This window comes from Oncorhynchus clarkii, unplaced genomic scaffold (genome assembly GCF_045791955.1).
Source record: "Oncorhynchus clarkii lewisi isolate Uvic-CL-2024 unplaced genomic scaffold, UVic_Ocla_1.0 unplaced_contig_3553_pilon_pilon, whole genome shotgun sequence".
NCBI classification, from domain to species: Eukaryota; Metazoa; Chordata; class Actinopteri; order Salmoniformes; family Salmonidae; genus Oncorhynchus; species Oncorhynchus clarkii.
The window spans coordinates 119,575-263,753 of record NW_027260972.1 but is presented as its reverse complement, the minus strand read 5'-3'; the positions used below and the strand labels follow the sequence as shown (position 1 = coordinate 263,753).

General features: G+C 43.9%; 3 protein-coding genes across 3 annotated transcripts; 1 reads left to right on the top strand and 2 right to left on the bottom strand.

The window, feature by feature from the left end:
• Nucleotides 1–2,981: 2,981 nt before the first annotated feature.
• LOC139402740 (homeobox protein GBX-2-like) lies at nucleotides 2,982–6,395 on the bottom strand. The gene is made up of 2 exons (XM_071146648.1): nucleotides 5,396–6,395; nucleotides 2,982–4,030 (listed from the first exon to the last, which is right to left on the bottom strand). The coding sequence occupies exons 1-2, from the start codon at nucleotides 5,907–5,909 to the stop codon at nucleotides 3,519–3,521; spliced, it is 1,026 nt and encodes a 341-aa protein (XP_071002749.1). The 5' UTR covers nucleotides 5,910–6,395; the 3' UTR covers nucleotides 2,982–3,518.
• Nucleotides 6,396–33,394: 26,999 nt separating this feature from the next.
• Nucleotides 33,395–90,403, bottom strand: LOC139402736 (dynein regulatory complex protein 11-like). Its single transcript, XM_071146645.1, has 18 exons — nucleotides 90,082–90,403; nucleotides 89,774–89,896; nucleotides 88,110–88,304; nucleotides 75,389–75,460; nucleotides 73,509–73,717; nucleotides 71,293–71,377; nucleotides 71,042–71,197; nucleotides 65,645–65,720; nucleotides 58,278–58,384; nucleotides 55,915–56,013; nucleotides 52,383–52,450; nucleotides 51,270–51,352; nucleotides 48,352–48,459; nucleotides 43,593–43,792; nucleotides 42,471–42,557; nucleotides 37,624–37,801; nucleotides 34,649–34,887; nucleotides 33,395–33,803 (listed from the first exon to the last, which is right to left on the bottom strand). The coding sequence occupies exons 1-18, from the start codon at nucleotides 90,394–90,396 to the stop codon at nucleotides 33,654–33,656; spliced, it is 2,550 nt and encodes an 849-aa protein (XP_071002746.1). The 5' UTR covers nucleotides 90,397–90,403; the 3' UTR covers nucleotides 33,395–33,653.
• Nucleotides 90,404–95,381: 4,978 nt separating this feature from the next.
• Nucleotides 95,382–104,158, top strand: LOC139402742 (atypical chemokine receptor 3-like). Its single transcript, XM_071146659.1, has 3 exons — nucleotides 95,382–95,809; nucleotides 100,559–101,374; nucleotides 101,980–104,158. The coding sequence occupies exons 2-3, from the start codon at nucleotides 100,617–100,619 to the stop codon at nucleotides 102,323–102,325; spliced, it is 1,104 nt and encodes a 367-aa protein (XP_071002760.1). The 5' UTR covers nucleotides 95,382–95,809; nucleotides 100,559–100,616; the 3' UTR covers nucleotides 102,326–104,158.
• Nucleotides 104,159–144,179: the final 40,021 nt, after the last annotated feature.

Here is a 144,179-nt window from a genome sequence, read left to right as displayed (position 1 = left end):
TAGCTTGGTGTATGTGGGGTTTATAGAGTATTCATTTCCAGTAACAGCATTCTCAAGCCAGAGCCTATTAGGTCACGCGAGTCTCATGGCTCGCTTTCCATCAGAATTAATCATTGGGGGTTCATTTGAAGCTTCGACAAGTTGCTGTTAATTTAGTGCAGGGGGGACATGCTAGAGTGAAAAGCGGAGGTCCCAACCAATCCCCCTGGGCCTCATTTATCAGCCAACCGCGACGGCCCGGCTTGATTACAATTTGCAAAAAAATTCATTAGAGTTAGCGGGGCAATTGTCAGATCTCTCCCTCTCACCTCGATACTCATATCGCTTTCTCTGTCAAACATCCTCCTCAAGTAGGCTACACAAATTGCTCAGTGTGTGTTCTTTCAATACAATCTAATCTAGCAAATCTGTATTTGAGTAATTGTGTAATGGACATATTTTGTATCCAGTAATCAAATGCCTGAGTGGATCTCTGTCGGGGTGTGCACGAGTTTGTGTGGAATAGAAGACAACATACAGACAGACACACACACACTCCTCTAGAGCGGGTCATGAGAGCTCATCTTGTAGCCAGGCCTGTCAGTGATGCTCAGCCAGAGCGCGAGCTGCCGCAATAAATCTGAGTTTCACAGTAATTCACTCTTTCTGCTACTATGACGAGTTGGGATTTCAGTTTAATAATCAAAAAATGTGCTTGGGGAATTTCCAACGATGAATCAGTAGGGAAAATACATTTTACGTGGGTTGAATAGAGGCGACTGTAAACGTTAGGATTTGGATAGGTGGTAGGCCTCATAATACAAGATTAATTCCATAAATTGCCTGTTTTTATGTCAGGATCCATAGCCGATTTCCTCTAGTTTATTTTGAAGATATAACAGCGTTATTTGTGCGTTATCATGGCGTGCGAATTACAAACGATGACTGACATCAAAATATTGTTCAGGTGCGTGACGTGCGGCGCTTGCCTGGGTTAAATGATGCGCGTGACGATAATAGCGTTGTTGTTGCCGGGGGGGGGATAGCGCGCTGTCTAAATGCTGCCAGAGAGACGGAGAGGGGCTACACGACAGAACGATCGTTAAACTACTGCAACAACATCTTGGAAGATGCTTTAGCTGTGAAAGAATGATGGTTGTCTTATTTGAGGACACTTGTGGGCTTAATCAATACTCATTGGAATAGAGGGTTTTACTTGTATCATTTATATACAGTAGGTCTAGTAGACAATATTATTTAACTCCAAATGTGTTTGTTAAAAACATTTTTTTTGACTAAATTGCTTTTTAGAACATTGTAAAAAAAAAAGTTGTTTATTTAAATAATATATTTGTCCTAAAATGTGTAGCCTAGTCTATTTAATATCCAACCTATTTCAAGAAAGGCGAATTATAATAACCAATATTGTTTTAAATTCGTTTATATAACACCGATAAATACATTATCAGAATGGATTATTTTATAATTTAGCCTAGTGACATTTGAAACGGTTTAATATGTTTAGGGTAGGCTATAGACCTACTGTGGTAGCGCTGACAGATGGAGCTTAACGCATGAAACATGACAGAGACCAACAAGATGTCCTTAGAGATCACAAGGGGAAAGTCCTGCAAGTAGGCCTGCGTTGTATTTTAGTCGCCAATCTTATCAAAATACATTTATGAAATTGTCCACCTCAATAGATGTAAATATTCAATGGCAAAGTAATTGGCGCGCTGGGAGGCCAATTGAATGAGGCGCTCTGGGCCCGGGGCAAGGTGAGGCCGAAAATCAAGGCTGACACCAGGCCGCGACCTTCTTAAACAGCCGTGCTCGTGACGTTTCACTCGGATGGGAATTGGTGTTCCTCACAGCCTTGGAGGAACCTTGGAGTTTCATTCACCCTGGCTGATAGGACCCACCCCCTGTCATAACACGAGATTGCGTCGCCGAGCGAGATCTTCTTACATATTTGTTGTTGGCATGCATCAGGTTGATTTGCTCCAACATTCGCGACGAGGTTGGCCTTAATTCCAGAGGGTGGCTGGAGCAGAGGGGCAGAGCTGTAAAACTGTCACCTCCCTGGCTGACTGCATGGCTCTACTGTCGGAGAGATAAACAGTTGGTCCTGCCTCTGCATTACCTGTAAACCTCACAGTTGCTCCTGCCTCTGCATTTACCTGTAAACCTCACAGTTGGTCCTGCCTCAGCAATATCTGCACAACTCACAGTTGGCGCAGGAAAAATTATATAATTCTTAAAGTCATTAATTATAATAGTATAATGACATGGTTATTACAAGTAATAGTCTTAATAATAATAGTATAAATTGTGTTGTAAATGAAATCTAAACGAAATCGTGTCGTTAATCACCCTTAATTCAAGGATAAAATACATACGCAATTATCTTCCAATTATCTTCCTTGGTGGATTGTGAAAATAATATTTGTCACTTGCAGACAACAAATTGAATAATCCCAAATGAACATTTGATATATTGGTGAAAATAATAATCAACCAAGGAATTCAAATATCATGATCAACTCGAAGCCCAGCACTCAAGAAAGCACCTGTAAACCCGCGCATGCGTAATTTCGCTAAAGATTTCAAATTCAAATAGAATTGCACAAAAATGGAATGACAATAAACAAACTGACAAATTGTTGACAATTGCTAATGGTTCATCTTTAATGCACACTTTATTATTTCCTCAATAAGTCATGGAATGTTAGTTACTTTTTGCACAATATTAAATAAATTAGCAGCGTGCTCCTTGACTGTTGAAAAAGTCACAATGAAGAAAAATCATTCAAGCAACCATGGAATGAAACAATGGAAACAAAGTCAAACTGAGAACAGAAGTAGGATGGTTTTACAGGGCTACTCTTTGCTTTTTGGAGGAGATGATTGGTGGTTGAGATGTCTGAGCATATTTGTAGGCTATGTGTACAATACGTGTACTGGTTTAGGGGGGTGATAAAATTAGAAATTATAAAAGTGCTCCTTTTGGGACAAAGCTGTTCATTCTGATCTGATTTGCGCCTGCTGCAAAAACAACAATAATACAAGCAAGGTCCTTCAGAATCGGCAGCACAAACCTCAAAGAAAATCTAACAGACGTAAAAGTAGGTTATCTTTTTAATCAACATCTCGGAAATGTACAATTGGATGTATTGTTGTCTTGTTGTAATGTCCTCAATTTGGTCCCATGGCGGTTATAGTTATGGCCCATCTCGGTATTTACACTCGTAACCAAGGTGATACATGTCACCATTTTGAGTTTTTTTGTCTTGGTATTTAATCAGTTTACCATCAGTGGATCGATTCAGCAGTAATGCAGAGGAAAAGCAATGTACCATCAATTCATTTGCTCTCCTCTGTCTTACAAAGATTTACAAAGACTCACCAAAGGATAAACTTGGTTTGTGATTATCAATAGTCCAATTCCAAAATAACGTGTGTGCTGTTTTTCTGTTTTTAAACAGTGTTATTAACTTAATCTGTATTTCGTCCATCGGTTTAACATAAATAAATACATGTTATGGTCTGGCTTGCTCTAACTGTTGGTGCTGACTCCTTATTGCAAACCGGCTGACGTGCACGGGGATAGGCACCACGATTTTAGGGTTCCTAGAGGGCTCGCCGGTTTTGGAATTGACGTTACCAGCCTTTACGCGCTTCCACTTGGCCCTCCGGTTCTGGAACCAGATCTTGACTTGAACTTCGCTGAGTTTCAAGGCATGCGCAATCTGAGAGCGTTCCGTTAAAGACAGGTATTTCTTACAATGGAACTCCTTCTCCAGTTCCAAGAGCTGCTCGCTCGTGAACGCCGTTCTCCGCCGCCGGTTCTTACCGGTAGACGTGGTGCTGCCAGTGCCGTTGGATCCGTGGACGCCCTCATCCACGTTACCCTCCCCATCATCTTTCTGACACATCGAGTTACCCGTCATGTTGTCGTCGGAGCTGTAGTCTAAATCGCTGTCCATTGAGAAGCTCTCATCTCTTCTATTGCATTCGTCCTCTTTCGGGTCTTCTTTGCCGTGGGTTCTGGCTGTGTGGGTAAGGAAATAGAACAGGCTAGTTTAGGATATATTGACCTCAAAATAGAAAAGTAAATGACAATGTGTAACCTATAATGGACTGATATGCAACAGTTTATGAGTTTATATAATGGATAACCGCAATTATACTTTTAAATAAATATTTTGCTTTAAAAAAACAAGCAACTTTTCTTCTACATTTGATTAATCACTAACGTTGTGTGTATTGTATCAACATTTCGTTTCGTGAGTAAAAACCCACGAGTAGACTTTACATATTGTGTTACAGGAAAACAATAGCTTATTATATTATGAAGTAAATTAGGAACAAATTATATTATGTCTCTGGACGTATTTAAGTGAAGTGAAAGTTATTTTATTAAAAATATATTTAAGTAAATATTTATCGAATTAGGCCCATCGGCTGTATCATGACACATATCATGTATGAAATAGGCCTCGCGCTTACTATAATTCCATTCATTTTAGAGACAAAATCAATTGATTTATATTATACAATATCTTAAACGCACTTCCGGAGTTAAAGTGTTTCTTGCATGTATTTCATAATACATATAGACCCTCATATAAATGACTCGGTCGGCTTTGAATTCTGATCACAGTTTTATAGACATTCAAATACTGCAGGCGCTTTCCCATCCTTCAATTAAAATAGGCTAATTTAGTCATTTAGTTTGCCCCCAGGCACTATTCATTGAAAAGCCTGAAATAAACGTATTTGATATGCGGATATCATGTCAAGCTTCTCACGACAAAATATGTAAGCGTCCATGTAAAGAATTTGTTTTAAAAAAAAGAAGACATTTTTCACTCAGCGGCAACTGCCACTTTCTATCACTATACTTTAATCGTTGTCATTTGATGTGAAATTCACAGGATATAGCCTACGCCAACACTGAGGGAGTAGAACTTATAAGTTATCCTCAAATGGCACTTGGGTCCTTTTTTTGTACATTGATGACGTAGGTCTATTGATAATATTGGTCCGTTAGCTAATAGGCCTAATAGCATAATTAATGAGATAAAGTTTAGAGATCGAATTACTTCTTATAAGGTACCTCGCAAATGTGCACTATTATTTATTTATTTATATAATAGGCCTAATAAATACGAGTATTCGCTTTGAACTTCTCTTTTACAACTTACAAATAATATCTTATTTATCCAAGAACATTAGGTTACATTTTAGTCATTTAGCAGACGCTCTTGTTCAGAGTGTCTTACAGTTAGTGCGTCCAAGCACAAGACAGCCACAAATCCCAAACGCAGTCAAACTTTTCCTCAATAGAACCTTACGTCAGGTCAAGTAAACAACCCTGTCCAGCAGAGTCCAGACAAAACAGAGTTTACTGTACCTGTGGATGACTGCAATGGCTCTGAGTCGTGGTAGGAGGGGAGCGTCGCGGACTCCTTTCCTAGAAATGTCTTTCCGTCATCCCCATCCAAACGAATGTCCTGAGATTTATTGAAGGCGGCGTGGAGAGACTGCGAGCCGAACTTCCTCGCCGCCTCCTGGTGCTGCTGTGAAGCCGAGAACCCTCCAGGCAGGCTGGCCATCAGGGTGGAGGTGAGCGCCATGCCCTGAGCCAGGCTAGAGCAGAAAGAGTTCTGGAGGCTGGGGATCTGGTGGTGCGGATGGGTAGCCGAGAGCCCCTGCTGCAGGGCGGACTGGGGTAGGGCAGGGGGCGGCGGAGGGTGCGGTGGGAGCACCACTGACCGGTACGGCATGAACATGGGGTAACCGGTGTAGACGAAGTGTCCCGGGCTGGGCTGAGGGGGACCGCCGATCAGAGAGTCGATACTGAAGGCAGTGGTGCTTCCCAGTGGGCGCTGCATCATCATAAACGAAGGGCTGAACGCTGCACTCATATGATCTGATGGAAGGAATGTCAATCAAGGAAATGTTACTGGAGAAATGGAAGGGAGCGATGACACCTGCAGTCTTCCTTGGGTTCGGAAGTAACCAACTTCACAACGTTGTTATTCGACAGACAACCGACCTTAGAAATGTCGACGTTTTGGTAATCCCGTTATTATTTGTTCGTTTCTCGCGATTAAATGAAACCATTCCATCAACATTGCAGATGGTCGACACACGATACTGGAGAGTGGAGATGTGTCCAGATCAACAGAATTAGCAGTCAACTTGGAGCCGTGGTGGTTTCCGAATATAGCAGAACTCATGTGGCCCCTTTTGGTTTACCTTGCGCTCCGATAGCGGGAGCCAAAGCCCATTCCAAGTGCCAATCAATATCCTCGGATTGTAAACTAACGTTCTGACCATTTGACAACAACAATCTTATATTCGATGATACTCGGTTTCCGCACGTCTGTCTAACTCACTCTAGAGAGTAGAGTGATGCTACTCCGTTCTACAACATCCAGATGTTAAGCAAGGAGTTTAAATTACGCTCCCTCTGTTTGATCGGCTCTTCCACTCGCAAGGACCACCCTCTCATCGCACTCTCGCATTTCATTGGTCGCTGTTAAACTGTTGGGCTAGCCTAGCTGTCATTCGTCACATAGACCTGTGAGGGCTGGCTTCGGTCTGGGTCTAGGAAATAAATGCCAATTATGTGGATTTGTAAAGCGTAGGCTATACACATCCTAAGGGACCATAATGCAAATGGGAATTAGCTAGGCTACACATGCAATATGCACGCACACATATTGACTACAACTGTCTTCCTTACATTAAATGTATAAAACATAAAAATAACTATTTGTACTGAACAGGGTTGCAAAATTATGTGAACTGTCAATAAATTCCCTGGTTTTCCCAAAGTCCGGGTTGGAGGAAATAAGTAGGAAATTCAGAATCTTCCAACCAGGATTTTTGGAAAACCAGGGAATCTATTGAAAGTGAACGGAATTTTGCAACCCTAGTACTGAATGTGTGTGTGTGTATGCGTCTGTTGTTGCTTTGTGTGTGTTGATAAAAAAAATCCTGTTCCACCTTTTCAGAATGACGAAAAGACTGTTCCCTGATATTATGTCCTCTTGTACCTAAAGGAAGCTTAGATCAAACAGTGGAAGGTCCCCATTCACTATCGACCAGGCTACGAATGGGCCTTCAGATGAAGTGAGAGCTGGAGAGGAGATGGAGGTTAGATGGAGAGATGGTGTGGAGATGGAGAGAGGGAGGGGAGATTAAGATATGGAGGGTAGATATAGAGATGGAGGTTAGATATAGAGATGGAGGGTAGATATAGAGATGGAGGGTATATATAGAGATGGAGGGTAGATATAGAGATGGAGGGTAGATATAGAGATGGAGGTTAGATGTAGAGGTTGGATATAGAGATGGAGGTTAGATATAGAGATGGAGGGTAGATATAGAGATGGAGGTTAGATATAGAGATGGAGGGTAGATATAGAGATGGAGGGTAGATATAGAGATGGAGGGTAGATATAGAGATGGAGGGTATATATAGAGATGGAGGGTAGATATAGAGATGGAGGGTAGATATAGAGATGGAGGGTAGATATAGAGATGGAGGGTAGATATAGAGATGGAGGGTAGATATAGAGATGGAGGTTAGATATAGAGATGGAGGGTAGATATAGAGATGGAGGGTAGATATAGAGATGGAGGTTAGATATAGAGATGGAGGTTAGATATAGAGATGGAGGGTAGATATAGAGATGGAGGGTAGATATAGAGATGGAGGTTAGATATAGAGATGGAGGTTAGATATAGAGATGGAGGGTAGATATAGAGATGGAGGTTAGATATAGAGATGGAGGTTAGATATAGAGATGGAGGGTAGATATAGAGATGGAGGGTAGATATAGAGATGGAGGGTAGATATAGAGATGGAGGGTAGATATAGAGATGGAGGGTAGATATAGAGATGGAGGTTAGATATAGAGATGGAGGGTAGATATAGAGATGGAGGTTAGATATAGAGATGGAGGGTAGATATAGAGATGGAGGGTATATATAGAGATGGAGGTTAGATATAGAGATGGAGGGTAGATATAGAGATGGAGGGTAGATATAGAGATGGAGGTTAGATATAGAGATGGAGGTTAGATATAGAGATGGAGGGTAGAGATAGAGATGGAGGGTAGATATAGAGATGGAGGGTAGATATAGAGATGGAGGTTAGATATAGAGATGGAGGGTAGATATAGATATAGAGGTTATATATAGAGATGGAGGGTAGATATAGAGATGGAGGTTAGATATAGAGATGGAGGGTAGATATAGAGATGGAGGGTAGATATAGAGATGGAGGTTAGATATAGAGATGGAGGTTAGATGTAGAGGTTGGATATAGAGATGGAGGGGAGATGAGGAGATGGAAGTTAGATGGAGGGTAGATGGAGAGATGGAGGGTAGATGGAGAAATGGAGGGTAGATGGAGAAATGGAGGGTAGATGGATTTATGGAGGGTAGAGGAGAGATGGAAGGTAGATGGGAGATGGAGGGTTGATGGAGAGATGGAAGGTAGATGGAGAGATGATGGAGAGATGGAGGGTAGATGGAGTGATCGAGGGTAAATGGAGAGATGGAGGGTAGTTGAAAAATGGAGGGTAGAGGATAGATGGAGGGTTGATGGAGAGATGGTTAAATGGAGGGTAATGGAGAGATGGATGGTAGATGGAGAGATGGTTAAATGGAGGGTAATGGAGAGATGGATGGTAGATGGAGAGATGGTTAAATGGAGGGTAATGGAGAGATGGATGGTAGATGGAGAGATGGTTAAATGGAGGGTAATGGAGAGATGGATGGTAGATGGAGAGATGGTTAAATGGAGGGTAATGGAGAGATGGATGGTAGATGGAGAGATGGTTAAATGGAGGGTAATGGAGAGATGGATGGTAGATGGAGAGATGGTTAAATGGAGGGTAATGGAGAGATGGATGGTAGATGGAGAGATGGTTAAATGGAGGGTAATGGAGAGATGGATGGTAGATGGAGAGATGGAGAAAAAGATGGAAAGATGGAGGGGAGATGGAGAGATCGAGGGTATATGGAGAGGAAGATGGACAGATGAAGAGATGGAGGGTAGATGGCTAGATGGAGAGATCGAGGGTATATGGAGAGAAGGAGGGTAGATGGAGAGATGGAGGGTAGATGAAGACATGGAGGGTAGATGGAGAGATGATGGAGAGATGGTTAGATGGAGGGTAGATGGAGAGATAGTTAGATGGAAGGTAGATGAGAGATGGAGGGTGGATGAAAAGATGGAGAGGAGATGGAAATGAGATGGAGGGGAGATGGATTGATGGAGGGTTGATGGAGAGATGAAGGGTAGATGGAGAGATGGTTAAATGGAGGGTAGATGAGAGATGGAGGGTAGATGGAGAGGAAGATGGACAGATGAAGAGATGGAGGGTAGATGGAGAGATGAAGGGGATATGAGGAGATGGAGGTTAGATGAGGAGATGGAGGTTAGATGAGGAGATGGAGGGTAGTTGGAGAGATGGAGGGTAGATGGAGACATGAGTTGAATCAACATCAGGAGAATATATTTAGGAAGCTGAAAGGACGTTGCTGATAGAAATGTCATGTATCGAGCTGCCGTGAGTCCTTATTCTCCATAAGAGAGAATCATAATGTATCGGCTCTACAGTAATGTATTTCTATCGGAACTCCGGCTGGCTAAGCTTTATAATACATGTATAATAATACATATGCCATTTAGCAGAGGCTTTTATCTAAAGCCACTTACAGTTGTAAGTGCATATACATTTTGGTAAGCTTTGATCCATCTAGTAGAATGAGAGCACTGTGAGTGATTTGTGATGTTTAGTGACTGTATAATGTACCAGGTTAATAACATGCATGGACAAACCTCTGCTTGATGTGAGACCTTCGTATGGTGCCGTCCCATCTCTTGTCGCTGCCATAGTTCATTCACTGCTGCTAGCTTCCTATCCAGATATTGTTTGTGCATTTGAATAACAGTCTTGATACGAGTCAGTAGCCACAGTGCCTATTGATGTTCATGATGACCAATAAATGTCCCTCATATGAATAACTCAAGTCACTGCTGTGTAAAAGGCAGCCTCTCATAGCGCCACCATACTTTACTATTAGGTGAGCTGTCAGTTAATATTGGGGGGGTGGGTGCTCCCCCCTAACCGCTAAACCCGCCTAAATCCAGATCCACTCCTTGAGCCAATCCAAGGGAATGTGTGGGAGCCCAGGCTCCCTCCAGTCCCAGCCCCAACCCCAACCCCCCAGCCCAGGGTCCCCCAGCCGCAACCCCCCCAGCCCTAACGCACCAGCCCAGGTTCCCCTCAGCCCCAACCCCCCAGCCCAGGGTCCCCCAGCCGCAACCCCCCCAGCCCAGGTTCCCCCCAGCCCCAACGCCCCAGCCCAGGGTCCCCCAGCCCCAACCCCCCAAGCCCCATCCCCCCAGCCCTGGGTCCCCCAGCCGCAACCCCCCCAGCCCAGGGTCCCCCCAGCCCCAAAACCCCCAGCCCAGGGTCCCCCCAGCCCCAACCCCCCAGCCCAGGCTACCCCCACTCCAACCATGTAGCCCAGGCTCCCCCAGCCCAGTCTCCCCTACTCCAACCCTGTATCCCAGGCTCCCCTACTCCAACCCTGTAGCCCAGGCTCCCCCAACCCCCCAGCCCAGTCTCCCCTACTCCAACCCTGTATCCCAGGCTACCCCCACTCCAACCATGTAGCCCAGGCTCCCCCAACCCCCCAGCCCAGTCTCCCCTACTCCAACCCTGTAGCCCAGGCTCCCCTACTCCAACCCTGTATCCCAGGCTACCCCCACTCCAACCATGTAGCCCAGGCTCCCCCAACCCCCCAGCCCAGTCTCCCCTACTCCAACCCTGTAGCCCAGTCTCCTCTACTCCAACCCTGTAGCCCAGGCTCCCCTACTCCAACCCTGTAGCCCAGGCTCCCCTACTCCAACCCTGTAGCCCAGGCTCCCCTACTCCAACCCTGTAGCCCAGGCTCCCCTACTCCAACCCTGTAGCCCAGGCTCCTCCTACCCCAAACCCCCAGCCCAGGGTCCACCCAGCCCTAACCCCCCAGCCCAGGCTCCCCACTACACCAATTCCCCCAATCCTCGGCTCCAGCTCCGACCCCTCACCCCCAGCTCTCATCTACTCCCACCCCCTTCTCCCTCCAGGGTCATAAGGACACCATCTCATTAAAGGCTGCCTGATCCACAACTGCAATGCAGACATTAAATAGCAGTATTTTTCAATTAGGGCTGACAAATTCAATCAAAATTCCATAGATTAGGATGAAATGAGGCATGGGTCATTTACAAGGGAATTTAATTGCACAGCCATTAGACAATAGTACAGCAGTCACTGTCTCATTATCAATCATGTGGGGACATCAATAGTAAAGGGTTGTAAAGGGGGGGGGGGCGGGGGGAGGGAAGGAGAGGAGAGGGAGATAGAAGTGTGTGTGTCACTGTGTGTGTGTGTTTGTGTGTGGACCGTGTGTGTGACCGTGTGTGTGTACACCGTGTTTGTGTGTGCGTGCGCTCTCACTAATACACTGCAGTGCCACCGCTGCAGAACAGCTACTAAATATCCCTCTTTTATACTTATAAATTATCCAGTTTAATTAACAACATGGATTATGATTGGAATATGATTTAATGAAACCTTTCCTGCATGCTAGTGATCACCATCATCCATTCTACTGGGGACAGGGGAGTATAACTGCAGACTAAATGAAGCTGAGGCTTGTTAAGGAGCTGCTTACTGCTAGGACTTAGAACAATAACATCAGACTGCCACCACTTCCACAACGAATAGAAGGAAATAATACCTCTGAACTGGGATACAATCAAACAGTGTGTTAATCACAACGATGCCAAGAATGGCCCCTACCCTAGCATTTATCTGTTATCAAACGGAGCATTCGCCGTGAGCCTACACTGATATGTGGATTTAAGTGGAGGGGGTGTGGTGGGTAAAGCAATTACAAAGGTGTTTTGACTGAAGGCTGCAGTTGGAGGGAGGTAGAAGGAGAAAAATTGGATTTGAAAATGTTGCCTCCAGCGTTCGACCATTCAACATTATTTAGTTGGAGTGTCTCGGTCGGGCTCAACCTTTTCAGAAAGATCTAAATGTCAGCTATAATTTATTCTGCTCAGTTCAGATTTCTTTGTGAAAACACATATCTCGTTGTTTGCCTTACTTTTCGATTAGACTCCATTACTAGGAATGAAAAAAGTATGGAAAAGCACCAAACTCACCTCTCAGTTTCCATTCACGTCCCCCCCAATCCAAAATCAATGAACATTTAGAGTTGCCATAGGATTTTTGATTATTAAAGCTTAAACGAATCCAATTGATTTACCTTTAATAAGTCTGTCCCCGATGATGACCAATCAAACAGAAGGAAGCCTGATCCACAATGGCGACTTTGACTAGAGCAGAACCTGGCGTCCGTTCCAAATCGCACCCCTTTTTCCCTATTTAGGGCTCAGAGCGCTCTGGACAACAGTAGTGGAGTATAAAAGGGTGCTATTTGGGATGTACACAGGAAGGAGCCTGTCTTCAGCCAGATCTCCAGAAACACAACAGCCTAGCTATTGATCCTGTAGCCATTCCTCTTCTTTCTCTTTAGGCTCATCACATCATCCATTCTAGTAGCGATCAATGCCCCCAGAGAGGAGAGGTTTAAACTATTCTGACATTCTCTTGTGGCCTTTGTGCATAATCTTTTACCCCACCGCTATTCAATTACTTCAAATCAAAGTGTATTGGTCGTGTACACAGTTTAGCAGGTGTTATAGCAGATGCAGTGACATGCTTAAGTTACTAGCTCCTAACAACCCACTGTGCACAGACGTCAATTCAATGTCTATTCCACGTTGGTTCAACATCATTTCATTAAAACGACGTGGAAGCAACATTGATTCAACCAGTGTGTGCCCAGTCGGAATGTAAGAAAAAAAAAGTGAAATCATGAAATCTAGAACGGCGGAACAAATCTGATTAACAGCCCAAATAGCCCTGCAGTAATCAGATGCAATGCGTACTGTAGGCCCTGTGTAGCTACACGGGGACAATTTAGACACAATCAACTACCAATGATACGTACAACAGTAGAGATACAGTACCAGTCAAAAGTTTGGACACACCTACTCATTCCAGGGTTTGTCTTTATTTTTTACGATTTTCTACCTTGTAGAATAATAGTGAAGACATCAAAACTATGAAATAACACACATGGAATCATGTAGTAACCAAAAAAGTGTTAAACAAATCAAAATATATTTTATATTTGAGATTCTTCAAAGTTGTCACCCTTTGTTGCCTTAATGACAGCTCTTGGCATGGTGTGGAGTTGCCATAGGATTTCTGGTCTGGTGTGGCAAAACCAAACAACTGACAGAGTTGGCAGTGAGACTGACAGGGCAGTGAGACTGACAGGGCAGTGAGACTGACAGGGCAGTGAGACTGACAGGGCAGTGAGACTGACAAGGCAGTGAGACTGACACGGTTCAATTCCTCTTGGGGAGATTGGCTGAAGCATCAGTGATCAGCACCTTTAGGGGCAGCTTGATCTTCTAGCCCAGTGGTTCCCAAACTGTTAATAGTCCCGTACCCCTTCAAACATTCAACCTCCAGCTGCGTACCCCCTCTAGCACCAGGGTCAGCGTGCTCTCAAATGTTGTTTTTTGCCATCATTGTAAGCCTGCCACACACACGATACATTTAGTAAACATAAGAATGAGTGTGAGTTTTTGTCACAACTCGGATCATGGGAAGTGACAAAGAGCTCTTATCGAACCAGGGCACAAATAATAATATAATAATATTTAGCCATCTTACATCTTATAAGCCATCTTATTTGTTAATCGAAAATTGTGAATAACTCACCACAGGTCAACGAGAAGGGTGTGCTTGAAAGGATGCAAATAACTTTGCAATGTCGGGTTGTATTGGAGAGAGACTCGGTCTTAAATAATTTTCCACACACAGTCTGTGCCTGTATTTAGTTTTCATGCTAGTGAGGGCCGGGAATCCACTCTCACACAAGTACGTGATTGCAAAGGGCATCAGTGTCTTAACAGCGTGATTTGCCAAGGCAAGAATCTCTGAGCGCAGCCCAATCCAGAAATATGACGGTGGCTTCTGATTAAATTCAATTTTCACAGAACCGCTTGTTGCAATTTCAATGAGGCTCTCAGGTTCAGATATCAGTAAGTGGACTGGAGGCAGGGCATGAAAGGGATAACAAATACAGTTGTTTGTATCATCCATTTCGGGAAAGTACTCGCGTAATTGAGTACCCAACTCACTCAGGTGATTCGCTATGTCACATTTGACATTGTCCGTAAGCTTGAGTTCATTTGCACACAATAAATCATACAATGATGGAAAGACCTGTGTGTTGTCCTTGTTAATGCAGACAGAGTAGAGCTCCAACTTCTTAATCATAGCCTCAATGTCCCGCACATTAGTTATAGTTGCGGAGAGTCCCTGTAATCCTAGATTCAGATCATTCAGGTGAGAAAGAACATCACCCAGGTAGGCCAGTAAACCCGTCATGATGCAAGCGGTCAGACAAGTGAAAATTATGGTCAGTGAAGAAAACTTTAAGCTCGTCTCTCAATTCAAAAAACGTGTCAATACTTTGCCCCTTGATAACCAGCGCACTTCTGTATGTTGTAAAAGCGTTCCATGGTCGCTGCCCATTTCATTGCATAATGCAGAAAATACACGAGAGTTCAGAGGCCTTGCTTTAACAAAGTTAACCATTTTCACTGTAGTGTCAAAAACATCTTTCAAGCTGTCAGGCATTCCCTTGGCAGGAAGAGCCTCTTAGTGGATGCTGCAGTGTACACAAGTGGCATCGGGAGCAACTGCTTGCACGCGAGTTACCACTCCATTATGTCTCCCTGTCATGGCTTTTTCTCCATCAGTACAGATACCAACACATCTTGACCACCAAAGTCCATTTGATGTCACAAAGGTGTCCAGCACTTTAAAAATATCAAAAGTCGTCTTAATTCTTGCTCAAAAAACTCCTGTGGCTTATTTTTCAAATGGGCATGTTTTGTTTCTAAATGTCTGCGCAAGAGTGAAGGTTTCATCGAGTTGTGAGATAGTACTTTTGCACATATAACACACTGTGGCTGAGGAAAGGCACTACTCCCAATAAGTGAACCCCAAATCAATGTAGTTCTCATCATATTTGCACCTCTTCGATGGTCCAACATCCCTGTCTGTTGTTCGGTGCTTTCCCGGAGAAGGGGGCAGTAGCTCTTCGGCTGCATCAGATTCACAACTGCCAGTGTCCATGCTAGCTGGGCTAACAACAACTGTATAATTACTGATGCTAGCATTGGATGTGCTCGTGGAAGCAGACCAACTTGTTGTTGACAGGTGCAGGTGTAGTACTGCTGGTAGTAACAGTACTACCAGTAGAGCTGGTATTTGTCTCTATGGACATGGGCCTTACTTTTTTAAAACCATTTATCTATTTTTGAGCAAACGGAATGAGCAGCAGCTACGTTTGGCTACATACCGTTAGTGGCATTCCCGTGAGAGAGTAACGGTTAATGTGATTGGATGTTCATTATTTGACTAGGCTACCTGTATTTGACATTGTGTTATTTCATTTTTGGTAGTGAAACGAGGCTACTCAGGTGAGAAAAAAACCTCACCCAAATGTATAGCCCCGTTTGAAAATGTGAAGATTTCATAAAAATAAAAAGAACATTCCTCCCGGGTGGCGCTGTGGTTAAGGGCTGTGCCATCAGAGACTCTGGGTTCGCGCCCAGGCTCTGTCGTAACCGGCCGCGACCGGGAGGTCCGTGGGGCGACGCACAATTGGCCTAGCGTCGTCCGGGTTATGGAGGGTTTGGCCGGTAGGGATAACCTTGTCTCATCGCGCACCAGTGACTCCTGTGGCGGGCCGGGCGCAGTGCGCGCTAACCAAGGTTGCCAGGTGCACGGTGTTTCCTCCAACACATTGGTGCGGCTGGCTTCCGGGTTGGATGCGTGCTGTGTTAAGAAGCAGTGCGGCTTGGTTGGGTTGTGTATCGGAGGACGCATGACTTTCAACCTTCGACTCTCCCGAGCCCGTACGGGAGTTGTAGCGATGAGACAAGATAGTAGCTACTAAAACAATTGGATACCACGAAATTGGGGAGAAAAAGGGCTAAAAATAAATATATATATATATATATACAGTGGGGCAAAAAAGTATTTAGTCAGCCACCAATTGTGCACGTTCTCCCACTTAAAAAGATGAGAGAGGCCTGTAATTTTCATCATAGGTACACTTCAACTATGACAGACAAAATGAGGGGGAAAAAATCCAGAAAATCGCATTGTGGGATTTTTAATGAATTTATTTGCAAATTATGGTATCCAAAAGTTTGTCTCAATACTTTGTTATATACCCTTTGTTGGCAATGACAGAGGTCAAACGTTTTCTGTAAGTTTTCACAAGGTTTTCACACTGTTGCTGGTATTTTGGCCCATTCCTTCATGCAGATCTTCTCTAGAGCAGTGATGTTTTGGGGCTGTTGCTGGGCAACACGGACTTTCAACTCCCTCCAAAGATTTTCTATGGAGATCTGTTGAGATCTGGAGACTGGCTAGGCCACTCCAGGCCACTCCAGGACCTTGAAATGCTTCTTACGAAGCCACTCCTTCGTTGCCCGGGCGGTGTGTTTGGGATCATTGTCATGCTGAAAGACCCAGCCACGTTTCATCTTCAATGCCCTTGCTGATGGAAGGAGGTTTTCACTCAAAATCTCACGATACATGGCCCCATTCATTCTTTCCTTTACACAGATCAGTCATCCTGGTCCCTTTGCAGAAAAATAGCCCCAAAGCATGATGTTTCCACCCCGATGATTCACAGTAGGTATGGTGTTCTTTGGATGCAACTCAGCATTCTTTGTCCTCCAAACACGACGAGTTGAGTTTTTACCAAAAAGTTATATTTTGGTTTCATCTGACCATATGACATTCTCCCAATCTTCTTCTGGATCATCCAAATGCTCTCTAGCAAACTTCAGACGGGCCTGGACATGTACTGGCTTAAGCAGGGGGACACGTCTGGCACTGCAGGATTTGAGTCCCTGGCGGCGTAGTGTGTTACTGATGGTGGGCTTTGTTACTTTGGTCCCAGCTCTCTGCAGGTCATTCACTAGGTCCCCCCTTGTGGTTCTGGGATTTTTGCTCATTGTTCTTATGATCATTTTGACCCCACGGGGTGAGATCTTGCGTGGAGCCCCAGATCGAGGGAGATTATCAGTGGTCTTGTATGTCTTCCATTTCCTAATAATTGCTCCCACAGTTGATTTCTTCAAACCAAGCTGCTTACCTATTGCAGATTCAGTCTTCCCAGCCTGGTGCAGGTCTACAATTTTGTTTCTGGTGTCCTTTGACAGCTCTTTGGTCTTGGCCATAGTGGAGTTTGGAGTGTGACTGTTTGAGGTTGTGGACAGGTGTCTTTTATACTGATAACAAGTTCAAACAGGTGCCATTAATACAGGTAACGAGTGGAGGACAGAGGAGCCTCTTAAAGAAGAAGTTACAGGTCTGTGAGAGCCAGAAATCTTGCTTGTTTGTAGGTGACCAAATACTTATTTTCCACTATAATTTGCAAATAAATTCATTAAAACTCCTACAATGTGATTTTCTGGATTTTTTTTCTCATTTTGTCTGTCATAGTTGAAGTGTACCTATGATGAAAATTACAGGCCTCTCTCATCTTTTTAAGTGGGAGAACTTGCGCAATTGGTGGCTGACTAAATACCTTTTTGCCCCACTGTATAAATATACATTCTGGGGTACGGCATTGCGCGTACCCCAGTTAGGGAAAACTTGTTCTGGCCAAATGAACCACAGGAGATGGTCCTCCAGGATGACCTCCAGACTCAGAATCACAACAACACACAGACATTATGTACATATCTCAGCACAGAATCACAACAACACACAGACATTATATACATATCTCAGCACAGAATCACAACAACACACAGACATTATATACATATCTCAGCATAGTAGAACAACAACACACAGACATTATGTACATTTCTCAGCACAGAATCACAACAACACACAGACATTATGTACATATCTCAGCATAGTAGAACAACAACACACAGACATTATGTACATATCTCAGCACAGTAGAACAACAACACACAGACATTATGTACATATCTCAGAACAGAATCACAACAACACACAGACATTATGTACATATCTCAGAACAGTAGAATAACAACACACAGACATTATGTACATATCTCAGCACAGTAGAACAACAACACAGACATTATGTACATATCTCAGCACAGTAGAACAACAACACAGACATTATGTACATATCTCAGCACAGAATCACAACAACACACAGACATTATGTACACATCTCAGCACAGTAGAACAACAACACACAGACATTATGTACATATCTCAGCACAGTAGAACAACAACACACAGACATTATGTACATATCTCAGCACAGAATCACAACAACACACAGACATTATGTACACATCTCAGCACAGTAGAACAACAACACACAGACATTATGTACATATCTCAGCACAGTAGAACAACAACACAGACATTATGTACATATCTCAGAACAGAATCACAACAACACACAGACATTATGTACATATCTCAGCACAGAATCACAACAACACACAGACATCATGTACATATCTCAGCACAGTAGAACAACGACAACACAGACATTATGTACACATCTCAGCACAGAATCACAACAACACACAGACATTATGTACACATCTCAGCACAGTAGAACAACGACAACACAGACATTATGTACACATCTCAGCACAGAATCACAACAACACACAGACATTATGTACATATCTCAGCACAGAATCACAACAACACACAGACATCATGTACATATCTCAGCACAGAATCACAACAACACACAGACATCATGTACATATCTCAGCACAGTAGAACAACAAAGGTGACAGTTATTTCAGTCAAGACCTACTATACTGTCTGTACCACAAGATATGAATGAATGTTTTATCTTACTTAGACACAATTATACTGACTTATTCATTTAAGTATATAAAACAGAATTAATTAAATAAAAAACTGTTTAACTTCTTCTGAAAACATTCAGTATTTACCATGAGCAAGATGAAACAATACAGGCCTAATCATTTGCTCCAGACAAAATGAGGATCCAAGTGCAACGGCTCCCTGACCCATTGTAATCTAATTAACCCACAGCGCCCTCTGCAGTTCAGGGACGGAACTGCACACAGAGAACAATGAAACAGCAATCAGAAAATCCTTATTCTAGCCACACTACTCACTTCAATATGAATACAAGATGTTAAACTACACTGACATCAGAATAACTAACGCCATCTCAGTCTCAGGACAGGGCCTGTAATTGCTGAGGGACTTTGGAAGAGTCCCTGGTCTGTGGGGGGTGTCTGACAGTTTTACAGAGCCCTAGGAGGGGGATCAGTGTGTGTGCCAACCACTGCTGTGATGTGATTGAAGCCGTGTTTTCTCCAGACAGCTTGAATAGATGGCACCCTGAGGCGTCTGCGAGAGGTGAGGAGCGCTGGGAGAGAGTGAGAGCGACGGGGTGAGCAGGTTAAATACAGGTCTGGAAGTGTCACTGTGAGAAAAAACAGACAAATCCACAGGTAAACACGGGATAACGTGTATCCCTGTCCCATAGGTACTTATGCAGGTCTGACAGGATTGCACCAGTGTATGTGGTCCAAAACGGGGCTTGTCGGAGGAAAAAGCACAGCTACAACCATATTGCTTATACCTGTCCAGTTCTTTCACCTCTAGGCTGCGTGATTTGTCTATCTTGGGGGAGGTCAGGGCCAGGGGTAGTTCCTGACACTCCAACACATGAATCATAGCAGCATCAACTTTCATTATGCCCCTGAAGACAGAGCCCCAGATGTTCAGGGCTCGCTAATGATAGTCATCAAACACACAGCCAGCCTCCCCTCTCTGTGACCATGAAGTCAGACGGTTAAAATCACACACAACAGAACACATAGCCAACATGTACACTCTGTGTGTCCCAAATGGCACCCTATTCCCTATATAGTGCACTACTATGGGCCCTGGTCAAAAGTAGTGCACTATACATTAAAGGGAACAGGCATTGACATGACCACCCCGTTTCTCAGAAAAACATATGAAGAACAGACAGAGACAGACACGGGTTCCTCTGTCCAGACGGTCACTTTGGTGTCATGTTAGAACCCCTAACCCCCACCTCCCACCTCCTTACATTCACCACGAGACGAGCGCTTCAGACGAACAGCTAATTACATCATCTAGTGAATGTTCACCTCCAGCCTCCCTCTCCCACCAAAAAGACAGTTATTTAATAACTACAGCCTTAATTACCGTTCCAATCAACGGGACAGAAACAGAACAGGAGTAGTGTCGTCTGACTGCGGCTCTGAGGCTAAACTGGGTTAGTTAGAAGAGCCTGGTCTTCATTTCCCTGCTCTCCCTCTAGACCTAGACGGTGTTAACTGTGTCTGCTCGGATTAGGGACTTGAAGGGACACTAAAATCTACTTCTCCTTGTCTGGGAAAGAAGAGCAGAGGGTTCTTTCATCCTCAACAAGTGTCTATAAGGTTGAACAATTGATGTCTTTTTTCTCATGAGGTGAAGAGTTCACTGCGTTCTCTTAGTGATGTGATTCTGCTGCGTCTCTGTTGACTAGCCTCACATCTTTTTAACTCACATTTATTCCTTCATTATATTCAGATTACAAGTATCGTTACATGTCATCTTAACATCTCAAATAAGCCCCTTTTTGAATGAATTGTAGGGCTGAATGGCTTGCCTCAGTCAGTGTTCAGTGTCTGTAGGGCTGAATGGCTTGCCTCAGTCAGTGTTGAGTGTCTGTAGGGCTGAATGGCTTGCCTCAGTCAGTGTTCAGTGTCTGTAGGGCTGAATGGCTTGCCTCAGTCAGTGTTGAGTGTCTGTAGGGCTGAATGGCTTGCCTCAGTCAGTGTTCAGTGTCTGTAGGGCTGAATGGCTTTCCTCAGTCAGTGTTCAGTGTCTGTAGGGCTGAATGGCTTGCCTCAGTCAGTGTTGAGTGTCTGTAGGGCTGAATGGCTTGCCTCAGTCAGTGTTCAGTGTCTGTAGGGCTGAATGGCTTGCCTCAGTCAGTGTTCAGTGTCTGTAGGGCTGAATGGCTTACCTCAGTCAGTGTTCAGTGTCTGTAGGGCTGAATGGCTTGCCTCAGTCAGTGTTTAGTGTCTGTAGGGCTGAATGGCTTACCTCAGTCAGTGTTCAGTGTCTGTAGGGCTGAATGGCTTGCCTCAGTCAGTGTTGAGTGTCTGTAGGGCTGAATGGCTTGCCTCAGTCAGTGTTCAGTGTCTGTAGGGCTGAATGGCTTGCCTCAGTCAGTGTTGAGTGTCTGTAGGGCTGAATGGCTTGCCTCAGTCAGTGTTCAGTGTCTGTAGGGCTGAATGGCTTACCTCAGTCAGTGTTCAGTGTCTGTAGGGCTGAATGGCTTACCTCAGTCAGTGTTTAGTGTCTGTAGGGCTGAATGGCTTGCCTCAGTCAGTGTTTAGTGTCTGTAGGGCTGAATGGCTTGCCTCAGTCAGTGTTCAGTGTCTGTAGGGCTGAATGGCTTGCCTCAGTCAGTGTTCAGTGTCTGTAGGGCTGAATGGCTTACCTCAGTCAGTGTTCAGTGTCTGTAGGGCTGAATGGCTTACCTCAGTCAGTGTTTAGTGTCTGTAGGGCTGAATGGCTTGCCTCAGTCAGTGTTTAGTGTCTGTAGGGCTGAATGGCTTGCCTCAGTCAGTGTTCAGTGTCTGTAGGGCTGAATGGCTTGCCTCAGTCAGTGTTCAGTGTCTGTAGTACACTGTAAGGTAGAAAGAGCTGTGACAGATATCTGGCCGGAGCGCACGGCACCATTTAGTTCTGCTTCATTGTGTCAGGTAACAGCTTCTAATGAAGACTGAACAACTGTGGCTGAGTTACAGCAGACAGGGAGGGAGAGGGTGGGGGGGAGAAGGGGGGAGGGAAGAAGAGAGGGGTAGACGGAGAGCGCGCAAGAGAGTGAGAGAGAGATTGAGAGAATGAGAGAGAGAATGAGAGACAGCGGGAGAGAGAGAGAGAGAATGAGAAAGAGAGAGAGAATGAGAGAGAGAGAGTGGAGAAAAGCGAGATATGTTATTATTATTGTATTATTACAATGTATATTGTTTACATTGTTGCTTTGGCAATATTGACGCAATGTTTTTCATGCCAATTAAGCAGCTTGAATTTGAATTAGAATTTAGATAGAGAGAGATGGAGAAGTCAACAGCAGCATTAACCCTGTTCAGGCGGACAGAGTCAGACGTCTGATGAAGCGGTGTCTCTTACGACTCTCGCTGCACGGTGGATCCAACATCATTAGCAGCGAGGGAGACAGTATGTTTCGGCCTGTTCTCCTGGTAATGAGCCCTCTCTCCTCATCCTTCACAGTAATTAGTGCCCAGACTGAGACCCAGTACGCGTCCCAAATGGCAAACCCACTCAACGCTAATGGAGTGAGCCAGGCAGAAAAAGAGCACTATTATGTTGGGCCATGTAGCCACCATATCACAGTGAATGTCCTAACCTAAAACCTCCTTTCTTCATCATTTAGCTCTACTTCTGTTTCCCCACCTCCCTGTCTGTCTCCCCATCTCCCTGTCTGTCTCCCCGCCTTCCTGTCTGTCTCCCCACCTCCCTGTCTGTCTCCCCACCTCCCTGTCTGTCTCCCCACCTCCCTGTCTGTCTCCCCACCTCCCTGTCAGTCTCCCCACATCCCTGTCTGTCTCCCCGCCTCCCTGTCTGTCTCCCCGCCTCCCTGTCTGTCTCCCCGCCTCCCTGTCTGTCTCCCCACCTCCCTGTCTGTCTCCCCGCCTCCCTGTCTGTCTCCCCGCCTCCCTGTCTGTCTCCCCGCCTCCCTGTCTGTCTCCCCGCCTCCCTGTCTGTCTCCCCGCCTCCCTGTCTGTCTCCCCGCCTCCCTGTCTGTCTCCCCGCCTCCCTGTCTGTCTCCCCACCTCCCTGTCTGTCTCCCCACCTCCCTGTCTGTCTCCCCGCCTCCCTGTCTATCTCCCCGCCTCCCTGTCTATCTCCCCGCCTCCCTGTCTGTCTCCCCGCCTCCCTGTCTGTCTCCCCACCTCCCTGTCTGTCTCCCCGCCTCCCTGTCTGTCTCCCCGCCTCCCTGTCTGTCTCCCCGCCTCCCTGTCTGTCTCCCCACCTCCCTGTCTGTCTCCCCGCCTCCCTGTCTGTCTCCCCGCCTCCCTGTCTGTCTGTATTTTGTAGGACCAGTGTATTGTCTTAGAATTCCGATCAAAGCTGCACAAACCGGATGATTCCCAGCAAGATATCTTGTCTCTTCAGCCAAGAGAGAGGCTTCAAAAAGAGCTAGCGAGGCTGGTCTGTCTGTCTGTGCACTAGAACATTCTCAATGACATGGTTTAATGGTGCGTTTTCAAGTGGACCTTCACAACATTCTATTGTGTGAATTTCAAATGTTATAACAATCCATGTTCATACCTTCATACTTAAGACACTGTTTATTTTCATTTATGACATACAGACTTCCAGTGGTATTTCTCTCACACTGCCCCAGTAGGGACCAATATGGACCGTCTGAACATGATGTAACGATGTCACTACACAGTAGCTCCATGTGATGTCACACAGGTAACACATGACCTGTGATGTCATGAGGGGAGAAGACAAACTCTTTTACAGTTATTAAAGACAGATGACACTTTCTATTACAGTGTCAAAGTGAAAATGGTGGGTTGTGGTGTCCTGGGTTAACGGCATGGGTTGTCTGTCTCCCAGGAGTCAAATGGTGGGTTGTGTTGTCCTGGGTTAACGGCATGGGTTGTCTGTCTCCCAGGAGTCAAATGGTGGGTTGTGGTGTCCTGGGTTAACGACATGGGTTGTCTGTCTCCCAGGAGTCAAATGGTGGGTTGTGGTGTCCTGGGTTAACGACATGGGTTGTCTGTCTCCCAGGAGTCAAATGGTGGGTTGTGGTGTCCTGGGTTAACGACATGGGTTGTCTGTCTCCCAGGAGTCAAATGGTGGGTTGTGGTGTCCTGGGTTAACGACATGGGTTGTCTGTCTCCCAGGAGTCAAATGGTGGGTTGTGGTGTCCTGGGTTAACGGCATGGGTTGTCTGTCTCCCAGGAGTCAAATGATGGGTTGTGTTGTCCTGGGTTAACGGCATGGGTTGTCTGTCTCCCAGGAGTCAAATGGTGGGTTGTGGTGTCCTGGGTTAACGGCATGGGTTGTCTGTCTCCCAGGAGTCAAATGGTGGGTTGTGGTGTCCTGGGTTAACGGCATGGGTTGTCTGTCTCCCAGGAGTCAAATGGTGGGTTGTGGTGTCCTGGGTTAACGGCATGGGTTGTCTGTCTCCCAGGAGTCAAATGGTGGGTTGTGGTGTCCTGGGTTAACGGCATGGGTTGTCTGTCTCCCAGGAGTCAAATGGTGGGTTGTGGTGTCCTGGGTTAACGGCATGGGTTGTCTGTCTCCCAGGAGTCAAATGGTGGGTTGTGTTGTCCTGGGTTAACGGCATGGGTTGTCTGTCTCCCAGGAGTCAAATGGTGGGTTGTGTTGTCCTGGGTTAACGACATGGGTTGTCTGTCTCCCAGGAGTCAAATGGTGGGTTGTGTTGTCCTGGGTTAACGACATCGGTTGTCTGTCTCCCAGGAGTCAAATGGTGGGTTGTGTTGTCCTGGGTTAACGGCATGGGTTGTCTGTCTCCCAGGAGTCAAATGGTGGGTTGTGTTGTCCTGGGTTAACGACATGGGTTGTCTGTCTCCCAGGAGTCAAATGGTGGGTTGTGTTGTCCTGGGTTAACGACATGGGTTGTCTGTCTCCCAGGAGTCAAATGGTGGGTTGTGGTGTCCTGGGTTAACGACATGGGTTGTCTGTCTCCCAGGAGTCAAATGGTGGGTTGTGGTGTCCTGGGTTAACGACATGGGTTGTCTGTCTCCCAGGAGTCAAATGGTGGGTTGTGTTGTCCTGGGTTAACGGCATGGGTTGTCTGTCTCCCAGGAGTCAAATGGTGGGTTGTGTTGTCCTGGGTTAACGACATGGGTTGTCTGTCTCCCAGGAGTCAAATGGTGGGTTGTGTTGTCCTGGGTTAACGACATGGGTTGTCTGTCTCCCAGGAGTCAAATGGTGGGTTGTGTTGTCCTGGGTTAACGACATGGGTTGTCCATTTTCCTGGAGTATACTGCTACCTTGGGCTGGGGAAGAAAAGACACTCTGCCTCAGAGGGAGGGGAGGAGGAAGCTATGTAGATAATTACCACGAGCTTCTGTTTTGGACAGCCATAAAAATATACATTCAAATTAACTCCGTCCCAGCCGTCCCACCCCTGCCCATGACGGCCGCGGCTGCCCTGTGATTTCCCAAAGTGCCCTGCTGGAGCTGTGACCTTCGCTGGACGGACGCCAATTAGTGTGGCCTGACACAGTGTAATTGAGGAGTGGAACATCTGGGGTTTAACGGCGTCTTCATCTGGTTCAGAAACACAAACCGTCTCACAACAAAAGGTCTGGTTGCCCTGTGTATGACCCAGGACCCAGTCAAGTCTACTAACCCTTACTGATAGCCTTTTACAGGTATTTAAAAGAGCTGGACTCTGTCTCTCTGTCTCTCTGTCTCTCTGTCTCTCTGTCTCTCTCTCTCTCTCTCTCTCTCTCTCTCTCTCTCTCTCTCTCTCTCTCTCTCTCTCTCTCTCTCTCTCTCTGACTCACTCACTCACTCACTCACTCACTCACTCACTCACTCACTCACTCACTCACACACACACACACACACACACACACACACACACACACACACACACATCTGGTGTCCATCCTAGCCCTACTTGTCCAACTAAACCACTGTGATGAATGCCTGTCTACTCAACACGCTAAAGGCCCTTTAGGCAGATTTCTGGGATACGTCAAAAATAACATGTGTCCCTTGCAGCAATGAATTTATATTTTTATATGCAGTTGAGTTTCTTTTCCTACCGTAAACATGATTTGGTTATAGAGTCTTCTTTTCAGTGTGTATGACCCAGGGCAAGGTAAATGATCCCAGTGGATGAGACCAGGCACCCCAGGACTATGGTAATGATCTGTCATAGGAGAGAGCAGAGGATGGTAATAGGACTATCACTGAGGGGAAAGGGGAGTAGGGGACCTTCATCCCACTCAACATCTGAAATTCAATTCCATCCCAGACCTGCATGGCTGTCCCCAAGGAGAGAAAGCAAGCAAGCAATCATCCTCATTAACACATTTAATGTGACAAACAACCTAGTTGAATCAAGGAAAAAAGGACATACAGTATCTTAGAGTTAGAGGATCCCACAGTAATGAAATGTAGTATTACGCTGCTGTCGCTGAAGGTTTACATTGTCCCAGATACCTCATGTGTTGTCCCAGATACCTCATGTGTTGTCTCAGAGACCTCATGTGTTGTCCCAGAGACCTCATGTGTTGTCCCAGAGACCTCATGTGTTGTCCCAGAGACCTCATGTGTTGTCCCAGAGACCTCATGTGTTCCAGATACCTCATGTTGTCCCACAGACCTCATGTGTTGTCCCAGAGACCTCGTGTGTTGTCCCAGAGACCTCATGTTGTCCCACAGACCTCGTGTGTTGTCCCAGAGACCTCGTGTGTTGTCCCAGAGACCTCATGTGTTGTCCCAGAGACCTCATGTGTTGTCCCAGAGACCTAATGTGTTGTCCCAGAGACCTCATGTTGTCCCAGAGACCTTGTGTGTTGTCCCAGAGACCTCATGTGTTGTCCCAGAGACCTCATGTGTTGTCCCAGAGACCTCATGTTGTCCCACAGACCTCATGTGTTGTCCCAGAGACCTCATGTGTTGTCCCATAGACCTCATGTGTTGTTCCAGAGACCTCATGTTGTCCCAGAGACCTCGTGTGTTGTCCCAGAGACCTCGTGTGTTGTCCCAGAGACCTCGTGTGTTGTCCCAGAGACCTTGTGTGTTGTCCCAGAGACCTCGTGTGTTGTCCCAGAGACCTCGTGTGTTGTCCCAGAGACCTCGTGTGTTGTCCCAGAGACCTCGTGTGTTGTCCCAGAGACCTCGTGTGTTGTCCCAGAGACCTCATGTGTTGTCCCAGAGACCTCATGTTGTCCCAGAGACCTCATGTGTTGTCCCAGAGACCTCGTGTGTTGTCCCAGAGACCTCGTGTGTTGTCCCAGAGACCTCGTGTGTTGTCCCAGAGACCTCGTGTGTTGTCCCAGAGACCTCGTGTGTTGTCCCAGAGACCTTGTGTGTTGTCCCAGAGACCTCATGTGTTGTCCCAGAGACCTCGTGTGTTGTCCCAGAGACCTCATGTGTTGTCCCAGAGACCTCATGTTGTCCCAGAGACCTTGTGTGTTGTCCAAGAGACCTTGTGTGTTGTCCCAGAGACCTTGTGTGTTGTCCCAGAGACCTCGTGTGTTGTCCCAGAGACCTCGTGTGTTGTCCCAGAGACCTCGTGTGTTGTCCCAGAGACCTCGTGTGTTGTCCCAGAGACCTCGTGTGTTGTCCCAGAGACCTCATGTGTTCCAGATACCTCATGTTGTCCCAGAGACCTCATGTGTTGTCCCAGAGACCTTGTGTGTTGTCCCAGAGACCTTGTGTGTTGTCCCAGAGACCTCGTGTGTTGTCCCAGAGACCTCGTGTGTTGTCCCAGAGACCTCGTGTGGTGTCCCAGAGACCTCATGTGTTGTCCCAGAGACCTCGTGTGTTGTCCCAGAGACCTTGTGTGTTGTCCCAGAGACCTCATGTGTTGTCCCAGAGACCTCGTGTGTTGTCCCAGAGACCTCATGTGTTGTCCCAGAGACCTCATGTTGTCCCAGAGACCTTGTGTGTTGTCCAAGAGACCTTGTGTGTTGTCCCAGAGACCTTGTGTGTTGTCCCAGAGACCTCGTGTGTTGTCCCAGAGACCTCGTGTGTTGTCCCAGAGACCTCGTGTGTTGTCCCAGAGACCTCGTGTGTTGTCCCAGAGACCTCGTGTGTTGTCCCAGAGACCTCGTGTGTTGTCCCAGAGACCTCGTGTGTTGTCCCAGAGACCTTATGTGTTGTCCCAGAGACCTCATGTGTTGTCCCATAGACCTCATGTGTTGTTCCAGAGACCTCATGTTGTCCCAGAGACCTCGTGTGTTGTCCCAGAGACCTCGTGTGTTGTCCCAGAGACCTCGTGTGTTGTCCCAGAGACCTCGTGTGTTGTCCCAGAGACCTTGTGTGTTGTCCCAGAGACCTCGTGTGTTGTCCCAGAGACCTCATGTGTTGTCCCAGAGACCTCATGTGTTGTCCCAGAGACCTCATGTTGTCCCAGAGACCTCATGTGTTGTCCCAGAGACCTCGTGTGTTGTCCCAGAGACCTCGTGTGTTGTCCCAGAGACCTCGTGTTTAGTCCCAGAGACCTCGTGTGTTGTCCCAGAGACCTCGTGTGTTGTCCCAGAGACCTCATGTGTTGTCCCAGAGACCTCGTGTGTTGTCCCAGAGACCTCATGTTGTCCCAGAGACCTTGTGTGTTGTCCAAGAGACCTTGTGTGTTGTCCCAGAGACCTTGTGTGTTGTCCCAGAGACCTCTTGTGTTGTCCCAGAGACCTCGTGTGTTGTCCCAGAGACCTCGTGTGTTGTCCCAGAGACCTCGTGTGTTGTCCCAGAGACCTCGTGTGTTGTCCCAGAGACCTCGTGTGTTGTCCCAGAGACCTTATGTGTTGTCCCAGAGACCTCATGTGTTGTCCCATAGACCTCATGTGTTGTTCCAGAGACCTCATGTTGTCCCAGAGACCTCGTGTGTTGTCCCAGAGACCTCGTGTGTTGTCCCAGAGACCTCGTGTGTTGTCCCAGAGACCTCGTGTGTTGTCCCAGAGACCTTATGTGTTGTCCCAGAGACCTCATGTGTTGTCCCATAGACCTCATGTGTTGTTCCAGAGACCTCATGTTGTCCCAGAGACCTCGTGTGTTGTCCCAGAGACCTCGTGTGTTGTCCCAGAGACCTCGTGTGTTGTCCCAGAGACCTCGTGTGTTGTCCCAGAGACCTCGTGTGTTGTCCCAGAGACCTCGTGTGTTGTCCCAGAGACCTCGTGTGTTGTCCCAGAGACCTCGTGTGTTGTCCCAGAGACCTCGTGTGTTGTCCCAGAGACCTCATGTGTTGTCCCAGAGACCTCATGTGTTGTCCCAGAGACCTCATGTTGTCCCACAGACCTCGTGTGTTGTCCCAGAGACCTCGTGTGTTGTCCCAGAGACCTCGTGTGGTGTCCCAGAGACCTCGTGTGTTGTCCCAGAGACCTCGTGTGTTGTCCCAGAGACCTCGTGTGTTGTCCCAGAGACCTCATGTTGTCCCAGAGACCTCGTGTGTTGTCCCAGAGACCTCGTGTGTTGTCCCAGAGACCTCGTGTGTTGTCCCAGAGACCTCGTGTGTTGTCCCAGAGACCTCGTGTGTTGTCCCAGGAATATGATACACTAGAGGACATGGTTGTAAAAGTGTCTCAATGGAGTTTGACTTTTCATAACAGCAATTACGATCACAGCAGGAAGGAACAGAACTCTCAACTGCTGCCGAGAGAGTTTGTTAAATACCAGAATCTGTCTGTTCATTAATTATCTCTCATAAATTGATGCACTAAAAAGTCAGACTAATTAACAAATAATTAGCAAATGATCGACAATTGCTGGAAATTCGCCTTATTAGCATAACATGAATTGCTTTGTTTTATAATACCCAGCTGGCTAATTGTTCTTTTTCCCTCCATAATTATTCTGGAATTGAGGTAAGCAGTTCTCTCCTCCCCGCCAACACGATGGAGTGTGTGACTACACTTGCTGTGACACACACACACACACACACACACACACACACACACACACACACAGAGAAAGATAATAGATAAAGAGAGAGAGATAAACAGAGAGAGACACACAGTGGGCCTGTAGAGGGAGTGCTAATGTCCTTGGACTGGAGGCCATAACAACAACAGGTGAGTGTTAAAATCAATCAATTTCTGTCCCCAGACCTCTGATCTGTCATCAAACCAGCAGTAACAATACTGTCCCCAGACCTCTGATCTGTCATCAAACCAGCAGTAACAATACTGTCCCCAGACCTCTGATCTGTCATCAAACCAGCAGTAACAAGACTGTCCCCAACCAAATAGTACTAACCAACCAAATAATACTAACAGTCCAGAAAATACTAACAATCCACATAATACTATCCAACTAGATAATACTAACCAACCACATAGTACTAACCAACCACATATTACTAACCAACCATATAATACTAACCAACCAGATAATACTAACCAACCACATAGTACTAACCAACCACATATTACTAACCAACCATATAATACTAACCAACCAGATAATACTAATCAACCAGATAATACTAACCAACCAGATAATACTAACCAACCACATAATACTAACCAACTAGATAATACTAATCAACCACATAATACTAACCAATCAGATAATACTAACCAACCACATAATACTAACCAACTAGATAATACTAACCAACCACATAATACTAACCAATCAGATAATACTAACCAACCACATAATACTAACCAACTAGATAATACTAACCAACCAGATAATATTAACCAACCAGATAATACTAACCAACCACATAATACTAACCAACTAGATAATACTAACCAACCACATAATACTAACAATCCAGAAAATACTAACAATCCACATAACATTAACCAACCAGAGAATACTAACCAACCAGAGAATACTAACCAACCAGATAATACTAACCAACCAGAGAATACTAACCAACCAGATAATACTAACCAACCAGAGAATACTAACCAACCAGATAATACTAACCAACCACACAATACTAACCAACCAGATAGTACTAACCAACCAGATAATACTAACCAACTAGATAATGCTAACCAACCAGATAGTACTAACCAACCAGATAATACTAACTAACTAGATAATGCTAACCAACCAGATAGTACTAACCAACCAGATAGTACTAACCAACCAGATAATACTAACCAACCAGATAATACTAACCAACCAGATAATGCTAACCAACTAGATAATACTAACCAACCAGATAGTACTAACCAACCAGCTCAAATTGGCCTAGCTTCCTGAGTTTGTCTCAAATGTCATCAGCATAACGTTTCAACTATAAATCTATGTATATGGTATACATCTATTTTATTACAATAGAACAGTGGAATACAGGAAAGATCTCAAACATTATTTTAAGGTTTCATGGTTTTAAAGTGGATGCTGCCTTTAAAAAGAGTATAGGAACTTTGTGATAGTATGTGACAGGCAGTGAGGTGGAGGGGGGACCCCCCTGAGCCTGTGTCCCCCTCCCACCCAGGGAGCTCCTAGCTGTCACTCTGTCCCAGTACAGGGCCCCAGTAGACCAGGGGATCGCAAAGCAAATGAGCCTGTCAGAGCATCACTCCCCCTGGGCTACAGAGGAAGGCTGGTGCTGGGGTTGGGAATAGGAATGGAGCTGGGGCTGGGACCTGAGCTGAACATTTTCTAGGTCATATCAGCATTTCTTCCCACCTCTGGCTGAGGACTGGGTGGAAAGACTGGATACATCACCATAAAAAGGAACACTAGGTCAGGGGTTGAGAGAGAAAGTATGGGTGTATGGAGAACTGGGCCCTCAAGCCAAGAGACAGGGACATAAATAGGAATTGCAAAATAATGGTTAAAAGTCTCCAAGAGTCGACAGTGGTCTTGATTTTATTACTGCCATGACCACAGGGTTGAATCACCCTTGACTCTGTCATCACAAAACACAGAAATTAAAGAATGATTCATCTAATCAAATAATGCTTCATTATCATCGCCACAAAATTGCGGAGAGAAATCCAGTCTTATGGAAATTAAGAAATGAAGCATGAAGGAGGAGAAGATGGGCAAAATAAAAAAAAATAAGTCTGCCTGAGATACAGATCAGCTGATAACAACGCTAGTAACCATCACACTGTGAGCAATTAACCAAACACAATGCTGTCTTTCCACATTTGCTAATTATCTGTGCATTAAGACATTGTGAATGTGTTATTCTGGATAAATGCACGTCGTGGTTCACCTCAGTCATACTACAGTAAATAGATCCCAAAGGGAACACCACTGGAGTAAAAACAGCTTGGTCGTCACATAAAAGACTGCTTAAGGGCCTTTTCTTGGGTGAGAAGGCGGTGGTCCACACACATGAATAATTCAATTAGATGTTGGTTTAAGCTACAAGGAGCAGGAAAGGTGACAGTGTTTGTCACGCTCTGTAAACCCACCTGGCAGGAGGAAAGATGGGACGGAGAAGAAGAAGAGAGAGATAAAGAAAGAAAGAGAGAAAATGAGAGAGCGATGGGATGTGACAGTGAGAGAAAGACAGACAGAAAGGGAAGGTAGAGGATGACTATAAAGACAGGGACAAGAGAGTGTGTGGAGTGTGTAGACCCAGACACCCAAAAGACAAGAGGGGTACAGATGCATGGTTAGGGTTATGCTGTGGTGGACAATGGGGATCTGGTTTCCCATTGACTAATACTTGATTAAAGATGGCCAGTGAAGGGGGGTAGTTGGTCCTTGGGGAGCTAGGAGGCTTGCTGGAGCCGGGAAGTGGGTCAGCCGCTTGGCAGGGCAGGCTGGCTTGTTAGCGCTAACTGGGTGTAAACAGTAACACAGGGCGACCTGGGACAAGGTGCTGCTACATTGCACAGTGTCTCTCTGCCTGAAGCCCCCTGGCTGTAACTGGCAACAATGACAATTACACAGGCTAATTAACAGACTCTTATGGCACAGAAGCCACACAAACCCAACGATGGCTGAGGAAAGGGAGAGAGTGAGAGAGAGAGAGTGAGAGAGAGAGTGAGAGAGTGAGAGAGTGAGAGAGAGAGAGAGAGAGAGAGAGAGAGAGACGGAGAGTGAGAGAGAGAGAGAGAGAGAGAGTGAGAGACGGAGAGAGAAGAAGAAGGAAGACGGACAGGAAATACAAGGCACCGTTGCTGTGTTTTTTCATCATTACGGTTAGAAGCTAACATTTGAGAGGAATCCCTCCATCGTTGCACGGTCTCGTGGTTCTGGGGATGGTTAATGATGATTTGTCTCAGGACAGGGGAGAGAGGGGAGCCCGGGGCTCGGATGCGACGGGGTGTATTTTGGGGGGGTTGTGAGTCTCAGTACGCCCCCCCTCCCACTGCAGCTCAGAGCCCCCAGTTTAAACAACTCAGCGCTCATCAACAAGGCTAATTAGCTTCTAATGGTCAAAATAGTTGGAGACTGAAAATAAACATCCCCTAAATAGAATCTCATGAAATTATACTGCTGTGATCCATTTGGACTAAAATCAACAACACTTATCTTCAATATTTACACTGCGATAATAATGATTTATTTGACATACTTTATATCTGGTCTCATACAAGATAAACAGCTACTTTTGTCATTATGATCATAACACGATCGACTGTTACCGTTATACTGTTGTCATGACATTTACAGTCATAGACTGGTAGTAAATGTATCGTCCATCATATCTAAGAAGTAGGAATGTAAATCACATCCCCTGAAAGTCCCTGTCTGTAGACCTCTCCAATGTTGACGACGTCTATCTCTTGTCTTTGACATTTACTTATTGTTCTTCTTGCTTTTCTCTTCTTTCCCTGTCTTCCTCCCAGTGCCCCGCTTGTCTTTGTCCTTGCCCGACTCTCCCTCCTCCTCGATGGTCTTGGCCGCCCGTGCCCTCTTCTTACCCAAAGGTGTCCTGCCGTACCACATCTGGAAACACATTCGCAGCCATCAATCCACGGTCGGAGGAAATAAAACCTGTTATACAGTGGCATTTCCTTCCTAACTGTAGGAACGCAGCACCCTCATGTGGTGATTGTTGGAGCACGACTCTCAAATGTATATATGGAGTTCATCGGATAATACTGAATTGATATATGATTAAAGTACTGAATTGATATCTGATTATAATACTGAATTCATATATGATTAAAGTACTGAATTGATATCTGATTATAATACTGAATTCATATATGATTAAAGTACTGAATTGATATCTGATTATAATACTGAATTCATATCGGATTATAATACTGAATTGATATCTGATTATAATACTGAATTGATATCTGATTGTAATACTGAATTGATATCTGATTGTAATACTGAATTCATATCGGATTATAATACTGAATTCATAATACAATAATGATAATAGTAATAATACTGAATTCATATCTGATTATGATAATAGATGTAAACCAATCAGCACAACAAAGGCAAAAACACGTTTTAATATAATAAAATACCATTTAGCAGAAGCTTTTAACCATAGCCACTTACATATTATTGTTTTACATATGTGTGGTCCCGGGAATCAAACCCACTATCCTAAGATGCAAGCACCACCTACTGCACCACCTACTGAGATACAGAGGACCATTTTAACTGTTATAATGGCAAAATAACCCCTTCCTTCCTCCTACATAGGAGCTTTCCAATTGTCGCCTCTGATTTCTGTGGGAGTAAGGCTATCCTGAGCACTTTGGTGATAAACATATATAAACAAATATTTATGCAAATAAAAGGTGATTAATTGATTGATGCTACTGAACCTTAAAGGCCTCCTCCTCCTCTTTGTAGACGGGGTCCTGTCTGGCCAGTGGAGGGATGAACTCTTCAGCGGTCAGTGGTCTGGTAGTCTGCTGGGCCAGCCTGCGAGGGGTCAGCACCTGCCTCACAGCCTGCAGGATGTGGCCCTGGGTGTAGCCATCTGTCACCTTGGCCAGGGAGCTCAGGTCCAGGCTGGGGGTGAGGCGAGCACCGCCGCCACACAGCAGCTCCCTCCACAGCACTGGAGAACACATCAGACAGGGAGAGAAAGGTTAGGGTTCAAACCAGAAGTGGGCAATGAATAATTTGTTTTTTTTTTAAAGATGTGTGTTTACTGGTGGGCCTATCATATGAATTCATTCCACCAGTAGTTTTCATGTCAACTCATTTCTGGTGGCTTTAGGGAATAAAACCTCCACAGATTCTGTCTGTCCATAGCCAACAGGTTGGCCTAGATATAGACCACTATAGACCACTATAAACCCCCATAAACCAATATAGACCACTATACATCACTATAAACCACTATGGACCACTATAAACCACTATAAACCACTGTAAACCAATATTTATTTTTTTATTTTTTTTATTTCACCTTTATTTAACCAGGTAGGCAAGTTGAGAACAAGTTCTCATTTACAATTGCGACCTGGCCAAGATAAAGCAAAGCAGTTCGACACATACAACAACACAGGGTTACACATGGAGTAAAACAAACATACAGTCAATAATACAGTAGAAACAAGTCTATATACGATGTGAGCAAATGAGGTAAAATAAGGGAGGTAAAGGCAAAAAGGCCATGGTGGCAAAGTAAATACAATATAGCAAGTAAAACACTGGAATGGTAGATTTGCAATGGAAGAATGTGCAAAGTGCAAAGTAGAAATAAAAATAATGGGGTGCAAAGGAGCAAAATAAATTAATAAATAAAATACAGTAGGGAAAGAGGTAGTTGTTTGGGCTAAATTATAGGTGGGCTATGTACAGGTGCAGTAATCTGTGAGCTGCTCTGACAGTTGGTGCTTAAAGCTAGTGAGGGAGATAAGTGTTTCCAGTTTCAGAGATTTTTGTAGTTCGTTCCAGTCATTGGCAGCAGAGAACTGGAAGGAGAGGCGGCCAAAGAAAGAATTGGTTTTGGGGGTGACTAGAGAGATATACCTGCTGGAGCGTGTGCTACAGGTGGGAGATGCAATGGTGACCAGCGAGCTGAGATAAGGGGGGACTTTACCTAGCAGGGTCTTGTAGATGACATGGAGCCAGTGGGTTTGGCGATGAGTATGAAGCGAGGGCCAGCCAACGAGAGCGTACAGGTCGCAATGGTGGGTAGTATATGGGGCTTTGGTGACAAAACGGATTGCACTGTGATAGACTGCATCCAATTTGTTGAGTAGGGTATTGGAGGCTATTTTGTAAATGACATCGCCAAAGTCGAGGATTAGTAGGATGGTCAGTTTTACAAGGGTATGTTTGGCAGCATGAGTGAAGGATGCTTTGTTGCGAAATAGGAAGCCAATTCTAGATTTAACTTTGGATTGGAGATGTTTGATATGGGTCTGGAAGGAGAGTTTACAGTCTAACCAGACACCTAAGTATTTGTAGTTGTCCACGTATTCTAAGTCAGAGCCGTCCAGAGTAGTAATGTTGGACAGGCGGGTAGGTACAGGTAGCGATCGGTTGAAGAGCATGCATTTAGTTTTACTTGTATTTAAGAGCAATTGGAGGCCACGGAAGGAGAGTTGTATGGCATTGAAGCTTGCCTGGAGGGTTGTTAACACAGTGTCCAAAGAAGGGCCAGAAGTATACAGAATGGTGTCGTCTGCGTAGAGGTGGATCAGAGACTCACCAGCAGCAAGAGCGACCTCATTGATGTATACAGAGAAGAGAGTCGGTCCAAGAATTGAACCCTGTGGCAATATAGACCAGTATATACCACTATAAACCAATATAAACCACTATAGACCACTATAGACCACTATAAACCCATATAGGCCACTGTAAACCACTATAAACCAATATAAACCACTATAAACCAATATAAACCACTATAAACCAATATAGACCACTATAAATCAATATAAACCAATATAGACCACTATAGACCTCTATAAACCAATATAGACCACTATAAACCACTATAGACAATTATATACCACTATAGACCACTATAAACCAATATAGACCACTATAAACAACTATAAACCAATATTAACCAATAGACGACTGTAGACTACTATAAACCAATATAGACCACTATAAACCACTATAGACAATTATAAACCAATATAGACCAATATAAACCAACATAAACCACTATAGATCACTATAAACAACTATGAATCAATATAGACCACTATAAACCAATATAAACCACTATAGACCACTATAAACCACTATAAACCAATATAGACTACTATAAACCAATATAAACCAATATAGACCAATATAGACCACTATAGACCTCTATAAACCAATATAGACCACTATAAACCACTATAAACCAATATAGACAAATATAGACCACTATAAACCAATATAAACCAATATAGACCACTATAAACCAATATAGACCACTATAAACCAACATAAACCAATATAGACCACTATATACACTATAAACCACTATAAACCACTATAAACCAATATAGACCACTAAAGACCACTATAAACCAATATAGACCACTATAGACCACTATAAACCAATATAGACCACTATAGACTCCTATAAACCAATATAGACCACTATCGACTCCTATAAACCAATATAGACCAATATAGACCACTATAAACCACTATAAACTAATATAATCCAATATAGACCACTATAAATCAATTTAGACCACTATAAACCAATATATACCACTATAAACCAATATAGACCACTATAAACCAATATAAACCAATATAGACCAAGGCAGACCACTATAGACCACTATAAACCAATATAAACCGATATAGACTACTATAGATAACCCACCCAGTCTGGAGGCATAGTCAGGTCTGGGGATGAGGATGATCTTCCTATAGACTTTACAGAAGGGCTTGAGGTCTGCGTCAAAGGGCCTCCGGGACGTCCCTACGACCAGAACACGATCCTCAGGCTTCACAGACTTCAGCACCTTTACTAGGTCCTTCTTCAGACGCTTAGGCTCCATCTAGAGAGGGAGAGAGGAGAGAGGGAGGAGAGAGAAAGAGAGGGAGATGAGGGGAAGTGAGGAGAGAGAGAGAGGAGAGGGAGATGGAGAGGGGTATGGAGATAGGGAGGAGAGGGAGAGTAAGTGAGGAGAGAGAGAAGGAGAGGGGTATGGAGATAGAGAGAGAGAGAGGGAGGAGAGAGAGGGAGGGAGATGGAGAGGGGTATGGAGATAGAGAGAGAGGGAGAGGGAGGAGAGGGGTATGGAGATAGAGAGAGAGGGAGGAGAGGGAGAGTAAGTGAGGAGAAGGAGATGGAGAGGGGTATGGAGATAGAGAGAGAGGGAGGAGAGAGAAGGAGATGGAGAGGGGTATGGAGATAGAGAGCGAGGGAGGAGAGGGGTATGGAGATAGAGAGAGAGGGAGAACAAGGAAGAGGGGGTAGAGAGTTATGACCGGCCACATGAGGGCAGCATAAACTTATTTGTAAATTCAAGATGTCCCCATTTTCAACTGCTCACAGCTGTCATCTCATATAACCCATGTTACCCAACAATGGATGTGAGTCCCACTTTAGTTAATTCACAAACAATACAATAATGGAGAAGGTTACTTGACAATCTGCTATGTAAACACTTTTGTCAAAACAAGTCCCTTGATTACACTGTTTGTCAATGTGCACTGTAGTGTTTTTATTTCTTTCACCTTTATTTAACCAGGTAGGCTAGTTGAGAACAAGTTCTCATTTACAACTGCAACCTGGTCAAGATAAAGCATAGAAAAATCGACACATACAACAACACAGAGTTACACATGGAATAAACAAAACATACAGTCAATAATACAGTAGAAAAAAACAAAAAGTCTATATACAGTGAGTGCAAATGAGGTAAGTTAAGGGAGTTAAGGCAGTAAATAGGCCATGGTGGAGAAGTAATTACAATAAAGCAATTAAAACACTGGAATGGTAGATGTGCAGAAGATGAATGTGCAAGTAGAGATACTGGGGTGCAAAGGAGCAAGATAAATAAATAAATACAGTATGGGGATGAGGTAGGTAGATAGATGGGGTGTTTACAGAGGGGCTAAGTTCAGTGATCTGTAAACTGCTCTGACAGCTGGTGCTTAAAGCTAGTGAGGGAGATATGAGTCTCCAGCTTCAGAGATTTTTGCAGTTCGTTCCAGTCATTGGCAGCAGAGAACTGGAAGGAAAGACGACCAAAGGAGGAATTGGCTTTGGGGGTGACTAGTGAGATATACTGTACCTGCTGGAGCGCGTGCTACGAGTGTGTGCTGCTATGGTGACCAGTGAGCTGAGATAAGGTGGGGCTTTACCTAGCAGAGACTTGTAGATAACCTGTAGCCAGTGGGTTTGGCGACGAGTATGAAGCGAGGGCCAACCAACGAGAGCGTACAGGTTGCAATGGTGGGTAGTATATGGGGCTTTGGTGACAAAAAGGATGGCACTGTGATAGACGGCATCTGGTTTGTTGAGTCGAGTGTCGAGGGCTGGTATTGAGCAGTGCTAATAACTGGTCTCTTTTTTTACATTTAGTCTAGTCTTAGTCATTTTGACTAAAATATCATTACGTTTTAGTCAAGTTTTTGTCGATTGAATAATGATTTAGTCTAGTTATTGTCAAAATGACAAAAACAGTGAGCCATTTTAGTCAACTAAATGCCCTTTAATTTTAGTCCCATTTTAGTCACATCACATTTGCATTGCCTCATTAACCTATAGTAAACATACATCACTGACTTCTATGTGACCAAACAGACATAGCCTTATCCTACCAACACATATATATAAGAATATATAACAATTATCTGGCCGTATGAATTCTTAGTTCAGACTACATAGATATTACATACAGTGCATTCAGAAAGTATTCAGACCACTTCCCCTTTTCCACATTTTGTTACGTTACAGCCTTATTCTAAAATGGATTAAATAAATGTTTTTCCTCAACAATCTACACACAATACCCATAACGACAAAGTTAACATAAAACAGAAATGCCTTATATTTATTATATGCCTTATAAATGCCTTATATTCAGACCCTTTGCTATGAGACTCAAAATTGAGCTCAGGTGCTTCCTGTTTCCATTGGTCATCCTTCAGATGTTTCTACAACTTGACTGGAGTCCATCAGTGGTAAATTCAATTGATTGGACATGTTTTGGAAAGGCACACACCTGTCTATATAAGGTCCCACAGTTGACAGTATATGTCAGAGCAAAAACCAAGCCATGAGGTTGAGGTTGAAGGAATTGTCCGTAGAGCTACGATACAGGATTGTGTCGAGGCACAGATCTGGGGAAGGGTACCAAAAAATGTCTGCAGTATTGAAGGTCCCCAAAAACATCATTCTTAAATGGAAGAAGTTTGGAACCACCAAGACTCTTCCTAGACTCATCCCCAAACTGAGCAATCGAGGGAGAAGGGCCTTGGTCAGGGAGGTGACCAAGAACCCGATTGTCACTCTGACAGAGCTCCAGAGTTCCTCTATGGTGATGAGAGAACCTTCCAGAAGGACAACCATCTCTGCAGCACTCCACCAATCAGGCCTTTATGGTAGAGTGGCCAGATGGAAGCCACTCCTCAGTAAAAGGCACATGACAGCCCGCTTGGAGTTTGCCAAAAGGCACCTACGGACTCTCAGACCATGAGAAACAAGATTCTCAGGTCTGATGAAACCAAGATTGAACTCTTTGACCTGAATGCCAAGCATCATGTCTGGAGGAAACCAGGCACCATCCCTACAGTGAAGCATGGTGGTGACAGCATCATGCTGTGGGGATGTTTTTCAGTGGCAGGGACTGGGAGACTAGACAGGATCGAGGGAAAGATCAACGGAGCAAAGTACAGAGAGATCCTTGATGACACCTGCTCCAGAACACTCAGGACCCCAGACTGGGGTGAAGGTTCATCTTCCAACAGGACAACAACCCTAAGCACACAGCCAAGAAAACACAGGAGTGGCTTTGGGACAAGTCTATGAATGTCCTTGAGTGGCCCAGCCAGAGCCAGGACTTGAGCCCGATCTAACATCTCTGAAGAGACCAGAAAATAGCTGTACAGTGACACTCCCCATCCAACCTGAGTGAGCTTGAGAGGATCAGCAGAGAATAATGGGAGAAACTCCCCAAATACAGGTGTGCCAAGCTTGTAGCGTCACACCCAAGAAGACTCAAGGCTGTAATCACTGCCGAAGGTGCTTCAACGAAGTACTGAGTAAAGGGTCTGAATAGTTAATTAAATTAAATTAGCAAAATGTCTAAAAAACAGTTTTTGCTTTGCCATTATGGGGTATTGTGTGTAGATTGATGAGGAAAAACATATATTTTAGAATAAGGCTGTAACGTAACAAAATGTGGAAAAAGTCTCGGGGTCTGAATGCACTGTACACATCAAACAGGCACACACAAGCGCAGAGAGAGAGAGACAGAGAGAGACAGAGAGAGCGAGAGAGACAGAGAGACAGAGAGAGCGAGAGAGACAGAGAGACATAGACAGAGAGAGACAGAGAGACATAGACAGAGAGAGACAGAGAGACATAGACAGAGAGCGGCAGAGAGACAGATAGAGAGAGCGCACGAGAGACAGAGAGAGACAGAGACAGAGCGAGACAGAGAGAGAGAGACAGAGAGAGAGACAAAGAGACAGAGAGAGTGAGCGCGCGAGAGACCGAGAGACCAAGAGACAAAGAGAGAGAGAGAGAGAGAGAGAGAGAGAGAGAGACAGAGAGAGAGAGATAGAGAGAGAGAGTGATGTAAAGTATTGGTAAAGTAGTGTGTTGTACCTCTGTCACTCTGAGGTGTCATCGTTCCACAGACACACTGACGTCCAGAAGTAGTACAGTACGAGGGCTAATGACTCTGAATGGGAGCTAATGACTGTTTCACCCAGTGATGTAGCCGATCCACTTAACCTCGAGTCCCAATCGAGTCCGCAAGTAGCCTAGTTGTAGAACGGCCCGCCACGACAGAAAGACAACAAATGTAGCGCGCTGGTATTATGAGTCATATCTTTTGAAAGGTAATGGCTACAATAGAGCCATTTTCTCTGAGGAAAAGAGGGAGACTTGGCTAGAAGTCTGAGACAGAACCTGGCTATGAAATGCAGTGGGGAAAGTGTGAGTGTTGAGCGAGCCTACAAATTAAAAAACGTTTCTATACTCGAGAGAGAAAAACATAGCTGGACTGTTGTTTTACTATTAAACTTAATGCTGCTTTTGTTTTTCATTTTGTAAAGCATCTTGTGTTTGTTAACTAGGCAAAGGGTGGTATCTAACTAGAAGGCTGGTGGTGACTGGTTAGCTACGAGGAAGCAACAGAGTCGCCTGCGCAATGTGTTTGATCGGAGGTGGAGCCGGAGTGGAGCCTGTCCGCCCAGACTCATGAACAGAACTGGACTGGGCATCTGTTCTGCTAATATTAACAGTACGTATCACTGAAAAGCTCTCAATCTGTCTAAAAACTCTTGTTCAGTCCAACAGATTTTAGTCACAGAGATAATTTAGTGTCATCTTTTTTGTTAAGTTACAGTTTTTTCTGGGTCTATTTAGTCAGTTATAGTCTCGTTAATTGCCACTGAAAAATATATGTTTGCCAAATATTTGATTCACTATTTTTGTTGACGAGATGAACAGTGGTATTGAGATATGCTGCTGTTGTGTAGAGAACATACCTCTTTCTCCAGCTTCGGGACTTTCTTATAAAAGGTTTTCTCGGCATCTCCGATCCATATTACAGAGGGCTGCAGCTGGCGAGCCACCTGCCACAGCAGAACAACACAAAGAAACACACCTCTTTATTTCACACATCAAGGCCAATGTTCAAACAACTCTCTCCCATATGGGAAAATGAGTAACCTCAACAAAACAAACAGTCTAACCAGCAGAAACATCAGTCTCACACAAACAAAATAACACCCACACGCACAAGTCGTACATTAACTGGACTATCAGTAACATTTAAACTACAGTGTATCTCTTAACCCTAACCCTAACCATAACCCTAACCCTAACCCTAACCATAACCCTAAACCTAACCCTAGCCCAAACCATAACCCTAACCCTGGCCCTAACCATAACCCTTATCCCCAAAAGGTGGACTCTACCAGGGAGAAGAAGAATTCCTGGTGCAGAACTGTGACAGAGGAGCTGGCCAAGATGAACTTCTCGTATCACGAGGCACAACACGTGGCCAAGGACAGAGAGTGTTGGAAGGAGCTCATTGTTGCCTTATGTCCCATAGGGGAGGAGAGCTAGTAAGTCTATAGTTAATGACACCACAGGCTTATGGAGAAACAGTATTGTGAACTTGCAGTGTTTCCATGGCTGGCATTGACAAAAACAACTTGGGGTGAGGGAGGCAGCCACACCCAAATGTTACAAGCCTTTTAGAAACCAACACTGTCTCAGCAAGCAGGAAGTGCTGTCAGGACACGCTCCTGATCCCAGAATGCACTTAGAGAGGGTGCCGACCAATGAGGTGCTGACAGGCGAGATTCAGAACAATGTCGCTAGTGGCTGTGGGCTCCTGACTTGTTTGCCTCTCAAGACAGCTGCATAGAGAGGTGTCCAAGCGAGACAAATCTCTCTCTCCCTCCATGTCTCTCTCTTCTCTCATGCAGGCATTTCATTCACAACACTGATACCTAATCATGTGCACTGCCAAAGTGTTTTTGTGGGGCATACAGTATGTGTGCATATACTATCTGAATCAAACCAGACAATGACCTCTACCCTCGTACATGGCACCATTTTGCTTCCTTCCTCACTATGTACAGTAGCAGATTGACAAAAACCTTGAAGACCATGTGCAGTAGGTACTGGAGGCAGCTCCTGCCGGGGTACTTCCCAGCCAGGTTTCTGGGGGACAGGTTGAAGAGGTTGGCCCCGGTCTCAGTGCACAGAGCATGGACCAGCATCCTCTTCCCTACGCCTCCAGGACCAGCCAGCAGCAGAGTCTTCATCAGCGGAGCCTTCTGATGGACGGACTGGGAACCTGGGAGGGAGGGAGGGAGGGAGGGAGGGAGAGAGGGAGAGAGAGAGAGAGAGAGGATAATAACATATAGAGGGTGATTGTTAGGTGGTAGTAATTCTTACCATTGATGGCAACCGGGCCGGACCAGGAAAGGACTGTATAATGTAACCTCCAGACTGCACTGAGCCAAGCTGTGAATACACTAGCAGTAGGACAACACAGCAGTAACCATGAACCTGTGAGACTAAGGGCTCTATTCAGTCTGGAAAGCTGAAGTGTTACAGATTCCAGATAGAGATGTAAAGGTTATTTCCCATTGAGACGACAGATGCAGCGTTTATGGTGAATGCAGTTTAAAGTGGGAACATTGTCTTTAAATTTCAATCACAGCATAAAGCTGAACTTCTGCCATGCGGATTGAACAGAGCCGTAAGGTCACTATAGGTGTTTGTAGCCCCTGTGAGGTCTCTGAGGGCCTCAGCAGCAGCAGTGCTGCTTAACTGGTATTAACTGATTCAGCCAGGTTAACCTCCTACCACAGGGAACAATAGTTGAATTACCCAGCTGGATGATACTGGGGTTAGGCTGGGCTGGGGCTGAGGCTGGGATAAGACTGGGGTTAGGCTGGGATGAGCCTGGACTGAGTCTGGGTGAGGCTGGACTGAGGGTGGGCTGAGGCTGGGGTGAGGGTGTACTGAGGCTGCAGTGAGGGTGTGCTGAGGCTATAGTGAGGCTGAGGTTGCAGTGAGGCTGGGCTGAGGGTGCAGCATTGTGTGCTCTCTGATACTAACCGTGATTAAAAGTCCAGGCTGGACAGAGGCCAGAGGGCCAGGACACAGAACGTGAGAGTAAACACATCCAATCACAACACCCCTCCATTAACCTCTAGACCCAGAGACCCAGAGCAGGTGCAGCCGTGTAACCCTTATCCCCAGGAATCCCCTCCTGTCCCTTGGGTAGGCCCAGCCAAGAAGTCCCGCTCCTGCTGCTCTGACCGGAACTCATTAAAACTACAATAGCTGGCAACAGGCTCTGGCCTCTGTTCTCTCTCTCTATGCTGCAGGCTGTTTATAGGGTCAGTTCACTCTCTGTTAGATCAGGTCACAGTGTTAGTTCATTAGGTACACTATGAGCACTGATTAGAAGACTACTCCTCCCATTAAGGTCTAATGATGATCTCTTTCCTGCCTCTAACCCATCTGGGACAGATTAGCCGATCAATTGACTAGTGCAACGTGCACTTGTCCTTTTCCATAGGAAAGGAAATGTAGAAGCTTGAACAATAAGGTCAAACACAGGTTAAAAGAAGGAACACTAACTATCATGTTCAAATATTGTCACTTTCTTGTGAAAATAACAGACACCACTGAGAATGAGATAGCAGCCAGTCTGGATAATTGGCTGTGAATCGCTAACAAAGGGAGTACACAGAGATATCTCTCTACCAAGGACACGATCTAGCCAGCCTCCCTCCAATATACAATGCTTATACTTCAGAAAACCAAAGCAGTCTCTAAGGAATCTCTGAATCATCACAGAGTAACTGAAACTGAGCCAACTCTTGGTGAGAATGAGAATAAAGTTCTGGGAACAACAAAACAAAACAATGTCCTGTTGTGATTCATTTCATAAAAAGAGGTGGAAGCTTAGGCAGTGTTGTGTGTACACAGTGCAGGTATAAATAAACTGTAGTATGTGACGCTGGAGGTGATGGTAGTGGTGGTAGTGGTGGTGGTGATGGTAGTGGTGGTAGTGATGGTGATGGTAGTGGTGGTAGTAGAGGAAGTGGTAGTGGTAGTGAGGGATGATGGTGGTAGTAGTGATGATGGTAGGGGTGGTGGTAGTGGTGGTGATGGTAGTGGTGGTGATGGTGGTGGTAGTGATGGTGGTGGTGATGGTAGTGGTGCTGGTGGTGATGGTAGTTGTGGTGGTGGTGGTGGTGGTAGTGGTGGTTGTGGTAGAGGTGGTAGTGGTGGTAGTGAGGGATGATGGTGGTGGTGGTGGTGTAATTGGTGGTGGTAGTGGTGGTGGTGGTGTAATTGGTGGTAGTAGTGGTGGTAGTGGTGGTGGTGGTAGTAGTGGTAGTAGTGGTGGTAGTGATGGTAGTGGTAGTAGTGATGATGGTAGAGGTGGTGGTAGTGGTGGTGATGGTAGTGGTGGTAGGGGTGGTGATGATGGTGGTGGTAGTGATGGTAGTGGTGGTGGTGATGGCAGTGGTGGTGGTGATGGTAGTGGTAGTAGTGGTGGTAGTGGTAATTGTGATGATGGTAGAGGTGGTGGTGATGGTAGTGGTGGTAGGGGTGGTGATGATGGTGGTGGTAGTGATGGTAGTGGTGGTGGTGATGGCGGTGGTGGTGGTGATGGTAGTGATGCTGGAGGTGATGGTGGTTGTAGTGGTGGAGGCAGTGGTGGTGGTGTTGGTGGTGATGGTGTTGGTAGTGGTGGTGGTGGTAGTGGTGGTGGTAGTGGCGGTGGTGGTGGAGGTGATGGTGGCAGTAGAGGTGGTAGTGGTAGTAGTGATGATGGTGGTGGTAGTGGTAGTGGTGATGGTGTTGGTAGTGGTGGTGGTGGTAGTGGTGATGATGGAGGTGGTGATGGTGGGGGTGGTGATGGTGGCGGTGGTGATGATAGTGGTGGTGATGGTAGTGATGGTAGTGTTAGTGGCGGTGGTGATGGTAGTGGTGGTGGTGTTAGTGATGGTGGTGATGGTAGTGGTGGTGATGGTAGTGGTTTTAGTGGTGGTAGTGGTGCTAGTGGCGGTGGTAGTAGTGGTGGTGATGATAATAGTGATGGTGGTGGGGGGGATGGTAGTGGTGGAGGGGGTGGTGTTGCAGGTGACGAAGGTGGTAGTAGTGGTAGTAGTGGTGGTGGTGATGGTGGTGGTGGTGGTAGAGGTGGTAGTGGTGGTAGTGGTAGTAGTGGTGGTAGTGGTAGTAGTGGTAGTGAGGGATGATGGTGGTGGTGGTGATGGTAGTGATGCTGGAGGTGATGGTGGTTGTAGTGGTGGAGGTAGTGGTGGTGGTGTTGGTGGTGATGGTGTTGGTGGTGGTGGTAGTGGTGGCGGTGATGGTGGAGGTGATGGTGGCAGTAGAGGTGGTAGTGGTAGTAGTGATGGTGGTGGTAGTGGTGGTGGTGGTGTTGGTGGTAGTGGTGATGATGGAGGTGGTGATGGTGTTGGTAGTGGTGGTGGTGGTGGTGGTGGTGAGGGTGGGGGTGGTGATGGTGGCGGTGGTGATGGTAGTGGTGGTGATGGTAGTGATGGTGTTGGTGGTGATGGTGTTGGTGGTGGTGGTAGTGGTGGTGTTGGTGGTGATGGTGTTGGTAGTGGTGGTGATGGTAGTGGTGGTGATGGTGGCGGTGGTGATGGTAGAGGTGGTGATGGTAGTGATGGTAGTGTTAGTGGCGGTGGTGATGGTAGTGGTGGTGGTGTTAGTGATGGTGGTGATGGTAGTGGTGGTGATGGTAGTGGTGGTGTTAGTGGTGGTGGTGATGGTTGTGATGGTGGTGTTAGTGATGGTGGTGATGGTAGTGGTGGTGATGGTAGTGGTTTTAGTGGTGGTAGTGGTGCTAGTGGCGGTGGTAGTAGTGGTGGTGATGATAATAGTGATGGTGGTGGGGGGGATGGTAGTGGTGGAGGGGGTGGTGTTGCAGGTGACGAAGGTGGTGGTGGTAGTGATGATGGTGGTGATGGACATCCAGCCCATCCAGGCCTCTGGTAGTCATATTGCCTTTGATTAGGTCTGAGGTGCTGAAAGACATCATCTTCTTCTCCAGGGTGGGTGGCCTGTTTGTTCAGTAACCCTCCCCTCTTCAGGAGCTACGTCTGGGGGTCCACGACGCTGGCGTAGGGGGATGGGATGGAAATGGGTCTTAACGCCAGGTGACATGAGACGTGTTGGGGAGAAAGATCACGTCCCTTCAGGGTTGGGGTGAATTTCAGTGAGCTGTATTCTATTACCATTAGGATCCCTGGATTAGCATCAGCCCACTAGCTGCTTCTAGATGATCTAGTGGTGTGGAATATTCTATTCTGTTCTGTATTTCTGTTCTATATTTGTATTCTGTATTTCTGTTCTATTCTATTCTGTTCTATTCTATTCTGTTCTATTCTGTTCTACTTTCCTCTAGTATTATATGTTCTTCTCTGTGCTGTTCTATTCTATTCTGTTCTACTTTCCTCTAGTATTCTATGTTCTTCTCTGTGCTGTTCTATTCTATTCTATTCTATTCTGTTCTGTTCTGTATTTGAATTCTGTATTTCTGTTGTATTCTATTCTGTTCTATTATATTCTGTTCTACTTTCCTCTAGTATTCTATGTTCTTCTCTGTGCTGTTCTATTCTATTCTGGGTTCTGGACCACAGTTACCTGACTCCCCTGTGTTCTGCAGCTGTAGCATAGTGGTGGCAGAGACAGTGACAGAAAGGCTCAGCCAGGAGAGAGTGGCTGAAGGATCAAAGTGTGAGTGTGTGTGTGTGTGTTGCAAGTACAATAAGTATGAATCAGGCTAGCCAGGTTGTGGGGTGATGTGATCACAGTCACAATGATGAGAGTGGATGGGATGGGCTCTCTCTCACTCACCCAGAGGCAGGATCCCATAAAGGGCAATGAGCTGTCTGACGTCTGACAGAGAGGGCATGGGCTCAATGTCTGCCTGGCGCAGGGTCGTACCCAGGTAGCTGAACTCACCTGGAGGGAGGGAGGGGAAGGGAGAGACGAGGGAGGGAGGGAGGGAGGGGGAGGGAGGGAGGGAGGGAGGGAGGGAGGGAGAGGGAGGGGGAGAGAGAGAGGGGGGAAGGGGGAGGGAGAGAAGTCAGACATCCATCAGACAATAGTCTTGTTCTTTGAGGTATGGAATTTGCTCTTTGTACATTGGCTGATGCATATCTTCAGACTTCTAGGCATCAAGGCATCGAGCTATACTGTGGCTAGAACTGAAATAAGGGAAGGTATTTAGGCCACTATCATAGACAAGACATCAACATCTATTTCTCTGTCCCTCTTGCCGGACTCTCCTCCTCAACCATTCCAAACTCCCTCCCAACATCAAAGGCACTGTATGTGGATATAATTGAAACCAACAGTAACTGGTTTTGGGGAGCCAGGCATGTGTGTCTGTCTGTTCAACATGATAGAGTGTGGTGTCATCCTGACCCTTATTGCAACATGGCCACAGCGAGACATCTAGGGCGGGAGGCAGGGAGGGAATGAGGCACAGAGTGGGATATTGAGTCATAAATCCCTGTGGAGATGAGGCAGGCTCCCTGTCTGATATCCAGCTGGCCCTACTAGACACTCGTGAGCAAACACACCTTTTCATACACACACCAAAGCACGCAGACACACACACACCAAGGCATGCAGATACACACACCAAAGAACACAGATACACACACCAAAGCACGCAGACACACACACCAAAGCACGCAGACACACACACCAAAGCACGCAGACACACACACCAAAGCACGCAGACACACACCAAAGCACGCAGACACACACACCAAAGCATGCAGATACACACACCAAAGCACGAAGATGCACACACCAAAGCACACAGATACTCACACCAAAGCACGCAGATACACACACCAAAGCATGCAGACACACACACCAAAGCACGCAGACACACACAGCAAAGCATGCAGACACACACAGCAAAGCATGCAGACACACACACACACCAAAGCAAGTAGACACACACACCAAAGCACGCAGATACACACACCAAAACATGCAGACACACACACAAACCAAAGCAAGTAGACACACACACCAAAGCATGCAGACACACTCACACACACCAAAGCACGCAGACACACACACCAAAGCACGCAGACACACACACCAAAGCATGCAGACACACACACCAAAGCACGCAGACACACACGTATGCATGAACATTCGTATAGCTGTGACTAAGGATTATCCAATTGACTGAAGCCAGACCTAAGTCACCAACATTTTATATGCACAGCGCATTGGGAAAGTATTCAGACCCCTTGACTTCTTCCACATTTTGTTACGTTACAGCATTATTCTAAAATGTATATATACACACAATACCCCATAAATACAAAGCAAAAACAGGTTTTTAGACATTTTTGGAAAATGTATATAAAATACATAACAGAAATACCTTATTTACATAAGTATTCAAACACTTTACTAGGAGACTCAAAATTGAGCTCAGGTGCATCCTGTTTCCATTGATCCTCCTTCAGATGTTTCTACAATTTGATTGGAGTCCACCTGTGGTAAATTCAATTGATTGGACATGTTTTGGAAAGGCACACATCTGTCTATGTAAGGTCCCACAGTTGACAGTGCATGTCAGAGAAAAAACCAAGCCATGAGGTTGAAGGAATTGTCCGCAGAGCTCTGAGAAAGGATTGTGTCGAGGCACAGATCTGGGGAAGGGTACCAAAACATTTCTGTATCATTGAAGATCCTCAAGAACACAGTGGCCTCCATCAATCTTAAATGGAAAAAAAATGGAATCACCAAGACTATTTCTGGAGCTAGCCGTCCGGCCAAACTCAGCAATCGGGGGAGAAGGGCCAGAGTTCCTCTTTGGAGATGGTTGTCTTTCTGGAAGGTTCTCCCATCTCTGCAGCACTCCACCAATCATGCCTTTATGGTAGAGTGGCCAGACGGAAGCCACCCCTCAGTAAAAGGCACATGACAGCCAGCTTGGAGTTTTCCAAAAGGCACCTAAAGACTCTCAGACCATGAGAAACAAGATTCTCTGGTCTGATGAAACCTGAATGCCAAGCATCACGTCTGGAGGAAACCTGATACCATCCTTACGGTGAAGCATGCTGGTGGCAGCATCATGCTGTGGGGATGTTTTTCAGCGGCAGGGACTGGGAGACTAGTCAGGATCGAGGGAAAGAAGAACGGAGCGATCCTTGATGAGATAGAGATCAGAGAGATCCTTGATGAAAACCTGCTCCATAGCGCTCAAGACCTCAGACTGGGGCAAAGGTTCACCTTCCAACAGGACAACGACCCTAAGAACACAGCAAAGACAACACAGGAATGGCTTCGGGACAAGTCTCTGAATGTTCTTGAGAGGCCCAGCCAGAGCCCGGTCTTGAACCTAATCGAACATCTCTGGAGAGACCTGAAAATAGCTGTGCAGCGACGCTCCCCATCCAACCTGACTGAGCTTGAGAGAATCTGCAGAGAAGAATAGGAGAAACTCTCCAAATACAGGTGTGACAAGAAGACTTGAAACTGTAATCACTGACGGTGCTACGGTGCTTCAACAAAGTACTGAGTAAAGGGTCTGAATACTTATGTAAATGTGATATTTCAGTTTTATAATTGTTTTGAATACATCTGCAATCATTTCTAAAAACCTGTTTTTGCTTTGTCATTATGGGCTATTGTATGTAGATTGATGAGGGAAAAAAAGGTAACAAAATGTGAAAAAAATGGGTCTGAATAGTTTCCGCGCTGTGTGCGTGTGTGTGTGTGAGATGTCAGTACTGTACCAATGTACTCAGAGAGCTTGATGTTCAAGGGTCTAATCAAGAAGCCTTCCAGCACCAGCTCTTCATACAGAGACTCAAGGGTTCTGGAGAGAGAGGGAGAAACAGAGAGAGAGGAGGGAGAGAGAAGGAGGGAGAGAGAGTAAGACACAGAGAGAGAGACAGAGACAGCGAGAGAGAGAGACACAGAGATAGAGACAGAGAGAGAGAGAGGAGGGAGAGAGTAAGACACACAGAGAGAGAGAGAGAGAGACAGAGAGAGGAGGGAGGGAGAGAGAGACACAGAGAGAGGAGGGAGGGAGAGAGAGAGACAGAGAGAGAGAGAGAGAGAGAGAGAGAGAGAGAGAGAGAGAGAGAGAGAGAGAGAGAGAGAGAGAGAGTAAGACACACAGAGAGACAGAGGGAGAGAGAGAGGAGGGAGAGAGAAGGAGGGAGAGAGAGTAACACACAGAGAGAGAGACAGAGAGAGAGAGAGAGAGAGAGGAGGGAGAGAGTAAGACACAGAGAGAGAGAAACACAGAGAGAGGAGGGAGGGAGAGAGAGACACAGAGAGAGGAGGGAGGGAGAGAGTAAGGGAGGGAGGGAGAGAGGGAGAGAGAGACACAGAGAGACACAGAGAGACACAGAGAGAGAGAGAGACACACAGAGAGAGACACACAGAGAGACACAGAGAGAGAGAGACACACACAGAGAGAGACAGAGAGAGAGAGAGAGAGAGAGAGATCAACACACAGAGAGAGAGAGAGACAGACAGAGAGAGACAAAGAGAGAGAGGAGGGCGAGAGAGGGAGGGAGAGAGAGTAAGACACAGAGAGAGAGGAGGGAGAGAGAGTGTGGAGGGACAGACAGAGTGAGAGAAAAGAGCAATGAAAGTGAGATATAAACATGAAGTAGAGAAAGGAAAGGAGAGAGAGAGGGAGAGAGAGAATGGTAAGTCGGGTGAGAGGGAGGGAGAGAGAAAGATGGTGTTAAACTGAGGGCGGGGGAGCAGGTCACAAACACACTAATCATTAACCAGGCCTATTGGAGTGGTGGTCACTCCATGACATCATACTCCTGCCCTCTGCCAACCAATCATCTGCTCCATATGGCAGAGTGATATTATCAGACACTGACCTGTCGGCAGTCAGATCCTTCTCTTTCTTCTTCTTCTTCTTACTGCCCTTCTTTCCTTTCTTCTTTTTCTACAATGGAGACATATAACTAAGCAGAGGAGGCTGGTAGTAGGAGCTATAGGAAGACAGGCTCAGTGTAGTGGCTGGGATGGAATCAATGTACCAGAGTCAAACATGTGGTTTCCATATATTTGACACGGTTCCATGTAATCCATTCCAGCCATTACAATGAGCCTGTGCTCGTATAGCTCCTCACACCAGCCTCCTCTGGAACTGAGGGTTCTTCCAAAACCACAACCAAGCTGGCCGAGCAGCCAAGGAATGTCCTACAAGATAGTCAGATATGCACATAAGACAGCTGAAAACATTGCGATGAATCTAGCTCATAGCTCAACTAAAACGTCATACAGAGGGAGCCTAAAATGAACAACATGGAAGATGTTGAATTCAGAAAAAATCATCAGAAAGGAAAAACTGAGTCACAGTCTTTGGGGATAACAACATGTTCCTGGTCTATAATAACACTCCTAGAGAGATGATCTTACACAACCTATGAACCAAAATACATGTGTTGTTTCATTTAGTAAATACACCACCTCCCTGTTGCTATGAGAGGGTGTTCCTCTCACAGAAATATTGAAGAATTCCCCTCTCTTTCTTCAGGAATTTTGGACCACTGTGAAACTATGTTTAATCGTAGCCTACAGTGCTGGCAGCAAACCATAAATTAAAACCATAGCTCCTTCTTTGAGAGGTGATGTTGGGTGGTTCAGGATTTGACATTCTTTGTTTACCACAGTACTTTCATTACAGTATGGACACAAACAAGAGATAAACAGGCCTACTGATTCAATAATCAACACGCTCAGCTACTCTGGCTGAGGTAAATCACAAAATATTCTGCCAAATAAGTCTTTGGAGATCCACATGAAAAAATACTATAGTATAAACTGGGTGGTTTGAGCCCTGATTGCTGATTGGCCGACAGCCGTGTTATATCAGACCGTATACCAGGTGGATGACAAAACATTTATTTTTACTGCTCTAATTACGTTGTTAGCCACTTTATAATAGCAATAAGGCACCTCGTGGTTTGTGGTATATGGCCAATATACCACGGCTAAGGGATGTGTCCAGGCACTCCGTATTGTGTCATGATTAGAACAGCCCAGAGCCGTGGTTTATTGACCATATACCAAACCTCCTCATGCCTTGTTGCTTAAGTATTCACTGTAGTGTTTTTGTGGACTGTAGTATACTAAAGTATTCACTGTAGGGTTTTTGTGGACCTAACTGTATTATTCACTGTTGTATACTGTTGTATACTGTAGTATACTGTAGTATTTACAGTTTACTATATTATAAATACTGCAGTAAAATAAATAGTATAAACTGTAGTGTTTTTGTGGACTAGTATACTGTAGTATTTACTGTAGTGTTTTTGTAGACTGTAGTATACTGTAGTATTTACTGTAGTGTTTTTGTGGACTGTAGTATACTGTAGTATTTACTGTAGTGTTTTTGTGGACTGTAGTATACTGTAGTATTTACTGTAGTGTTTTTGTAGACTGTAGTATACTGTAGTATTTACTGTAGTGTTTTTGTGGACTGTAGTATACTGTAGTATTTACTGTAGTGTTTTTGTAGACTGTAGTATACTGTAGTATTTACTGTAGTGTTTTTGTAGACTGTAGTATACTGTAGTATTTACTGTAGTGTTTTTGTGGACTGTAGTATACTGTAGTATTTACTGTAGTGTTTTTGTAGACTGTAGTATACTGTAGTATTTACTGTAGTGTTTTTGTTTTATTATCTTTGACATAGAAGTTTGGGGCTTCTGGAGAAATACTAACATATTTGCCATAACCTGTGTAGGTAGGTAGGACTGGGGTCTGAACGGACAGGTTCAGTGTTTCTGCTCTTTTCTATAACCTGTAGGTAGGAAGGACTGGGGTCTGAACGGACAGGTTCAGTGTTTCTGCTCTTTTCTATCACCTGTAGGTAGGAAGGACTGGGGTCTGAACGGACAGGTTCAGTGTTTCTGCTCTTTTCTATCACCTGTAGGTAGGAAGGACTGGGGTCTGAACGGACAGGTTCAGTGTTTCTGCTCTTTTCTATCACCTGTAGGTAGGAAGGACTGGGGTCTGAACGGACAGGTTCAGTGTTTCTGCTCTTTTCTATCACCTGTAGGTAGGAAGGACTGGGGTCTGAACGGACAGGTTCAGTGTTTCTGCTCTTTTCTATCACCTGTAGGTAGGAAGGACTGGGGTCTGAACGGACAGGTTCAGTGTTTCTGCTCTTTTCTATCACCTGTAGGTAGGAAGGACTGGGGTCTGAACGGACAGGTTCAGTGTTTCTGCTCTTTTCTATCACCTGTAGGTAGGAAGGACTGGGGTCTGAACGGACAGGTTCAGTGTTTCTGCTCTTTTCTATAACCTGTAGGTAGGAAGGACTGGGGTCTGAACGGACAGGTTCAGTGTTTCTGCTCTTTTCTATAACCTGTAGGTAGGTAGGACTGGGGTCTGAACGGACAGGTTCAGTGTTTCTGCTCTTTTCTATCACCTGTAGGTAGGAAGGACTGGGGTCTGAACGGACAGGTTCAGTGTTTCTGCTCTTTTCTATCACCTGTAGGTAGGAAGGACTGGGGTCTGAACGGACAGGTTCAGTGTTTCTGCTCTTTTCTATCACCTGTAGGTAGGAAGGACTGGGGTCTGAACGGACAGGTTCAGTGTTTCTGCTCTTTTCTATAACCTGTAGGTAGGAAGGACTGGGGTCTGAACGGACAGGTTCAGTGTTTCTGCTCTTTTCTATAACCTGTAGGTAGGAAGGACTGGGGTCTGAACGGACAGGTTCAGTGTTTCTGCTCTTTTCTATAACCTGTAGGTAGGTAGGACTGGGGTCTGAACGGACAGGTTCAGTGTTTCTGCTCTTTTCTATAACCTGTAGGTAGGTAGGACTGGGGTCTGAACGGACAGGTTCAGTGTTTCTGCTCTTTTCTATCACCTGTAGGGAACACAATATATGGTTTATACTTGGCATGTAGGTTTCTCAAAAATGTCTCACAGATTTGGCACAAATTGAGATATGGGGGAGGGGAATGTGCAGGGCATATGCAAATTGTGGGGATGAACTGACACTAGTGTAGAAATGTAATGACTGTTCTCATATCTACTTAGTTTGTTTGGAAAAGGACAAACAGAACCCAGAGAAGACAACTGTGAGGTACAATAGAATGACATTCACACCAACAGACAACGAGGCCAATGGTTGACTACTTTCATTTCATTACATTAATTCATAACGCTCATTTTATTTTGAGATTATGAATGTCCATTTTATATTACTCCTACATTAAGCAGTGGTAGAAATGCCATATGGAAGCTATTATTGCTTACCTACGAAATGTGTAATCCTTCATCCCAACCATACATTTGTCTGATCATATGACTTGGATTAACCCCATATCTCACCATCACCATCCAAACTATCCAGACCCCACATCCACACGAGTTCAGAGCAGAGCGACTCTTTACCTTCTTGCCACCTTTCTTTCCCTTCTTCTTCTTCTTCCCTTTCTCTCGGTCCACAGCCAGCTTGAGATTCTTCACTTCCTGTCTCATCAGCTCATCGACCTGTGGAGAGATGTTTTAACATGCACGCTCACCAGTCACCATAACCACTCGGCTTGTCTCATAGTTGGAAATCGTTCACAGATGTGCAGCATTTCAAGCCCGCTTCTGATGTATGCAACAGGGTAAAGGTGAATTCTGTTTCATTTGAGGTAATATTATCTTCAGGTGATGAACTGATTTTTTTTAAAGGTTAATAATGCATTGTAATTTTTTAATAGGGATGGACTGACATGAATGCATGGGCTAAACTGCGCTATCATTGCAATTTAAAGCGTACTGTTCACTATCTAACAAACATTAGCTTGCTGGCTCGCTAGCTAACGTTACGTGTATGATCTGTGTAGTAATATTATTTGTATCTCAGAATCCATTTGCACTGCTAGTTATAGCCTAATGTTAGCTAGCTAGCTAACATTGAGCCTAATTGGTTAGCTTTAGCTATCTTCAGATTCATACTACATAATTTCATGCATGGTGGCTAGCTATGACAAACCGTTTGTATTGCCAGTAGTATGGGTTGGGATTATGGTTCATTGTTTAGCTAGCTAGCTCGCTACATGTCTAAACAAAAGACTCCACTTCGCCAGATGATTACATGACCCATCAAGTTAGCCAGCTGTGTCTGAGGGTGATTACAGCCACCTATTGGATTTCATGAACACGTGTACATGTCTAGACAATAGGGCCCCATTCACTTAGCTAGATGTGGCTGGGGGTTGGTTTTAGCATTTATTTCACATGACCCATCAATTTAGAAAATTGTGTATGGGGGTTGGTTAGTGTGATTGGGGGTTTGTTGGTGTGTCTGGGTGTTGGCTAGTGTGTCTGGGTGTTGGTTAGTGTGTCTGGGGGTTGGTTGGTGTGTCTGGGGGTTGGTTGGTGTGTCTGGGGGTTGGCTAGTGTGTCTGGGGGTTAGTTAGTGTGTCTGGGGGTTGGCTAGTGTGTCTGGGGGTTGGCTAGTGTGTTAGGGGGTTGGTTGGTGTGTCTGGGGGTTGGTTGGTGTGTCTGGGGGTTGGCTAGTGTGTCTGGGAGTTGGTTAGTGTGTCTGGGGGTTGGTTGGTGTGTCTGGGGGTTGGTCGGTGTGTCTGGAGGTTGGCTAGTGTGTCTGGGGGTTGGCTAGTGTGTCTGGGGGTTGGTCAGTGTGGTTCTGGGGGTTGGTTAGTGTGTCTGGGGGTTAGTTGGTGTGTCTGGGGGTTGGTTAGTGTGTCTTGGTGTTGGTTAGTGTGTCTGGGGGTTGGTTAGGGGGTTTGGGGGTTTGTTTTAGCATTTAGTTCACATGACCCATCAATTTAGACAAGTGTGTCTGGGGGTTGGTTAATGTGTCTGGGGGTTGGTTAATGTGACTGGGGGTTGGTTAATGTGACTGGGGGTTGGTTAATGTGACTGGGGGTTGGTTAATGTGACTGGGGGTTGGTTAGAGTGTATGGGGGTTGGTTGGAGTGTCTGGTGGTTGGTTAGAGTGTCTGGGGGTTGGTTGGAGTGTCTGGGGGTTGGTCTGAGTGTCTGGGGGTTGGTCGGAGTGTCTGGGGGTTGGTTAGAGTGTCTGGGGGTTGGTTAGAGTGTCTGGGGGTTGGTTAGAGTGTCTGGGGGTTGGTTGGAGTGTCTGGGGGTTGGTTGGAGTGTCTGGGGGTTGGTTAGAGTGTCTGGGGGTTGGTTGGAGTGTCTGGGGGTTGGTTGGAGTGTCTGGGGGTTGGTTAGAATGTCTGGGGGTTGGTCAGTGTGTCTGGGTAAGCACTAAGCATCATCTAATAAATGTAAAATTTTTATACAATATTTTTTGTGGACATTATTTTTTTGCTACTATACAAATATGCACATAACCATTTCACTGTACCGTTTACACCTTCTGTATCCTGTGTGACAAATACTGATTATATTTGATATAGTGTGTGTTTACCAGAGATGGTAATGTGAAGAACAACATGACCTACACCAAAGTCAGTTTAGAATATAGACCAAGGACGAGATCAAGTGTATTTCCTTATTGTAGGCTACTACTTTTACCACTTTTAGTCTTCACATTTTTGGTTGTTTACTAAACTACGCACTCTGTTTAGCAAATGGTCTCAAGTGAATCCTTAATGAAGAGCTCTCCAGTAGGTACCAAAACATTCAAGGACCATTTTCTCAAAAGGGTGGTTACAAGTTTATCAACTTTCAAAGCAGAATTTATTTCGCATTGTTCCACAACACAAGTGTGTGTGTGTGTGTGTGTGAATGTTTGTGTGTGAGTGTGTGTTGAGACCAATGGCCCAGTCTCTCACCTGAACTCTGACCTCCTCCTCCACCTCCAACCTCTTCTCCTCACGCACCAGCTGGGCATCAAACCGCTGCAGGAAGTTCTGTGTTTCATCACGCCCCTGCCACACGTCTACACACACACACACACACACACACACCACACACACCACACACACCACACACACCGACAGTAGAGCATGAGGAAGCATGCTGGAGTGGTCAGCAGGGAAAGCAGACAGGACCAGAGAGAGAGGCAGGTGGAGGAGTGTATGTGTTTTTGTGTGGGACTAAGGCAATGCATATTTTCCTTTCCAAGTTGCTCTGTCCGCTCTCAGGCACCACTTCCTGGTCAGGAAATTAACTTCCTGTTCCTGCTACCGGCCTGTCACAACGCCAAGCAAAGATTTCCACATCAAGCCAGACAGGTGGGGGGAATGGGATCTAAGCCTTCAAAACAACCATTCAAAATGCCGGACACGACTAAACACTGGTACGGCCAAAGGCCATTACAGACAGAAGACCACAGCTGCTCTGCCATCTCTCTTCTAAAATCCTCCTTTGGTCTCTGCATTGGCATGGTAACGGTTGTGGTCAAAATGTGCCATTTTGTGAGACCTTTTTGTTAACATGGTATCACAAGATAATTACCAACATCCGACTTGTTTTCACATTTGACAGATAACCCCCCCCTTTCGAATGCAGACCTGTCAAGTTCAGGCAGGAGTCAAAGGCCGTTGGTTTGACAGCTTGCGTCGGTGGCACCTCTATATACGGCGTCTCTTTGAAATGAGATCTGCTCAGAAGGTCAGAGATCAACCTTTCCTCTCCTCCTCCACAAGGCCCCCTTTTAAAAGTCCCCCGCTTCAAAACATCCCCCAGGCAATCTGATACATGTAATTACCTTTTCTCTTGTCTCGTGTGTGTGTTCCCAAAAGTCAATCTGTCTGTTTGTTTAAAGAGGGCATCCTTTCTATGCCTCTGAAAGTAGAAGGGTGTGAAGAGAAAGCAGTGGTGCAAGTGGTAGAAAGGTCAGCATTTAAAGTCCACTATATTGCCATTAGGAGAATTTAAGAGACTTAGGCTGGGTAGAGAAAAAGTCTCACTAGGTCTGAGGATAAGCCAACGGCAATTTAATCAGTTCACTTGACCAAGCTGACTATTGGACAAGCTCACGTCAAGCTCACGACACACACACACACACACACACACACACACACACACACACACACACACACACACACACACACACACACACACACACACACACACACACACACACACACACACACACACCTACCTGTAAGAACAGGCTGCTCTGTCATTGGATACACTGTGTTGGCCATATATATATAATATATATATATACCACCTGGCTGGTGAAAGACACATTAGAACTGAATTGTGATCAACAGCGTTGTCTTTGCCAAGGCCACAGTCTGCTACACCCACAGTATGTGCTTCGGCTTCCAATATATATGTAGCCATTAGTATGCTGCTGCACACCTTTCTACCACAGAGCCCCCTTTTCTGCTTGTTCACTCTGGGAAAAACAAGGTGTTTTGAGCTGAGCTGCAAACAGGAAGAGTGAGTCTGCTAAGTAAAGAATGCTTCCTATTGCACGGTCCTCTGGCCAGGAAATTGAAATGATATCCATGGTTCACATCTAACCGCTGCTCCGTGACGCTGGGCCTGGCTTGTCTGGGCACACAGGAAGAGAGGTCCAGTTTCAATCACACTCCCAGGGTTTGTCCGTCCATGGTTCCCTTCCAGCCCCCAGCCCAGCTGGGATGTATGGGGGGAAGTAGAGGAGGTAGTGGGAAAAAAGTGATATAAACAAAAAAAAGTACCCAACGAGAGAGACGGAAACAAAACAAAACAAAAATAACAGGATAAAGTAGCACACAATGAAGGATCACCTCAATGAAACACTTATCCGTGACTAGTGGGACAAGATGCCAAAGTAAAAGTCTCACACTACCGAGAAAATCAAGCGTCTTTTGTTTTCCCAACAAACACAAACTCTCAGAGCAACGGACCTATAGACCTGAACCCTCATTGAATTCTGGGTAAATATTTGCTTCACCTTTTCCGCTTCATTACATCTAAATCAACCTAACGAGCCAGTCATTAAACCATTTTCCAATTACACACACCTGATAAAACAGAGCTGATGTGACAGGACCACCGTTTACAAAGCCCCCTGACGTTTATTATTATTATCTTTAATCAGGCCTTTGACAGGCTGGATGTTTTACATGGGTTTGTGAGCTATATTCTGCTCTTTATTAATGTTAATGACAAACTGTGTTTAAGGATCTTTAATGCTGAGGCTTAAGGGAGATGAAGAGAGGGAGGGAGAAGAAGAGAGGAGGGAGAAGGAGGAGGAGTGAGGAGGGAGAAGGATTAGAAGAGAGGGAGGGAGGAGGAGACGAGAGACAGGAGAATAAGAAAGGGAGAGGGAGTGGGAGGAGAGGGAGGAGAGGGAGAGGGAGAAGGAGGAGAGGGAGAGGGAAGACAGGGAGGAGAGAGAGTGGGTGGAGAGGTAGAGGGAGGAGAGGGAGAGAGAAGACAGGGAGGAGAAAGAGTGGGAGGCAAGGGAGAGGGAGGAGGAAGGCAGGGAGGAGAGAGAGTGGGAGGAGAGGGAGGAGGACCAGCTGCAGTGTTTTAGTTCCTGTCCTTCCCCATTACTGCACTAAGAGGAGAGGTCACTCCTAATAAAAACCTCAAAATCAATCACTCCCCTCTCATGTTGGAGTCTAGACTCCGTCAACCTACAGCTACCTTAGACCGGGGAAAGTTTGGGCTAATAAGAGAGACTGGCCCCTGATATAGGCAACACCACTCCATGGCCTTGTAGAAACCGCTGACCTCACTACACAGTGCACACACACTACACACACATACACATACATACACTGCACACACACACACACACACACACACACACACACACACACACACACACACACACACACACACACACACACACACACACACACACACACACACACACACACACACACACACACACACACACACACACACACACACACACACACATACACACACACTACACACACACACACACTGCACACACACATACACACACACTGCACACACACACACACACACACACACTGCACACACACATACACATACACACACACACACACATAACGTTATAAATGTTGTGGAGGTCAGCTGGTGAGGTGTAAAGCGCTGGGCCAGCATCTGGTCTTCATTACATCTCAAAGGTCTGTGTGTGTGTGTTGCTTCTAACAGGAATGTAACCTAAAGCCCTGTGTTGTACCAGTTGACATTCTGAGGTGAATGATAACGAGGAGAGAATTGAACAGTTTTGACTGGGAATATAATTACGTCCTGCTAACTACAGCTGCTGACTGACTATTGGTTGTAGGTTCTGTTACCCTCTCCTTCACCCTCTCAATGCTGAACTAAAGGTGACGCAGAGCAGAGGTGGAGCAGAGACCTTCTACGGTCACTGACAGACTAGGGTTAGACACAAGTAAGATGTTCATTTCTCCAGCTGGTTCTGTTGGTTGGAGCATGATTCTGATCTAAAGACCATTGAGCTGTCCCAAAAAAAGTGGAGTTTGTAAAACCAGTGCTGGCAAGACCAACGTTGTGGCTTCAAATGAATTCCCACATGGGTCACCTGCTCTGAATATGTGTGTTTAATATTGGACTGTAGGTATCTTTGAATAAAGGCGTTGTTGTGTTGTTATGACACATCTCATTAAGCTGGGAACACTGAGAAGGCTGTATCTTTGTCCTCCGTAGGGATGTCAACAGGATATCCCAGTGATTTGACTCTAATGCTCTCATTGTGTAGATTAGGAAGTAGCGCAGCAGGTTTTAATGGGCTCAATTTGACACTGTGGCACAGATATACACACAGCGACTATTCACTCACTTCCCTTCAGCCTCATTCACCTACCTTTCATCCAAGGATATCACAGGCCCATGAACGTTCAATGAGCCGAGATATTGACTGGTCACTTTGTATCAGAGAGGGAGTCAATTCCATTTCAACTACTAAACTGCCTGGAATTCAGAATGGAACTATTGAGTTCCTAGACGTTTAAATGAAACTACTGTGCTATCCATAATACTCCCCACAGCTTTGGGGGATAAGCCTGCGTAATATAATAATCAGGCCATTTCTCCTCTGAATAATGTTTGTTGTTTTGGCACCAACCCTGTAGACCTTTGAGACATGCCCGGGGAGCAGTGGTGACTGATCCCGCATATTTCCCTCAGTGACTTGTGGGTGTTTGTGCAGCAGTGGAACCGCCTGCGAGAAGCCAAATAACACATGCTGCCCCCAGAGAAGCATTCCACCATTCCACCTAGAACCCTTCCACCTCAGGTGACTGGGTCAGATAAGTTAAATGAAGGGAGGGAGAGGGGAGAGAAAGGAGTGATGAGACCCAGGATGTATGTGGTTGGAGGATGCAGACTCCTCCAGAGAGAGAGAGAGATCCCTCCCTACTCGGGACCGAGAAGCTTCATCTGGCTGCTGAAACGTTGTTGAAAGGGTTTGAGTCTTTAAGGAGTAAAATATTGAAGCCAGACGAGCTCAAATGGAGAGTTACTCCTGGATGTTTGACCTGTATCTGGCAGCAACAGGAGGGAAGCAGCAGCTTCTGTCATTTCTCTTCATTGTTTCTCCATTACTTCAGTACTCAACATTCTGTTGAAATCTCCCTTGGTCGCCTATCAAAATGTGGAAAGAGTCAAACTGACTTAACCAGAAGAGGGGATAGCTGTCAAAGGGCTAATGACTAAACCTGCGAAAAGCTAAAACACCAAAACAAAGTCAGTCATCCATCTCCATTGGGTTTGGAGGAAGCAGGGTGGTTGACTTGAAACAACAATCTGGAGGCTCCAGGTCCAACTGCTCCTCACTGAGTCATTGCGTAAAGACAGATATGGGGGTTGGACACACGCCCCTCCACGGGTCACTGAGAGACAGGAGCCTGGGCGGCACGCATCACTTCCTTGTTAAGGGCCCAGGGCACCATGAGAGACAGGAAATCTGTCAGGTGATCAGATTGATTTGTGGTCCCACACTGATTCAAAAAAACACCAACAACAGGCCCATGGTAAAGATTCAGAAACCACTAGCCTCTCAAGCTGTGACTCCTGTCACTATACACCACTGTCTTCAGTGAGACATCATGACAGAGAGAAACACTGTGGAAGGTAGACTTCAGATCTGTGCCTATCAGCTCGACCCTTTAGCAATGCTGTCACCACATTACTATGGTCCTCATACCTACTCTCTAACTCACCTTTGTACATTACTATGGTCCTCATACCTACTCTCTAACTCACCTTTATACATTACTATGAACCTCATACCTACTCTCTAACTCACCTTTGTACATTACTATGGTCCTCATACCTACTCTCTAACTCACCTTTATACATTACTATAGTCCTCATACCTACTCTCTAACTCACCTTTATACATTACTATGGTCATCATACCTACTCTCTAACTCACCTTTATACATTACTATGGTCCTCATACCTACTCTCTAACTCATCTTTATACATTACTATAGTCCTCATACCTACTCTCTAACTCACCTTTATACATTACTATGGTCCTCATACCTACTCTCTAACTCACCTTTATACATTACTATGGTTCTCATACCTACTCTCTAACTCACCTTTATACATTACTATGGTCCTCATACCTACTCTCTAACTCACCTTTATACATTACTATGGTCCTCATACCTACTCTCTAACTCACCTTTATACATTACTATGGTCCTCATACCTACTCTCTAACTCACCTTTATACATTACTATGGTCCTCATACCTACTCTCTAACTCACCTTTATACATTACTATAGTCCTCATACCTACTCTCTAACTCACCTTTATACATTACTATGGTCCGCATACCTACTCTCTAACTCACCTTTATACATTACTATAGTCCTCATACCTACTCTCTAACTCACCTTTATACATTACTATGGTTCTCATACCTACTCTCTAACTCACCTTTATACATTACTATGGTTCTCATACCTACTCTCTAACTCACCTTTATACATTACTATGATCCTCATACCTACTCTCTAATTCACCTTCATACATTACTATGGTCCTCATACCTACTCTCTAACTCACCTTTGTACATTACTATGGTCCTCATACCTACTCTCTAACTCACCTTTATACATTACTATGAACCTCATACCTACTCTCTAACTCACCTTTGTACATTACTATGGTCCTCATACCTACTCTCTAACTCACCTTTATACATTACTATAGTCCTCATACCTACTCTCTAACTCACCTTTATACATTACTATGGTCATCATACCTACTCTCTAACTCACCTTTATACATTACTATGGTCCTCATACCTACTCTCTAACTCATCTTTATACATTACTATAGTCCTCATACCTACTCTCTAACTCACCTTTATACATTACTATGGTCCTCATACCTACTCTCTAACTCACCTTTATACATTACTATGGTTCTCATACCTACTCTCTAACTCACCTTTATACATTACTATAGTCCTCATACCTACTCTCTAACTCACCTTTATACATTACTATGGTCCTCATACCTACTCTCTAACTCACCTTTATACATTACTATGGTCCTCATACCTACTCTCTAACTCACCTTTATACATTACTATGGTCCTCATACCTACTCTCTAACTCACCTTTATACATTACTATAGTCCTCATACCTACTCTCTAACTCACCTTTATACATTACTATGGTCCGCATACCTACTCTCTAACTCACCTTTATACATTACTATAGTCCTCATACCTACTCTCTAACTCACCTTTATACATTACTATGGTTCTCATACCTACTCTCTAACTCACCTTTATACATTACTATGGTTCTCATACCTACTCTCTAACTCACCTTTATACATTACTATGATCCTCATACCTACTCTCTAATTCACCTTCATACATTACTATGGTCCTCATACCTACTCTCTAACTCACCTTTATACATTACTATGAACCTCATACCTACTCTCTAACTCACCTTTGTACATTACTATGGTCCTCATACCTACACTCTAACTCATCTCTAACTCACCTTTGTACATTACTATGGTCCCCATACCTACACTCTAACTCACCTTTGTACATTACTATGGTTCTCATACCTACTCTCTAATTCACCTTTATACATTACTATGGTCCTCATACCTACTCTCTAACTCACCTTTATACATTACTATAGTCCTCATACCTACTCTCTAATTCACCTTCATACATTACTATGGTCCTCATACCTACTCTCTAACTCACCTTTATACATTACTATGGTTCTCATACCTACTCTCTAACTCACCTTTGTACATTTTGTTTCCCTCCACAACAGTAGGGAGGAAGTTGCTCGGGGGCATTTTCCAGCCCTTCTCCTCCTCCTTCAAGAGACAAGAAATTAATCAATCAATTACATTACATGTATTACAGCTGGACACAGTTTTAAAGCAGGTTCATTCCGTATTCTTTTCTCAAAGTCCTGTGTATTTTAGGATAGATGAACGGTAGAAAGGAAATAGGACCTTGTAGTTTTTTTTAACCTTTATTTAACTAGGCAGGTCAGTTAAGAACAAATTCTTGTTTTCAATGACACATGCACCTTGTCAGCTCAGGGATTTGAATTTGCAACCTTTCGATTACTAGTCTAACACACTAACCACTAGGCTACCCTGCCACCCCAGTTTAAGATAATGACAGTGGCCTCAGGTCTTAAGGCTAATTTAGAGGAGAGAGTTGAGGTTTTCAGAGACTCCACATGACTTGGATAGAGTTCAAAGCTGCTCTACAGATGACCTGCCCCCCGCTGTGCTGTGACACCAGATCAGATCCAGAACTATCCATGCTGTGACACCAGATCAGATCCAGAACTATCCATGCTGTGACACCAGATCCAGAACTAACTATGCTGTGACACCAGGTCAGATCCAGAACTAACTATGTTGTGACACCAGATTAGATCCAGAACTATCTATGCTGGGACACCAGATCAGATCCAGAACTATCTATGCTGGGACACCAGATCAGATCCAGAACTATCCATGCTGTGACACCAGATCAGATCCAGAACTATCCATGCTGTGACACCAGATCAGATCCAGAACTATCTATGCTGTGACACCAGATCAGATCCAGAACTATCCATGCTGTGACACCAGGTCAGATCCAGAACTATCCATGCTGTGACACCAGATCAGATCCAGAACTAACTATGCTGTGACACCAGATCAGATCCATAACTATCCATGCTGGGACACCAGGTCAGATCCAGAACTAACTATGCTGTGACACCAGGTCAGATCCAGAACTAACTATGCTGTGACACCAGGTCAGATCCAGAACTATCCATGCTGTGACACCAGGTCAGATCCAGAACTATCCATGCTGTGACACCAGGTCAGATCCAGAACTATCCATGCTGTGACACCAGATCAGATCCAGAACTAACTTTGATGATGTGGATAAACAGTAGCAGACAGAGAGATGCTGAGTGGATGACTTCATGAACTAAATGTTGTCTTAATGCATAGTCAGGGGTACAACATCAACATCCAGTCCCTTTACACATGCACGCATACGAAAACACACGCGCTCATGCACGCACATGCACAGGTTCTCAAAGGGGATGGACTGGGGGGGGGGTCTATCAGTTATTCAGACATGGCATGTTTTATGTTCCCTCTCATTCTTTAATACATTCCTCCAGTAGCATTGAATGGCTCCCAGAAGAGGAGGAATCCATTGGAAAATATTGTAGGAATCTTAAGTGCTTCATAATACGCTCCAACGTTGGATGATGACACTCATGGTGCGAGGCAGGAAGCCTCCTTATGGATCGACCAGAACCAGAACCAGGACCAGGACAGGACAGGAATGATCCGAATGTCAGATGTTGCTTTTCAAGGCTGTGAGAACGTACCAGGGTTTTAATAGAGACGGATCAGGTAGTGAGGAACTGATGTCGATCATCGTGCTTTAGACTGGGGGGTTTTAGTGACCTGGTAAACCAGTGTTGATCTATAGACAACACTTCATTGTTTCTCTTTGTAGGACTGTTCAGGATTGTTCAGGACAAGGTTAAGGAAGTCCCATAGAAGTCCAATAACAAACCAGGGCACAACCATAGGGTTTAAAATATAAACGTTCACACCACCATGAGTCAATGTGTAACTTAACCTCCGTTACAGACGTAACGGTCATAGAAAGCAGTATAGAGATGAAGTGTCTATTTGATGAGTTCAACCATCCCATACTAAGCACATCTGGAATACTCCTCTAGGAACCTCTAAAGTGATGTCCCCTTCTAGCCATGCTATTTCTCTGGTTCATGAGCTGTCTCCAACGTAGTCAGGTGGATGTGACATGTTCCTCCACAGCAAATTAAAGGGGCATTTCTTGGTTTTTACGTGTACAATGCTTCCATTCTAGTCTGTGGGATCAGAGCCAGACAATGTGAGTGAGGACCTGTCATCCTCTTTCTGTTGCACGGTAACCACTAGTCATGACATCATTCTGATTCTAGAACATTGTAAGGTCCCCAGTGTACAGGATTAGCCTTACTGTAAAACGAGAAGTCTCATGCCCTTTTCAACTCTATCCGTCTCTGGTAAAGGCCTGAGTGACAGACTAAGACACATTGGTTTTATCTCTGAGACGGTCAGTCTGCTTTTAGAGTCTGACAGACTGCAGAGTGCTAGTTTAATCACACACCTCACTCAGAAGCACGCTGTGCCATTCTGTCTGAGAGGCTAAAGTGACTCCCAACTACAAAGGAGAGAAGCCCTGCCAAGGCTCAGCTCTGTTCTCCTGAACATCTCTTATCAGTTCTTTTGGCTTTAACCCTACATTATCACCCTCAACCATTATCACAGCTATTCTAAGAGCCCTATTCAAGCAAACTCTGAAACCGGATGTCCAGGACTGTACGGTAAACCCAGTTAAATAGACTTTGATTGAAAACAAGTGACCTCCTTGTCCAATAGCTGTTGCTATTCTGTTCAGGAACACATATTAGCTACTTCAATAAGAGATTTAAAGTCATAGAGAAGTCATTCAACAAATAGTCATGAATAATCTCAATGCTCTATTCAATCCATATCCAGGAAACACAGTGTTACAGAGAGATTTAAATTTAAAGGCAATGTTCCAGCATTCGCTGAGCCTGCATTCACGATAAACGCTGCACATGTCAGCTCAATCGGAATTTACCTCTACATTTATATTGCGGAATCTGTAACGCTTCAGCGCTACAGAATGAATATAGCCCTTAGTTTTATTGGCTTGATCTAGGACAACGAGAGACATATTGTTGTTCCACAGGGTATGTTCATGCAAGGGGGATGTGGACTGGGACTAAATCCTTGGCTTGAACAAACCATTTTGAGGAACACTTGACTGAAATCAGAAACATTTCCTCACAGAGTCTTCACAGTCTTCAGCAGTAAACATCTCTTTCGTTCCACCACACCCTCAATCATCTGAGATGACAAAGCTCTACCGCTTAGCTTCTGATTTAGTAGCGGAGGTGTATTTTATGGTCTTAATTGTGCACGTCCAGTGGGATTGGGCCTTCATGAGGAAAACAGGTGGAGAGAGGCTGCAACACAGCACATACTTCAATTCGCTTAAGAGGAAAAGCACACGACGATTGCCCGTCACTTACACTTTCTGTCTACTGGTTTGACTTGGAGACTGTGGTCTTCTGAAGGTTTTGGGTGTTTCACTTTGTTTTAACAATGGCATTAAGATCAGACTCAGATCAGTTATGTTTGACTTTGTTTTAACAATGGCATTAAGATCAGACTCAGATCAGTTATGTTTGACTTTGTTTTAACAATGGCATTAAGATCAGACTCAGATCAGTTATGTTTGACTTTGTTTTAAGAATGGCATTAAGACCAGACTCAGATCAGTCATGTTTCAGGGGAAGAGAATAAACTCAGCTCTTCTTATCAAAAGCCTGGATAAAGCAATTCTGAAGCTACTATTGGTCATCAAGCCTTGTCTGTTTAATAGCATGAGCCACTATTGGCCAAGCCTTGTCTGTTTAATAGCATGAGCCACTATTGGCCACCATGCCTTGTCTGTTTAATAACATGAGTCACTATTGGCTTGTCTGTTTAATAATATGAGCCACTATTGGCCACCATGCCTTGTCTGTTTAATAACATGAGCCACTATTGGCCAAGCCTTGTCTGTTTAATAACATGAGCCACTATTGGCCACCATGCCTTGTCTGTTTAATAACATGAGCCACTATTGGCCAAGCCTTGTCTGTTTAATAACATGAGCCACTATTGGCCAAGCCTTGTCTGTTTAATAACATGAGCCACTATTGGCCACCATGCCTTGTCTGTTTAATAACATGAGCCACTATTGGCCAAGCCTTGTCTGTTTAATAACATGAGCCACTATTGGCCAAGCCTTGTCTGTTTAATAACATGAGCCACTATTGGCCACCATGCCTTGTCTGTTTAATAACATGAGCCACTATTGGCCGCCAAGCCTTGTCTGTTTAATAACATGAGCCACTATTGGCCACCATGCCTTGTCTGTTTAATAACATGAGCCACTATTGGCCAAGCCTTGTCTGTTTAATAACATGAGCCACTATTGGCCACCAGCCTTGTCTGTTTAATAACATGAGCCACTATTGGCCAAGCCTTGTCTGTTTAATAACATGAGCCACTATTGGCCAAGCCTTGTCTGTTTAATAACATGCCTTGTCTGTCTGTAATAACATGAGCCACTATTGGCCAAGCCTTGTCTGTTTAATAACATGAGCCACTATTGGCCAAGCCTTGTCTGTTTAATAACATGAGCCACTATTGGCCACCATGCCTTGTCTGTTTAATAACATGAGCCACTATTGGCCAAGCCTTGTCTGTTTAATAACATGAGCCACTATTGGCCAAGCCTTGTCTGTTTAATAACATGAGCCACTATTGGCCACACTGCCTTGTCTGTTTAATAACATGAGCCACTATTGGCCAAGCCTTGTCTGTTTAATAACATGAGCCACTATTGGCCACCAGTCCTTGTCTGTTTAATAACATGAGCCACTATTGGCCAAGCCTTGTCTGTTTAATAACATGAGCCACTATTGGCCAAGCCTTGTCTGTTTAATAACATGAGCCACTATTGGCCACCATGCCTTGTCTGTTTAATAACATGAGCCACTATTGGCCAAGCCTTGTCTGTTTAATAACATGAGCCACTATTGGCCACCAAGCCTTGTCTGTTTAATAACATGAGCCACTATTGGCCAAGCCTTGTCTGTTTAATAACATGAGCCACTATTGGCCACCAAGCCATGCCTTTAATCATGAGCCACTATTGGCCAAGCCTTGTCTGTTTAATAACATGAGCCACTATTGGCCAAGCCTTGTCTGTTTAATAACATGAGCCACTATTGGCCACCAAGCCTTGTCTGTTTAATAACATGAGCCACTATTGGCCAAGCCTTGTCTGTTTAATAACATGAGCCACTATTGGCCAAGCCTTGTCTGTTTAATAACATGAGCCACTATTGGCCAAGCCTTGTCTGTTTAATAACATGAGCCACTATTGGCCAAGCCTTGTCTGTTTAATAACATGAGCCACTATTGGCCAAGCCTTGTCTGTTTAATAACATGAGCCACTATTGGCCAAGCCTTGTCTGTTTAATAACATGAGCCACTATTGGCCAAGCCTTGTCTGAGCCCACCTCTCCTTCTTCTTTTCCTCCTTTCTTCTGTTTGCTTCTCCGCTTCTTGTCTTTCTTCTGATCCTTGCGGTCTTTCCCACCCTTCTTATCTTTATTTATGTTGTCTTTCCTCTTCTTCTCCTTCTCTTCCTCTTTCGCTGCTAATTCTGCAGCGACCTATCAGGAACAGACATGAGATGAGCATAGAAAAGGAAACGGAGTGTTTGTTAACTGTCTGTAGATTAGATGAGGACCATGGGTCATTAGTCTACCTGGTCAGGTGTCTTCTGTGCAAATATGGCTGTTGATCCTCCATCCTCAGCATTGGGGAAGTCAGGAAACTTTCCAGTGGCATCTCTACAATAAATAGCATGTTTTAAAGATACTTCCTGTTCTTAAATTATCATTACAGATGTATCATTCTTGATGAATTGTACTATGTCACACTGAGAGTTAGATGGCAGACCTCCAACAAGGTCACCAGAGGGCAGACCCTCCTAATGGTTAACTAAATGCCTCAGATACTTCCACTAATTAGGGGTGGTTCATGTCATGGAGCAGTTATCTCAATGTGGAGAGAAAATAATCACCCGACCAGGAATTGCTCTTTGGAACGCCAAACTATGTATCCCTCACTTCCCTTCCAGCTCTCATTATCCTAAACCTTAGAGAAACCCTGTGAACCAACGTTTAGCTTCCAACTTCCTTCAAATCTGGTCCTCTCCTCTTGGCCTCAAAATGTTTGTGTTCTCATCAGACAGGTTGAGGAAGCTGTACCAACAGGGTTTACAGGGTTTAGATTCTCATCAGACAGGTTGAGGAAGCTGTACCGACAGGGTTTAGATTCTCATCAGACAGGTTGAGGAAGCTGTACCGACAGGGTTTAGATTCTCATCAGACAGGTTGAGGAAGTTGTACCGACAGGGTTTAGATTCTCATCAGACAGGTTGAGGAAGCTGTACCAACAGGGTTTAGAGTTTAGACTGGAGGGTGTGACCACCTCATCCATCCGTCACGGTGCTTATAATTTTGTCAGCAGCTCAGCCGAGGTCACAGCAGAGGGCAGGGCCGTGGAGGCCAGGCTGGAGCCTGAGACACTGGGGATGCGTCCCAAATGGGCCCATAGGACTCTGATCAAATGTAGTACACTATTTAGGGAATAGGGTGCCTTTTGGGATGCAGACTGGGGCTGAATGTGGAGGCCAGGGCCATTGTGGGTCATTGCTTCGTCCCCATGGGAGCTGTTCTCTCTCTGTTCACTCCCCAGGGCTCTCCAGCCTGGATGACTTATGTCCATTGTTCCTGCTCTACTGGGTAGGCAGGCAGCATCCACCGCTGGCCAACCATAAATCACCCTGGAATGCACTAATAGGCAGCTAGCATGGAGGGGAAGACACACACACATGGAGGGAAGACACACACACATGGAGGGGAAGACACACACACATGGAGGGGAAGACACACACATGGAGGGGAAAAGACACACACATGGAGGGGAAGACACACACACATGGAGGGAAGACACACACACATGGAGGGAAGACACACATGGAGGGAAGACACACATAGAGGGAAGACACACATAGAGGGGAGACACACACACATAGAGGGGAGACACACACACATAGAGGGGAGACACACACACATAGAGGGGAGACACGCACACATGGAGGGAAGACACACATGGAGGGAAGACACACATAGAGGGAAGACACACATAGAGGGAAGACACACATAGAGGGAAGACACACATAGAGGGAAGACACACATAGAGGGACAGACACACATAGAGGGAAGACACACATAGAGGGAAGACACACATAGAGGTGAGACACACATAGAGGGAAGACACACATAGAGGGGAGACACACATAGAGGGGAAGACACACATAGAGGGGAAGACACACATAGAGGGGAAGACACACATAGAGGGAAGACACACACGGAGGGGAAGACACACACATGGAGGGAAGACACACATAGAGGGGAGAAGACACACATAGAGGGAAGACACACATAGAGGGGAGACACACATAGAGGGAAGACACACATAGAGGGAAGACACACATAGAGGGGAAGACACACAAAGAGGGAAGACACACATAAAGGGAAGACACACAGAAGAAAGACACACATAGAGGGAAGACACACATAGAGGGAAGACACACCTAGCCACTGACTGTGACTCCTTTCCTCCGGCCATATCCTGCACCTAACAGCCATTAGGCCTCACACGAACACTCTGTTTTTGCTCTTGTCCTCACCCTCCCCTTTTCCATTCCAACCTCCTCTTCATGACACGAACAGGGATAGATACATACTGGTGGTGAAGGGTTTGGCAGGAGCCAGGAAGAGTCTATGGGTGTGATAACCTCAGAGACATGGCAGTGAAAGAGGCAGGAGTTAGTTTGGGCAGAGAGAAGATAACACAGAAAAAAAACAGCTACTGTGAAAGAAGACAGACTTCCCTGTTGCCTGCCTGTCTCACCGGCACTCGATAAACCACTGTCTGATCTGCTCCTGCAGGGTTTCCCGTAGGTCAGGGCCGTCCACGGCACGCACAGACTCCTTGATGCTGACCAGGGCCCTCTGATACTCAGCCTCATTCTCCTCCTGGACCAGCCTGCGAGTCGTCTCCACCTGCTGGGCCTTCAGCTGGGCCACGCTGGGCCTCTGCTGCTGCTGCTCTGGAGGGACCTGAGGACCAGGGAGGACCAGACACAGCTATAGAGATTAGTGGGGTGAGGCAGGGAGGCAGCTTAAGCCCCACCCTCTTTAACATATCTATCAACGAATTGGCGAGGGCACTAGAACAGTCTGCAGCACCCGGCCTCACCCTACTAGAATCTGAAGTCAAATGTCTACTGTTTGCTGATGATCTGGTGTTTCTGTCTCTGACCAAGGACGGCCTACAGCAGCTCCTAGATCTTCTGCACAGATTCTGCCAGACCTAGGCCCTGACAGTAAATCTCAATAATGGTGTTCCAAAAAAGGTCCAGTCGCCAGGACCACAAATACAAATTCCATCTAGACACCTTTGCCCTAGAGCACACAAAAAATGATACATACCTCGGCCTAAACATCAGCGCCACAGGTAACTTCCACAAAGCTGTGAACGATCTGAGAGACGAGGACCATCAAAAGGAGCATAAAATTCGACATACCAATTAGGATCTGGCTAAAAATACTTGAATCAGTCATAGAGCCCATTGCCCTTTATGGTTGTGAAGTCTGGGGTCTGCTCACCAACCAAGAATTCACAAAATGGAACAAACACCAAATTGAGACTCCGCATGCAGAATTCTGCAAAAATATCCTCAGTGTACAACGTAAAACACCAAATAATGCATGCAGAGCAGAATTAGGCCGATACCCGCTAATTATCAACATCCAGAAAGATTTTCTACAACCACCTAAAAGGAAGCGATTCCCAAACCTCCCATAACAAAGCCATCACCTACAGAGAGATGAACCTGGAGAAGAGTCCCCTAAGCAAGCTGGTCCTGGGGCTCTGTTCACAAACACAAACACACCCCACAGAGCCTCAGGACAGCAACACAATTAGACCCAACCATATCATGAGAAAACAAAAAGATAATTACTTGACACATTGGAAAGAATTAACAGTGGCAGAATACCTGACCACTGTGACTGACCCAAATTTAAGGAAAGCTTTGACTAAGTACAGGCTCAGTGAGCATAGCCTTGTTATTGAGAAAGGTCGTCATAGGCAGACCTGGCCAACAAGAGAAGACAGGCTATGTGCACATTGCCCACAAAATGAGGTGGAAACTGTGCAGCACTTCCTAACCTCTTGCCAAATGTATGACCATATTAGAGACACAGATTTCCCTCAGATTACACAGATCCACAAAGAATTTGAATCCAAATCCAATCCAATCCCAGCAGCAAGATTTGTGACCTGTTGCCACAAGAAAAGGGCAACCAGTGAAGAACAAACACCTTTTATCTGCCTTTTGTAATTTAACTATTTGCACATTGTTACAACAATGTATATAGACATAATATGACATATGAAATGTCTTTATTCTTTTGTAACTTTTGTGAATGTAATGTTTACTGTTTTAATGTTTATTTCCCTTGCTTAGGCAATGTTTCCCATGCCAATAAAGCCCCTTAAAGAGAGAGAGAGAGAGAGACAGAGAGACAGACAGGGAAACAGATTTATCACAAAGGGAAGATAAACATAGTTACCATGGCACCAAGGCTTGTCTGGTTATCACCACTGGTACTGATTGGCTGACCTTCCCCATACAGACGTGTCTGTGTTTATTGACTCAGAGTAACCCTGCCCCTTTGTTACCCAACACAGTCCTGGTAGAGGGAACAGTGAACAAGCACACCCACCATTCCCAGAAATATCATCTCCTCCAACCGTTCTCTCCTGGTCCTCTTCCTCTGACTGTAGCCCCGCCAAACCTGGAACATACCAGAACAACAGGACAGCTAGGACACAACACAGGACACCTAGAACACACCAGAACAACAGAACAGATAGGACACAACACAGGACACCTAGAACACACCAGAACAACAGGACAGCTAGGACACAACACAGGACACCTGGAACATACCAGAACAACAGGACAGCTAGGACACAACACAGGACACCTAGAACACACCAGACAAACAGGACACCTAGGACACAACACAGGACACCTGGAACATACCAGAACAACAGAACAGATAGGACACAACACAGGACACCTAGAACACAACAGAAAAACAGGACACCTAGGACACAACACAGGACACCTGGAACATACCAGAACAACAGGACAGCTAGGACACAACACAGGACACCTAGAACACACCAGAACAACAGGACAGCTAGGACACAACACAGGACACCTGGAACATACCAGAACAACAGGACAGCTAGGACACAACACAGGACACCTAGAACACACCAGAACAACAGGACAGCTAGGATACAACACAGGACACCTAGAACACACCAGAACAACAGGACAGCTAGGACACAACACAGGACACCTGGAACATACCAGAACAACAGAACAGCTAGGACACAACACAGGACACCTAGAACACACCAGAACAACAGGACAGCTAGGACACAACACAGGACACCTAGAACACACCAGACAAACAGGACACCTAGAACACAAAAATACATACCTAGAACCCAAATCAAGACACACATAGAACATAAAACGAGACAAGTTGAACACAACACAAGGGGACAGACAAAAGGGGATTTTATAACCAGCATGCCCATACTGCATTGCATGAACAGCTGAGCAGAGCCCGACAAATGCCAAACACTCAGGACCCGGGGGCTGGCAGGCAGCTAATATCCAGGAGACAGACGCTACTCATGATAACACCTGTCCCCCCCCCCCCCCGTAGAAGAGACCCCTCTCTTTGTCTGGTCTGCTACAATACATTCCACATAGACAAGGAATGTAACTCTACTGCAGGGAGGAATGAGCCTCTATGTATCAGTCACAGTGGTGGTGTCATCTGATATAAAAGTAGTGTCCTGTTCTACCAAGGTGCTGCTTACAAAGTCAGGTTTGTCTAACAGTGTTTGGTCGATACCGTCCCTTGTGCAAGACAGGGATTAACATTGACCCAGCGCTCTGACCTGAACATGAACCCTAACAGGTCAGGTCAACAGAACCACTTGTCACTACCTCAGCCATGCCACATTATTATAACGATACATGATCCAACCTCTCCATAAAATATCTACACACCCGATTCCTCCGTGAAAGCAATGTGCCCAGCGGCTTTGTTAGGCCAGAGATGGTTTACACTTGGGCCGATGAGAGAGAATGGTGGGGGGAACTGAAAGGGAGTCTGAATTTTAGGTGTTTGTTTCCATGACCTTGCTGATCATGTAATGTGATGACCCCGCGTTTTGACATCTGGGTGTCAGTACGAGAACATCTAGGTGGTACTCTGGTTCTGAACCAACCAACAACAGAGAGGTGACATTGAGATAACATTGTTGAGATGGAGTTCTTGTGCCTTTTTGCAAAGCAGGCAGAAAACTATATCACTTGGATCCATGTCTCCATACAAAGTAAAAGCAGCCATCGATCTGGACTTGGACTCAGTCCAAGTGTCTAGCAGAGTTTTATACAGATGGTATTCTGTTACCCATCTTTGAGCAATTCATCAAGAGGTGGTTCGGCTTTGACTAGAGAGAGTGGGATGAACTACAACCCTCTGACTAGAGAGAGTGGGATGAACTACAACCCTCTGACTAGAGAGAGTGGGATGAACTACAACCGTCTGACTAGAGAGAGTGGGATGAACTACAACCCTCTGACTAGAGAGAGTGGGATGAACTCCAACCCTCTGACTAGAGAGAGTGGGATGAACTACAACCCTCTGACTAGAGAGAGTGGGATGAACTACAACCCTCTGACTAGAGAGAGTGGGATGAACTCCAACCCGCTGACTAGAGAGAGTGGGATGAACTACAACCCTCTGACTAGAGAGAGTGGGATGAACTACAACCCTCTGACTAGAGAGAGTGGGATGAACTACAACCCTCTGACTAGAGAGAGTGGGATGAACTACAACCCTCTGACTAGAGAGAGTGGGATGAACTACAACCCTCTGACTAGAGAGAGTGGGATGAACTCCAACCCTCTGACTAGAGAGAGTGGGATGAACTACAACCCTCTGACTAGAGAGAGTGGGATGAACTACAACCCTCTGACTAGAGAGAGTGGGATGAACTACCACCCTCTGACTGGAGAGAGTGGGATGAACTACAACCCTCTGACTAGAGAGAGTGGGATGAACTACCACCCTCTGACTAGAGAGAGTGGGATGAACCCTCTGACTAGAGAGAGTGAGATGAACTACAACCCTCTGACTAGAGAGAGTGGGATGAACTACAACCCTCTGACTAGAGAGAGTGGGATGAACTACAACCCTCTGACTAGAGAGAGTGGGATGAACTACAACCCTCTGACTAGAGAGAGTGGGATGAACTACAACCCTCTGACTAGAGAGAGTGGGATGAACTACAACCCTCTGACTAGAGAGAGTGGGATGAACTACAACCCTCTGACTAGAGAGAGTGGGATGAACTACAACCCTCTGACTAGAGAGAGTGGGATGAACTACAACCCTCTGACTAGAGAGAGTGGGATGAACTACAACCCTCTGACTAGAGAGAGTGGGATGAACTACAACCCTCTGACTAGAGAGAGTGGGATGAACTACAACCCTCTGACTAGAGAGAATGGGATGAACTACAACCCTCTGACTAGAGAGAGTGGGATGAACTACCACCCTCTGACTAGAGAGAGTGGGATGAACTACAACCCTCTGACTAGAGAGAGTGGGATGAACTACAACCCTCTGACTAGAGAGAGTGGGATGAACTACAACCCTCTGACTAGAGAGAGTGGGATCAACCCTCTGACTAGAGAGAGTGAGATGAACTACAACCCTCTGACTAGAGAGAGTGGGATCAACCCTCTGACTAGAGAGAGTGAGATGAACTACAACCCTCTGACTAGAGAGAGTGGGATGAACTACAACCCTCTGACTAGAGAGAGTGGGATGAACTACAACCCTCTGACTAGAGAGAGTGAGATGAACTACAACCCTCTGACTAGAGAGAGTGGGATGAACTACAACCCTCTGACTAGAGAGAGTGGGATGAACTACCACCCTCTGACTGGAGAGAGTGGGATGAACTACAACCCTCTGACTAGAGAGAGTGGGATGAACTACCACCCTCTGACTAGAGAGAGTGGGATGAACCCTCTGACTAGAGAGAGTGAGATGAACTACAACCCTCTGACTAGAGAGAGTGGGATGAACTACAACCCTCTGACTAGAGAGAGTGGGATGAACTACAACCCTCTGACTAGAGAGAGTGGGATGAACTACAACCGTCTGACTAGAGAGAGTGGGATGAACTACAACCCTCTGACTAGAGAGAGTGGGATGAACTCCAACCCTCTGACTAGAGAGAGTGGGATGAACTACAACCCTCTGACTAGAGAGAGTGGGATGAACTACAACCCTCTGACTAGAGAGAGTGGGATGAACTCCAACCCGCTGACTAGAGAGAGTGGGATGAACTACAACCCTCTGACTAGAGAGAGTGGGATGAACTACAACCCTCTGACTAGAGAGAGTGGGATGAACTACAACCCTCTGACTAGAGAGAGTGGGATGAACTACAACCCTCTGACTAGAGAGAGTGGGATGAACTACAACCCTCTGACTAGAGAGAGTGGGATGAACTCCAACCCTCTGACTAGAGAGAGTGGGATGAACTACAACCCTCTGACTAGAGAGAGTGGGATGAACTACAACCCTCTGACTAGAGAGAGTGGGATGAACTACCACCCTCTGACTGGAGAGAGTGGGATGAACTACAACCCTCTGACTAGAGAGAGTGGGATGAACTACCACCCTCTGACTAGAGAGAGTGGGATGAACCCTCTGACTAGAGAGAGTGAGATGAACTACAACCCTCTGACTAGAGAGAGTGGGATGAACTACAACCCTCTGACTAGAGAGAGTGGGATGAACTACAACCCTCTGACTAGAGAGAGTGGGATGAACTACAACCCTCTGACTAGAGAGAGTGGGATGAACTACAACCCTCTGACTAGAGAGAGTGGGATGAACTACAACCCCCTGACTAGAGAGAGTGGGATGAACTACAACCCTCTGACTAGAGAGAGTGGGATGAACTACAACCCTCTGACTAGAGAGAGTGGGATGAACTACAACCCTCTGACTAGAGAGAGTGGGATGAACTACAACCCTCTGACTAGAGAGAGTGGGATGAACTACAACCCTCTGACTAGAGAGAGTGGGATGAACTACAACCCTCTGACTAGAGAGAATGGGATGAACTACAACCCTCTGACTAGAGAGAGTGGGATGAACTACCACCCTCTGACTAGAGAGAGTGGGATGAACTACAACCCTCTGACTAGAGAGAGTGGGATGAACTACAACCCTCTGACTAGAGAGAGTGGGATGAACTACAACCCTCTGACTAGAGAGAGTGGGATCAACCCTCTGACTAGAGAGAGTGAGATGAACTACAACCCTCTGACTAGAGAGAGTGGGATCAACCCTCTGACTAGAGAGAGTGAGATGAACTACAACCCTCTGACTAGAGAGAGTGGGATGAACTACAACCCTCTGACTAGAGAGAGTGGGATGAACTACAACCCTCTGACTAGAGAGAGTGGGATGAACTCCAACCCTCTGACTAGAGAGAGTGGGATGAACTACAACCCTCTGACTAGAGAGAGTGGGATGAACTACAACCCTCTGACTAGAGAGAGTGGGATGAACTACCACCCTCTGACTGGAGAGAGTGGGATGAACTACAACCCTCTGACTAGAGAGAGTGGGATGAACTACCACCCTCTGACTAGAGAGAGTGGGATGAACCCTCTGACTAGAGAGAGTGAGATGAACTACAACCCTCTGACTAGAGAGAGTGGGATGAACTACAACCCTCTGACTAGAGAGAGTGGGATGAACTACAACCCTCTGACTAGAGAGAGTGGGATGAACTACAACCCTCTGACTAGAGAGAGTGGGATGAACTACAACCCTCTGACTAGAGAGAGTGGGATGAACTACAACCCTCTGACTAGAGAGAGTGGGATGAACTACAACCCTCTGACTAGAGAGAGTGGGATGAACTACAACCCTCTGACTAGAGAGAGTGGGATGAACTACAACCCTCTGACTAGAGAGAGTGGGATGAACTACAACCCTCTGACTAGAGAGAGTGGGATGAACTACAACCCTCTGACTAGAGAGAGTGGGATGAACTACAACCCTCTGACTAGAGAGAATGGGATGAACTACAACCCTCTGACTAGAGAGAGTGGGATGAACTACCACCCTCTGACTAGAGAGAGTGGGATGAACTACAACCCTCTGACTAGAGAGAGTGGGATGAACTACAACCCTCTGACTAGAGAGAGTGGGATGAACTACAACCCTCTGACTAGAGAGAGTGGGATCAACCCTCTGACTAGAGAGAGTGAGATGAACTACAACCCTCTGACTAGAGAGAGTGGGATCAACCCTCTGACTAGAGAGAGTGAGATGAACTACAACCCTCTGACTAGAGAGAGTGGGATGAACTACAACCCTCTGACTAGAGAGAGTGGGATGAACTACAACCCTCTGACTAGAGAGAGTGGGATGAACTCCAACCCTCTGACTAGAGAGAGTGGGATGAACTACAACCCTCTGACTAGAGAGAGTGGGATGAACTACAACCCTCTGACTAGAGAGAGTGGGATGAACTACCACCCTCTGACTGGAGAGAGTGGGATGAACTACAACCCTCTGACTAGAGAGAGTGGGATGAACTACCACCCTCTGACTAGAGAGAGTGGGATGAACCCTCTGACTAGAGAGAGTGAGATGAACTACAACCCTCTGACTAGAGAGAGTGGGATGAACTACAACCCTCTGACTAGAGAGAGTGGGATGAACTACAACCCTCTGACTAGAGAGAGTGGGATGAACTACAACCCTCTGACTAGAGAGAGTGGGATGAACTACAACCCTCTGACTAGAGAGAGTGGGATGAACTACAACCCTCTGACTAGAGAGAGTGGGATGAACTACAACCCTCTGACTAGAGAGAGTGGGATGAACTACAACCCTCTGACTAGAGAGAGTGGGATGAACTACAACCCTCTGACTAGAGAGAGTGGGATGAACTACAACCCTCTGACTAGAGAGAGTGGGATGAACTACAACCCTCTGACTAGAGAGAGTGGGATGAACTACAACCCTCTGACTAGAGAGAATGGGATGAACTACAACCCTCTGACTAGAGAGAGTGGGATGAACTACCACCCTCTGACTAGAGAGAGTGGGATGAACTACAACCCTCTGACTAGAGAGAGTGGGATGAACTACAACCCTCTGACTAGAGAGAGTGGGATGAACTACAACCCTCTGACTAGAGAGAGTGGGATCAACCCTCTGACTAGAGAGAGTGAGATGAACTACAACCCTCTGACTAGAGAGAGTGGGATCAACCCTCTGACTAGAGAGAGTGAGATGAACTACAACCCTCTGACTAGAGAGAGTGGGATGAACTACAACCCTCTGACTAGAGAGAGTGGGATGAACTACAACCCTCTGACTAGAGAGAGTGAGATGAACTACAACCCTCTGACTAGAGAGAGTGGGATGAACTACAACCCTCTGACTAGAGAGAGTGGGATGAACTACCACCCTCTGACTGGAGAGAGTGGGATGAACTACAACCCTCTGACTAGAGAGAGTGGGATGAACTACCACCCTCTGACTAGAGAGAGTGGGATGAACCCTCTGACTAGAGAGAGTGAGATGAACTACAACCCTCTGACTAGAGAGAGTGGGATGAACTACAACCCTCTGACTAGAGAGAGTGGGATGAACTACAACCCTCTGACTAGAGAGAGTGGGATGAACTACAACCGTCTGACTAGAGAGAGTGGGATGAACTACAACCCTCTGACTAGAGAGAGTGGGATGAACTCCAACCCTCTGACTAGAGAGAGTGGGATGAACTACAACCCTCTGACTAGAGAGAGTGGGATGAACTACAACCCTCTGACTAGAGAGAGTGGGATGAACTCCAACCCGCTGACTAGAGAGAGTGGGATGAACTACAACCCTCTGACTAGAGAGAGTGGGATGAACTACAACCCTCTGACTAGAGAGAGTGGGATGAACTACAACCCTCTGACTAGAGAGAGTGGGATGAACTACAACCCTCTGACTAGAGAGAGTGGGATGAACTACAACCCTCTGACTAGAGAGAGTGGGATGAACTCCAACCCTCTGACTAGAGAGAGTGGGATGAACTACAACCCTCTGACTAGAGAGAGTGGGATGAACTACAACCCTCTGACTAGAGAGAGTGGGATGAACTACCACCCTCTGACTGGAGAGAGTGGGATGAACTACAACCCTCTGACTAGAGAGAGTGGGATGAACTACCACCCTCTGACTAGAGAGAGTGGGATGAACCCTCTGACTAGAGAGAGTGAGATGAACTACAACCCTCTGACTAGAGAGAGTGGGATGAACTACAACCCTCTGACTAGAGAGAGTGGGATGAACTACAACCCTCTGACTAGAGAGAGTGGGATGAACTACAACCCTCTGACTAGAGAGAGTGGGATGAACTACAACCCTCTGACTAGAGAGAGTGGGATGAACTACAACCCTCTGACTAGAGAGAGTGGGATGAACTACAACCCTCTGACTAGAGAGAGTGGGATGAACTACAACCCTCTGACTAGAGAGAGTGGGATGAACTACAACCCTCTGACTAGAGAGAGTGGGATGAACTACAACCCTCTGACTAGAGAGAGTGGGATGAACTACAACCCTCTGACTAGAGAGAATGGGATGAACTACAACCCTCTGACTAGAGAGAGTGGGATGAACTACCACCCTCTGACTAGAGAGAGTGGGATGAACTACAACCCTCTGACTAGAGAGAGTGGGATGAACTACAACCCTCTGACTAGAGAGAGTGGGATGAACTACAACCCTCTGACTAGAGAGAGTGGGATGAACTACAACCCTCTGACTAGAGAGAGTGAGATGAACTACAACCCTCTGACTAGAGAGAGTGGGATGAACTACAACCCTCTGACTAGAGAGAGTGGGATCAACCCTCTGACTAGAGAGAGTGAGATGAACTACAACCCTCTGACTAGAGAGAGTGGGATCAACCCTCTGACTAGAGAGAGTGAGATGAACTACAACCCTCTGACTAGAGAGAGTGGGATGAACTACAACCCTCTGACTAGAGAGAGTGGGATGAACTACAACCCTCTGACTAGAGAGAGTGAGATGAACTACAACCCTCTGACTAGAGAGAGTGGGATGAACTACAACCCTCTGACTAGAGAGAGTGGGATGAACTACCACCCTCTGACTGGAGAGAGTGGGATGAACTACAACCCTCTGACTAGAGAGAGTGGGATGAACTACCACCCTCTGACTAGAGAGAGTGGGATGAACCCTCTGACTAGAGAGAGTGAGATGAACTACAACCCTCTGACTAGAGAGAGTGGGATGAACTACAACCCTCTGACTAGAGAGAGTGGGATGAACTACAACCCTCTGACTAGAGAGAGTGGGATGAACTACAACCGTCTGACTAGAGAGAGTGGGATGAACTACAACCCTCTGACTAGAGAGAGTGGGATGAACTCCAACCCTCTGACTAGAGAGAGTGGGATGAACTACAACCCTCTGACTAGAGAGAGTGGGATGAACTACAACCCTCTGACTAGAGAGAGTGGGATGAACTCCAACCCGCTGACTAGAGAGAGTGGGATGAACTACAACCCTCTGACTAGAGAGAGTGGGATGAACTACAACCCTCTGACTAGAGAGAGTGGGATGAACTACAACCCTCTGACTAGAGAGAGTGGGATGAACTACAACCCTCTGACTAGAGAGAGTGGGATGAACTACAACCCTCTGACTAGAGAGAGTGGGATGAACTACAACCCTCTGACTAGAGAGAGTGGGATGAACTACAACCCTCTGACTAGAGAGAGTGGGATGAACTACAACCCTCTGACTAGAGAGAGTGGGATGAACTACCACCCTCTGACTGGAGAGAGTGGGATGAACTACAACCCTCTGACTAGAGAGAGTGGGATGAACTACCACCCTCTGACTAGAGAGAGTGGGATGAACCCTCTGACTAGAGAGAGTGAGATGAACTACAACCCTCTGACTAGAGAGAGTGGGATGAACTACAACCCTCTGACTAGAGAGAGTGGGATGAACTACAACCCTCTGACTAGAGAGAGTGGGATGAACTACAACCCTCTGACTAGAGAGAGTGGGATGAACTACAACCCTCTGACTAGAGAGAGTGGGATGAACTACAACCCTCTGACTAGAGAGAGTGGGATGAACTACAACCCTCTGACTAGAGAGAGTGGGATGAACTACAACCCTCTGACTAGAGAGAGTGGGATGAACTACAACCCTCTGACTAGAGAGAGTGGGATGAACTACAACCCTCTGACTAGAGAGAGTGGGATGAACTACAACCCTCTGACTAGAGAGAGTGGGATGAACTACAACCCTCTGACTAGAGAGAATGGGATGAACTACAACCCTCTGACTAGAGAGAGTGGGATGAACTACCACCCTCTGACTAGAGAGAGTGGGATGAACTACAACCCTCTGACTAGAGAGAGTGGGATGAACTACAACCCTCTGACTAGAGAGAGTGGGATGAACTACAACCCTCTGACTAGAGAGAGTGGGATCAACCCTCTGACTAGAGAGAGTGAGATGAACTACAACCCTCTGACTAGAGAGAGTGGGATCAACCCTCTGACTAGAGAGAGTGAGATGAACTACAACCCTCTGACTAGAGAGAGTGGGATGAACTACAACCCTCTGACTAGAGAGAGTGGGATGAACTACAACCCTCTGACTAGAGAGAGTGAGATGAACTACAACCCTCTGACTAGAGAGAGTGGGATGAACTACAACCCTCTGACTAGAGAGAGTGGGATGAACTACCACCCTCTGACTGGAGAGAGTGGGATGAACTACAACCCTCTGACTAGAGAGAGTGGGATGAACTACCACCCTCTGACTAGAGAGAGTGGGATGAACCCTCTGACTAGAGAGAGTGAGATGAACTACAACCCTCTGACTAGAGAGAGTGGGATGAACTACAACCCTCTGACTAGAGAGAGTGGGATTAACTACAACCCTCTGACTAGAGAGAGTGGGATGAACTACAACCCTCTGACTAGAGAGAGTGGGATGAACTACCACCCTCTGACTAGAGAGAGTGGGATCAACCCTCTGACTAGAGAGAGTGGGATGAACTACAACCCTCTGACTAGAGAGAGTGGGATGAACTACAACCCTCTGACTAGAGAGAGTGGGATGAACTACAACCCTCTGACTAGAGAGAGTGGGATGAACTACAACCCTCTGACTAGAGAGAGTGGGATGAACTACAACCCTCTGACTAGAGAGAGTGGGATGAACTACAACCCTCTGACTAGAGAGAATGGGATGAACTACAACCCTCTGACTAGAGAGAGTGGGATGAACTACCACCCTCTGACTAGAGAGAGTGGGATGAACTACAACCCTCTGACTAGAGAGAGTGGGATGAACTACAACCCTCTGACTAGAGAGAGTGGGATGAACTACAACCCTCTGACTAGAGAGAATGGGATGAACTACAACCCTCTGACTAGAGAGAGTGGGATCAACCCTCTGACTAGAGAGAGTGAGATGAACTACAACCCTCTGACTAGAGAGAGTGGGATCAACCCTCTGACTAGAGAGAGTGAGATGAACTACAACCCTCTGACTAGAGAGAGTGGGATGAACTACAACCCTCTGACTAGAGAGAGTGGGATGAACTACAACCCTCTGACTAGAGAGAGTGAGATGAACTACAACCCTCTGACTAGAGAGAGTGGGATGAACTACAACCCTCTGACTAGAGAGAATGGGATGAACTACAACCCTCTGACTAGAGAGAGTGGGATGAACTACAACCCTCTGACTAGAGAGAGTGGGATGAACTACAACCCTCTGACTAGAGAGAGTGGGATGAACTACAACCCTCTGACTAGAGAGAGTGGGATGAACTACAACCCTCTGACTAGAGAGAATGGGATGAACTACAACCCTCTGACTAGAGAGAGTGGGATGAACTACCACCCTCTGACTAGAGAGAGTGGGATGAACTACAACCCTCTGACTAGAGAGAGTGGGATGAACTACAACCCTCTGACTAGAGAGAGTGGGATGAACTACAACCCTCTGACTAGAGAGAATGGGATGAACTACAACCCTCTGACTAGAGAGAGTGGGATCAACCCTCTGACTAGAGAGAGTGAGATGAACTACAACCCTCTGACTAGAGAGAGTGGGATCAACCCTCTGACTAGAGAGAGTGAGATGAACTACAACCCTCTGACTAGAGAGAGTGAGATGAACTACAACCCTCTGACTAGAGAGAGTGGGATGAACTACAACCCTCTGACTAGAGAGAGTGGGATGAACTACAACCCTCTGACTAGAGAGAGTGAGATGAACTACAACCCTCTGACTAGAGAGAGTGGGATGAACTACAACCCTCTGACTAGAGAGAATGGGATGAACTACAACCCTCTGACTAGAGAGAGTGGGATGAACTACAACCCTCTGACTAGAGAGAGTGGGATGAACTACAACCCTCTGACTAGAGAGAGTGGGATGAACTACAACCCTCTGACTAGAGAGAGTGGGATGAACTCCAACCCGCTGACTAGAGAGAGTGGGATGAACTACAACCCTCTGACTAGAGAGAGTGGGATGAACTACAACCCTCTGACTAGAGAGAGTGGGATGAACTACAACCCTCTGACTAGAGAGAGTGGGATGAACTACAACCCTCTGACTAGAGAGAGTGGGATGAACTACAACCCTCTGACTAGAGAGAGTGGGATGAACTACAACCCTTTGTGACCATATTAAAGTAAATTTCCAGTGAAAATCTCACTTTTAAAAGTTAACTCATACTCAAATAATGTTGTTAACTCATCCAATACTTGTATTTGTGGACAAAGTATAAATTGGGGGAAAAAAACACTTTAAAAAAAAAACAACTCAAACTTGTATCTCAAACAGACCATTTCAAAAATGCGTATTATTTCCTTATAGAGGATGATGTCATCATCCTGAGGATGAGCTGGCCAGTCAGTGGTCTACTTACATGAATATTTGTAACGCCCACACCATTCCAACACAGAAAAGCTGCGTTTTAACATACTTAATAAATGAAAAGGGAAAACTATTTCACTCATGTTGTAATTAACTATAAGTAATATTTCATAGAAATCTGGAAACACTGGACAGTTACTTTAACCCAGTTAATCAGCTTCCCTGACTGTTGGCTGTGTCTTTAGTGGTTCACTCGTATTAAAACATCAGTCAGGACTGTTCAACAGAAATTGGAGATGTTGGCCTGGTATTGAAAGTAAAGTTTGCGGACAACATATGAGAAACGAAACAATAAGTGTACTACACTCCTTACCTTCTGAATGCATGTGGCAGCCTGGTCGGGGTCCAGGGTGCTGATGGGTGTTTGGCTCTTGGCCTGGCTCCCTTCTTCCTCAGCCTGCCGTATCTCCTTCATGAAGCGATGCCTGAGCCGACCCTGCCGTGCACGCTCACAAACCTGAAGGACCCGAACAGCTTCCTCCAGACACATGGTCTGAACCGACACCTCCTGACACAGACAGCAGTATAGACATAAGAGGGACAGGACCTCAACACTGTGAGAGTAATGTTAACCTCCTCCCCAGGCATACAACTTGGGGAAGAAACATCTGCTGTGTGAGACTAGAGTAATGTTAACCTCCTCCCCAGGCATACAACTTGGGGAAGAAGGATCTGCTGTGTGAGACTAGAGTAATGTTAACCTCCTCCCCAGGCATACAACTTGGGGAAGAAGGATCTGCTGTGTGAGACTAGAGTAATGTTAACCTCCTCCCCAGGCATACAACTTGGGGAAGAAACATCTGCTGTGTGAGACTAGAGTAATGTTAACCTCCTCCCCAGGCATACAACTTGGAGAAGAAGGATCTGCTGTGTGAGACTAGAGTAATGTTAACCTCCTCCCCAGGCATACAACTTGGGGAAGAAACATCTGCTGTGTGAGACTAGAGTAATGTTAACCTCCTCCCCAGGCATACAACTTGGGGAAGAAACATCTGCTGTGTGAGAGTAATGTTAACCTCCTCCCCAGGCATACAACATGGGGAAGAAACATCTGCTGTGTGAGACTAGAGTAATGTTAACCTCCTCCCCAGGCATACAACATGGGGAAGAAACATCTGCTGTGTGAGACTAGAGTAATGTTAACCTCCTCCCCAGGCATACAACTTGGGGAAGAAGGATCTGCTGTGTGAGACTAGAGTAATGTTAACCTCCTCCCCAGGCATACAACTTGGGGAAGAAGGATCTGCTGTGTGAGACTAGAGTAATGTTAACCTCCTCCCCAGGCATACAACATGGGGAAGAAACATCTGCTGTGTGAGACTAGAGTAATGTTAACCTCCTCCCCAGGCATACAACTTGGGGAAGAAACATCTGCTGTGTGAGACTAGAGTAATGTTAACCTCCTCCCCAGGCATACAACTTGGGGAAGAAACATCTGCTGTGTGAGACTAGAGTAATGTTAACCTCCTCCCCAGGCATACAACTTGGGGAAGAAGGATCTGCTGTGTGAGACTAGAGTAATGTTAACCTCCTCCCCAGGCATACAACTTGGGGAAGAAACATCTGCTGTGTGAGACTAGAGTAATGTTAACCTCCTCCCCAGGCATACAACATGGGGAAGAAACATCTGCTGTGTGAGACTAGAGTAATGTTAACCTCCTCCCCAGGCATACAACTTGGGGAAGAAACATCTGCTGTGTGAGACTAGAGTAATGTTAACCTCCTCCCCAGGCATACAACTTGGGGAAGAAACATCTGCTGTGTGAGACTAGAGTAATGTTAACCTCCTCCCCAGGCATACAACTTGGGGAAGAAACATCTGCTGTGTGAGACTAGAGTAATGTTTAAGTTTAATATTTTATTCTACATCCACACTATATATCTAGGCTGAGGTAACCGTATTTATTTTAATGAATTTCATGATAACAATTGTAATAATTTCTTACATAAGGGAGTCTGATAGTGTGTTTCTCTAACCTGCTCAACCTGTTCAATGTGTCCCCCTTTAGCCATGACATGAGCCAGCATCTTCTCTCTGTCCCGCAGCACACGCATCTTCTCTCTCACAAAATACTGAGGGATGGGCACCTCCAGGTCCTCCTGCAAAATATAATATTGCATAAATATTTCTCTGTCGTTGTGTGTGATTCAAAAGGTAGAATCTCTGAGTTAAAGGGGTGAGTTCCAAATACTTTGAAAATGACTGTCAGGATACAGAAACTCCTTTTCTTCATTCCCCCTTCACGTCCTATCACTCAGTCCCCGGTACAGTACCACTGACTCACAGGTGTCAGCTTGAGGTCCTGCAGCACATCATCAAAGTAGTGGAACTCTGAGAACTCCAGCTCCACCATCTCGTTCTTGAGCTCCAGGATTCTACCCATCACGCCGTCCAACACGTGCCTGACCATGCGTCTCTTCTGGGGGTGAACTATCTGGTCGTAGACAGCCTCTAGGCTGCGGAAGATCTGCAGGTACTTCAGGTAGAAGGTGGCCAGGCCCTGGAAGACCTGCAGCCGGTCCTTCAGCGGCCGAGGGGCAGTGGGAGGGTGCTCATCCACCAGAAGGTCCTCCAAGGCTCCATGGGCCTGGACCCACATCCTGGTGTAGGAGCTGAGGAGAAGGACAAGGAGGAGAAGGGGAAAGAGAAGCAGAAGGGAGAGTGAAGGAGGAGAAGTGAGAGTGAAGGGAAAAAGAACAGGAGGAGAGAAAAGGTGAAGGGGAAACAGAAGGAGGAGGGGAAGGAGAAGGAGGAGGGGAAGGAGGAGAAGGGGAAGTGAAGGAGGAAGAGAAGGGAGAGCGAAGGGGAAGGGCATATCGTATGTGGATGGACATATTGGACATATTTCGAGGGGAGGGTTCTCTTTCTTACTATGTCTGGCTCTTTCTCTATCACTTTTCTCTCTTACTTTTCTGGACGGATCAAGGCCAAGGTAGAACCGTCACCTGCTTCAGGATAGCTGCCCTTGGCAGAGCTGTCTCTCCAGGTAATGTCTGATAAGTACCATTAAAAGGATTGAAGGATTCTAACACCTATTTCTTGCACTTTGCAGTAGATTGTCAATAACCCTCTCTTTGTCATGCAGTAACTGGCAGGTGGTTTGTCAGTCAAAACCTTCAAACAAGCCTAACACCACCTGGCTAAAACACCTGGGAATGAGAGGGGTGCACTTGTCTTCTTGGTCATAGTTGATATTTACTGTAGGTATAAAAATACCTTCCTACCTCAGCCTAGCTGTTGTAAAAATGTGAGTTTGTTGACACATAGAACAATCAATGCCATGAAGAAAACAAAAATGGCCGCTAGATATCCCTAATGTCACTCCCTAACAGCCATCAACAAATAACCATTATAGGCCTACAGATGTAGGATCTTAATTTGACCCATATTGTTGCAGCAAAATAATCCTGTAGCAACAGGATTTTTAACAGATTTTAACATTTAGTCCATAATCTGGCCAAAAGTAGACTACAAGAAAAGTGCAATACTGTTAATGTGTGTGTTATTGTAGGTTTTCAGTTCATTTATGTGAATTACAAAGCTCATCTGCATTTCCTGCGGTGCTGGAAAATTCTCAGCAACAAAACAAAGAGTGATCAAATTACGCTCCTACATCTGTAAACATGTAATTATTTTAACTTTTAACATAGTTGCTGCCTCTGTATATCTAAAAGAGCTGAGGCTTACAATGGTGAAACCATGCTCCTTTCATATTCCTATGAGGCCTGTGTCATTACCCTAAAGGCAGCATTTCCATGGCCCACTCTTGTTAAGGGACTGGTTGAATCAAAGCTGCCAGGGGTCAGTGGGTGGGAATGGGGCAGGTGTAGTGAGGACTAGGCTGAAAGGACATTTCTGAGGGGGACATTACAATAAAAATGAGAGGGTGTTGGGGAATTCAACCAGATACCCAACTAGTGCCCAGGCAACAACGCTGTTAAGTCAAAATAATTCAAAGGACCCCCAATGAAACCCCAAAAAACTACAAGGTCAACAAATCACAAAGGCTTAAACCGGTCAGGTGACCAGGAAATAAAGGATTAGGCTTTATTTTGTTTATTTTGTTTCACATGTCCTCAGTGAGTAGACATATTTCTGTGAATAAAGCTGTGTGGTAACATTTCAGTAACAACATCTAGGGATGGGAAATATAGCTCAGACTAACTGCTTTTGAAATGCTTAGCCAGGTTGATACAAACATGACTGTCTGTTGTTATGGGAACAGCAAAACACAATGTAGACTTCCTCTCTCTTTCGCAAACTGCTGCTCTCCCATAGCCCTTTTAATAGTCAGGAAATCATAAAGGAAGTATGACCACAACTGAGTAAGTGGTTGACTCTGTTTAGAGTTGTGCAGTGCCTCTCCTGGAAATGTCTGTGGGTGTCATTTGGATCTTTCCAAGTGTCCTATCGGCCTATATAGTCTAGCCACAACATTGGTTACAGAATTTGCACAATATGAGATACATCATGTAGATAAAACAAAATAGAATACCTGTGTGACATTCTTGAGTGTAATTCCGCGAGCTATGTTTCCAATAGAATTGCGAGTTCCGTTTTTCTTGATGCACTATAAGGCTATTAATGCACAAGCATTGCATTGGGCGGCAGGTAGCCTAGTGGTTAGGACGTTGTATTAGAAACCGAAAGGTTGTAAGATCGGAACCCCGAGTTGACAAGGTACAAATCTGTCGTTCTTCTCCTGAACAAGGAGAATTGTGTTCCTAGGCCATTATTGAAAATAATAACTTGTTCTTAACGGACTTTCCTTGTAAAATAAAAAAAATTACGCATCGGATGAAATTGAAAACATCTCACTTTAATTTCCAAATTAAAAAATGGGGTATTTAATGATAATAGCTATATTTACGTTAATGTAGGGGAAACACCGCTGTTCTAGATCGGTTCCATCCTTGGGATGTTCAGACTCAGAAACCGTTCGGCAGTCAAAACATGGGTCAGACAGGTGCTTTGGAGAAAAGGTTCAAATCTCTATCACACAAAACAGGAGCCAATAACATCGCATTTGATGTGGGAAAATATCGTCATACTCTCAAATAACACAGAATAAGATTACAATTTTAAACACGAATCATTTTAGATTTTTTTTATCAATAAAATCACACTGAAGATGCCATACTATACCTATTTTTCAATTTAAAGACTTCGCCAAAAAGTTATGCGCTTCCCATCGACTGAAGCGTGTTTGCTTTCTTGCTGTGTGTGCGCCAGAGCGTCTAGCAACGAAACGCCACGCCTGCGCAATGAGGTTTGACCAAACGATCGCTCGTGTCGTTTAGAACTATAGCAGAAGAGATGTTGCTCTCACTTTACCGGCAGCAAATGAATTTATACAGAGCATTCCTTTCTCTTTTTTCAGTCTACATATTCCCAAGTTGTTTTTCTAAAGTTGTTGACAATATTTAGTCAACATTACCAGCACATGTAAAGACACGTCACTATATGCACGCTTAGGCAAATGAGCTGGCTGAAAACAGAGATGTATGGCTTTCTAATGTGCAATATCAGCATACTGTAAAATTCTATTTGCAGTGAACGCATCAATAGATCCTAAGGACATCCTTTATCCCGGTGGTCCCCCAAAACAAAGGCTGATTATGAGTGCTATATGATCCGTCATGTGTGCCTGCCATGGTATATTGAATAACTGAATGGTGAGATAGACAGTAACATACAGGTGCTACAGCCTGTTGAAATGAACTTTCCACACGTTCACTAATGGCTACATCAAAAGTAGCAGATAGGCTAATGTTTGAAGTGGAACAGTATTTCAGATAACTTATATATAAACTCATCTTATCAATGATCCACAGTTACATTTCATTTTCCGCTGACATGTTTTATATCATTAAAATAGAGGTTTAAGGACACAACATGGGCAGTTATGTAGCCAACTGTAAACTCATAAGGTGGAGGGGAGAGGGGTGCTTTTTACCGAATCTCACTGGATTCCCCTCTGACGGGCCCAAGCCAGGTGGGAACAACCTCAGAAAGTACCCGAATCTGGCGTTGGCTTGCAGGACATCAGAGACTGGCCCTGATGGTTCTGTCAGATGCAGTGAGGATGGACATGCATTGTTCAACCAGGTGCAGCACCCTGGCTTTGTCAGTCAGACACAATCTATCTACTGTATCAAATTCCCTGGCAAACAAACATCCATCCTTCCTTTCTAAAATTACACAATACATTGGCAAATATTTCAATGAATGAAATTTCACATTGTGCTTTTTTATATGGCATATGGTAAGATGTCTTGCCAAAATCAAGATAACAAGAGCCAAGCTGGCATAGGGCCTATGTGTTTAAACTCATCCCAGTAAGGCAGGTGAACAGGTGAGCTCCTAAAGAACGCCAAGCCTTTGAGTTTGTTCCAAGAAAGGTTAAAAATATATAGTTAAACACCAAAAACATTCACCTACTAAGTGTTCCAACTTTAACCGCGTGCAGGTCAAATAAAGGAGTGTCTCTTCTGTCTAGATCATCTGTTTGCATGAATTCCTCCATCCTCAGTTTGCCTAGAAGGCAAAGTAATCAAATTTTCACACCAATCTTTTATGCGCGCACTCAGGTCACTCCAAATGGAATTTGGTTAACAGAGAGCCTTATTAGGGAATTTGGTAATGAACCCCTTTATTTTTTATCTACATCAGGTGAACTTGTCGCTTGCATTTACTTTCTACATTTTAGTCATCATTTTAAAGGAGCAATTAGGGCGAAGTGCCTTGCTCAGGGGTACATCTACAGATGTTTCACCTAGTCAGCTCAGGAATTCGAACCAACACCCTTTCAGTTAGTGCTCTAGAGCTCTTAACCGCCAGGCTACCTCCCGCCGTGGATACAGTTGTATGTCTCTGCATCCAGAATGATAGAGGTAGTTTAGTGAGCCAATGCTAACTAGCGCTAGCGCAATGACTGCTAGCATGTGACTGGATGGTTGGCTGCAACCGTGCTAACGCTAGTTAGTAACTTCCTTCAAACTGCAGGCAGATATAAAAATGGTATGCACAAGTTCATCTGACTCTGGTGAAGTAGATAAAGGGCTTCATTGCCAAATTTCAGAAGTATCCCTTTAAAGATGTGAATACATTTGTTTTTTAAATTCCTTTATTTAGCTAGGCAAGTCTGTTAAGAACAAATTCTTATTTTCAATGACGGCCTAGGAACAGTGGGTTCAGGGGTAGAACGACAGATGTGTACCTTGTCAGCAACCTTTCGGTTACTAGTCCAACGCTCTAACCACTAGGCTACCCTGATGCCTGCACATTATTATATAGACCTATTAATGCATTCAAAAGTATGTTTAAAAGTAGGCATAGACAATAATTCAGTGTAAAACATAGCCCACTGGCTAACAGTTTCTTGTAAATATTTTACATTGATTTTAGTCAATTATCTACCAATATTCTAATGAATTTAGCATAGGCTACTACATTATAATACTATCATGATAATATATGGCCCTACAGAAAAGCTCGTAAATCTATTATAAGAAATGTCCCCTAAAGAATTCAGCACCAACGCACCACCAGTATCGGAAGGTGATGGAATGCAAAGCAGCATACGCACTCCGTAGCCCACTGACTTTCAAATTGGACGTCAGACTTTTCAGTACTCGGACACAAATAACTAACTACTATTTATATCTCTATTATGTTGGTGGGAGTGGAAATCCGATGTTTCGCAAGTCCGTCGATTCCATTGTTTTTTTTTGCTGAAACCTCAATGAATCAGTTTTACCAGGCTGCCTAGTTGCCCTAGTAGGCGTTGCTCTCTGCAGTATTTAACAAGTGCACCGGGACAAAGCGAGTTAGTCTCGACAGAGCAGGAACCCGAGAGCTCTTCAGTCAATTTGCGTATAACCTACAGACTTCAATGGGCCTACTATAACCTCAATATTGACACCAGTCTAGGGACTCTCAAAAGCATTCACGGGGACATTCTGTGCAATTTCTGTGTTGACGGAGTTACAAAGGACACCGAAAGGCCTTTTGTAAGTAACCTTTAAATAACACTACCCATAGTGCATTTTATCCTACTTTTTCACTGACAGAAAATAAAATACATTTCGTTTTCATAGGTTATTATACTTTTTATAACTGGCATGTTATATGTTTGTTATTTGCTAGTTTTTCTTGAGTTTAGAAAACAAATGCTTCGACATTACCCAACCATTCCATGGCGCTGAGATTTGTTGTGCTCTGAAGTTGTCATACATTTGTAAAAACGCCCCGGGTCTCACAGTTGGGGGTGTGGATTAACAGTGGGTTCTATCGGATTAACAGTGGGTTCTAACGGATTAACAGTGGGTTATATCCCCGCAGACTGGTCTACATTCAATCAGATCTAGATTGCCCTGTATGTAAGCAAATGATACGGCAATGGATAGACGCACCTAAATTGTGCACAATAACGTTCTTTAAAAAAAATCTTAACATATTGCATTATAGCTGACAGGTAGAGGTATAGCGTGTTCAGGAACTGTGGGTCTGTTTATGTGAATAAATCACGCATCAAATAATTCATGGAAAAGTTCTGTAGTTTATAGTGTGTATTTCCGTTAACAAAAGTCGTTTATAGTAGGACAACATTCATCTACTGTATCTTCAGAAGACTTATGCACAATCACTAAAATCCCACTTAAGACTGACCCTTTTTGGTCATTCACATATTCAGCAGGCTATATGCTGGATGGACACCGTTAAGAGCCTACCTTTCAATGCATTCATTTAGTACAGATGGTGGCAGAATTTTCACTGTGAAAAAGAGTGGGGAGAGAGAAATGTGTGTATGTGTGTGTGTGTGGGGGGGGGGGGGGGGGGGGGGGGTATAGTTCCTTGGAGGAGGAGGGAAACAGTTTAAAGTTGCAGGGTTTCTTCTGAGACAAGAACTAGAAGGGGGATTGAGAGGGAGAGGGAGGATGGAGAGGGGTAGGGAAGATGGAAAGGGGAAGGGAGAGGGGTGGGAGAGGAGAGGGGGAAGGGAGATGGGCAGGGAGATGGGGAGAGAGGGAGATGGACAGGGAGAGGGGGAGGGAGATGGACAGGGAGATGGACAGGGAGAGGGGGAGGGAGATGGACAGGGAGATGGACAGGGAGATGGACATGGAGATGGACAGGGAGATGGACAGGGAGATGGACAGGGAGCTGGACAGGGAGATGGACATGAAGATGGAAATGGACAGGGAGATGGACATGGAGATGGACAGGGAGATGGACAGGGAGCTGGACAGGGAGGTGGACATGGAGATGGACAGGGAGATGGACATGGAGATGGACAGGGAGATGGACAGGGAGCTGGACAGGGAGATGGACAAGGAGAGGGAGTGTATTATGCAGAGAGGAAAAAGCAGAAAAGACAGAGATGGAGAAAGACAGAAAAACAGTGAGAAAGACTGAGAGACTCGGAGACTGAGAGACTGAGAGACTGAGAGACTTGGATACTGGGAGACTGAGAGACTGGGATACTGGGAGACTGAGAGACTGGGAGACTGAGAGACTGAGAGACTGGGAGACTGAGAGACTGAGAGACTGGGAGACTGAGAGACTGGGAGACTGGGAGACTGAGAGACTGAGAGACTGAAAGACTGAGAGACTGAGAGACTGAGAGATTGGGAGACGAGATTGGGAGACTGAGAGACTGTGAGACTGAGAGACTGAGAGACTGGGAGACTGGGAGACTGAGAGACTGAGAGACTGGGAGACAGAGCGACTGAGAGACTGGGAGACTGGGAGACTGGGAGACTGAAAGACTGGGAGACTGAAAGACTGGGAGACTGAAAGACAGAGAGACTGGGAGACTGGGAGACTGGGAGACTGAGAGACTGAGAGACTGAGAGACTGGGAGACTGAGAGACTGGGAGACTGAGAGACTGGGAGACTGAAAGACAGAGAGACAGAGAGACTGGGAGACTGAAAGACAGAGAGACTGGGAGACTGGGAGACTGAGAGACTGGGAGCGAGAAAGAGAGTGGAGGTGTGTATAATATGTGTATACTGGATGTTTGTTTGTGTGTTTGTGAGTACGTGAGTGTATGTGAGTGTGTTTGTGTGTGTCTGTGGTTGGATGTAATATTGGGGTGTGGTGGTGAGAGACGCTGTGTCCACACGGGCAGCTCTTTGTGCCCCAGACGGTGCTAGCTGCCCTGGGGCCACTGGGGGCTAGAGGGAGGACAAGGGAACCCGGTGAAGAGCCACTCTGTTTGACCAGTGAAAACACAACAGATTTACAAGGACTGGGGTCCTCAAAAGGGCCGCTGTGTTTTATGGCAGGTGGAGATGCAGCGTTTAATGTTATCCATTCCCAAATGGATGGAGGTGAGATTGACGGCAGTAACAACACCAAGCTTTCTGCAGCTTTTGTTATTATGTGACCCACCTCTCCCAAATGGGTCAGGCTTTTAGTTTTCATCTGTCAGGGATTTAAGGTCATCTTAAAGACAGCTGTCTATCTACTCATGTTACCCACAATGCTTTTAAGGCTATATGGTAATTCTGTTAGATGAACAAACATCTGGCTAACGTTATAAGCAAATAAAGAAACAATTAAGTTGTTTGATGGTTAAATCCAGTTCATCTGTTTCAATTGCATTTATATTAGTTCTATTTGTTTTACAGACATGAGGTATAAACTCTGAACAGTCTGAACATGTCTTATAAAGTATAAACTCTGAACATGTCTTATAAAGTATAAACTCTGAACATGTCTTATAAAGTATAAACTCTGAACATGTCTTATAAAGTATAAACTCTGAACATGTCTTATAAGGTATAAACTCTGAACAGTCTGATTTTGTCTTATGAAGTGCTGTATTCCATGAAACAGGCAGTAAAAGCCAAGTCGTGAGAGGTTTTATCAGTGTGTGAAGGGCTACCCAGCAGCACCAGTTACATCCTGTGTTCTCTGGTCTCATCTGATGTGAATCTCTCTGGCTCGCTTCACATCTCTCTCTCAACAACACGGCCCTCTGACCCCTCACCCTGGAACTGTCGGTTCAAAGGAAAGGGTCATGACATGATGCCGGTTCACTGTTTCTAGTGAAGAACGGGACCGTTCACCTTCCATACCTTCCATAGACAGACACACACACACACACACACACACGCACACATACACACACACACGCACACACACACACACACACACACTCCATCCTGTCCATATCTCAATCGCAGGGTATGTTTCCCTGCCCGTGAAGTGAGGTATTCCTGGGTCGCATTGAAAGCGTCAGTACTCTCTTCACTCTCTTTGTGCTCAAGGCTAAGTGAATGTCGTTCAGAGGTCCTTGTGAGGTTGGGAGGTCCCTATTTCACAGTCATAAAAATGGATGTACACAAATACAATGGACTCATAAATGTCCATGCTCCACATGTACCTACAGTATTTAGTGATATTTATTTGATTTAGCTTAAAATGGACCATGCCACAGTTACATTTGAACATGGTATAATCTGAAAAGCACTTTATTTGATTTAGTAATAAATCATTTACTGGCTTACTTCAGTTCATAATTCAGTGGTAATACAGGCATAGTTGAAATAGTCCCTCAGCTCCCAGTTTGCAGTAGTCAGATTAGTCTCAGATGTGAGAATCTGTCTGTCTTAGACCATGATAACTCCTCCTTTGGCAGCGATGGCCCAAATCCTGCTTGTTATTTATGTACTAGGAGGAATTCTACTTGTTATTGATGTACTTGGAGGAACTCTGCTGGTAATTGATGGACTAGGTAGGAGGAACTTTGATTGTTACTGATGGACTAGGTAGGAGGAACTCTGCTTGTAATTGATGGACTAGGTAGGAGGAACTCTGCTTGTAATTGATGGACTAGGTAGGAGGAACTTTGATTGTTATCGATGGACTAGGAGGAACTCGGGAGTCCTGAGGAATGTCTCTGTCTAATGAACTAGAGGGAAAACATTGAGAACATTCCTGGACACAGCATGCGATCGGTCGAACCCCCTGACATCCCACCATGCCGCCTCGGACAGAGGCGCCATGCCCATGGGGAGCACAGGGGACATGACCCTCAGATTTATCCTGTAATAAAAAATACTAAAACGTCTCTTTAACACTACTAGCCACCTTGCAATTGTATGAAGTTGGCTTTAGCTATTCCAGATATGTTCCCAATCCCCCAACCCAGTAACTAGCTACCCAGAAGCCATTTCAGGTTATCAATCTAGTTGGAGTAGCTAGCTTGTCTAAAACCATCTTAGCTGGAATGCCGGCTGGCAAGGTTGGAAGACTTTAGAAAAGCAACCAATAACTAAATGTACTGAATAAGTCACACACCTTTCAATCTGTTACCCAGATTTTAGCATATTTAGTTTCTTTACAATAATAACCACGGTCCAGGAGGATACAGACAGCTCAAGAGGTATGCTTAGATATGCAAAAAAATAAATATATATTTTTACGTAGAATTAAGCATGGAAAATGCTGTTTCAGGAGTTTGAAAAATGGAAGATTCTCCAACTTCAGGACCACCTAGCCCCCCCCCCCCCCCCAGACATCATCACATACTTTGTACCCTCAGATTTCGGGGGTCATTGACGCCCCTGGCCTCTTGAGATGTTTTAGATAACGCCTGTTGTCCCTCTAAACAAATTATTGTTTGACATATTTGGTCCATATGTTTGTGTGGTCACCCAGCAAATGTCTTGTTTTGCAAATGGACATATTTCCCCTCAGTTGATCCATTTGTTTTGCGCAAACTCTAACCAGCTAACTTCTTGCTTTACAGATTGTGGATTCTGGCTTTTTCACAACACAGCCTTCCCCCTACTGCGGTGAACGCCACCATGAGTCTGAGTGTGAACGAGCTGACGGAGCTGATGGAGATGTGGGCGGAACTTAACTTCACAGGGGACAACATGTCATCCCACCACGTAGAGGCTCTGCTGTGCCCGGCTGGGTTCAGCCACGCGGCGGTGCTCTACACCCTCTCCGTCCTCTACATCTTCATCTTCCTGGTGGGCCTGGCCGCCAACACCCTGGTGGTGTGGGTCAACCTCCGCTCAGAGAGGAACCGTTTTGAAACCCACCTGTACATCCTCAACCTGGCTGTGGCTGACCTCTGTGTGGTGGCTACTCTCCCAGTCTGGGTCAGCTCGCTGCTACAGCGCGGCCACTGGCCCTTCGGCGAGGCCGTCTGTAAGATCACCCACCTGGTGTTCAGCGTCAACCTCTTCGGGAGTATCTTCTTCCTCACCTGTATGAGCGTGGACCGCTACCTGTCCGTGGCGCTATTCGGCGACGGAGGGAACAGCCGCAGGAAGAAGGTGGTGCGGAGGGTGATCTGTATCCTGGTTTGGCTGCTGGCACTGGCCGCCTCCGTCCCAGACACTTACTTTCTGCAGGCGGTCAAGTCCACACACTCTGACGCCACCCTGTGCCGGCCCGTCTACCCCACTGACAACCCCCGAGAGTGGATGGTGGGCATCCAGCTTAGCTTCATCGTCCTGGGCTTCGCCATCCCGTTCCCAGTCATCGCTGTCTTCTACCTGTTATTAGTAAGCTCCATTGGCAACGCCAACTCAAACCAGGAGCGCCGCATCAGGTGAGTGTCCCCCTTACACACACACACACACACACACACACACACACACACACACACACACACACACACACACACACACACACACACACACACACAGACAAACACACACACACACACAGACACACACACACACACACACACACACACACACACACACACACACACACACACACACACACACACAGACACACACACACACACACACACACACACACACACACACACACACACACACACACACACACACACACACACACACACACACACACACACACACACACACACACACACACACACACACACACACACACACACACACACAGACAAACACAAACACACACACACACACACACACACACACACACACACACACACACACACACACACACACACACACACACACACACACACACACACACACACACAGACAAACACACACACACACACACACACACACACACACACACACACACACACACACACACACACACACACACACACACACACACACACACACGCACGCACGCACGCACGCACAAACACACACACACACACACACACACACATACATACACTTTATAAATCCAATCAATGATTCTTTTCAGCCGGAAGATCATCCTGACCTACATTGTGGTGTTCCTGGTCTGCTGGCTGCCCTACCACGGAGTCCTATTGGTCGACACTTTATCTCTCCTCAACGTCCTGCCCTTCAGCTGCAGGCTGGAGAACTTCCTGTATGTGTCCCTCCACCTGACCCAGTGCTTCAGCCTCATCCACTGCTGCATCAACCCCGTCATTTATAACTTCATCAACAGAAACTACCGTTACGACCTCATGAAGGCCTTCATCTTCAAGTATTCCACCAAGACGGGCCTGGCCAAGCTCATTGACGCATCACATGTGTCCGAGACAGAGTACTTGGCCGTGGCGGCGGTGGAGAATAACGTGTGATTGGCCCGCTGGGAGAGGAAAATTGTCCCTGAGGGGAAAATTGTCTTGGACACACAGAGGTGATGTCACACAACTCACAGAGAACTGACTCTCTACCAAACGGACTCTATTTAAGGCCTGCTGAATGGGCTGAACAGTTAACTGACTGAATGCAGTCCCTGGGAAGGACATCTCAAGCACATTAGACGCACTGTAAAAGACCAAGACCAAATATGCTCTGTTTCAGTGTTTCAGTTTCAACTCCCGTTTTGTTGTAATTTCCCCCTTTTTGAGTGAGTTTGGTTAACTTCCCCCTTTTTGAGTGAGTTTGGTTAACTTCCCCCTTTCTGAGTGAGTTTGGTTAACTTCCCCCTTTCTGAGTGAGTTTGGTTAACTTCCCCCTTTCTGAGTGAGTTTGGTTAACTTCCCCCTTTCTGAGTGAGTTTGTTTAACTTCTCCCTTTCTGAGTGAGTTTGGTTAACTTCTCCCTTTCTGAGTGAGTTTGGTTAACTTCTCCCTTTCTGAGTGAGTTTGGTTAACTTCCCCCTTTCTGAGTGAGTTTGGTTAACTTCCCCCTTTCTGAGTGAGTTTGGTTAACTTCTCCCTTTCTGAGTGAGTTTGGTTAACTTCTCCCTTTCTGAGTGAGTTTGGTTAACTTCTCCCTTTCTGAGTGAGTTTGGTTAACTTCTCCCTTTCTGAGTGAGTTTGGTTAACTTCCCCCTTGCCTAGTAACAGGGGTGGGGGGTCTTCTTGAGAAAGCACTTCTTCTGAACTGGAGACTTGGTGTCACCCAAACAGATGGTTCAACGACACCGTAAACACACACACACACACACACACACACACACACACACACACACACACACACACACACACACACACACACACACACACACACACACACACACACACACACACACACACACACACACACACACACACACGCACACACTTCCCCCTGCCCTGGTCAGAGCCACAGCGGAGGGAGACGAGGTGCTCTCCCTGCCAGTGTTTATGTGAGCAGGCAGTCAGTCAACCAGACAACATTACCCTGAAGGACCTGCCACTGAATCAAGCCACTGTGTTTACATGGACATCAGGAATGTCAAACGGACTGACAGCCGAGACCAGAGTCAAAACTCTAAAGCTATATTGTATTTTGTATTCTTTATTCTGATCCCCATCAGCTGACTCTTAAGCAACTTCTGGTCTTCACTGGGGCCATAAAAAATACATTACAAACACGAAAGCCAATCTGTAGAATGTGAGAAGTAGATGTATGTATGTTGATGTGTGTATGATGGTTAGTGAGGTGTCAATGTGAGAAGTAGATGTATGTATGTTGATGTGTGTATGATGGTTAGTGAGGTGTCAATGTGAAGCCAGGAGAATCCATCCAGTCCCAAACACTCCTCTAGATGACACATTTAGAAAGTATTGGTGCTTAGTATGTAGAATGAAGGAGTAGACTTTCAAATCCACATTATTAGATCATTGTTTATTCTGTAAATATCATATTTATATATTTGTTGATCTGTAGGTGCAGTGATTTTGTGAAGTTTTGTGAAACGGAATCAATGAAGGTGTGCTTTCTGTGTAATGTTTAAAAATGGCAGTTCTGCTACTGTTTAAAATAATATACCATTAGTTCTATTTCAGTTATCTTGTTCTTTTTGTTCAACTCGTTTGCATTTATTTCACTACACAAAAGAAAAACAGCCAATGTGTGTACATTTCAGTCACAACCTGCAAATCATTTGCAACTCTTTTTGAATTTGCAAACGCAGTTTCTTGCCAGTCAGTGGATGTTTTTACGCTCTTGTGTAAAATAACAAATAAATGCACAAAACTGTTTATTATTGCCTCAAACTTCTTTGTCTGAGAGGGGAATATTTGTGTTTTGGAATGTATAGAATGCTTTTCTAGAACATGTGTCTGTGTGTATTCTAGAATGTATGAGTTGTGTTCTAGAATGTATGAGTTGTGTTCTAGAATGTATGAGTTGTGTTCTCTTCTAGAACAACATGTGTCTGTGTGTGTTCTAGAATGTATGAGTTGTGTTCTCTTCTAGAACAACATGTGTCTGTGTGTGTTCTAGAATGTATGAGTTGTGTTCTAGAATGTATGAGTTGTGTTCTAGAATGTATGAGTTGTGTTCTCTTCTAGAACAACATGTGACTGTGTGTGTTCTAGAATGTATGAGTTGTGTTCTAGAATGTATGAGTTGTGTTCTAGAATGTATGAGTTGTGTTCTCTTCTAGAACAACATGTGTCTGTGTGTGTTCTAGAATGTATGAGTTGTGTTCTCTTCTAGAACAACATGTGTCTGTGTGTGTTCTAGAATGTATGAGTTGTGTTCTAGAATGTATGAGTTGTGTTCTAGAATGTATGAGTTGTGTTCTCTTCTAGAACAACATGTGACTGTGTGTGTTCTAGAATGTATGAGTTGTGTTCTAGAATGTATGAGTTGTGTTCTCTTCTAGAACAACATGTGTCTGTGTGTGTTCTAGAATGTATGAGTTGTGTTCTAGAATGTATGAGTTGTGTTCTAGAATGTATGAGTTGTGTTCTCTTCTAGAACAACATGTGTCTGTGTGTGTTCTAGAATGTATGAGTTGTGTTCTAGAATGTATGAGTTGTGTTCTAGAATGTATGAGTTGTGTTCTCTTCTAGAACAACATGTGTCTGTGTGTGTTCTAGAATGTATGAGTTGTGTTCTCTTCTAGAACAACATGTGTCTGTGTGTGTTCTAGAATGTATGAGTTGTGTTCTCTTCTAGAACAACATGTGTCTGTGCGTATTCTAGAATGTATGAGTTGTGTTCTCTTCTAGAACAACATGTGTCTGTGTGTGTTCTAGAATGTATGAGTTGTGTTCTCTTCTAGAACAACATGTGTCTGTGTGTATTCTAGAATGTATGAGTTGTGTTCTAGAATGTATGAGTTGTGTTCTAGAATGTATGAGTTGTGTTCTCTTCTAGAACAACATGTGTCTGTGTGTGTTCTAGAATGTATGAGTTGTGTTCTCTTCTAGAACAACATGTGTCTGTGTGTGTTCTAGAATGTATGAGTTGTGTTCTAGAATGTATGAGTTGTGTTCTAGAATGTATGAGTTGTGTTCTCTTCTAGAACAACATGTGACTGTGTGTGTTCTAGAATGTATGAGTTGTGTTCTAGAATGTATGAGTTGTGTTCTCTTCTAGAACAACATGTGTCTATGTGTGTTCTAGAATGTATGAGTTGTGTTCTAGAATGTATGAGTTGTGTTCTAGAATGTATGAGTTGTGTTCTCTTCTAGAACAACATGTGTATGTGTGTGTTCTAGAATGTATGAGTTGTGTTCTAGAATGTATGAGTTGTGTTCTAGAATGTATGAGTTGTGTTCTCTTCTAGAACAACATGTGTCTGTGTGTGTTCTAGAATGTATGAGTTGTGTTCTCTTCTAGAACAACATGTGTCTGTGTGTGTTCTAGAATGTATGAGTTGTGTTCTCTTCTAGAACAACATGTGTCTGTGCGTATTCTAGAATGTATGAGTTGTGTTCTCTTCTAGAACAACATGTGTCTGTGTGTGTTCTAGAATGTATGAGTTGTGTTCTCTTCTAGAACAACATGTGTCTGTGTGTATTCTAGAATGTATGAGTTGTGTTCTCTTCTAGAACAACATGTGTCTGTGCGTATTCTAGAATGTATGAGTTGTGTTGTCTTCTAGAACAACATGTGTCTGTGTGTGTTCTAGAATGTATGAGTTGTGTTCTCTTCTAGAACAACATGTGTCTGTGTGTATTCTAGAATGTATGAGTTGTGTTCTCTTCTAGAACAACATGTGTCTGTGCGTATTCTAGAATGTATGAGTTGTGTTCTCTTCTAGAACAACATGTGTCTGTGTGTGTTCTAGAATGTATGAGTTGTGTTCTCTTCTAGAACAACATGTGTCTGTGTGTGTTCTAGAATGTATGAGTTGTGTTCTCTTCTAGAACAACATGTGTCTGTGTGTGTTCTAGAATGTATGAGTTGTGTTCTCTTCTAGAACAACATGTGTCTGTGTGTGTTCTAGAATGTATGAGTTGTGTTCTCTTCTAGAACAACATGTGTCTGTGTGTGTTCTAGAATGTATGAGTTGTGTTCTCTTCTAGAACAACATGTGTCTGTGCGTATTCTAGAATGTATGGGGTGTGTTCTCTTCCAGAACAACATGTGTTGTGTGTGTTCTAGAATGTATGAGTTGTGTTCTCTTCTAGAACAACATGTGTCTGTGTGTGTTCTAGAATGTATGAGTTGTGTTCTCTTCTAGAACAACATGTGTCTGTGTGTGTTCTAGAATGTATGAGTTGTGTTCTCTTCTAGAACAACAAGTGTCTGTGTGTGTTCTAGAATGTATGAGTTGTGTTCTAGAATGTATGAGTTGTGTTCTCTTCCAGAACAACATGTGTCTGTGTGTGTTCTAGAATGTATGGGGTGTGTTCTCTTCCAGAACAACATGTGTCTGTGTGTGTTCTAGAATGTATGAGTTGTGTTCTCTTCTAGAACAACATGTGTCTGTGTGTGTTCTAGAATGTATGAGTTGTGTTCTCTTCTAGAACAACATGTGTCTGTGTGTGTTCTAGAATGTATGAGTTGTGTTCTCTTCTAGAACAACATGTGTCTGTGTGTGTTCTAGAATGTATGAGTTGTGTTCTCTTCTAGAACAACATGTGTCTGTGTGTATTCTAGAATGTATGAGTTGTGTTCTAGAATGTATGAGTTGTGTTCTAGAATGTATGAGTTGTGTTCTCTTCTAGAACAACATGTGTCTGTGTGTGTTCTAGAATGTATGAGTTGTGTTCTCTTCTAGAACAACATGTGTCTGTGTGTGTTCTAGAATGTATGAGTTGTGTTCTAGAATGTATGAGTTGTGTTCTAGAATGTATGAGTTGTGTTCTCTTCTAGAACAACATGTGACTGTGTGTGTTCTAGAATGTATGAGTTGTGTTCTAGAATGTATGAGTTGTGTTCTCTTCTAGAACAACATGTGTCTATGTGTGTTCTAGAATGTATGAGTTGTGTTCTAGAATGTATGAGTTGTGTTCTAGAATGTATGAGTTGTGTTCTCTTCTAGAACAACATGTGTCTGTGTGTGTTCTAGAATGTATGAGTTGTGTTCTAGAATGTATGAGTTGTGTTCTAGAATGTATGAGTTGTGTTCTCTTCTAGAACAACATGTGTCTGTGTGTGTTCTAGAATGTATGAGTTGTGTTCTCTTCTAGAACAACATGTGTCTGTGTGTGTTCTAGAATGTATGAGTTGTGTTCTCTTCTAGAACAACATGTGTCTGTGCGTATTCTAGAATGTATGAGTTGTGTTCTCTTCTAGAACAACATGTGTCTGTGTGTGTTCTAGAATGTATGAGTTGTGTTCTCTTCTAGAACAACATGTGTCTGTGTGTATTCTAGAATGTATGAGTTGTGTTCTCTTCTAGAACAACATGTGTCTGTGCGTATTCTAGAATGTATGAGTTGTGTTGTCTTCTAGAACAACATGTGTCTGTGTGTGTTCTAGAATGTATGAGTTGTGTTCTCTTCTAGAACAACATGTGTCTGTGTGTGTTCTAGAATGTATGAGTTGTGTTCTCTTCTAGAACAACATGTGTCTGTGTGTGTTCTAGAATGTATGAGTTGTGTTCTCTTCTAGAACAACATGTGTCTGTGTGTGTTCTAGAATGCATGAGTTGTGTTCTCTTCTAGAACAACATGTGTCTGTGCGTATTCTAGAATGTATGGGGTGTGTTCTCTTCCAGAACAACATGTGTTGTGTGTGTTCTAGAATGTATGAGTTGTGTTCTCTTCTAGAACAACATGTGTCTGTGTGTGTTCTAGAATGTATGAGTTGTGTTCTCTTCTAGAACAACATGTGTCTGTGTGTGTTCTAGAATGTATGAGTTGTGTTCTCTTCTAGAACAACAAGTGTCTGTGTGTGTTCTAGAATGTATGAGTTGTGTTCTAGAATGTATGAGTTGTGTTCTCTTCCAGAACAACATGTGTCTGTGTGTGTTCTAGAATGTATGGGGTGTGTTCTCTTCCAGAACAACATGTGTCTGTGTGTGTTCTAGAATGTATGAGTTGTGTTCTCTTCTAGAACAACTTGTGTTTGTGTGTGTTCTAGAATGTATGAGTTGTGTTCTTTTCTAGAACAACATGTGTCTGTGTGTGTTCTAGAATGTATGAGTTGTGTTCTCTTCTAGAACAACATGTGTCTGTGTGTGTTCTAGAATGTATAGGTTGTGTTCTCTTCTAGAACAACATGTGTCTGTGTGTATTCTAGAATGTATAGGTTGTGTTCTCTTCTAGAACAACATGTGTCTGTGTGTGTTCTAGAATGTATAGGTTGTGTTCTCTTCTAGAACAACACGTGTCTGTGTGTGTTCTAGAATGTATGAGTTGTGTTCTCTTCTAGAACAACATGTGTCTGTGTGTGTTCTAGAATGTATGAGTTGTGTTCTCTTCTAGAACAACACGTGTCTGTGTGTGTTCTAGAATGTATGAGTTGTGTTCTCTTCTAGAACAACATGTGTCTGTGTGTGTTCTAGAATGTATGAGTTGTGTTCTCTTCTAGAACAACACGTGTCTGTGTGTGTTCTAGAATGTATGAGTTGTGTTCTCTTCTAGAACAACACGTGTCTGTGTGTATTCTAGAATGTATGAGTTGTGTTCTCTTCTAGAACAACATGTGTCTGTGTGTGTTCTAGAATGTATGAGTTGTGTTCTCTTCTAGAACACCATGTGTCTGTGTGTGTTCTAGAATGTATGAGTTGTGTTCTCTTCTAGAACAACATGTGTCTGTGTGTGTTCTAGAATGTATGAGTTGTGTTCTCTTCTAGAACAACATGTGTCTGTGCGTATTCTAGAATGTATGAGTTGTGTTCTCTTCTAGAACAACATGTGTCTGTGTGTGTTCTAGAATGTATGAGTTGTGTTCTCTTCTAGAACAACACGTGTCTGTGTGTATTCTAGAATGTATGAGTTGTGTTCTCTTCTAGAACAACATGTGTCTGTGTGTGTTCTAGAATGTATGAGTTGTGTTCTCTTATAGAACAACATGTGTCTGTGCGTTTTCTAGAATGTATGAGTTGTGTTCTCCTCTAGAACAACATGTGTCTGTGTGTGTTCTAGAATGTATGAGTTGTGTTCTCTTCTAGAACAACATGTGTCTGTGTGTGTTCTAGAATGTATGAGTTGTGTTCTCTTCTAGAACAACATGTGTCTGTGTGTGTTCTAGAATGTATGAGTTGTGTTCTCTTCTAGAACAACATGTGTCTGTGTGTGTTCTAGAATGTATGAGTTGTGTTCTAGAATGTATGAGTTGTGTTTTCTTCCAGAACAACATGTGTCTGTGTGTGTTCTAGAATGTATGAGTTGTGTTCTCTTCTAGAACAACATGTGTCTGTGTGTGTTCTAGAATGTATGAGTTGTGTTCTAGAATGTATGAGTTGTGTTCTCTTCCAGAACAACATGTGTCTGTGTGTGTTCTAGAATGTATGGGGTGTGTTCTCTTCCAGAACAACATGTGTCTGTGTGTGTTCTAGAATGTATGAGTTGTGTTCTCTTCTAGAACAACATGTGTCTGTGTGTGTTCTAGAATGTATGAGTTGTGTTCTCTTCTAGAACAACATGTGTCTGTGTTTGTTCTAGAATGTATGAGTTGTGTTCTCTTCTAGAACAACATGTGTTTGTGTGTGTTCTAGAATGTATGAGTTGTGTTCTCTTCTAGAACAACACGTGTCTGTGTGTGTTCTAGAATGTATGAGTTGTGTTCTCTTCTAGAACAACACGTGTCTGTGTGTATTCTAGAATGTATGAGTTGTGTTCTCTTCTAGAACAACATGTGTCTGTGTGTGTTCTAGAATGTATGAGTTGTGTTCTCTTCTAGAACAACATGTGTCTGTGTGTGTTCTAGAATGTATGAGTTGTGTTCTAGAATGTATGAGTTGTGTTCTCTTCCAGAACAACATGTGTCTGTGTGTGTTCTAGAATGTATGGGGTGTGTTCTCTTCCAGAACAACATGTGTCTGTGTGTGTTCTAGAATGTATGAGTTGTGTTCTCTTCTAGAACAACATGTGTCTGTGTGTGTTCTAGAATGTATGAGTTGTGTTCTCTTCTAGAACAACATGTGTCTGTGTTTGTTCTAGAATGTATGAGTTGTGTTCTCTTCTAGAACAACATGTGTCTGTGTGTGTTCTAGAATGTATGAGTTGTGTTCTCTTCTAGAACAACACGTGTCTGTGTGTGTTCTAGAATGTATGAGTTGTGTTCTCTTCTAGAACAACACGTGTCTGTGTGTATTCTAGAATGTATGAGTTGTGTTCTCTTCTAGAACAACATGTGTCTGTGTGTGTTCTAGAATGTATGAGTTGTGTTCTCTTCTAGAACACCATGTGTCTGTGTGTGTTCTAGAATGTATGAGTTGCGTTCTCTTCTAGAACAACATGTGTCTGTGTGTGTTCTAGAATGTATGAGTTGTGTTCTCTTCTAGAACAACATGTGTCTGTGCGTATTCTAGAATGTATGAGTTGTGTTCTCTTCTAGAACAACATGTGTCTGTGTGTGTTCTAGAATGTATGAGTTGTGTTCTCTTCTAGAACAACACGTGTCTGTGTGTATTCTAGAATGTATGAGTTGTGTTCTCTTCTAGAACAACATGTGTCTGTGTGTGTTCTAGAATGTATGAGTTGTGTTCTCTTCTAGAACAACATGTGTCTGTGCGTTTTCTAGAATGTATGAGTTGTGTTCTCCTCTAGAACAACATGTGTCTGTGTGTGTTCTAGAATGTATGAGTTGTGTTCTCTTCTAGAACAACATGTGTCTGTGTGTGTTCTAGAATGTATGAGTTGTGTTCTCTTCTAGAACAACATGTGTCTGTGTGTGTTCTAGAATGTATGAGTTGTGTTCTCTTCTAGAACAACATGTGTCTGTGTGTGTTCTAGAATGTATGAGTTGTGTTCTAGAATGTATGAGTTGTGTTTTCTTCCAGAACAACATGTGTCTGTGTGTGTTCTAGAATGTATGAGTTGTGTTCTCTTCTAGAACAACATGTGTCTGTGTGTGTTCTAGAATGTATGAGTTGTGTTCTAGAATGTATGAGTTGTGTTCTCTTCCAGAACAACATGTGTCTGTGTGTGTTCTAGAATGTATGGGGTGTGTTCTCTTCCAGAACAACATGTGTCTGTGTGTGTTCTAGAATGTATGAGTTGTGTTCTCTTCTAGAACAACATGTGTCTGTGTGTGTTCTAGAATGTATGAGTTGTGTTCTCTTCTAGAACAACATGTGTCTGTGTTTGTTCTAGAATGTATGAGTTGTGTTCTCTTCTAGAACAACATGTGTCTGTGTGTGTTCTAGAATGTATAGGTTGTGTTCTCTTCTAGAACAACATGTGTCTGTGTGTATTCTAGAATGTATAGGTTGTGTTCTCTTCTAGAACAACATGTGTCTGTGTGTGTTCTAGAATGTATAGGTTGTGTTCTCTTCTAGAACAACACGTGTCTGTGTGTGTTCTAGGATGTATGAGTTGTGTTCTCTTCTAGAACAACATGTGTCTGTGTGTGTTCTAGAATGTATGAGTTGTGTTCTCTTCTAGAACAACACGTGTCTGTGTGTGTTCTAGAATGTATGAGTTGTGTTCTCTTCTAGAACAACATGTGTCTGTGTGTGTTCTAGAATGTATGAGTTGTGTTCTCTTCTAGAACAACACGTGTCTGTGTGTGTTCTAGAATGTATGAGTTGTGTTCTCTTCTAGAACAACATGTGTCTGGCTGTATTCTAGAATGTATGAGTTGTGTTCTCTTCTAGAACAACATGTGTCTGTGTGTGTTCTAGAATGTATGAGTTGTGTTCTCTTCTAGAACAACACGTGTCTGTGTGTGTTCTAGAATGTATGAGTTGTGTTCTCTTCTAGAACAACATGTGTCTGTGCGTATTCTAGAATGTATGAGTTGTGTTCTCTTCTAGAACAACATGTGTCTGTGTGTGTTCTAGAATGTATGAGTTGTGTTCTCTTCTAGAACAACATGTGTCTGTGCGTATTCTAGAATGTATGAGTTGTGTTCTGTTCTAGAACAACATGTGTCTGTGTGTATTCTAGAATGTATGAGTTGTGTTCTCTTCTAGAACAATATGTGTCTGTGTGTGTTCTAGAATGTATGAGTTGTGTTCTCTTCTAGAACAACACGTGTCTGTGTGTGTTCTAGAATGTATGAGTTGTGTTCTCTTCTAGAACAACATGTGTCTGTGCGTATTCTAGAATGTATGAGTTGTGTTCTTTTCTAGAACAACATGTGTCTGTGTGTATTCTAGAATGTATGAGTTGTGTTCTCTTCTAGAACAACATGTGTCTGTGCGTATTCTAGAATGTATGAGTTGTGTTCTCTTCTAGAACAACATGTGTCTGTGTGTATTCTAGAATGTATGAGTTGTGTTCTCTTCTAGAACAACATGTGTCTGTGTGTGTTCTAGAATGTATGAGTTGTGTTCTCTTCTAGAACAACACGTGTCTGTGTGTGTTCTAGAATGTATGAGTTGTGTTCTCTTCTAGAACAACATGTGTCTGTGTGTGTTCTAGAATGTATGAGTTGTGTTCTCTTCTAGAACAACATGTGTCTGTGTGTGTTCTAGAATGTATGAGTTGTGTTCTCTTCTAGAACAACATGTGTCTGTGTGTATTCTAGAATGTATGAGTTGTGTTCTCTTCTAGAACAACATGTGTCTGTGTGTGTTCTAGAATGTATGAGTTGTGTTCTCTTCTAGAACAACATGTGTCTGTGTGTGTTCTAGAATGTATGAGTTGTGTTCTCTTCTAGAACAACATGTGTCTGTGTGTGTTCTAGAATGTATGAGTTGTGTTCTCTTCCAGAACAACATGTGTCTGTGCGTATTCTAGAATGTATGAGTTGTGTTGTCTTCTAGAACAACATGTGTCTGTGTGTGTTCTAGAATGTATGAGTTGTGTTCTCTTCTAGAACAACATGTGTCTGTGTGTGTTCTAGAATGTATGAGTTGTGTTCTCTTCTAGAACAACATGTGTCTGTGTGTGTTCTAGAATGTATGAGTTGTGTTCTCTTCTAGAACAACATGTGTCTGTGTGTGTTCTAGAATGTATGAGTTGTGTTCTCTTCTAGAACAACATGTGTCTGTGTGTGTTCTAGAATGTATGAGTTGTGTTCTCTTCTAGAACAACATGTGTCTGTGTGTGTTCTAGAATGTATGAGTTGTGTTCTCTTCTAGAACAACATGTGTCTGTGTGTGTTCTAGAATGTATGAGTTGTGTTCTCTTCCAGAACAACATGTGTCTGTGCGTATTCTAGAATGTATGAGTTGTGTTGTCTTCTAGAACAACATGTGTCTGTGTGTGTTCTAGAATGTATGAGTTGTGTTCTCTTCTAGAACAACATGTGTCTGTGTGTGTTCTAGAATGTATGAGTTGTGTTGTCTTCTAGAACAACATGTGTCTGTGTGTGTTCTAGAATGTATGAGTTGTGTTCTCTTCTAGAACAACATGTGTCTGTGTGTGTTCTAGAATGTATGAGTTGTGTTCTCTTCTAGAACAACATGTGTCTGTGCGTATTCTAGAATGTATGAGTTGTGTTCTCTTCTAGAACAACATGTGTCTGTGTGTGTTCTAGAATGTATGAGTTGTGTTCTCTTCTAGAACAACACGTGTCTGTGTGTGTTCTAGAATGTATGAGTTGTGTTCTCTTCTAGAACAACATGTGTCTGTGTGTGTTCTAGAATGTATGAGTTGTGTTCTCTTCTAGAACAACACGTGTCTGTGTGTGTTCTAGAATGTATGAGTTGTGTTCTCTTCTAGAACAACATGTGTCTGGCTGTATTCTAGAATGTATGAGTTGTGTTCTCTTCTAGAACAACATGTGTCTGTGTGTGTTCTAGAATGTATGAGTTGTGTTCTCTTCTAGAACAACACGTGTCTGTGTGTGTTCTAGAATGTATGAGTTGTGTTCTCTTCTAGAACAACATGTGTCTGTGCGTATTCTAGAATGTATGAGTTGTGTTCTCTTCTAGAACAACATGTGTCTGTGTGTGTTCTAGAATGTATGAGTTGTGTTCTCTTCTAGAACAACACGTGTCTGTGTGTGTTCTAGAATGTATGAGTTGTGTTCTCTTCTAGAACAACACGTGTCTGTGTGTATTCTAGAATGTATGAGTTGTGTTCTCTTCTAGAACAACATGTGTCTGTGCGTATTCTAGAATGTATGAGTTGTGTTCTGTTCTAGAACAACATGTGTCTGTGTGTATTCTAGAATGTATGAGTTGTGTTCTCTTCTAGAACAACATGTGTCTGTGTGTGTTCTAGAATGTATGAGTTGTGTTCTCTTCTAGAACAACACGTGTCTGTGTGTGTTCTAGAATGTATGAGTTGTGTTCTCTTCTAGAACAACATGTGTCTGTGCGTATTCTAGAATGTATGAGTTGTGTTCTTTTCTAGAACAACATGTGTCTGTGTGTATTCTAGAATGTATGAGTTGTGTTCTCTTCTCGAACAACATGTGTCTGTGCGTATTCTAGAATGTATGAGTTGTGTTCTCTTCTAGAACAACATGTGTCTGTGTGTATTCTAGAATGTATGAGTTGTGTTCTCTTCTAGAACAACATGTGTCTGTGTGTGTTCTAGAATGTATGAGTTGTGTTCTCTTCTAGAACAACACGTGTCTGTGTGTGTTCTAGAATGTATGAGTTGTGTTCTCTTCTAGAACAACATGTGTCTGTGTGTGTTCTAGAATGTATGAGTTGTGTTCTCTTCTAGAACAACATGTGTCTGTGTGTGTTCTAGAATGTATGAGTTGTGTTCTCTTCTAGAACAACATGTGTCTGTGTGTATTCTAGAATGTATGAGTTGTGTTCTCTTCTAGAACAACATGTGTCTGTGTGTGTTCTAGAATGTATGAGTTGTGTTCTCTTCTAGAACAACATGTGTCTGTGTGTGTTCTAGAATGTATGAGTTGTGTTCTCTTCTAGAACAACATGTGTCTGTGTGTGTTCTAGAATGTATGAGTTGTGTTCTCTTCCAGAACAACATGTGTCTGTGCGTATTCTAGAATGTATGAGTTGTGTTGTCTTCTAGAACAACATGTGTCTGTGTGTGTTCTAGAATGTATGAGTTGTGTTCTCTTCTAGAACAACATGTGTCTGTGTGTGTTCTAGAATGTATGAGTTGTGTTCTCTTCTAGAACAACATGTGTCTGTGTGTGTTCTAGAATGTATGAGTTGTGTTCTCTTCTAGAACAACATGTGTCTGTGTGTGTTCTAGAATGTATGAGTTGTGTTCTCTTCTAGAACAACATGTGTCTGTGTGTGTTCTAGAATGTATGAGTTGTGTTCTCTTCTAGAACAACATGTGTCTGTGTGTGTTCTAGAATGTATGAGTTGTGTTCTCTTCTAGAACAACATGTGTCTGTGTGTGTTCTAGAATGTATGAGTTGTGTTCTATTCCAGAACAACATGTGTCTGTGCGTATTCTAGAATGTATGAGTTGTGTTGTCTTCTAGAACAACATGTGTCTGTGTGTGTTCTAGAATGTATGAGTTGTGTTCTCTTCTAGAACAACATGTGTCTGTGTGTGTTCTAGAATGTATGAGTTGTGTTGTCTTCTAGAACAACATGTGTCTGTGTGTGTTCTAGAATGTATGAGTTGTGTTCTCTTCTAGAACAACATGTGTCTGTGTGTGTTCTAGAATGTATGAGTTGTGTTCTCTTCTAGAACAACATGTGTCTGTGCGTATTCTAGAATGTATGAGTTGTGTTGTCTTCTAGAACAACATGTGTCTGTGTGTGTTCTAGAATGTATGAGTTGTGTTGTCTTCTAGAACAACATGTGTCTGTGTGTGTTCTAGAATGTATGAGTTGTGTTCTCTTCCAGAACAACATGTGTCTGTGCGTATTCTAGAATGTATGAGTTGTGTTGTCTTCTAGAACAACATGTGTCTGTGTGTGTTCTAGAATGTATGAGTTGTGTTCTCTTCTAGAACAACATGTGTCTGTGTGTGTTCTAGAATGTATGAGTTGTGTTGTCTTCTAGAACAACATGTGTCTGTGTGTGTTCTAGAATGTATGAGTTGTGTTCTCTTCTAGAACAACATGTGTCTGTGTGTGTTCTAGAATGTATGAGTTGTGTTCTCTTCTAGAACAACATGTGTCTGTGCGTATTCTAGAATGTATGAGTTGTGTTGTCTTCTAGAACAACATGTGTCTGTGTGTGTTCTAGAATGTATGAGTTGTGTTGTCTTCTAGAACAACATGTGTCTGTGTGTGTTCTAGAATGTATGAGTTGTGTTCTCTTCTAGAACAACATGTGTCTGTGCGTATTCTAGAATGTATGAGTTGTGTTCTCTTCTAGAACAACATGTGTCTGTGTGTGTTCTAGAATGTATGAGTTGTGTTTTCTTCTAGAACAACATGTGTCTGTGTGTGTTCTAGAATGTATGAGTTGTGTTCTCTTCTAGAACAACATGTGTCTGTGCGTATTCTAGAATGTATGAGTTGTGTTCTCTTCTAGAACAACATGTGTCTGTGCGTATTCTAGAATGTATGAGTTGTGTTGTCTTCTAGAACAACATGTGTCTGTGTGTGTTCTAAAATGTATGAGTTGTGTTCTCTTCTAGAACAACATGTGTCTGTGCGTATTCTAGAATGTATGAGTTGTGTTCTCTTCTAGAACAACATGTGTCTGTGTGTGTTCTAGAATGTATGAGTTGTGTTCTCTTCTAGAACAACATGTGTCTGTGTGTGTTCTAGAATGCATGAGTTGTGTTCTCTTCTAGAACAACATGTGTCTGTGTGTGTTCTAGAATGTATGAGTTGTGTTCTCTTCTAGAACAACATGTGTCTGTGTGTGTTCTAGAATGTATGAGTTGTGTTCTCTTCTAGAACAACATGTGTCTGTGCGTATTCTAGAATGTATGAGTTGTGTTCTCTTCTAGAACAACATGTGTCTGTGTGTGTTCTAGAATGTATGAGTTGTGTTCTCTTCTAGAACAACACGTGTCTGTGTGTGTTCTAGAATGTATGAGTTGTGTTCTCTTCTAGAACAACATGTGTCTGTGTGTGTTCTAGAATGTATGAGTTGTGTTCTCTTCTAGAACAACACGTGTCTGTGTGTGTTCTAGAATGTATGAGTTGTGTTCTCTTCTAGAACAACATGTGTCTGGCTGTATTCTAGAATGTATGAGTTGTGTTCTCTTCTAGAACAACATGTGTCTGTGTGTGTTCTAGAATGTATGAGTTGTGTTCTCTTCTAGAACAACACGTGTCTGTGTGTGTTCTAGAATGTATGAGTTGTGTTCTCTTCTAGAACAACATGTGTCTGTGCGTATTCTAGAATGTATGAGTTGTGTTCTCTTCTAGAACAACATGTGTCTGTGTGTGTTCTAGAATGTATGAGTTGTGTTCTCTTCTAGAACAACACGTGTCTGTGTGTGTTCTAGAATGTATGAGTTGTGTTCTCTTCTAGAACAACACGTGTCTGTGTGTATTCTAGAATGTATGAGTTGTGTTCTCTTCTAGAACAACATGTGTCTGTGCGTATTCTAGAATGTATGAGTTGTGTTCTGTTCTAGAACAACATGTGTCTGTGTGTATTCTAGAATGTATGAGTTGTGTTGTCTTCTAGAACAACATGTGTCTGTGTGTGTTCTAGAATGTATGAGTTGTGTTCTCTTCTAGAACAACATGTGTCTGTGTGTGTTCTAGAATGTATGAGTTGTGTTGTCTTCTAGAACAACATGTGTCTGTGTGTGTTCTAGAATGTATGAGTTGTGTTCTCTTCTAGAACAACATGTGTCTGTGTGTGTTCTAGAATGTATGAGTTGTGTTCTCTTCTAGAACAACATGTGTCTGTGCGTATTCTAGAATGTATGAGTTGTGTTGTCTTCTAGAACAACATGTGTCTGTGTGTGTTCTAGAATGTATGAGTTGTGTTGTCTTCTAGAACAACATGTGTCTGTGTGTGTTCTAGAATGTATGAGTTGTGTTCTCTTCTAGAACAACATGTGTCTGTGCGTATTCTAGAATGTATGAGTTGTGTTCTCTTCTAGAACAACATGTGTCTGTGTGTGTTCTAGAATGTATGAGTTGTGTTTTCTTCTAGAACAACATGTGTCTGTGTGTGTTCTAGAATGTATGAGTTGTGTTCTCTTCTAGAACAACATGTGTCTGTGCGTATTCTAGAATGTATGAGTTGTGTTCTCTTCTAGAACAACATGTGTCTGTGCGTATTCTAGAATGTATGAGTTGTGTTGTCTTCTAGAACAACATGTGTCTGTGTGTGTTCTAAAATGTATGAGTTGTGTTCTCTTCTAGAACAACATGTGTCTGTGCGTATTCTAGAATGTATGAGTTGTGTTCTCTTCTAGAACAACATGTGTCTGTGTGTGTTCTAGAATGTATGAGTTGTGTTCTCTTCTAGAACAACATGTGTCTGTGTGTGTTCTAGAATGCATGAGTTGTGTTCTCTTCTAGAACAACATGTGTCTGTGTGTGTTCTAGAATGTATGAGTTGTGTTCTCTTCTAGAACAACATGTGTCTGTGTGTGTTCTAGAATGTATGAGTTGTGTTCTCTTCTAGAACAACATGTGTCTGTGCGTATTCTAGAATGTATGAGTTGTGTTCTCTTCTAGAACAACATGTGTCTGTGTGTGTTCTAGAATGTATGAGTTGTGTTCTCTTCTAGAACAACACGTGTCTGTGTGTGTTCTAGAATGTATGAGTTGTGTTCTCTTCTAGAACAACATGTGTCTGTGTGTGTTCTAGAATGTATGAGTTGTGTTCTCTTCTAGAACAACACGTGTCTGTGTGTGTTCTAGAATGTATGAGTTGTGTTCTCTTCTAGAACAACATGTGTCTGGCTGTATTCTAGAATGTATGAGTTGTGTTCTCTTCTAGAACAACATGTGTCTGTGTGTGTTCTAGAATGTATGAGTTGTGTTCTCTTCTAGAACAACACGTGTCTGTGTGTGTTCTAGAATGTATGAGTTGTGTTCTCTTCTAGAACAACATGTGTCTGTGCGTATTCTAGAATGTATGAGTTGTGTTCTCTTCTAGAACAACATGTGTCTGTGTGTGTTCTAGAATGTATGAGTTGTGTTCTCTTCTAGAACAACACGTGTCTGTGTGTGTTCTAGAATGTATGAGTTGTGTTCTCTTCTAGAACAACACGTGTCTGTGTGTATTCTAGAATGTATGAGTTGTGTTCTCTTCTAGAACAACATGTGTCTGTGCGTATTCTAGAATGTATGAGTTGTGTTCTGTTCTAGAACAACATGTGTCTGTGTGTATTCTAGAATGTATGAGTTGTGTTCTCTTCTAGAACAACATGTGTCTGTGTGTGTTCTAGAATGTATGAGTTGTGTTCTCTTCTAGAACAACACGTGTCTGTGTGTGTTCTAGAATGTATGAGTTGTGTTCTCTTCTAGAACAACATGTGTCTGTGCGTATTCTAGAATGTATGAGTTGTGTTCTTTTCTAGAACAACATGTGTCTGTGTGTATTCTAGAATGTATGAGTTGTGTTCTCTTCTCGAACAACATGTGTCTGTGCGTATTCTAGAATGTATGAGTTGTGTTCTCTTCTAGAACAACATGTGTCTGTGTGTATTCTAGAATGTATGAGTTGTGTTCTCTTCTAGAACAACATGTGTCTGTGTGTGTTCTAGAATGTATGAGTTGTGTTCTCTTCTAGAACAACACGTGTCTGTGTGTGTTCTAGAATGTATGAGTTGTGTTCTCTTCTAGAACAACATGTGTCTGTGTGTGTTCTAGAATGTATGAGTTGTGTTCTCTTCTAGAACAACATGTGTCTGTGTGTGTTCTAGAATGTATGAGTTGTGTTCTCTTCTAGAACAACATGTGTCTGTGTGTATTCTAGAATGTATGAGTTGTGTTCTCTTCTAGAACAACATGTGTCTGTGTGTGTTCTAGAATGTATGAGTTGTGTTCTCTTCTAGAACAACATGTGTCTGTGTGTGTTCTAGAATGTATGAGTTGTGTTCTCTTCTAGAACAACATGTGTCTGTGTGTGTTCTAGAATGTATGAGTTGTGTTCTCTTCTAGAACAACATGTGTCTGTGTGTGTTCTAGAATGTATGAGTTGTGTTCTCTTCCAGAACAACATGTGTCTGTGCGTATTCTAGAATGTATGAGTTGTGTTGTCTTCTAGAACAACATGTGTCTGTGTGTGTTCTAGAATGTATGAGTTGTGTTCTCTTCTAGAACAACATGTGTCTGTGTGTGTTCTAGAATGTATGAGTTGTGTTCTCTTCTAGAACAACATGTGTCTGTGTGTGTTCTAGAATGTATGAGTTGTGTTCTCTTCTAGAACAACATGTGTCTGTGTGTGTTCTAGAATGTATGAGTTGTGTTCTCTTCTAGAACAACATGTGTCTGTGTGTGTTCTAGAATGTATGAGTTGTGTTCTCTTCTAGAACAACATGTGTCTGTGTGTGTTCTAGAATGTATGAGTTGTGTTCTCTTCTAGAACAACATGTGTCTGTGTGTGTTCTAGAATGTATGAGTTGTGTTCTCTTCCAGAACAACATGTGTCTGTGCGTATTCTAGAATGTATGAGTTGTGTTGTCTTCTAGAACAACATGTGTCTGTGTGTGTTCTAGAATGTATGAGTTGTGTTCTCTTCTAGAACAACATGTGTCTGTGTGTGTTCTAGAATGTATGAGTTGTGTTGTCTTCTAGAACAACATGTGTCTGTGTGTGTTCTATAATGTATGAGTTGTGTTCTCTTCTAGAACAACATGTGTCTGTGTGTGTTCTAGAATGTATGAGTTGTGTTCTCTTCTAGAACAACATGTGTCTGTGCGTATTCTAGAATGTATGAGTTGTGTTGTCTTCTAGAACAACATGTGTCTGTGTGTGTTCTAGAATGTATGAGTTGTGTTGTCTTCTAGAACAACATGTGTCTGTGTGTGTTCTAGAATGTATGAGTTGTGTTCTCTTCCAGAACAACATGTGTCTGTGCGTATTCTAGAATGTATGAGTTGTGTTGTCTTCTAGAACAACATGTGTCTGTGTGTGTTCTAGAATGTATGAGTTGTGTTCTCTTCTAGAACAACATGTGTCTGTGTGTGTTCTAGAATGTATGAGTTGTGTTGTCTTCTAGAACAACATGTGTCTGTGTGTGTTCTAGAATGTATGAGTTGTGTTCTCTTCTAGAACAACATGTGTCTGTGTGTGTTCTAGAATGTATGAGTTGTGTTCTCTTCTAGAACAACATGTGTCTGTGCGTATTCTAGAATGTATGAGTTGTGTTGTCTTCTAGAACAACATGTGTCTGTGTGTGTTCTAGAATGTATGAGTTGTGTTGTCTTCTAGAACAACATGTGTCTGTGTGTGTTCTAGAATGTATGAGTTGTGTTCTCTTCTAGAACAACATGTGTCTGTGCGTATTCTAGAATGTATGAGTTGTGTTCTCTTCTAGAACAACATGTGTCTGTGTGTGTTCTAGAATGTATGAGTTGTGTTTTCTTCTAGAACAACATGTGTCTGTGTGTGTTCTAGAATGTATGAGTTGTGTTCTCTTCTAGAACAACATGTGTCTGTGCGTATTCTAGAATGTATGAGTTGTGTTCTCTTCTAGAACAACATGTGTCTGTGCGTATTCTAGAATGTATGAGTTGTGTTGTCTTCTAGAACAACATGTGTCTGTGTGTGTTCTAAAATGTATGAGTTGTGTTCTCTTCTAGAACAACATGTGTCTGTGCGTATTCTAGAATGTATGAGTTGTGTTCTCTTCTAGAACAACATGTGTCTGTGTGTGTTCTAGAATGTATGAGTTGTGTTCTCTTCTAGAACAACATGTGTCTGTGTGTGTTCTAGAATGCATGAGTTGTGTTCTCTTCTAGAACAACATGTGTCTGTGTGTGTTCTAGAATGTATGAGTTGTGTTCTCTTCTAGAACAACATGTGTCTGTGTGTGTTCTAGAATGTATGAGTTGTGTTCTCTTCTAGAACAACATGTGTCTGTGTGTGTTCTAGAATGTATGGGGTGTGTTGTCTTCTAGAACAACATGTGTCTGTGTGTGTTCTAGAATGTATGAGTTGTGTTCTCTTCTAGAACAACATGTGTCTGTGTGTGTTCTAGAATGTATGAGTTGTGTTCTCTTCCAGAACAACATGTGTCTGTGTGTGTTCTAGAATGTATGAGTTGTGTTCTCTTCTAGAACAACATGTGTCTGTGTGTATTCTAGAATGTATGAGTTGTGTTCTCTTCTAGAACAACATGTGTCTGTGTGTATTCTAGAATGTATGAGTTGTGTTCTCTTCTAGAACAACATGTGTCTGTGTGTGTTCTAGAATGTATGAGTTGTGTTCTCTTCTAGAACAACATGTGTCTGTGTGTGTTCTAGAATGTATGAGTTGTGTTCTCTTCTAGAACAACATGTGTCTGTGTGTATTCTAGAATGTATGAGTTGTGTTCTCTTCTAGAACAACATGTGTCTGTGCGTATTCTAGAATGTATGAGTTGTGTTCTCTTCTAGAACAACATGTGTCTGTGTGTGTTCTAGAATGTATGAGTTGTGTTCTCTTCTAGAACAACATGTGTCTGTGCATATTCTAGAATGTATGAGTTGTGTTCTCTTCTAGAACAACATGTGTCTGTGCGTATTCTAGAATGTATGAGTTGTGTTCTCTTCTAGAACAACATGTGTCTGTGCGTATTCTAGAATGTATGAGTTGTGTTCTCTTCTAGAACAACGTGTCTGTGTGTGTTCTAGAATGTATGGTTTTGTGTTTTCTTCCAGAACAACATGTGTCTGTGTGTGTTCTAGAATGTATGGGTTGTGTTTTCTTCCAGAACAACATGTGTCTGTGCGTGAGTGGCAGAACCTAATCAATACCAACTGTGCTCCACCCCAGTTATTCCCTGTAGTTTGTGTCTGGATGAAGAGAAACCCCAGGTGTTCACCAAGTCAGTTAACCGTGTCAATGACAGACCTTTCTACCCACCGGGGGCTGAAGCTGCACCAACTGTGTGTAAATGACACTGTCCTGGTAGAACCCTGTTTAACCAGCTGATGGGAAGAAAGAAAAACACATGGATATCACAGCATGGAAGTTATTGAACACATCTCTTCTTTTCCACAACATACAGTAATCTTGTTAAAACCGTGTTTATCCCAAAGAACTCTGTATATATGGGGTAGTTTATATGTTTAGCTGCTGCAGATTCAGGACATGAAAGGAGAAATATTGAAATCACATTTAATCATGTTTCTCCAATAACAACAACCAAGACATGATATTTAATAAACACACAAACAAACCACCTCCCTGGTGGGAACTATGCTCTTCCAGTAGGGTTGTCCCCCGTGTCAGGGGCAGTCGCATCCACATTAGCCCAGTGGAGTGTGATGATCCCTGGGGCAACAGACAGACTGACTGACAGTGGCTCCTGACTGGCTCCTGGAGGATTCCTCCAGCCCTGTCTAAACTTGTCCCCTACCCCAGGGGCCTCAGGCTAGGCTTGTTGCGTGGAGTAGCAGGTAGGCAGAGAGGCCGCGTTCTGGCAGGAGACAGAAGGATGTTTGAAAGCTTACAAGTTAGCTGTTACATGGATTGTTATGAGAGTTGACTCAGAACCTGGTTTAGGGATATCTGGGGACATGAGTATCTGGTTTCCAACTGGTTTTCAGGGTTAACTAGTTTGGCATCTACCCAGCCTGTCCCAATCAAGCACTTTCCACTATGTATAAGATTCTATAGGAGAACATACAGAAAGAGGCATGACAGTCAGGACATTAAGACACATCCAGTAAGACAACAGCTAAGACGAACCCCTGTGCTATTTCACTGTTTCACTCTCCCGTCCAAACATCAATGGGGACTTCCAGAACAACGCCAGAGAGGTCTAAGAGCATCGCACCCTCTCCTGTGTGAGGGCCTCCTGAATGGACTGATCGTGGGAGCAGTGTGCGTCTGAATGCCAAAGGCCTCCGCGGCGGCACAGCCATGTAGCAGAACAAACAGCCTTTCACTGTATCCTCATTCCTCCTGGGACACAGAAAAGCAGGCGGTGTGTGTGTATGAGTGGTTGTGTGTGTGTGTGTGGATTCCTCGTTCTCACGGCCATGAATGTGGCAGTGAAACAGCGATCTGATCCACTGTCAGATCAGTCTCCCAGGAGGTATGGGCTCATTATCCAACCCCACTCCTCCACCCCTCATCACCCCTCCCTCATCCTCCCATCCTCCCCATCCTCCCCCAAGCTCCCATCCTCCCACATCCTCCCATCCTCCCTCATCCTCCCATCCTCCCTCATCCTCCCATCCTCCCTCATCCTCCCATCCTCCCTCATCCTCCCTCATCCTCCCACATCCTCCCTCATCCTCCCATCCTCCCTCATCCTCCCTCATCCTCCCACATCCTCCCATCCTCCCATCCTCCCACATCCTCCCTCATCCTCCCATCCTCCCACATCCTCCCATCCTCCCTCATCCTCCCATCCTCCCACACAATCCCTCATCCTCCTATCCTCCCTCATCCTCCCATCCATCCCTCATCCTCACATCCTCCCTCATCCTCCCATCCTCCCGTCCTCCCTCATCCTCCCATCCCCCCTCATCCTCCCATCCATCCCTCATCCTCTGTTCTGTTAGAAGGTGGGAGCGGGAAGCAGCGCTGACGCCTGACGTACTGATCTGGTCATGACAAACATGAGTAGAATTGTCAGACCGTCTTGTGCTGAATCTTAATTCCCACCAATTAAAAGTCTTTCTGGAGAGACACTGGAGTTGAACTCACTGTTGGTGAGAGCTGCCATATCAGTGTAGACTGGAGGAACCTGCTCTTGCTAGTGTCAGATTGTCAATGGATTCCATGGAACAGATTTATACACATGAATGAACAGACTAATAAACATAGATTGCATCTATGCTGCATCTAGGCAATTGACCCCTCCGTTGGGGCAACGGGGGAACAAGCTCCGTATATAATCTGATTCACTTTCCAAACCATGGCACTGAAATGGATATCAACTGCACTGTACCAAATGTGGAAGTCTGAGGGTCATTATCATAACATAATGTATGTGAGGGCATTTCCCCTTGTAGAAGGAAACCTGTCCAGCATAACAACCAGACAGGTCAGAGCTGAAACGATAGTGGGTAGTTCAGACTCTTCATTGGTATCATGAGGATAGTCAGAGCTGAAACAATAGTGGGTAGTTCAGACTCTTCATTGGTATCATGAGGATAGTCAGAGCTGAAACAATAGTGGGTAGTTCAGACTCTTCATTGGTATCATGAGGATAGTCAGAGCTGAAACAATAGTGGGTAGTTCAGACTCTTCATTGGTATCATGAGGATAGTCAGAGCTGAAACAATAGTGGGTAGTTCAGACTCATGAGGAGTAGTCAGTGCATTCACAAGACAAAAGTCTATGTTCCAACATGCGTAACAGAATAACATTTAGAATGCATGTCCAACACATTGCTTCTAATTGGTATAGTATGAACATTGGAACAGAGCATCCAAGGCCAATCAGTGAACGCCTGCATAGGTCATGTGGGAAAGGGCGGAGGTCAGTGGATTTGCATGTTTCACTGGGCTCCACCCTGTGGGGCCTCCACTTCTGATGTTAGCTGTTAGCATAGCGCTAATGGACCATTCAACAGCTGCCTGTGTATATGCGTTCTGAGCTGCTAGTTTAAACTTACTTTAACACTGCTCCGTTGTTTGGTAATTAGCTTGTTAAGTGCAAATAGACATAGTGGTTCTCTCATGGAGGGGTCCCTGGACTGGTTATAGGTTAGCTTATTGGTCAGTCTTTATCCAGTGTGGGGAGAACATTCCTAACCCATAGAAAGGTGAAGCTAACCGGGTCAAGGGTCAGTGGAGATGGAGCATTGGGGAATGAACAACCTTCGGTCTATCGGGTCGTCTGGGTACAGAGACCACATGATTATTTCTTCAAATGGGGTCTTCCTGGCCCGGTCCGAAATGGAAGAAATCCCTATTTTGTTCCTGTCATGTGACACCATGTTGGGAAAACAGGCATGTAATGATGGGAAGAGATGATTGTGATCATTTTTACAGGGAGGTGGTTTTGCCTCTATTCTATGTTCTGTAAATTGTGAAAGTATCAACAGTAATGTTTATAGAAGAGTTATCTGGAGCAGAATGTGTCTTGGAGAGGGAGGGAAACACAGACAGACAGACAGACACTCAGCTAGGGACAGACAGACAGACAGACAGACAGACAGACAGACAGACAGACAGACAGACAGACAGACAGACTCAGCGAGGGGAAGACAGACAGAGCCTGTCCTTCCCTGCCCTCCTGTGTGAGGACAATGTTACTGAAAAGAAAGAAAGGAAAAATAAATGATTTTCATACTTTTCCTACGTAGAATTTAACCTTTGATTCAATAATAACCAACTGCTAATCTGATTGATGTCTGGACTACAAAAGGAATGCTTGCAGCCTTTTAAACAGAGATTTGGGTGCATTATTAGAAAAATCTAATAATTACAATGTTATTTTTTAGATCAGTGGGGTTATATATAAAAGGCTCCCATTGGAACAAGATACTAGGGCAACAAACTGCACTTGGCATTCAGCTAGATTCACTAATTGGAAAGCCTTGGCCTGGTTTTCCCCTTTCAAACAGTGAAATCCATAATTCATATTTGTCCTGCTGAGATGAAACCAAGCCGACATCCCCTCGACAAGGGGGTAGTCTGCAGCTAGCGCTCAGCATTGTGGGTCAAGGCTCAGTAGCCTAGACAACTTGAGAGGTTATTTTCTTAGATCTAACCTCTCTCCATAGCAACTAGTCTGTAGCCATGGAGATCTGGTGTTATTGTCAGAAAGTAATATTGATGATTTGCATAGACAGAACGTCTACTCCTCAAACTCAAAGCTCTTTACCTATATTAATATGTGGTTAAGTCAACATCATTATTAGTTAGACATACCACAGAAGGGTTGAAGCATTACACTACACTGTATCTAAGATGCATCATTCCATTAAATGTCTTTCTGTGTGTCAGTACATTGGGGCCCAGGCCTGGCCAGGCACGGAGGCAGAAGTTCCTTAGTTAGTCAGTTAGGCCAATTCAATTCAAGGGGCTTTATTGGTATGGGAAACATGTGTTAACATTGCCAAAGCAAGTGCAGTAGATAATATACAAAAGTGAAATAAACAATAAAATGAACAGTAAACATTACACATTACACAGATGTTCCAAAATAATAAAGACATTACAAATGTCATATTATGTAACGATGTGTTGTAACGATGTACAAATGGTTAAAGTACAAAAGGGAAAATAAATAAACATAAATATGGGTTGTATTTACAATGGTGTATGTTCTTCACTGGTTGACCTTTATTGTGGGGACAGGTCACAATTATTGCTGCTGTGATGGCACACTGAGGTAGTTCACCCAGTAGATATGGGAGTTTATCAAAATTGTGGTTGTTTTCAAATTCTCTCTCTTTCTCTTCTGGCCTTCAGAGGCATGGGAGGAGTAGTGTGAGTAGGGATCTCTCTCTTCTGCCCTTCAGAGGCATGGTAGGAGTAGTCTGAGTGTGTAAGGGCAGGGCCAAGTCTTCTGTTGAAAAGAAAGAGAGGTTTCAAAGAAGCCTACATCACCTTACAACCGCTGTACAGGCAGGAGGAGAGGGAGAGAGGGAGGAAAAGGAGAGGGGGAGAGGCCTCTATGGCCAGGGCTACTTCTGTGAGATTGACATATGTGTGTGAGAACCCCAAAAGGGATTATCTTCATGGTGGAGATCCAGGTTTCTTTCATTCATATTCAAATGATCTAATAATGCAATCACAATGGCACAGTAAATCTGCATTCTAACTCGAAGACACACATCTTTCATAGACACACAATCCACAGCTTTCAGCTCCAAAAAAAACGTGACCAAAAGAATGTTCCAGTGCATTGACCAATTCATTGAATTGCCATGAGCTAGACACACACACACACACACACACACACACACCCCCCTTTCTGATAGGGGTTCCTCCTCTGGCCAGTCTGGTCCGTTTGTATTGAGGATTCATGTCTCTTCTCATCTGTTGAATCTAGCAGGGACTCAGTAAGGCTTATCTGTCCTGGCCAAACAGTGGCATATTAGATTTACATTTACAGCTCAGCAGCCCATTGTGAGGCCCATTGTCCCTGGCTAGGCCTGGGTTATCTACTGAGGATTGTATTCAGCGTCATTAGGGAACGATGCATCAGTAATACTCCACCGACACTCCAGCACAGCAAGGGGCTGTCAGATAAGGGTGAGGGAAGAGTGGATAAAACCCATGCCTCTTCACAACCCCTGGTATATTGGATATTGTATGCAGCTGCGGTATCCTAGTAGGGATAAATTCCTTAAACCAGCTAAATCCGGAATATTTATGCAGTAGCAGTTAAACCATTTTCCCAGTGGTTAAATCAATCTGAATGGTTTTGGAAAGGCAATTTAAACTCCTGTTAAAGTTCGGGTGTGTGTGGACAGTAGTTTATGAGGAAAATAAAAGATGGTTCAGCATTTAGATTTTTATAAGGTTACAATTTGAAACAATCTCCAAGGTATTGGTTTATGTTTAGAGATAAATAGTCCCATTGAAATGGACTGAGCCAACAGACTCGGCCAAAGTGCTGTCCGTAATTATTTATAGTTTTTTTGCAATTGCTTACACACTTGTTGCGGAATTTTGCTCATTGTGTCAAAACTCTACACACAAGCCAAATGAGACACAACAAAATGATACATGCACCATTTAAATGACTATTTCACAGCAGCAACAACACACTGATGTACTTTATACAAAACACTGCTGTCTTTAGTACTTTGTATACCTTTTTCATTCCTCATACAGGCTTCTGTGAAAGATTGTTCCGGTACAGTACATCTACTCACATTTCAATGAACACAGAAATAGAAAGGCTCCAGAGACAAATATATACAGTTTGTTTTTTGCCATTGCAGGTTTTTACAACAACAAAAACACACAAAGAAAAGTAGAATTACAGTACAATAATCAATACAATATATTACTGTAAACTCACAAATAATTACAGTAAAATTACAGCGCCATGGTAAACAAAAACTAGTATTGTAAGGGATTGTAAGGGATGGGGTGGATGGTTTATGGATCCTGCCTTCTGTTAGGGTCTGGCCACATCATCTCATCACAAGCAATGTCATTCCTGGTTAGGCAACGGGGAAAATATTGCCTTGCGTCCAACCCTGGACTGACACCACCTCAATAACTACGTAAGCCTCTTCCATTGCTTGCAGAAGAGGCAGGCAGACATGTGGTTGGCGGTCATACACTTTCCAACTAAAATAATTACTCAATCGGACTGAGAAATGGGGAGTAAAGGGGGCAAGTACACAACTGTGAAGTTATTGTGGTTGGTGAACCAGTCCCTGACCAGAGCAGCCCGGTGGAAACTAACATGGTCCCAGATGACAACAACCTGGGCTGCTCTGGTCCGTCCTGTACAACTGCATTATGTAGTGTATCCAGAAACATGATTATGTGTGTAGTGTTGTAGGGACCGAGGGTGGCATGGTGATGCATCCAGAAACATGATTATGTGTGTAGTGTTGTAGGGACCGAGGGTGGCATGGTGATGCATCCAGAAACATGATTATGTGTGTAGTGTTGTAGGGACCGAGGGTGGCATGGTGATGCATCCAGAAACATGATTATGTGTGTAGTGTTGTAGGGACTGAGGGTGGCATGGTGATGCATCCAGAAACATGATTATGTGTGTAGTGTTGTAGGGACCGAGGGTGGCATGGTGATGCATCCAGAAATATGATTATGTGTGTAGTGTTGTAGGGACCGAGGGTGGCATGGTGATGCATCCAGAAATATGGTTATGTGTGTAGTGTTGTAGGGACCGAGGGTGGCATGGTGATGCATCCAGAAATATGATTATGTGTGTAGTGTTGTAGGGACCGAGGGTGGCATGGTGATGCATCCAGAAATATGATTATGTGTTGCAGTATTGTAGGGACCGAGGGTGGCATGGGGATGGAGAACTCCTTGCAGACTAATGGCGGCCCACAAGGTGATATTTCCCCCCGCGCTGCCCAGGGACATTCACAACGGCTCCTTGTACTGTAACATGTCGGCCCTGACGCCTGGTTTTAGATTGAATCCAGCTTCATCAACGAAAAAGAACTCATGAGGCTGTGCAGCTGCATCAACGTCCAGGACTCTCTGTAACAGAACATACAGACACTGTACCGTGAATATGGTGTAACTCACAACACAGGACTCTCTGTAACAGAAAATGCAGACACTGTACCGTGAATATGGTGTAACTCACAACACAGGACTCTCTGTAACAGAAAATGCATACACTGTACCGTGAATATGGTGTAACTCACAACACAGGACTCTCTGTAACAGAAAATGCAGACACTGTACCGTGAATATGGTGTAACTCACAACACAGGACTCTCTGTAACAGAAAATGCAGACACTGTACCGTGAATATGGTGTAACTCACAACACAGGACTCTCTGTAACAGAAAATGCAGACACTGTACCGTGAATATGGTGTAACTCACAACACAGGACTCTCTGTAACAGAAAATGCAGACACTGTACCGTGAATATGGTGTAACTCACAACACAGGACTCTCTGTAACAGAAAATGCAGACACTGTACCGTGAATATGGTGTAACTCACAACACAGGACTCTCTGTAACAGAAAATGCAGACACTGTACCGTGAATATGGTGTAACTCACAACACAGGACTCTCTGTAACAGAAAATGCAGACACTGTACCGTGAATATGGTGTAACTCACAAATCAGGACTCTCTGTAACAGAAAATGCAGACACTGTACCGTGAATATGGTGTAACTCACAACACAGGACTCTCTGTAACAGAAAATGCAGACACTGTACCGTGAATATGGTGTAACTCACAACACAGGACTCTCTGTAACAGAAAATGCATACACTGTACCGTGAATATGGTGTAACTCACAACACAGGACTCTCTGTAACAGAAAATGCAGACACTGTACCGTGAATATGGTGTAACTCACAACACAGGACTCTCTGTAACAGAAAATGCAGACACTGTACCGTGAATATGGTGTAACTCACAGCACAGGACTCTCTGTAACAGAAAATGCAGACACTGTACCGTGAATATGGTGTAACTCACAACACAGGACTCTCTGTAACAGAAAATGCAGACACTGTACCGTGAATATGGTGTAACTCACAACACAGGACTCTCTGTAACAGAAAATGCAGACACTGTACCGTGAATATGGTGTAACTCACAACACAGGACTCTCTGTAACAGAAAATGCAGACACTGTACCGTGAATATGGTGTAACTCACAACACAGGACTCTCTGTAACAGAAAATGCAGACACTGTACCGTGAATATGGTGTAACTCACAACACAGGACTCTCTGTAACAGAAAATGCAGACACTGTACCGTGAATATGGTGTAACTCACAACACAGGACTCTCTGTAACAGAAAATGCAGACACTGTACCGTGAATATGGTGTAACTCACAACACAGGACTCTCTGTAACAGAAAATGCAGACACTGTACCGTGAATATGGTGTAACTCACAACACAGGACTCTCTGTAACAGAAAATGCAGACACTGTACCGTGAATATGGTGTAACTCACAACACAGGACTCTCTGTAACAGAAAATGCAGACACTGTACCGTGAATATGGTGTAACTCACAACACAGGACTCTCTGTAACAGAAAATGCAGACACTGTACCGTGAATATGGTGTAACTCACAACACAGGACTCTCTGTAACAGAAAATGCAGACACTGTACCGTGAATATGGTGTAACTCACAACACAGGACTCTCTGTAACAGAAAATGCAGACACTGTACCGTGAATATGGTGTAACTCACAACACAGGACTCTCTGTAACAGAAAATGCAGACACTGTACTGTGAATATGGTGTAACTCACAACACAGGACTCTCTGTAACAGAAAATGCAGACACTGTACCGTGAATATGGTGTAACTCACAACACAGGACTCTCTGTAACAGAAAATGCATACACTGTACCGTGAATATGGTGTAACTCACAACACAGGACTCTCTGTAACAGAAAATGCAGACACTGTACCGTGAATATGGTGTAACTCACAACACAGGACTCTCTGTAACAGAAAATGCAAACACTGTACCGTGAATATGGTGTAACTCACAACACAGGACTCTCTGTAACAGAAAATGCAGACACTGTACCGTGAATATGGTGTAACTCACAACACAGGACTCTCTGTAACAGAAAATGCAGACACTGTACCGTGAATATGGTGTAACTCACAACACAGGACTACATGTTCATACCAGGATGAGGGTGGGGGTGAAGGGTGGGTTGGGACAGACACATTCAGTCAAAACTACAAGCAAGGCAGGTTCCCCACAGACAACATACATACTGTACTGTCATACTGTACACAGTAACATCAAAACTGTATTACATGTACTTCACAGCACTATACTCTACCTATTGTTTTTGTTCACTGAGGAGCATAGACCTAATATTGTAGGACTACATTGTATTGTACTGTGATGCAGAATGATGTACAACAATTGCATAGGAACAGCCTAGTGTAGACATACCTGTTCTCCAGTCTAAATGTCCGTATTATGGATGCTACCGTGGACTCTCTGCCCAGCCTCCCTCATCGTCAGGCCTTGATTTATGACATGGTCCACTAAAGTGGCCCTAATGTTCTTGGAAATATGCCTCTGTCTATTGCCTGGTCCCCCATTATTTGTCCTCGTCCTCTTCCTCTTCCTCTCACCATCGCTGCCTCCATGTTTGCAAAGTTCTACCAAAATGGCCTCCCGGGTGGCGCAGTGGTTAAGGGCGCTGTACTGCAGCGCCAGCTGTGCCATCAGAGTCCCTGGGTTCGCGCCCAGGCTCTGTCGTAACCGGCCGCGATCGGGAGGTCCATGGGGCTTGGTCGGTAGGGATGTCCTTGTCTCATCGCGCACCAGCGACTCCTGTGGCGGGCCGGGTGCAGTGCACGCTAACCAAGGTTGCCAGGTGCACGGTGTAGCCTCCGACACATTGTTACGGCTGGCTGGGTTGTGTATCGGAGGACCCATGACTTCCAACCTTCGTCTCTCCCGAGCCCGTACGGGAGTTGTAGCGATGAGACAAGATAGTAGCTACTACAACAATTGGATACCACAAAATTGGGGAGAAAAAGGGCAAAAAAAAATACAAAAATAAATAAAAGTTCTCACAAAAGAGGTGAGCTTACCTGAGGTCTATTTGTAGTGGCTCAGACTAATTGGTGTTCAACTACTGTGTGTGTGTGTGTGTGTGTGTGTGTGTGTTGCACATTTCAGGTATGTTTTGCATTCAATGTCATTCTTGAACAAAGTGTCTAATGTAAGAAACTGTGTGTAGTGTTTTGCAAGTGTGTTGCACAATTGCAAACAAAGTGCAAAGTGTGTTGCAGAATTGCAAACAAAGCACAAAGCAGAACATGTATTTGTACAAGTGGTGCCTCTGTTTAAGGCAGGGTTCCAAAAGATAAGGTTTTGAGGCTTTAGTCTCAGCATTCACTTTCAGTGTGTCAGCAATCTACAAACACTGTAAAACCTATCCGAAACCATCCCTCCAAAACCCCAAAAGAAGCACCAAAATGATTCCCATTGCAGTTCTTGTCAGGAGTAGGGCCCCTTCCGGGTTGAAGGAAAGGTGGACTCTCTCTCTCTCTCTCTCTACCATGGTGAAACATGAAAATCCTATTATACTTAGCACAGTCCCACCACAGGCGCCTGCATTCACACTGACGGTGCTGTTGGGATAATGGACTTGAGCCCACACAGGCTGTGCTTCTGTCCTTGGCATGTTGTTTCAAGGGAAGCCATACCTCCTCCAGACCAGCACACTTTCCTTTCAGAAGAGGAGAAATGAGGAGACAACCTGGAGATCTGGTGTTGGAATCACACACTGATCTAGCACTAGCCTTGCAAAAGAAAGTAAGAAAAGTATAAATGTAGTGAGGTGCGTACAGGCGGCAGAGAAGTCAGGCGCAGGAGAGTAAAAACTGATTCACAACGGTGTCGTTTAATATCCATAAACCACCGTCAACAGAACAATACAATACATGGGTTAAACAAAACCCGGTGAATACCAGCATACCGTGCATAAGCACAACAAGAAAACAATTACCGACAAGGACATGAGGGGGAAACAGAGGGTTAAATACACAACATGTAATTGATGGAATTGGAACCAGGTGTGATGGAGGACAAGACAAAACCATTGGAAAATGAAAAGTGGATCAGTGAAGACTAGAAGGTATTTGCCGTTGACCACCGAACACCGCCCGAATAAGAAGAGGGACCATATTCGGCGGAAGTCGTGAAAATAAAAGCTACGTTTTAAATAACTAACTGAATATAGCCAACATAACTAACTGAATATAGCCACATAACTAACTGAATATAGCCACATAACTAACTGAATATAGCCTACATAACTAACTGAATATAGCCACATAACTAACTGAATATAGCCTACATAACTAACTGAATATAGCCAACATAACTAACTGAATATAGCCACATAACTAACTGAATATAGCCTACATAACTAACTGAATATAGCCTACATAACTAACTGAATATAGCCTACATAACTAACTGAATATAGCCACATAACTAACTAGATATAGCCTACATAACTAACTGGATATAGCCTACATAACAAACTGAATATAGCCACATAACTAACTGGATATAGCCACATAACTAACTGAATATAGCCTACATAACTAACTGAATATAGCCTACATAACTAACTGGATATAGCCACATAACTAACTGAATATAGCCTACATAACTAACTGAATATAGCCACATAACTAACTGAATATAGCCTACATAACTAACTGAATATAGCCTACATAACTAACTGGATATAGCCACATAACTAACTGAATATAGCCACATAACTAACTGAATATAGCCACATAACTAACTGAATATAGCCACATAACTAACTGAATATAGCCTACATAACTAACTGAATATAGCCACATAACTAACTGAATATAGCCACATAACTAACTGAATATAGCCACATAACTAACTGAATATAGCCACATAACTAACTGAATATAGCCTACATAACTAACTGAATATAGCCACATAACTAACTGAATATAGCCTACATAACTAACTGAATATAGCCTACATAACTAACTGGATATAGCCACATAACTAACTGAATATAGCCACATAACTAACTGAATATAGCCACATAACTAACTGAATATAGCCACATAACTAACTGAATATAGCCTACATAACTAACTGAATATAGCCTACATAACTAACTGGATATAGCCACATAACTAACTGAATATAGCCACATAACTAACTGAATATAGCCTACATAACTAACTGAATATAGCCTACATAACTAACTGAATATAGCCTACATAACTAACTGAATATAGCCACATAACTAACTGAATATAGCCACATAACTAACTGAATATAGCCACATAACTAACTGAATATAGCCACATAACTAACTGAATATAGCCTACATAACTAACTGAATATAGCCACATAACTAACTGAATATAGCCTACATAACTAACTGAATATAGCCACATAACTAACTGAATATAGCCACATAACTAACTGAATATAGCCTACATAACTAACTGGATATAGCCACATAACTAACTGAATATAGCCTACATAACTAACTGAATATAGCCACATAACTAACTGAATATAGCCTACATAACTAACTGAATATAGCCTACATAACTAACTGAATATAGCCACATAACTAACTGAATATAGCCTACATAACTAACTGAATATAGCCACATAACAAACTGAATATAGCCACATAACTAACTGAATATAGCCACATAACTAACTGAATATAGCCTACATAACTAACTGAATATAGCCACATAACTAACTGAATATAGCCACATAACTAACTGAATATAGCCTACATAACTAACTGAATATAGCCTACATAACTAACTGAATATAGCCACATAACTAACTGAATATAGCCACATAACTAACTGAATATAGCCTACATAACTAACTGAATATAGCCACATAACTAACTGAATATAGCCTACATAACTAACTGCATATAGCCACATAACTAACTGAATATAGCCACATAACTAACTGAATATAGCCACATAACTAACTGGATATAGCCTACATAACTAACTGAATATAGCCACATAACTAACTGGATATAGCCTACATAACTAACTGAATATAGCCACATAACTAACTGAATATAGCCACATAACTAACTGAATATAGCCTACATAACTAACTGCATATAGCCTACATAACTAACTGAATATAGCCACATAACTAACTGAATATAGCCACATAACTAACTGGATATAGCCTACATAACTAACTGAATATAGCCACATAACTAACTGGATATAGCCTACATAACTAACTGAATATAGCCACATAACTAACTGAATATAGCCTACATAACTAACTGAATATAGCCTACATAACTAACTGAATATAGCCACATAACTAACTGAATATAGCCACATAACTAACTGAATATAACCTACATAACTAACTGAATATAGCCTACATAACTAACTGAATATAGCCACATAACTAACTGAATATAGCCACATAACTAACTGAATATAGCCTACATAACTAACTGAATATAGCCTACATAACTAACTGAATATAGCCACATAACTAACTGAATATAGCCACATAACTAACTGAATATAGCCTACATAACTAACTGAATATAGCCTACATAACTAACTGGATATAGCCTACATAACTAACTGGATATAGCCTACATAACTAACTGGATATAGCCTACATAACTAACTGGATATAGCCTACAGAACTAACTGGATATAGCCTACATAACTAACTGGATATAGCCTACAGAACTAACTGGATATAGCCTACATAACTAACTGGATATAGCCTACAGAACTAACTGAATATAGCCTACATAACTAAATGAATATAGCCTACATAACTAGCTGGATATAGCCTACATAACTAACTGGATATAGCCACATAACTAACTGGATATAGCCACATAACTAACTGAATATAGCCTACATAACTAACTGGATATAGCCTACATAAATAACTGGATATAGCCTACATAACCAGTTGAATATAGCCTACAGAACTAACTGAATATAGCCACATAACTAACTGAATATAGCCTACATAACTAACTGAATATAGCCACATAACTAACTGAATATAGCCTACAGAACTAACTGGATATAGCCTACATAACTAACTGGATATAGCCTACAGAACTAACTGGATATAGCCTACATAACTAACTGGATATAGCCTACAGAACTAACTGAATATAGCCTACATAACTAAATGAATATAGCCTACATAACTAACTGGATATAGCCTACATAACTAACTGGATATAGCCACATAACTAACTGGATATAGCCACATAACTAACTGAATATAGCCTACATAACTAACTGGATATAGCCTACATAAATAACTGGATATAGCCTACATAACCAGTTGAATATAGCCTACAGAACTAACTGAATATAGCCACATAACTAACTGAATATAGCCTACATAACTAACTGGATATAGCCACATAACTAACTGAATATAGCCTACATAACCAGTTGAATATAGCCTACAGAACTAACTGAATATAGCCACATAACTACCTGAATATAGCCACATAACTAACTGGATATAGCCACATAACTAACTGAATATAGCCTACATAACTAATTGAATATAGCCTACAGAACTAACTGAATATAGCCACATAACTAACTGAATATAGCCTACATAACTAACTGGATATAGCCACATAACTAACTGAATATAGCCTACATAACCAGTTGAATATAGCCTACAGAACTAACTGAATATAGCCACATAACTAACTGAATATAGCCACATAACTAACTGGATATAGCCACATAACTAACTGAATATAGCCTACATAACTAATTGAATATAGCCTACATAACTAATTGAATATAGCCTACAGAACTAACTGAATATAGCCACATAACTAACTGAATATAGCCACATAACTAACTGGATATAGCCACATAACTAACTGAATATAGCCTACATAACTAACTGAATATAGCCTACATAACTAACTGGATATAGCCACATAACTAACTGAATATAGCCTACATAACTAACTGAATATAGCCTACATAACTAACTGAATATAGCCACATAACTAACTGAATATAGCCACATAACTAACTGGATATAGCCACATAACTATCTGAATATAGCCACATAACTAACTGAATATAGCCTACATAACTATCTGAATATAGCCTACATAACTAACTGGATATAGCCTACATAACTAACTGGATATAGCCTACATAACTAAATGGATATAGCCTACAGAACTAACTGGATATAGCCTACATAACTAACTGGATATAGCCTACAGAACTAACTGGATATAGCCTACATAACTAACTGGATATAGCCTACATAGCTAACTGGATGTAGCCTACATAACTAACTAGATATAGCCTACATAACTAACTGAATATAGCCTACATAACTAACTGAATATAGCCTACATAACTAACTGGATATAGCCTACATAACTAACTGGATATAGCCTACATAAATAACTGGATATAGCCTACATAACTAACTGACTATAGCCTACATAACTAACTGGATATAGCCTACATAACTAACTGGATATAGCCACATAACTAACTGGATATAGCCGCATAACTAACTGAATATAGCCTACATAACTAACTGGATATAGCCTACATAAATAACTGGATATAGCCTACATAACCAGTTGAATATAGCCTACAGAACTAACTGAATATAGCCACATAACTAACTGAATATAGCCTACATAACTAACTGGATATAGCCACATAACTAACTGAATATAGCCTACATAACCAGTTGAATATAGCCTACAGAACTAACTGAATATAGCCACATAACTAACTGGATATAGCCACATAACTAACTGAATATAGCCTACATAACTAATTGAATATAGCCTACAGAACTAACTGAATATAGCCAGAACGGTTCTCCTGTGGTGAAGTAGAGGCGGACCAAAATGCAGCGTGGTGGTTATTCATGTTCTTTAATTTCTAAAGACACTACACATGAAATAACTAACAAAAACAACAAACGTGAGAAAACCTAAAACAGTCCTATCTGGTGCAAACACAAAGACAGGAACAATCACCCACAAACACACAGTGAAACCCAGGCTACCTAAGTATGATTCTCAATCAGAGACAACTAATGACACCTGCCTCTGATTGAAACCATACTAGGCCGAAACATAGAAATGCCCCAAAACATAGAAAAACCAACATAGACTGCCCACCCAACTCACGCCCTGACCATACTAAATAAATACAAAACAAAGGAAATACAGGTCAGAACGTGACACCTACAGAACAAACAACATTGAGTCATTATTGGGGGAAATGAAGTTGAATAAAATATATCCCTTTTGACATGAAAGCTTTTATATTGCCTTGTCATCCCTTGTCATCCCTTGTCATCCCGTGTCATCCCTTGTCATCCCGTGTCATCCCGTGTCATCCAATGCTGGATAGAGTTTCCAAAGCCTGAATAGAAATATATTCTAAAAACAAACCCTGTTTTATATGACAGACATTCCTTACTCAATCTGTGTTTGAGTTTTATCAGCACTGTAACCCTTTCAACTAGGACTGAAAATCATCAGGCATGATGGACTGTCACGGGGTTCTTTCAACTAGGACTGAAAATCATCAGGCATGATTGACTGTCACAGGGTTCCTTCAACTAGTTCCAGAAACATACGTCAAGGGTGTATGAGCTGGATCTATACCAATCACATCATTCAAATGATCCCCCAATAAACCATTACATAGCCTTCCATCAGATCATAATGTATTCTAAGACCTGTTATAAGCATTCATAACAGCTCATAGCTCCTTATATCAGCCTTTATTTAGGCATGAATCTCTAAATGTACATTTGTAAATTCATAACAAGGAAATATAACACTGATGTAGAACTGAATAAAGGCGATCTTACATTTACATTTTAGTCATAGTATGCGCTCTTACCCAGAATGCATCTTACAATGTACACACCCACACACCCAAAACAAGCCACTTGCTCTAAAAACCACATAACTATTTAAGAAAGGGGCATGCAGTTAACCTTTAGATCCACAGAGGTCATGTTAACCGAGAGCAGGTGTGAAACAAAGAGGGCACCGGCTCCACACATTCCAGAATCCTGACCTTGGCCAATAGGAAATGCCATTGGGGTCAAACCTGACGACATGCTTCACTGACCTCCCCTTCCAGCATGGAGCCCTAGACTAAACGTCTCCAGGACGACAGTGTTTAAGAGCTCTCATTGGCCGAGGCCAGATGTCTTTTACTGGTTGCTCCAGTAGGCCTACTACTTCAGCTCCCTCAAAATAATCATGCTCCTGTTCTTGTAAATCGTAGACAGTTATTCTATGTTTTGGCGTGCCCTCCGTGAAGAAGAAGGGAGAGATGCACTTAATATTTCTCCCTTCACTTGTTCACTTTAAAGGGTAGAGTTTAGTTTGACGGATGAGCCTGTGAAATGTGGGCATGTCAGTGTTGGCAAACGAAGCACGCCATCGTTAAGTAACATGCCATGTTCACGAAACCTTGGCTGGCCAGCGGTTTGTCTTGGTTCTGCCTCGCTGCTCTCTTTTTGTTTTTGTTTTTATGAATGGTTAGTAGTAATTACCGTAGGACTCCCATCTATCCTATGACATGTATAAGATAGAGAAACCTCACCGCTGGGAAAGTAAGATATACCATAACACAAGGAAAATCTAAACAGGTCCTATTGAACATCTGTTGGAAAGCATTTGCTAATGTACGTGTATGGCATAAAATCATTTGAGTTATGTTTTGGTCTACCAACCTCTGTTGAAGCCTTTCATGCTGATTAGACCGAAACAGTGACTTCATTTTCAATAAAAAGGTTCAACTTAGGCTAGCAATCTGTTTTTGGGAATGTCTCCAGCACACCTGCACGAGTCTTACTACTGAAGATGTATGAATGAGTGTATCCCTTATTAAATGGACAAAAAGAGGAATTAAAGATCTACAAGGGAGGAGACAGCTGCAGTGAATCATGAGATATTAATGGCAAATGCATCAAATGGTCTTAGCTTCCTCATCCTGTCTGAGGGCCTCTGTAGTGTGATGAACTCAGTGGCTCATTTATTTCGAGCGAGGGGCCGTTGAGCACACAAGGCCAGCTGACGGCAGTGTGTGTGTGTTTGTGCGTGTTTGTTTGGGGGTCCTGAACCCTGTCAATCACCAGGGTCACTCATAGACCCGGGGAAAGCGACATTATGATGTGGAATTGAACTGAGTTCCAACTTCCATTGTGGCTTCCTGTCACATAGAGACAAATGATATCTCAAACATGATATCTGTTTTGTGATGGTGTAACTCAGATTGACAAATGACACCTCTATTTACTGAATGCTTCGAGGCAGCGTTGTCATGACACTACACCCTGGAGATGGGCCGTATCTTGTAGTCTTTCTTTATAGGATGGAAATGGCCCAGAGGAAACACAGCATTCTGCATTCCACAGTCTGTCTGTCAGACTGCCAAAACAAACAGCATCCTGGTGCTAAAACATGGATGGGCATCGTTCCTATTCATTCTCTTCTCATCACAGGCATTTTTCAGCTGACTGTGGGGTAAGGTTAATCAGATAACTGGCCTTAAATTATTTTCCTGAATACTGGTATGTGTCTGAATGCGCGTCCTTGCTTTGGTATCTAGTGAGATATGACTGGGAACTACCCAACTGTGCTATTTTGTGTGTTTTTTTGCGTTGTTTGTAACTTATTTTGCCCATAATGTTGATGCTACCGTCTCTTATGGCTGAAAAGAGCTTCTGGATATCAGAACAGCGATTACTCACCTCGAACTGGACAAATATGTTTTCTTTAGTGAGTCTGACGCGAAGGATATAATGCTGCTCCCGGACAAGGCCCAAATCCCCATGAAGAAAAGAAGGAGATACAGGGGGCGCAGATCAGGGTGCCTTGTGAGAATTCGTCTGTGAGTGGGTAACCCGCCTCTACCATCCGTTCTATTGGCCAACGTGCAATCACTGGAGAATAAACTGGATGAGCTCCGTTCGACAATATCCTACCAATGGGACATTAAAAACTGTAATATTTGATGTTTCACCGAGTTGTGGCTGAACTACAACATGGATAATATACAGTTGGCTGGGTTTTCCTTGCATCGGCAGGACAGAACAGGTACGTCCGGTAAGACGAGGGATGGGGGTGTGTGTCTATTTGTCAATAACAGCTGGTGCGCAATGTCTAATATTAAGGTCTCGAGGTATTTCTCGCCTGAGATAGAGTACCTCATGATAAGCTGTAGATCACACTATCTACCAAGAGAGTTTGCATCTATATTTTCCGTGGCCGTCTATTTACCACCACAAACCAACGCTGGCACTAAGACTGCACTCAACGAGCTGTATAGGGCCATAAGCAAACAAGAAAATGCTCATCTAGAAGCGACGCTCCTAGTGGCCGGGGACTTTAATGCAGGCAAACTTAAATCAGTTTTACCTAATTTCGACCAGCATGTCACATGTGCAACCAGAGAAAAAAAACACTACACCTTTACTCCACACACAGATGCACGCACAAAGCTCTCCCTCACCCTTCATTTGGCAAATCTGACCATAATTATATCCTCCTGATTCCTGTTTACAAGCGAAAACTAAAGCAGGAAGTACCAGTGACTTACTCAATACGGAAGTGGTCAGATGGTGCAGATGCTACGCTACACGACAGATGCTATGCTGTTTCGCTAGCACAGACTGGAATATGCTCTGGGATTCATCCAATGGCATTGAGGAGTATACCACCTCAGTCACAGTCAGTGCATCGACGATGTCTTCCCAACAGTGACCGTGCGTACACATCCCAACCAGAAGCCATGGATTACAGGCAACATCCGCACTGAGCTAAAGGCTAGAGCTGCCACTTTCAAGAAGCGGGACACGAATCCGGACACTTATAAGTAATCCCACTATGCCCTCAGACAAACCATCAAACAGGCAAAGCGTCAATACAGGAATAAGACTAAGGTAACAACACATCTGCCACGCTGATCCTCAACACTGGGCCCCTCAGGGGTGCATGCTTAGTCCCGTCCTGTACTCCCTGTTCACCCACGACCGTGTGGCCAAGCACCACTCCATACACCATTCATTAAGTTTGCTGACGACACAATGGTAGTAGGCCTGGTCACTGACAACGATGAGACAGCCTATAGGGAGGAGTTCTGAGACTTGGCAGTGTGCTGCCAGGACAACAACCTCTCCCTCTACGTGAGCAAGACAAAAGAGATGATTGTGGACTACAGGAAAAGGGGGGCCAAACATGCCCCCATTCACATCGATGGGGCTGTAGTGGAGTGGGTCGAGTGTTTAAAGCTCCTTGGTGTGCACATCACCAACAAACTATCATGGTCCAAACACACCAAGAAAGTTGGGAAGAGGGCACGACAACGCCTTTTCCCCCTCAGGAGACTGAAAAGATTTGTCATGGATCCCCAGATCCTCAAAACGTTCTACAGCTGCACCATCGAGAGCATCCTGACTGGTTGCATCATTGCCTGGTATGGCAACTGCTCAGCATCCGACCGTAAGGCGCTACAGAGGGTGTGCGTATGGCCCAATACATTACTGGGGCCAAGCTTCCTGACATCCAGGACCTCTATACTG

What these genes read in the sequence shown, in the direction of transcription:
- LOC139402740 (XM_071146648.1), bottom strand. Translation starts at nt 5,909, where the DNA reads ATGAGTGCAGCGTTCAGCCCTTCGTTTATGATGATGCAGCGCCCACTG. An exon ending in GCCATTGCAGTCATCCACAG is followed by an intron (nt 4,031 to 5,395) that starts GTACAGTAAACT and finishes TTACCCACACAG; the next exon opens with CCAGAACCCACGGCAAAGAA.
- LOC139402736 (XM_071146645.1), bottom strand. Translation starts at nt 90,396, where the DNA reads ATGTGGGTCCAGGCCCATGGAGCCTTGGAGGACCTTCTGGTGGATGAG. An exon ending in GGGAAACAAAATGTACAAAG is followed by an intron (nt 58,385 to 65,644) that starts GTGAGTTAGAGA and finishes GTGTGTGTGTAG; the next exon opens with ACGTGTGGCAGGGGCGTGAT. An exon ending in TTATGGGATCCTGCCTCTGG is followed by an intron (nt 43,793 to 48,351) that starts GTGAGTGAGAGA and finishes CCTCCCTCCCAG; the next exon opens with GTTCCCAGTCCGTCCATCAG.
- LOC139402742 (XM_071146659.1), top strand. Translation starts at nt 100,617, where the DNA reads ATGAGTCTGAGTGTGAACGAGCTGACGGAGCTGATGGAGATGTGGGCG. An exon ending in AACCAGGAGCGCCGCATCAG is followed by an intron (nt 101,375 to 101,979) that starts GTGAGTGTCCCC and finishes GATTCTTTTCAG; the next exon opens with CCGGAAGATCATCCTGACCT.